We start from the raw sequence: 130,648 nt of genomic DNA, 5'->3' as shown, positions 1-130,648 counted from the left end.
CAGGTGAAGTACTTAAGAGTTGTCCTAAATGCGAATTAATTAAGATGTTCTTTTGACCAAATCTGGAACGTAACAGTTCAAGAGCAGCTTCGTAATTATTTTCGATGAGAGCGATACCAGAAATAGCTTTGGCGGCTGAGCCACCAAGAAAGCTTTTTAAGTAAATTAATTTTTCTATTTTTGATAAATTCGGATTTTTATCAATCGCATTTTCGAACTGACCTATGAATTCTAACCAATCCGAAGAATCACCATAAAATTTAGAGATCGTTAATTTTGGAAGACGAGTGAATTTGTTATTTTCGTTTTGGGATTCTGTAACAGTTTCATTAGAAATGTCTCTATTTGCATTGTCCGAATTTTCCAACTTATTCAACTCTTTCAACTTTTTCTTTCCTCTAAACTGCCACACTTGAATTTTCTCTTCATATTCCAAAGCGGATGAGATTTCAAGTTCAAAGATTCATTCGTCTTCTTCGACTTTTAATTCTCGTTCTATTTCAGCGTCTAAATTGCTCAAGGATTTTGATTTTTCGTTTAACTGGTCTAAAATTTCTTCTAATACATTTACATTTATACTACTATCATCCTTTATTCAGTTCGGTTTCAATTTTCTTTAATAATCAATTACAGATATCTCTTCAGTTCTGGAGAGAGTATCTGCTACAATATTGTCCTTTCCACTAATGTGCTGTATATTTGTAGTAAACTGGGAGATGTACTGTAACTGACGCAGCTGCCTAGGTGAAGCTTTATCATTCTTTTGCTTGAATGCAAAAATCAGTGGTTTATGATCAGTGAAAATTTGAAAATCTCGTCCTTCCAGCATGTATTTAAATTGCTTCACAGAGAGATATATTCCAAGCAATTCACGATCATATGTACTGTATTTTCTTTGAGCCCCATTTAGCTTCTTTGAATAAAATGCAACTGGTTTCCAGTTACCATCTTCATACTGTTGCAAAACTGAACCAATTGCCCAATCTGAGGCATCAGTGCACAGAGATAATGGACATTCAGACTTTGGATAACTTAAGAGGGTAGTATTAGCCAAGTCAGTTTTGCACTTCTCAAATTGCTTTATGCTTTCTTCAGTTCAAGGTACTTTACTTTTATCTTTTTCTTTGCTCCCTTAAGCATTTCATGTAGCATGGCCTGGGTCTGCGCTGCATCTTTCAAGTACCTCCTATAAAAATTTACCATGCCTAAAAACGTTCTTAAGCCATGAAGAGTGGATGGCAGTTCATAATCAAGAATAGCTTTAACTTTGTTTGGCAGAGGTTGCGAACCAGAAGGCGTAATGAGATACCCCAAAAATTCAATTTCTTTCGCTCCAAATACGGACTTTGACACATTTATGCATAGGCCCTATTTATCAAGCCTTTCGAAAATTAAGCTCAGATGTGTTTTATGCTCATCCTAAGATGACGAGGAGATTAAAACATCATCAAGATAAGGAAAACAGAAATCAAGCCCTCGAAACACCTCGTGTACAAATCTTTGAAAGGTTGAGGGGGCATTTCGGAGACCAAAACTCATAACGTTAAACTCGTACAGTCCAAATGGTGTAATAATGGCTGTTTTTGGTTTATCCTCCTCAGCTATGGGTATTTGATAGTATGCTTTGAATAGGTCTAATTTTGAGAAAATTGTTTCCCCAATCAAGATTAAATGAAAATCCTCAATCCTAGGAATCGAGTATCTGTCCGGAATAGTCTGCTCATTCAGACGTCTATAATCACCACAAGGTCTTAAAGTTCCATCTTTCCTTGCAACCAGATGCAGAGGACTAGCCCACTGTGATTTAGATGGCCTGATTATACCATTGTCTAACATTAACTGAAACTCTTGCTTTGCCAAATTCAGTTTCTTAGCATCAAGCTGCCGAGCACGAGAGTAAACTGGCTATCCTTTTGTAGCAATATAGTGCTGGACCTTATGTTTCACTTTAGTGTTCAATAAATTGGGCTTCGTAATACCAGGGTACTTTCGCAACAGCTCAGAGAATTTTACAGAATTGCACACTGTGCTAATCTCAGTATTTTCAGTTACTGACATTACATCACTACGTACAAACATATTTGTCACACCATCAATTAATTTCTTCTGGCGAATGTCAAGCAGTAAGTGAAACTGATTCAGAAAGTCGGCACTTAAAATGCCTCTGTTTACTTTTGCTACAACGAATGGCCATTGGAATGGGCGACGTAGTCCGAGGTCCACGGTCAACACTTTACTTCCAAACGTTGGGATTTCAGTTCCGTTAGCTGCGTATAGCTTGTATGAAGTGAAGGTACTTTTAAATTTCGTATCAGCTGGAATCAAGCTGATATCTGCTCCGCTGTCAATAAGAAATTTGATTCCTGTTTTTCTGTCTTTGATAAAAAAGCGAAATTTGCGGCAATTAATATTTCCAGTAGCAGCAGGGCTTGCCGCTGATTCTACTGCTAGTTGCAGTTTTCCGGCTGCTTCCAGTTGCAGGGAGGTTTGCGTTTATCAGGGTAGCATTTTTTTCCCAAATTTGAAATGGAAAAAACAGTATTTTCCATCTGGGTCAAAACGCTTGCGGGATCTGTTGCGACTCCAATTTCTTTGATGGCTTCGACTTCGTCGTCTGTCTCTCGTGTGTTGAACACTCAGAGTCGCAATTTGTTGCTCAAGTGAAGAAATTTTTTTTAGCAACATATCATATGGGCCAGCTTCTTGGACCACACTCGCAAGCTCCATCCGGAGATTCATCTCAAGAATTTTGTCGGCCATTGTGGCCAACTTATCAGTACTTTCATCACTAACAATTAAAATGTTTTTTACTTGGTCTGGAAGTTTCTCCATCCATAAAGTCCTCAGAACTTTATCAGACACATCATCAGCATCTCCAAGGGCACGCATTTTTCGGAGTAGTTGGCTGGGCTTTAGGTCTCCCAATTCTAGTCCAGTTAGCAATCGCTTGATGCGTTTGTTTTCACTTTCTTTAAAAGTGCTCAGAAGTCTTTCTTTAGCAGCTGAAACTATTTGTTTGGCGTGTCGTCTCGAATGATGTCCCAAATGTTTTCCATAAACTTGGGTTCAAGTTGTGCAACCAGGTAATTAAATTTTGTGTCTTCGGAAGTAATTCCACTGATTTTAAACTGTGCCTCTACGGTGAAAAACCACATTTCAGGTTTCTCTACCCAAAATGGCGGTATCTTAACACTCACTTTACTAGCTTCAAGTTTTGAAGTAGATGCAGATTCACTGTCCAATGGCATGTTTGCAATTTTAAGTCAAACTGAAACATTAGCATTCCTAATAAAACACGGGTCACCAGATATTAGTTCGACTCATTGCAAATTAAACTGATTGGAAACTTTTATTCATAATCATGAACAGCACTAAAACTTATACAGAAAAATACTACAGACTTCCACCTTCAGCACATCCAACTCAAACACATGGTGAACGAACAACCACAATATAGTGCTGGACCTTATGTTTCAATTTGGTGTTCAATAAATTGGGCTTTGTAATACCAGGGTACTTTCACTTTGGTGTTCAATAAATTGGGCTTCTTAATAGACAGACAGACAGACAGGCAGACAAAGTAGACAGATGTCTTGTTTTGCACCCGCTAAGTCTTTCTGCACCGATGGGCGAAAAATCAAGCATAGGTGCGAAGGAAAGGTATATAGAAAGGAGGCAATTTCGAGATTTAGAGGATAGTAAAAAGGAACTTCGTATTGTTTTCTACGAGTTCAAAAGGCCCGAAAGAAAAGTTGGGACAAAATAAATTAAAAAATAAATGGCCCATAGTGAAATCGAGAGGAAAGAAATTTATATATATATATATATATATATAAAAGAAGGGCCAATAGAGGAAAAGGAAGAGAAGAAAAACCTAATTTGCTAATACGTATGAGTTTGATGAAGGTGGAACTATGTGATGAGTGTAGGTAAGAAAATTAGGTAAATAATATTATTTTAAGATAGTTGTGTCCACAGTCAGTGAATATTTGCATCGAGGAGACACTAAATATTTAATATATTTAAAAATTTACACGATATACAGGGAGAGGAAAGGAAGAAAAAAAAAAAAAAGAAAAACACAGGTGAAAACATAAGTACATTATGCAGTACTAGAGCAAGTCGACTTGTGAAGTTTTATAAGTAGTTTAATTGTCACATTTTATTCTTTCATATATACTGTACAATAGAATATACGGTAGATTCCATCAGGTTGTACGTAGAGGAAGAAAAACAATTTATAAATAAATAAATATATAGATAAATAAATAATTATATTTTTAAAGTATATAAACAAGTAAATACAGCATATAATCATGGTAAGGAGAACTTAACAACATAGAATAGTTATATCTAGTTGCGCATAGAAATTTTATTATCATATAATAATTTCAGTAGGATTGAGGAATTACACGTTTGATATAAGGGCGAGTCAAATGAAAGTGAGCCAATGCGAATATATGACAAACAGAGTACTTTATTTAAAGGTAGTCTCCATGAACAATGAGACATTTATCCCATTGACAAATGAGCCGCGTGATCCCCGTCTCATAAAACTCCTTGGGCTGTCGATTCAAAAGGTCTGTAACCGACTCCTTCACGGCGTCGTCCGACACGAATCTGGTACCTTTGAGATGTTTTTTCAGTTTCCCGAAAATGTGAAAGTCGCATGGCGACAAATCTGGGCTGTATGGGGGATGTTGCAGCGTGTCCCACTTGAACTTTTCCAGTTGTGTCTTAACCACATCAGCGACGTGGGGACGAGCATTGTCGTGTAGCAAGATCACACCATTCGTCAATCTTCCAGGTCGTTTGTTCTTGATTGCGACACGCAGCCGATCCAGCGTTGCACTATATCGCGAACTATTGATAGTCTCTCCACGTTTAGCAAATTCAATCAGTAATGGCCCCTGACGATCGAAAAAAAAGTCAATAGCACCTTTCCCGAGTAAATGACAGCCTTAGCTTTCTTCGGGGGTGGTGAATTCAAATGTTTCCACTGTAAGCTTTGCCGGCGTGTTTCAGGTTCGTAGTGGTGGCACCATGATTCGTCTCCGGTCACAATTGCAGACAAGAAATCGTCACCCTCATTGTGATACCGGATGAGATGAGTCAAAGCAGCGCCGAACTTCTCCGTCTTCTGGCGGTCGTTCAAAATCTTGGGCATCCATTGAGCACACAAAAGCCGATAACCGAGATGATCATGAATTATGGTGTGAACCGAACTGTGACTAATGTTCACACGCTCTGCCAGTTCATCGATGCTTATCCTCCATTCTTGTCTAATCAGCTCATCAACCTGTGCAATTGTGTCGGGGGTGATTGCAAGGTGGCTTTGGCCCTGTCTTGGATCGTCTTTGCAACTTTCACGTCCTTCTCTGAACCGTTTGCTCCAACGCTTCACAGTGGCCAATGCGATGCAATGTTCACCGTACACGCAGTCATACGGCGACTAATTTCATGTTGGGAAACACCTTCAGCTGTCAAAAACAAGACCACACCACGCTGTTCCTCTTTTTGAGCGTCCATTATGTCACGCTACCGTCTTCAACCCAGTGTAAGAGCGCCTTAAAGAACTTTAACCTCACACTTTCCCGCCACTTTCGTAAATGAAGGCTGTCTCTGTGCTACGCGCATGCGCCGCAGATGATGGACCGAACCATTCTTGCTGAGGAGGGGTTGGCTCACTTTCATTCGACTCGCCCTTATAGAAATGCAAAAAGGGGGGGGGAATTAATAAAAAGAGAAGAAAAATTTAGACTAATTTTATTCATAAATATAAGATGAAAGGGTAATTCTTGAAAAAGAAAAAAAATTTGGGGGGTGAGGTAAAAAGGAAAGTTCTTACAGTTTTGCAGTAGTGTCTCAAACCAATTTCCTTGTTTTGGTTCTTCTTGTGTCGCTTGGCGTCCCGATTTCGATGTCCTGATCGGCTCCCGAGAACTTAACGATGCCAAAGAGCTGTGACTTTCAGTACACTGGAATCTAGATATCAGTCTAGAATGGTTAGTGCATGAATTTTCAGAAATCTTTGGGACAGAGTCTAAATCCAAATGGATAAAAGGAATGGACGGAGGATTTTATTTAGTAGGGAAAGGGGGAGATAGAGTGGCCCCTTTCGAGTTATTAGAGAGAAGAGAAATATATAAGGTGAATTATTATAATAGAGGGGAGAGAGACCGGGAAAGCTTGAGATATCCATAAAGGGAAAGCGAAGGATGGTAAGGTCAGGAAAATTCAGATAATGTAGCATTAATTCATATATTCGTGAAAACTTCCCCATGTAAGGTGATTGATGAGATTTCTAAGAGTAAGGACAGATATATGTGAAAAAAATGTATAGATAAGTGTCTTGAGAAGGAATATTTTGAGAGCAGGATTTGGAGATGGAGGTAATATGGAAGTAGAATGAAGGAGCAGAAGAGCCGGAGATGAATATGTGCATGACCTATTTCAGAATAGGAAGGTAGAGCAGGTGATGAGCTGGCGTGGTGAAGTGAAGATATAAATTAGAATAGGAAGAGAGACATAAATTTGGATACTTACTTATTTCGGAGGTTTGTTGGTGCTGGTTGTAGGGTGTTGGAGGTGGCTAGGAGAAGAGTTTCTCGTTTGAGGAACGTTTGTCGAATGGTATTTTTGTCTCTTACAGAAGTAAGTGCTTTGGACTCTCGGTCTTGTAGTAATGCATAGTAGGGAGAGAAGGGGAAGAAGAAAGTTGAGTATAGTGGACAGATGTTAATGAAGGAGGAAAGCCAGCAGGCATGTAGAGCTCTAGAAGAGGTTGGTGAAGAAGTAGTGGTTGAGGGAGACAGAGGGCTGGAGGTAGAAGGGACAAAGAGGTGATTTAAAGCATATTTATGAAATTGCAGTCTTTGACGAAGTCTCCTAGGAGTTTGAGAATGGCAGAGGAAGTGGAGTAGAGTGCAGCAAGGATAGAGGGGGATTCAGAAAGTGCAAGAAGATGAGTCTGTAGGGTGTTCCTGGGCGCGGAGTAGAGAGAGCAATAAAGTAGGATGTGTTCGAGGGTGTCAGGGACCTTACAGAATAGGCAAAGGGGGGAGTCAATTTTATTAAATTTAAATAGTAATTCGCGGGTGAGGATAGCGCCTGTTCTCAGACGGCGCAGGCAAATGTCAACTTTTTTTGGGGATGAGAAAGTAGCTTATTGGAGAGAGTGATTGAAGAGAGAGAGCGCCAAGGGTTGGCAGAATGATTTTGTAGATAGGAGGTGAAGTCAGTATTGAGAGAGAGTATAAGAGATTTTTTGGCTTGGAGGGCGGAAGGTGGAAGAGAAATTGGAGTACCTGTGGGAAGTTTAGCGAGTCGATCCGCCTCTTCATTTCCAGCAAGGCCAATGTGGGAGGGGATCCATTGAAATTTAACTGATTTATTGAGGGAGATGCAAGTCTTATAAAGGGAGTAAATTTCTGATAGAAGCGTGTGAAGGGAAGTAGAAGAAGGGAGCTTTTGAAGGGCCAGTAGGCCAGATTTGCTATCGGTGAGAATAAAGCTATGGGGATGATTAGAAGAAGAGAACCATGAGAGTGCCTCACGTATGGCAAGGAGTTCCAGCTCCATAATGGTACATTTGTCTTGAAGGGTGAAGTTTTGCTGAATGCCAATTTTGGGATAACATATGCTGCACCATTGTGGGTTGGTGTAAGGGAGCCATCAGTAAAAATGGAAATGGAATTAGGAGGAAGATTAGTAAGAGTGTCCAGGCAAAGAGACTGAATAGCTGATGAAGGAAGGGAGGATTTTGAGGGAAGGGAAGGTATATAGCATCGAGTGGGTGCTGGAGAGAAGTCCCAGGGGACTGGGGAGTTGGTAGGAGAGGCAGGGGGGTTGTAAGAAAGGAAAGATTTGGAGTTTTAATTTTGAGGAAATCCATTATATTGCCTGAACGCATAGGTGAAAGTAGCAGAGGAGCTAAGGGATGATTATTTGCTGAGATGCACACTCTGTGAAGAAGATGGAGGAGTTGGTGTTGGGCTTCAAGGAATATGGGTTTTAGTTGGGATTCGATGTACACCTCAGAGGAGGGGGTAAATCGGAGAAGTCAGAGAGCTCTCTTAATAGCCATTTTGTGGGCAATCTCCAGGGGTTTGAGCTTATTTGTGGATAGATTACATAGCACGGGGAGGCTGTAAATGGAGATAGAGCGGACAGTAGAGATATAAAGGAGGAGCTGCGAGTGTGGGTTAGGGCCGATAGAAGTGCCAGTGCAGGATTTGAGAATGTTAGATGTAGACTTTGTTTTAGAGGTTAGTTGTTTGATATGTGGAATAAAGGATAGTGAGTTGTCAAGAGTGACTCCTAAGAATTTGTGAGAAGAGGTGAGAGGAATGGGGAGGTCATAGATTAAGAGAGTGGGGGGCATGGATGTCGTTTTTTGGAAAAGAATAGATGGCGGCATTTCTCTGGGGCTAGGGAGAAACCCCATTCTGTGCAATAGTCACAGACTTGGTCTATTGCGTATTGTAAGTTAATATCCTTGTCCAAGATGGACCAAATCGCAATATCATCGGCAAAAATTGTGATGCGGATGTTGCTATTGATGAGGGAGGGGAGGTCATTGAGCATAAGATTAAAGAGAAGGGGAGAAAGTACGCCTCCTTGTGGGGTGCCGTGATCCATGGAGAAAGGGCTGGAAAGATGGGAGCCGAGTTTAATACTGGAATCACGGAGAGAAAGAAAGAATTGGATATATTCGTTAATAATTTTACCAAATCCTAGTTTAAGAAATTTGCAGAGGAGTGCTTTTGGATTTACAGAGTCGAATGCACTTTTGAGGTCGAAGAAGACAACAGAAGTCTCTTTTTTGTGATGAAAAGCATCTTGGATGTCGAGGGTAAGTAGTAGAACGATGTCGATAGCAGATCTATTTGATCTGAATCCATACAGATGAAGATTATAAATATTGAAGTTTTCGAAGGCCCAAGAGAGTCTATTCTTAACAAGTTTTTCAAAGAGTTTTTCGAGACAGGAGCTGAGACAGATGGGACGATAGGAAGATGGGAATGAGAGATCTTTCCCCGGTTTAGGGATTGGGATGATGAGAGATTGTTTCCAGAAGGAGGGGAATTTCGAGTTAGTCCACAAGAAATTGAAGGTTGAGAGAAGTAGGCTGAGTTTTTTGTGAGGAAAGAGTTTCAGTGTTTTATTGGAAATGCTGTCTGGCCCTTCTGCGGAGTTTGTGCGGAGGGTACGAATTGCGGTACGCAGTTCGCAAGGGAGAGTCAAGGGCATGATTGAGAGGAGGTTTATGAAAGAAAATATAGGCCTCAATGAGTTGGAAAGGAAAGGATGGGATAGGATTTATAGGGGGGTTAAATTCTGAAGAGAAGAGGATGCAGACAGAATTTAGGTCTCGGTCATCAAGAGCGAGGATGGTATGCCAAGCAGGATTTGGGATGGGCGAGGAGGAGAGAGATTTAATAATTTTCCAAATTTTAGATTTTGGAATTTTGGGATCGAAGGAGAGACTTGCATGTTCCTATTTTTTTTTTTTTGCGAGATATTTGATTTGTCGGTTGATTTTAGCATTTATCCTACGATAAGATATAAGATCTTTAGGATCTTTAGTACTATACGCAATCCTTTTGTATCGAGTTCTGATTGCGCATAATTTATTAAAAGAGGTAAGGTTTTTCTTCCAAACAGGTACTGTAATTTTATGGGAGCTCTCGCGGGTGACGTTCTGAATGTGAGAGAAAAAAGACTCACAGTCAGATAGGGAATAGAAGGAGGTGTGGTGAGATAGTTTAGCAAATTTAGAGACAACCTCAGAGTGGTCAAGAATCTTTCTCTTGACCGTCTGAGGAGGAGAGGAAGAGGGAAAGTGAAGATAGATAGGAACATGGTCGCTGCCGTAGGAGTGGGGGTGTGCATGCCATGCAAGACGGTGTGCGAAGTGTGATGAGATTTAGAGAAAGGTCTAGAGGGGCTTCGTAATACCACATGGTATACAAAACTCTTTAGTCAATGTTACAGTTACATATGAAAATTTAAAAACAGTAACACAGAAAAAAAAAATCTGAAAATTCACACACTTAATTTAAAAAAATTGAATACACATTATTACAATTATTAGCAATGACAAATAATTATTACACTTTTCTTTCATAATTTAAATTGATTTTTTACCAATTTCTGAGCTATCAACCAGGCCACTGAAATGCTAAGTTCAAATCCAATGTATTGGACTGGTGCAGCCATCTACTGACAAGATAGTGAAATGCAAAGTGTTCTAACATTTTAATCTAATTTCTCAGTTATCAGATAAACAAAAAGGACATCAAAAACTTCTAGCTTAAGAGTTCTCAAGCAATGTACTCAGTGCAGGATTTACGTATAAGCTACAGAAGCTATAGCAGCGTGAAATTGATAGCCTAGGCCCCCCTCCAAATTTAAAATTTAGTATAACAGCCTCATAAAGGATTCCGCATTTCAAATAGCTTAGGGTCTCATCAAATCTAAATCTGGCCCTGAACGTACACATTCATTCACTACATCAACACAATGTAAAAAAGCTTGAGCTGAATCAGAAAAATGAATAAAGTTGAACATTTTACGGATTAATGTACAGTCAAAAGTCGTTAATCTGGACATCAAAGCTACAAACTTTCTGCGCATGCGTCAACCCATAATACGTTGACGCATGCGCGTTTAATGTATAACGGACGGTATAAGCTAAAATTATCTAATTCAGTTAATGGGTAAAAGCGCAGAATAGGCTGCATTAACAAAGTTCAGTAGGCGGAGCCATGGACCTTATTAGAAATAGACTAACCCAAATGGCTTTTCTCCCTCTTCTGACGCATTCCCGGCTGTCACCTTGATCACATCCAGAGGAGTAGGGACGACTTGCAGAAACTTACAATGGTTGGCTATTGCAGTTGGTATAATTGTCAAGAAAAAGTTGGTTGTAGCGTCTCATTTCACAAGTAAGAATTTTTAGATATTTTTATTTTTGAAACTGAGATATATGTGTAAAAATTTAGCATATTTATCAAGCATAATTAACGTTCCAAATAATTATAAAGCTGTTGCATGCTTTCAGGCCTGGCTATTTTTTTAGCTTTTCCTATGCTGTGAGGAAATTTGTAACTACTTCTTTTAGAAAATAATATTTTTAATCTGAACTAATAGAAAATTTCAAACAAAGAATTTTCTCTTATAATTTTTATGCTTTTTATTGGTGTAAATAAGTAAAAAATACTAAAATACCTAAAAATGAATTTTTTAAAGTTTTTGTTTAACATTTTAAGTTGTGCTGCTTTTTTAAGATTATAGGCGAATATTATAGCATATTTTATATAAAGGAGTTTTATTTCAATTATATTTCACAATAAATCATAGTGATAAACACTTTTAACACCTTATTAATTTTTATACATTTATTCTAATATCAAAATTGTAAACTGTAATAATTGATTGTGCTTCACAATACGTCATAGCGATAAACACTTTTAACACCTTAATAATTTTTATACATTTATTCTAATGTTAAAATTGTAAACTGTAATAATTGATTGTGCTAACATTTTATTGCGATTTTTTTTTAATTTAAATCTAATTCTGCATAAGATTTTTTTTATTTACAGTGAATTTAATTTATTAGCTCAAAGGGGAAGTAGTCGAGTAAGGGTATTAGTTTCGAAACGGCATTTTGCTCTGTTTCATTATAAACGTCCGTTTCACTTTGCAAATTGTTGCCACCAAATATTATCACCTTGTATTATATTTAAATAAATTTAATAATAAATAATCTGCATGAATACATGTATGTTTCTCGCACTGTGAAAAAACGACGGTATTTAGAGCCCTCGAATTTTGAACAACGTAATCCTCCACCCGAACCGCCGAATTTCAAATTTGTTTTAATCCATTTCATATTTTCTAAAACTTTAATGAATTGTTGATTAAGAAATTCAACGAGTTCAAAGCGAGCAATGGCAACACTGTACGGAAAATAACATTTTTATCTCCAGCGCGGAAATTCTAAAGATATGCTGTTTTTAAATATTTTGTGATACTGCTGTTGAATTGAATGTGTTGTTTACGTGGGAAAAACATGATATTCAATAAATAGAGGTAACACACAAAGCGTTAAAAAAAGTCCCTTTGAGCGTAACGTAAAATCTGAGTGCTTCCAGATTTTATTTATTTATTTATTTTCATTACACTGAAATAAGTTTATGCTCCGAATTTTATGAATTATTAAAATAAATAATCATCATATGATGTTAATAATTAATAATCATATGATCAAATAAATGATAGTCTTGTATTGTTATAATAATTTTATAAACCACAGCCTGAAAATGCACATAAAATTTAAAAATATATATATATCACATCTTGTTTAATTTTGCTTTATTTGTTTCAAGCTTCATGTACTATCAATCTTATTTAATTTTACGTTATTCGTACGCAAAATTAAGTTCATAAATTTTGTGCTTAGAGTTTTTACCGTTTTACCAAAGTAAAGATGTTTGCACACGAATTACGCGTGAAAAAATGCGCGAAATGCAGTGCTTTAATGAGATATATTAAATCCTATTTGGAAAACATTGTTGCTTTCATAATCTCATCACTATACAACGTATCACATTTAATAATTAAAAAGAGATATGTGATACAAACGCCATAGCTTTCAGTGTTAAAGTAAACCAGATCGTCCCTACTTTCTTGCCGACATGTCGGTGACGCGCGCCCCGCCCACTGGGTTAGTCTATCTCTTATAAGGTCCATGGGCGGAGCTGTGTGACGTCCATAAATGGGTGGGACTAAGCTTGTGACGTCACAATGTAGTCTTCATGGACCTTATAAGAAATAGACTAACCCAGTGGGCGGGGCGTGCGTCACCGACATGTCGGCAAGAAAGAGTAGGGACGATCTGGTTTACTTTAACATTGAAACATGGACCTTATAAGAGATAGGCTAACCCAGTGGGCGGGGCGCGCGTCACCGACATGTCGGCAAGAAAGAGTAGGGACGATCTGGTTTACATCAACACTGAAACCATGACGTTTGTATCACTTAACTCTTTTTAATTATTAAATGTGTTACGTTGTATAGTGATGAGATTATTAAAACCACAGTTTTTTCCAAATAGGATTTAATATATCTCATTAAAGCACTTTTTACTGTATTTCGCGCATTTTTTTCACGCGTAATTCTTGTACAAACATCTTTACTTTAGTAAAAGGGTAAAAACTCTACACACAAAATTTTTGAACTTAATTTTTCGTACAAATAACGTAAAATTAAATAAGGTTGATATTACGTAATGCTTTGAAATAAATAAGGTAAAATTAAACAAGATCTGATAACTTTTTTTTAATTTAATGACCATTTTCAGGCAGTGATTTTCAAAACTATAATAACACTACAAAACAATCATTTATTTAATTTATATCATCAATTAACTTATTAACATTAAAGTGGAATATTTATTTTTGTAATTTATAAAATTCGGAGCATAATTTTTTCTAAGTGCGATGAAGGTAAATTAAAGAGATAAAATAAAATCCAGAAGCACTCAGATTATATATTATGCCCAAAAGGAACCTTTTTTTAACGTTTTGTGTGTTACCTAAATTTATTGATTATCATGTTCTTCGCCCGTAAACCACATTTGAAACATCGCCTGTAACATTTAAAAACAGCATATCTTTAGAATTTCCGCACTGGAGATATAAATATTATTTTCCGTGCAGTGTTGCCATTGCTCGCTTTAAAATCGTTGAAATTGTTAATCAAAAATCCGTTAAAGTTTTACAAAATATGAAATAGATAATACGGTTAAACAGAATTTTAATATTAAAATTAAATGCATAAAAATTAAGGAGTCAAAAGTGTTTATCACTATGATGTATTATGAAATATAATTGAAATAAAATTCCTTTATAGAAATTGTGCTAAAATACTCATCTATAATTTTAAAAAATGCAGCACAATTTAGAATTTTAAACAAAACTTTCAAAAATTCGTTTTTAACTATTTTAGTATTTTTTACTTATTATTCCAATAAAAAGCAAAAAAATTGCTTGTTTGAAATTTTCTATTAGTTCAGATTAAAAATATTATTTTCTAAAAGAAGTAGTTACAAATTTCCTTACAGCAAAGGAAAAGCTAAAAAAAATCCAGCCCTCAAAGCATGCAATAGTTCTATATAATTCTTTGGAACGCTAATTATGCTTCATAACTATCCTAAACATTTAAAAATCAATCTCAGTTTCAAAAATAAAAATATGAAGAAATTCTAATTTGTGAAATGGGGCGCTACAACCAGCTTTTTCTTGACAATTATACACTTTGCAATAGGCAACCAATGTTAAATTTCTGCAAGATGTCCCTACTCCTCCGGATGTGATCAAGGTGACAGCCGGCAACGCCTCAGAAGAAGGAGAAAACCCGTTTGGGTTAGTCTATTTCTTATAAGGTCCATGCATTGAAACCTATGGCGTTTGTATCACATAACTCTTTTTAATTATTAAATGTGATACATTGTATAGTAATGAGATTATGAAAGCCACAGTTTTTTCCAAATAAGATTTATTATGTCTATTAAAGAACTTTTTACTGCATTTCGCGCATTTTTTTCACGCGTAATTCTTGTACAAACATCTTTACTTTGGTAAAACGGTAAAAACTCTAAGCACAAAATTTATAAACTTAATTTTGCGTAAAAATAAAATTAAATAAGATTGATAGTACGTGATGCTTTGAAATGAATAAGTAAAATTAAACAAGATTTGATAATTTTTTAAAAAAAATTTAATGAAAATTTTCAGGCAGTGATTTTTCAAAGAATAATAACATTACAAAACGATCATATTTATTTGATTATAGGATCATTAAATTATTAACATTAAAGTGGATTAGTTATTTTAATAACTCATAAAATACGGAGCAAAAAATTTTCTAAGCGTAATGAAGGGGAAAAAAAAGATAAAATAAAATCTAGAAGCACGCAAATTTTATATTACGCCCAAAAGGAACCTTTTTTTAAAGTTTTGTGTGTTACGTATATTTATTGAATATCATGTTCTTCGCCCGTAAACCAAATACATTTGAAAACAGCATATCTTTAGAATTTCCGCACTGGAGATAAAACTGTTATTTTCCGTACAGTGCTCGCTCTGAACTCGTTGAGTTTGTTAATCAAGAATTCGTTAAAGTTTTACAAAATATGAAATAGATTGAAACAAATTCGAAATTCAGACGTCCAGATGCCCATGTTCGGGTGGAGGATTACATTATTCAAAATTTGATGGCTTTAGATACTGTCGTTTTCGTCACAGTGCGAGAAACATACACGTATTCATGCAGATTCTTCATTATTTAATTTCTTTACATATAATACAGGGCGATAATATTTGGTAACAACAATTTGCAAGGAGACACGGACATTTATAGTAAAACAGCGCAAAATGCCGCTTCGAAACTAACAGCCCTTCTAGGCTACCGCCGCTTTGGGCTAATAAATTAAATTTACAGTAAATAAATAAAAAAAAATCTTATGCAAAACTAAAAATAAATTTAAAAAAATAATCACTATAAAATACAAGCAAAAGTAATTATTACGGTTAAGGTATCTGCCTACGTTAAAAAAACGATTTCGGCGAAAAAATTCGATTTTTTTTTTATTGCCCAATTTGAAAGGTCAATTTTGTAGGATTCCGAAAATGGTTCATTTTTACGTTTGCGATAATTAGAAGAGAAGGTATAGCCAATTAACTGCACTGGAAGTGAAAGCAGAAAGACCGGAAGTGCTATTTAAAAGGCTCAACTTAAAGGTAAACAATGTTGTTATCCGTGTTTTTTTTAACTGTTTGTGTGTAAAATTGTGCTAAAACATTTCATTTTAATTCTGGGTACTTTTTTTTTGTTTCTGGCAATAATTATTTGCCTTAATTCTTTGAACTGGGACTGGCAACATTGCGGTTTTTTTAACTGGGTTTGGCAACATTGCGATTAGGTATAAATACTATGTTGCTGGGTGCATATATAGCCGTTTTAATTTTTAATTCAGGGTATCTTGGATTACTTCCTGTGTTTGAACATTTAGGCATATCAATTGAACAAGAAATGATTAAAAATTACTTTGGAATTGATAACGAAAGAATAAAGAACTCGAAAATTCATTCGTCGCTCATTTCGAAAATAGCCAGAAAAAAATTAAAATCAAATAGGAAATCAAAATTACTTAAGTATAAAGATATGGAGGGTGTGATGTACAAATGTGGAGAATTTTAAGTGTGTAAATACAACAGAACAGTTTTTCTGTTAATGTGAAATCTTTAAATGCGTTTTCCAAAAAACTAATTTTTCTAGTGTTTTTACATACAAGAAATGTAATTACTCAAAATGTTCTAAAGATATCTCTATTAAATTTCACTAAAATGTTTTCTACATTATTTATTAGGTTTTAAGCTACAATCTAAGTAATATTTATTAATTTGATTGTTTTATAAGTATTTCTATATAAAACGATAAGAAATATTTTACAAAAAACTGTGTTTTTTCATGTAATTACACATATTTTAGTAAATTTTAGAAATATCATATACATTTTAGTTCATAACACAGATAAGTGTTGTAGTAGTATACAGTATAAAAAAAAAATTGAAATATATGCTGTGAGAAAAAATATACGGCATTTAACGTAAGTGTTAAATTCTCCTAAAAATTTGCATAAAATTGCATATATTTCAAAATTTTATAAAAATATTCCTAAAAATTTACCTATTTTCATGATTTGATATCATATTTTGACTAAATAAATATATATTTCATCAGAATTCTATATTTTTAAAAAAAAGTGCTCCGAACGTAGGCAGATACCTTAAATACAATTTTAATATTAGAATTAAATGTATAAAAATTTTTAAGGAGTCAAAGGTGTTTATCACTATGATGTATTATGAAATATAATTGAAATAAAATTCCTTTATAGAAATTGTGCTATAATACTCATCTATAATTTTAAAAAAGCAGCACAATTTAGAATTTTAAACAAAACTTTCAAAAATTCGTTTTTAAATATTTTAGTATTTTTTACTTATTTACACCAATAAAAAGCATAAAAATTGCAAGAGAAAATTACTTGTTTGAAATTTTCTATTAGTTCAGATTTAAAATATTATTTTCTAAAAGAAGTAGTTACAAATTTCCTTACAGCATAGGAAAAGCTAAAAAATATCCAGTCCTGAAAGCATGCAATAGCTTCATAATATTCGGAAAGTTAATTATGCTTAACAAATATGCTAAATTTTTAAAAATCAATCTCAATTTCAAAAATAAAAATATGGAGATATTCTAATTTGTGAAATGAGACGCTACAACCAGATTTTTCTTGACAGTTATACACGCTGCAATAGGCAACCAATGTTAAATTTCTGTAAGTCGTCCCTACTCTTCCGGTTGTGATCAAGGTGACAGCCGGCAACGCCTCAGACGAGGGAGAAAACCCGTTTGGGTTAGTCTATTTCTTATAAGGTCGATGGTAGTCTCCTAGTCTCCCATTTACAATACGAGTACTTTCTATTTTCTCTTAAAAATAACAAAAATAAAATGTTTATTATTGTAAATTAATATCAAATTCTTTACTTTTAATTTACATTTGTAACATTTAAGCTTAGGCGTTACTGATAATAAGTATAATAAATTGTTTATATTTAAAATTACCATGATACAATGAGCGAATTCTACCAATTATTAAAACGATAAACAACGTCGCAGTCTCTAATACTTGTAGAGCTTCAATATTTTCAGAGACTTTTATTAAATCATTTATACAAATAATTTTTTTTTTTAAATTTAAATTCATATTGGGGAACATTTCAATTTTATCATTTTTACAAATTACCTTCTTGCTACGTAACGACATAATTCCCGACATACGAATAATTAGAAAAATTTTATTATTTTCTAAAAATTTTAAACTTTACATTAATAAAATAGGAAGAATATTTTTATTGCATATGAACACCATTACACAGCTTTCATATCAGTTTCTAAAATTCCTAAATCACGCCATATTCTGTGTAGGCATACTAGAATTCTACGCATTAATAAATAAAAAAAAATCTAATTTCTCAGAATGAAAGAAAATAATATAATAAAATAAATACTACAAACTTGGAACACTAAGCAATGCTTCACATACGCACACACACACACATATTATCAAGTGCAATTACGATATCAAACACTGCGTATTAAAATATGAGGTAAACGTTACTTAAAGGGTTAAAGTTTACAGTTTTGCTACTGTTGAGTAGATCGTCGGGCTATCGATATATATCGTAAGTCGGAAAGCGTTATAAACATATCAAAACCAAAAAATTAAAAATACAATTTAAATGAAAAATGATGTCTTAAATATAATTCACAATTAAAACAACAATACAAATTTAAAATACACAAACGATATGTTAAACATTGCACATAAATAACGTTACATTACTGCTCGGCATCACACACAACCTCGTTTTCCCTTTTACACAACGATCAGTATTCGCTCGAAAAACATCAAAGAGTTCCACAAACTCGATGTCCATATGCTCATTTATCTATTTTCACTTAAAAGAAAAATCAGAGAATTGCTCAAACTCGGCATTGCGCACCACATTGACTTTGCCCATGTGCACATCGATCTGTTTTTCACTTAAAAAGACATCCCAGAGTTGCACAAACTCGGCATTGCGCACCACATTGGCTTTGCCCATGTGCACATCGATCTGTTTTCACTTAAAAAACATTTCAGAGTTGCACAATCTCGGCATTGCGCACCACATTGGCTTTGCCCATGTGCACATCGATCTATTTTTACTTAAAAAAAATCCCAGAATTGCACAAAATCGGCATTGCGCGCCACATTGGCTTTGCCCATGTGCACATCGATCTATTTTACTTAAAAAAATCAGACATTGAATAAATTCTCCATTGCTTATATACTCCTGCTTTCACTTAAAGAAATTAGAGAATTGCAGAAACTCGTGCGTAACCAACTCCATTGATTCGAGCTGCAAAAAAAATTGTCCAGAAAAATAATACAAAACAAAAATAAAGCTGCCAGAATAAAGCAACGACCGAACGTCCAAACTGCCATATTAGTAAAGCACCCAATATTTTACTTAAGTCAATAATAATAAATGAAACTTACCTTCAGTCCTCTCCTTTTGCAGAATATATGGCTGTGATCTCTCTGAGAAATATATGCATCAGTTGGCTGGCATCGGATTTCTTGTGTTTCCTTCTCCAAATGTATTTCGCAAGATAGGAATCAAACTGTTCTTTTGCCTTACTAGAGCCACAGAAACTTCTTTTGATTGCTTCCCAAGTTCCCTCAATACTATTTATGCGCACCTGTTTCTGGATCTTTAAAACACAAGCTATGATTGACTTTCAGGTGTGCATACCCTTCGAACTTGAGACAGTCGTACGCTTTCCAACAATCCGATATAACAATCGATCCTGGTAGAACATTCTCTTTAATGTTTTCTAGCAATGTTTCGGCACCTCTGTTTTCAACAACTATAAAGACGCATTTATCTGTCCCTCTCTCAACCAAACCAAAAACCCATCTTTTTTCGACTCTTTTCCCTCTGTGATACTTTTGCTTGCCAAACTTGCTTTCTTCGATTTCAACAATGACGCCTTCTCCACCCAACATCACATTCTCCTTCAAACATAACTCCATGCATACTTCCCTACAAAAACTTTTCCAATCTGTCACCGTATTTTTAGCAATATGTCCGTTCGTATAAAATTATTTCCGCACTTACCCAACCACATATAGGTAACTCGCAAAACATCACACATGCTCAATTTACTCGCAAATCAGGAGTTCCTTCGAACAGACTTTGAACTACATTCACCTCCAGTAACTCTGCACATCCACTCAAAACCGTCTATACGGTTTTTTCACTCTACTAGTTTCATATTTGTTCCACAAATTGGGCACTTATATGATATTGCAATCAAACCTTTCTCCACATACCACTCAATAACGCCTCTTTAATCTCTTCGCTCCAACTGATAAAAAAAATCCAGATTCAGATACTCATCCATTCTGCAGTAAGCACCGAATTAGACACACTCATCAATAATCTAAACATTCTTTAAGCAAAAGAATTCTTTTCTGTATTTTCAGAAGTTACAGTTATAATTTTTAATTCATGCATTCAATATTTTCAATCGTTTGCTAATGATCGTTTGGTATCTTAATAATACATTTGTGAGAGATAATTCGTTGCGTTAAATGCTAACACTACCACACAACACACAAAAGTAGATTTATAATTAAAAAAATCTTGCTCAGAACATTATAAACCTACCATTTCAACTCGGTTAAAATATAACTTAAGTTTTCTTTAACCTTTTAACTGTCATGCCCGAGATAACTGGTGTTAAAAAATGTCATGCCCGAGTATTTCTCGAGGTAATTTTTTTTGAGTGCATCGTATTGTCATACCCGAATATATATCGGAAGATGTTTATTTCGGCTACATTTGGTTTTTCCAATAAAAAAATTTGACAATTTGTGTACCCAAATCATCAAAATAACTTCACAGTTAAAGGGTTAAATACGAAGCTATAACTTGTTTTTAAGAAGAGGCGTAACCAATATTACGTCATAAAAAGGCGTGCCCAAGCATAAGAGAAGTAAACACGGCATCGACTGATGCAGCCTATTCTGCGATTTAGCCCAGTTAATGTTTCAGATTGCCTTGTTCCTTAATCTTCGAATTGGATACGGCTTATTATTTTTTGGAGACTGTTAGAGCAATTTTATAAAAGTAAGCTTGAACTTTCGATTATGTCAAATAGAATTTCCGATACATATTTACTAATATGTAAAGGATCTACAAAGCGAAAGTATGTTTCGAAGTCCATTAAACAAAAAGTGGAATTGCTGCAAAAAATGAATACAGGCATATCCTTTGTTTCTCTAACCATTCCGAAATCCGTTTATCAATTTCACGCTGCTCTGTGGGGGGGGGACCCATTATAGTTCGCTTCCGATAGCGAAGAAAGTGAGAGGTTATTGAAAACGAAAAAATTTCGATTGACAAATTAGTCGGTATTCTCAACACAGCAATTATAGGACTTGAACAGTGGAACTTTGTAACTGAACAAGAAATTATGTCTGTTTATAGAATTAAAGAGAATGTATTATCACATAAAAAAAAGACTTCTGTAACCTTTTATTTATAGCTACTCATAAATCATCTCAAGTGTATTGTTCCGTAATGAAGGTATTGCAGTCTTTATCAGGACACAACAAAAAAATTTCCTCTAAGATAGAGCAAAGTTCACTGTTAAAAAGCATTCAGATTCTTTTCGAAAATTTTACTTCTAAAACTTCCGATTCTTCTAAATTCGAATTTATCTTACTTTTAAAAACCTTCTGTTTAATTAAAACGAGTTTCTAATCAGCCATTAATAATAACAATAAATACTAACAACTTTAAGAAAAGAAGAGGGGAGACTTGGAACCTCAATGCGGAGGTTTCTACGCTATGCCACATGGATATTTGCCGTTTTCAAATCGAAACTGATTTCAGTCTAAGGAAAGAATGACCAAAATAGTTACAACTAAGTTCACGAGAGATAATGGACTGTATCAAACCTTTATTAATAACATTTCTAAGTACAAAAATACGAAACAGCAACAATGCATCATATGTTTATTTTGGCTTAAGATTCTTCAATTGTTATGCTTCTGGCCATCTCGTACAAACATATTAATTATCTGGAATGGTTCGTTAGAATATATCACTGGCATTACAGGAACTTTATCAAAACGACGTTTCTGGGTCTGAAGTGGACAGGAAGTACTAGTGTTACAATATTCATTCATATCTCTCTTGATTTCAGGCCAACAGAAGGAATATATCAATCTTTCGGCAGTCTTCTTGGTTTGAAGGGAACGTGCCCATAAGCTGCAATAACACAAGCCCCAATTTTTTTTTCTGTCTTTCGGAGCAACTAACTAATGAACCCATTTTCTCCTAAAATCTTATCTTTTTCGTAAAAAAGGTTATCAATAAGAATGAAATTATTACTTTCTCTTCTTAGGATCTTGCCAGCATTCTTCTAGAGATGAATCATTTATTTATTGAATCCAAAATATTTCCAAACCTGAAACCGAGCCATTTTTGTCTTGTGCTATCTTTATCATCATTCTTACCCGTCTTTTAATGTAACAGCATTCTTATTGTTTTCTTTAATAAGGTTTTCTCTGTCATGGTTAAATATTTTGTCAAAATCTTCAATTTCAAAAAAAGGCATTTCAATAAACATTTAATAATAATATTTTCAGTTTTTGCATTCAAAATTAAACTTTTGTTTATAACCTCCATTAAATCGTTAAGAGCACTTAAAATGACAAATGTAAATCATTGCATAACCTATCAACCATTGCACATTATAAAAATAGCTGATATAAATTCATAATCTTCAAAAACTTTGATTGATTAATGAGGGACCTTTAAAATTTGTTTGAATGCTGACGTCAGGATAACATTTCCATGCGGTGCATATCTTTCTGGTACAATACCAGCCTTAACAACAGTTAATTCTGTGCCTCTGTCTGCTACTGCATTAATTTATCATCACAAATAAGTTTAACAATCAGTAAGTTAGTGATTAAATCACCTCTAGTTTCTCGGAATAAATTAAAATATTTAGAAGAAATTGCAGTTATGGTATCAGAAATATTCATAATTTTTTATTTATTAAACTTTTTCTTACCTTCGTGCAATAATATGTTATAATGTTTAATTACAATTTGAACATTTCAATTGAAAAGGACAATTTTTTGTTCTGCAGTACCTTTCGAAACAAAGAATATACTGATAAGAATCTTTTAAACTCTTTTTCCTTTCTTTTGGTGACATAACACATTTTTCCGAAATGTGATCTTCGCTTCCACAAAATAAACATGCAAATAGTTGAGCAGTTGCAATTTTGTTTAGATTAATGAAAAGACTGGTCCCGATAGTCGTGTGCAGGTGTTGAAAAAGTTACAAGTGTGGAAATTGTTTGTTTTTCATTTTAGGAAATGAAATGCATTTTACAGAAATTTGCATAACTCTTAGAGCAAGATAATTTTAATGTAGTCCACACACAATTTTCACCTTCCTGCATTAAAATTTTCATCATTTGTTTTCTGATGCATTAAATAAAGCAACCAAAAAAGAGATCACAAAGCAGAGGAAGGTCATGACCGAACAGCATCTGCGATGGGGTACAGCAGAAGTCGAGGACACTACTGTGATAGGTCAGTCAGAACAGTGGTAATTTCTTGTCCCAGTCCTTTTGGTTTCTAGACACCACCAACAAGATATTATTAAGGATCGTTTGACTAACCATGCCGCCCGACTAGGGATGTAAAGGTGGCGTTCGAGTTTTCTCGATGCCGAATAGCTTGAAGAGTTCTTTAATTACAGCCGAGATAAAAACTGCTTCCTTGATCGGAATGTAATTCAAGAGAGACTCTGAACCTGAAAATCCAATACTGTATCATTACCTCTGCTACTGTGACAACCTCTTGATGAAGAATAGAAAATGCTTCAGGCCACTTGGTGAAGTAATCAATGACAACAAGGATGTAATTGTTGCCATTAGAAGTTAATAGCAAAGGTCCAAGAATACCAATATGTTCAAAAGGCGCTCCTACGTTGTAACATCTCTTGGTTGCGTTTCTTCGGTCCTTTTTGCGTCTTAATGTCCAGCACAAGTGTAGCATGATTGGCACCATATTGTATATCATCCCTTGCATTACTCCAGAAGGAGCGCTCTCGAACTCTATGCAAAATTTTTATTATTCCAAAGTGGCCTCCTGTAGGGCTGCTATGTATATCTTTAAGGATATCCGTAATCTGGGATCTTGGAAGTATCAGCTGCCATCGATGCTGTCAGAGTCAAGACAGCTGTCAAGCAACAAGCTGTCAGATTCTTAAATAGGTCATATCACTAGACTGAAAGAGGTAGGTTGGGCAAATCGGAGAATCATTCGTCAAATGAGTTGAAGCGATGCAGCAATTTGAAGATGCTGGCAATAATGGACGGACAATGACAGATTCAGCATCATAGTGGTAGCGTCACCTTAGGGCTAATGAAGATTGGGAAGGGAGAGTGACTGTCAGGTCAGCTGTCTCAGCGCCTGATTCATCGCTATCAACCATCAGACTCGCACATAAGTATGACCATTCACAGATGGCTGATAGAGTGGAATCTGCACTCGTTCCAACCATTACGCCACCTGCACGTGGTTGAGCTAGATTACAGTGGTGCTTGGCTCGATCAGGTTGGAATGATGCTGATTGGGGATGTATAGTCTTTAGCGGCAAATCTCACTCACAACTGCATTGTGACAATTATCGAAGATGTGTCTGGAGACGTCCAGAGCAGCGTGCCGATCCTGCTTTCACTATAGCACACCACACAGGCCCCCAACCAGGATTTATGGTCTGGGGTGCCATTTCCCTTGATAGCCGGCGCTTTTGGTCATCATTAGAGGTACACTTACAGCACAACGATACATCGATGATATTCTGAGACCTGCTTTGCTACTGCTTCTTTTGCAGCACCCTAGCCTTATTTTTCAGCAAGATAATGAGAGACCACATACAACACATGTTGCTATGAACTGTCTTACAACTTGTCAAACACTTCCTTGGTGAGCCAGATCTCTCTCCCATCAAGCATGTATGGGATATGATGGGAAGGCGACTGCATCTACCAGGGAATGTTGATGGCCTAGCCTGACATTTGGAGCAAATTTCGCAAGAAATACTACAGGAGAACATCCGGGAGCTTTATCAGTCTAGCTCGTTACTTTGTAATTATGTTAACTCTAAAATAAATAATTCAATTGTTCTGAAATTTTAATAATTTTCTATTCTGTACATAATTTTCCTATCCACCAATTTTTATCTTCATTGGACAACTATTTGGTGCATCGTTTCTTTTTGTTATAGAGTGTATATTCAAATTTCATGTGGTACCTCTTCATACAGTAAAATGTTTTATGCAATATCATACAAAAAGCTCTGTGCTAAATACAATAAGTGAAATAACTCGAACAGAGTAAGGTCTCCTCAGTGAATCAAACCAAAGGGCTCAGGGACAATTTTTTGCATACTGTCTATGTGTCTTGAAATAGTGCGAAGGGATAATAATGGTAAAACATGAACATAGGTACACATCAAATACATATACAATACAGAAATAAGTGTACTTTTTTGTTCCATACATTGCTTTTGCACATTATTATGGATTATGTTGATTATTTTTGTATATAATTTATAATTTTATCAAGATTATACTTCTTAAAAAGTAGTAATTTTAAGCATAATTGAAAATTTTTGTTTCACAGTTAAAACAATGTTTTACAATCGAACACTGAAAGTTTAAAATAAATAAATACAAAAAGCAAAGATGTGAACTCTTATACTTGCCTGGAAAAAAAAGGGGAGGTGGGGTAGGGGAACAACCTATCGGGAAAATATGTGGCCATTGGGATATATTGGAGGAAAAATTATCCAGGCTTTAACCACTTGCGCTACTACGACTAAACTTCACGGTTGTGGTGTTGTGCGCTACAATATAACAAGCGGTAAAGTGTCTCATTTACGCCGCTCCGCGTCTGCAGTGCAATCCAGAGCTGTAACTCGAAAAATAAACAATCTCGTTGTTAGGTGACATGTGCACACATTATTTTCACTTTTGCGATAAATGCAAAATGATGTTCGACATGGTGTTCACGTCACTCGCGGTTCGAGATAAAAGCATCTCGATGTGCGCGGCACATCTTTTTAACGCAAGTGGTTAATGTGTTAATAGACGTCACTAACTAATAATATTCAACTATCTCTCAGAAATCAGTAGCTTTCCTTTTTGCATTTTTCAAAGAATGAAACAATCACTCTACCATATTCCATCATCCCATAAATATTATATCAAACTTAGGCTGAGGACTCACTAAATATCTTTTATGCAAAAAAACATTTTATAAAATTAGTGGACTGATGTTTGGGGGTGGGGAGGTACGCACATGTCATCCCTGCTTCTGGCTAACAGAATACAACTGAATTAGAGGCATTATAAATTTCATCAACTTTTCATGCTGCAAAACTTCTAAATTTGCAGTAATGAAAACATTTCTTTCAGCATTGTTAAATGCATACATTGGTTGAAGGGAAGCTTAATATAAAAAATAATTGAATTAAAATCCTATCCCAAATTCCGTTTAAGGATGAAAATAAGAATAACTAGTTTGGATATGGACAATCTATTTATTAAATCATATTTCTTTATTGCTAAACTACTTACAATAAAATATACAAACAGTATAAAGTTATACATTTTTATCACTGATCACAAGATATATACAAGTCAGGAAGCATGAATGCATAGAATATTTTGATTTGTTTATACTCATGTACAACTCATGAGATTAAAAATATCCAAGTGGGCTGTAAAAAATTATTTTCATTCATTTGGTATTAAGCTGATAAACATTTTTGAATTAATTTCAACATTTAATTTCAACATTAATACCACTTCTCAATCTTTCATAAAATAAATTACTTGCACTCTTAATATACATGCTGAATAATTTACAAGATACATAAATATAACTTTCATTATTAAAGTACTTCAGAACAAAACACTTGAAAAAATAGAGGAAAACTCAATATATGAAGCAGTTCAATGCTTGGTATTTTTCTGAAGAGAAGAAATAAAAACTTAAATGCTATAATTCATCTGTACATAGGTCTACAAAATCAGGACAGCTGATAGGTCTTTCTTATCACTTAAATGCAACCAAGTATTTTTGAAAGCACTCATGATTCTGTTAAACGAATCTTGATCATACACAGCACAAGCAGTATTGGTCCTATTGAATGGCTCTAAAAAAAATTAAGCAGGTAACACTATTTAAACATATATAAATAATTCATAAATCTATTTTACAGTTTATAAATTATATAAATTCATAAATTCAATTATATAAATAATTCATAAATCTATACTACAGTTTATGAATTATACAATATAAAATCAGTAATCGATATGTGTTCTGATCAACAGATTAAAATTTTATGAATTACGGATTCTCTTTCCATCTTATTTTAAGTCACAGGAAAAATTAAAACATTAAAACTTAACTTTTGCTCATTTACTGATACATATTTGCCGTGAAAAGTTATATGAAAGAAATTTAATTCTTTTAGCCAGAAGGATAATTTTGATGGATTAAAAATTAAAGAATGATTTTGATGTAAAAATTTTTTTACCTCTTTTTTTTTTTTTACCCCCTTTACAAAGCTGTCATGTTGTTTTAAATAATTTTCTGTATATCATGCGGGGGAGGGGGCAGGACAGTTAAAGGAAAAGATTTAGCTCAGCCATTATTGCATTTAGGGTCCGCTTTCCAGATAAATGAGTATTATAGAATATGATCTTAACAATAATATACTAAAACTTAAAATCAGACAAAAATTCAACTACATACTGAGTTTTTTAAATTACCTTTCAAGTTTAACTTCCTTTGGCCAATATATAATTTTCAGTGCACAATTTCAAACTAAATTTTGTACTTGACCTCTCTATTTAGAATTTGCTTTTCAGATAAATGAGTATTACAGAAAGTCAGCTCAGCAATAAGCTACTGAAATTTAAAACTAAGACATAAATTTAACTACATACTGACAGTTTTTTAAACTACCTTCAACTGTTTTTGCCAATATACAAATTCAAATTAAATTTTATGTTTAATCTCTCTAACTTAACCTAAATAAAAGTAAAATAGTACATAAAACAAAAGTGGCCAAGTTCAAAATGAGTCACCCTGCCCATAAATAACTCACTTTGACAAGAGACAGAAAAGGGATACAGGCACACAAAATGTCCATTTATATATAATTTATTTCTGACTACTACTTCTTTTTGATTCAGGCAGACACTCGCCTGCTCAGCAATGGCCGGAAGTGGGGGGCCATTTTATTGTGAAGGCACATAATAAACAGCTACCTTTGCCACCTATGAAGAGACAGACAGTTACAACCACGCTTTTTCCTGGATTCGAACGCGGGCCGTTTGGTACCATAGTAGGCTACCCTAATCACTATACCATCTGGGGACCTTATTTCATTTATAAAAATGCATAGTTGCAAAACTATTTCTTCCTGTGTTTTGGCTACAAATAGTTCAAATTCACTACTTTTGGAACATAACTTTGTCACTTTTTAATCTTCAGATTTGGCAATACTGGTTCCATGTTTAGGAAGTCATTTTATTTAACAGAAGACTAATTTGCTGACATTTATGCTGCGCTGCACACCCTTACTCTCTGACGTAAAGCAGGGCATAAAAATATGGTTTGTGTTACCATGGCAGTTGTTAGGAAATAAATGAAAATGAAGATTTGGATGAATTATTTTTGTGTGTTTTGATGATTTGTATTGACTATAGTTTCATGTCGATTTTGGTGCATCATTCTGGAATCTTCATAGGAGAACCCAATACTGTCATCATGTTTTATAAAATAGAAACTTATTCTTCATAAATTGTTGTAACGGCCAAAGAAATTTTTGGTTGTTGCAAGGTGGCATGATTAATAACGTTTTAGTTTTGAAATTTTGTTGAGAAACTGTATTTCATTTGCAATAGTTTTCTTCTGTCTTGTGGAATGATAAGCTACTGTCTTGTTCTTGTAGTACTATTATGTTAATGACTAAAAAAAGGGAGTTATGATAGATAAAAAGTAAAATACCTCCTACAGGGGACAGGTATTGAAATTAATTTCGAAAACAGAAAATCATTTGTCTGAATTGAGTGTAGAAATCGATGAATTACAAAGTCTTTTAGTACAGTTACAAACCAAAGATGAAAAGCTCAAATCTACTGAAAATAAAATTGAAAATCTTTTACATTATGCAGAAGTCCAACCAGAAATACAGTGAATTGATGAATGTAATGAAATACTTATTTTTAACTTGGTAAAACTAAAGCCTCTAACCAACAGACCTAAGTAGCAGCCTAAGTAAACCAAATTACAAACATGAAGTTGCATAAATTCAACGTTCAAATGTATTATGGGAGATCCATTTGATTATTTAAATTTCTGGAATCAATTCGAGAATTCAAGTGACAAAAATTCTTTCCTTTTGGATGTTGAAATGTTTTTTCTATTTGTTTAGTTGCCTTGGAGACGAAGCTCTTTCTTGCATTGAAAGTTTCGCTATTAGCTCAGATAACTATAAATGGCTGTTAAACTAATGCAAAATACTTTTGATGAGAAAGACGTGTTAATCAATGCCCATATATCTAAACTGCTGAATAAGGCCCAGTTAAAGGGCACTCACTTCTAATTTCCAAGAAATGAGAAATCTGTATTTTAAGTATCAAACCCAAATTTATTCTGTTGGCAAGTTAGATATAAAACTGGAAGGTTACAGCATATTACTTTGCGCTGTAATTCTGAAACTTTATCCCAGTACTTTTGCTTTACAATTCAGCAAAAATCAAATCTAGAGTAGCAATCATAATTTAAAAGAACAGATGGAATTTTGTGCACTGTTTCATTACTGCAAATGGGGGGGGGGAAACTTTTTTTTTTCTTATTTTAGTATCATGCAGCTGATAGGATTGTTTCAATTTTTTCTTCCTTTTGAGAATCTTTCCAAGATAATAAATATCAGCTATGTGTTCATCCACACTTATCGGCAAAGAAGCCGACCTTTTATTCAACTACTAAATTTAAGAGGCAACAGGTACATTTAATAATTTACAAATTTTCTTTGTTTACAAAGCCTGCAAAATCATTGTTCAAGCCTACCATTCCCGGTGCTCGGTAAGTGCTAAGCAATTATCCTGAAGAATAATTAGCTGTGCTATATATTAAAGCCTGTCAAATCTCCTTCTAAAGTGGGGATAGAAAGTAAACTACACTCAGTTTCTGAGGACTTAAAAAAAAAGAAATAACAACTGGATACAGTTTTGCATTGGAATTAATAAAAATAAACATATATACAGAAATTGCATAGGAATTAATGACGAATATTATTAACAATGCAATTGCATTGGAATTAATGACTTCAGTTTTCTTTTATCTATCTTTTTTTTTTTTCTTTACTACGTATCTAGAGAAAAAAAGTGCTTTCAAATGCACAAACCACTTTTTTGGTTGCATATAATGAAGTATTAAGCCAAGCTACACAAAAATTGTGAAAAATTTTAAAAATAAGAGAAACTCGGGAGAAGTAAGTTGCAAATTGAGAGAGTTGGCAACTATATGATAGGTTAGGTGACAAATTACCCACTATAGTGTTGTTCGAGAAGATAAAGCCAGCAGTCATCTGTAAATTGTTATTTGATGATGCAGCTCACCAAGAAGGAGAAATTTCAGTAAATGACTTGTCTTCATACTAGAGTAAACTTGTATCCTAATTTTTTTAAACTAATATTAAAACTTTTTGTAAACTTGACAAATTTTTGTAGTTTACATATCCAGCATACAGTAAGCCTTCCTGCAAATTTGAATTGATCCAGATCATCGGTATAGTAAATTTTTCTGTACTGATCTAAATTCAAGCAAAATTATTGTTCTGCATTTTACTCATATTTTGTTTGGACCGACATCACATCTTTGCTTATCGCAGCTACATTGAGATTTCACTTTGAAAATCATCAAAATTTGTATCCAGAAACCTGTGGATTGCTACTAAATTCTTTCTGGGCTGACATTCTGTTGCCGAAGCTGAAGAAATTGAGACAGCTCTAAACCAGCACTGAATTTCTTAAAGATGTCGGAATGATGCTACAACTAATTCTGTAGAACTTCGCAACCTATGGAAGAGATTCGGTATCGAAACTAATGAAACTCAAGAAGCCATCGCTAGATGTAGTACACAAGCAAAGGTTCTAAGAGTGGCTTAAGATCCAGACAAGGACTTGTCCATTTTCAACATAAAAAAATTGATGCACATTCTTACCTACGGGTCCAGTGCAAAACAATTTGTGTTACAAATATTGGATCGTATCTTTCACCTGACTGGATTCATCGCTCCTTTCATGATTTTCCTGAAATTATTACTTTAAGCTCTGTGGACAGCTGACATGGATTGGGATGATAAGCTACTATCTTTACAAGACTACAAATAACAGCTGTGGTACAGTGAATTTAAACATTTGAACAACAGCTCAGTTGTTAATATTTAAGAAGTAGGTCAGTAGTATATTTCAGAGTGGTCGCTCGAAATAACAGTTATTAGTTTTATATGTTCCAAGAACAGAGTTGCCCTCCTCAAATCTATCACACTGCTGTGTTTAATTTTATGTTTATTATCTTCTAGACTTGCTAAACAAGTAAGCAAGTAAATTTGATGTAAATTGCTACTTCTGGACCGTTTCTTAAATATGTATGTTTCAGATAAAGGGCAAGGGCCAGTAAATACAAACCCTTTGTGAAAAACAGTGTAAAAGAAATTTAAAATTCGACTGAATGTAACAAGTGAGCTTAATGGCCCGGGAAGGAAAGTCCTCTAAACAGCCTTTCCTGGGGTATTTCTATGTTGGATTTAATGGAAAATTCAGTATGGTAGGAAGGACTACCTTGGTTGAATCAACCATACAAGTTTTAGCCTGGTGAGATTGAAAACAAGAATCTCGTTGATTATGAAATGGAATTATGAATTATAAAAGGTATCTGAAACCATAACACAAAACATAAATATGCACTGGAGGATTCTCAGTCTGTTTTAGATTTGAATAAATAGTAACCTAAGTAAGGCATTGAAAATAATGATATTAATTAAAATATTTACTGGTAAATATAGAAAACACATGTAGGAATGGAATCTTACACTACAGCTTAACTCTTATACGCAGAAAAGGACTGGCTCAAGCACGAACAAGATTTTGTGTAGCCTACCGAATTGGAATGCCTTAAAAATGGTACTTGATTTTCTATGGAATTGTCTCTTTATAAGCTAGCTGCATTTCTTTTATGAAAATGTTATTTTATATGTCTGTGGTAGCTTTGAAAAAAAGCAAACAAAAATATTTTGAAAGGTTTTTTTCTTCAATTTTGGCTTATTCAAACTTAAAAAATTTTGTTGCAATACATAAAATAACATGGCAGTTTACTGAGAAGCATAAAAGACCCTTCAAAGAAATCTCTTGGTAAAGCTTGTTTTAGAAATAACAGCTATTCTTGCCAATATTTAATTGGAATAAAATCACAGACCACTTACTTATGTAAGCAATGAGTTAGATGAGCCCAAACATCTAACTCCAGCCCATTTTTTGCTTCATGTTTAAGAAAGTATTAACTATCTTATACATTGTGTTGAAATTATTGCCAATCAATCTTTTACAAAAGAAAATTCAACTTGTGGTAAATTATATTGGATTAAACTCTTATGCCAACTCTGGGCGAAATGAAAGGAGAATTATTTGATTCAATTGAGAAATGCTTTTATTTTTGTAAACCCATCACCAAGAAAGGATTTTACATGCTTGAAGAGACTACTATATCAAAGTTTTATGGTTGCTTTGTATTGTTGAAGAGATTTTTACTGGTAGTGATGGACATGTATATCCGTGCCTTATTTGAACTGACGAAGGACAATATAAATTACCAATCCAAAAAATTTACCCACTTGAAATAATTTGATATTTTTCCCTCAATACTGTCTTATGTCTAACCAATGTCATTAAATACAGTCTTTTTTCATAAATTTAGTATTATTATAATTTGTATTTGTGTTATACTTTTTAAGTAATTTGTACCACTGTTGATTTCTTATTTATATTAAGTGTACTCTTAACAGAGAGGTGCTATGCACTTAAAATTTATGTATCTGTGTTGTGCGTTCGCACTCTCTAAAAGTAGCACCTGCACAGATGCAAAGTAGTACATGAAAATATGTTTTTTTATTACCATGGCAATTATTAGGAAATAAAGAAAAATGGATGTTCAAATGAATTATTTTTGTATATTTATGGATTATTTATTTTAGTAGGTTTGCCAGACATTGCAGTGATGTCTGCTATCTTATTGCCTTTTTATCCCTACATGACAGGGAACCCAGCAGTAAAAGATTTGGTACCTATGGCTTCTTAAGTTCATGCTCAATTTTAGAATTAAAGGTATAAGAAAAGGTTTCACCTTTCTCCTGCACAGCTTATGTAAAAAAAAAAAAAAAAAAAAAAAAAAAAAAAAAAAAAAAGTGTATATATTATATCAGGTTTTCAACAAGAGTTTTCCCGCCACAGCAAATACCATATCTCCCCAAACAGTTTGCATTGGCGTGTTTAATCATATTTTGTCAAATGATTTCTGGCTTTTCAAAGAAAGACACTTGCTTTAGAACACTGTGTTGTGAAATTTGTAAAAAAAAAATATCGTTAACATTAAGTACAAGGTGGCTGAAATAGAACTATCACACTACTAGATTAGAACGATTATTTATTTCCAGTTCTGTTGCCAAAAAATCAGCTACACTTTAGGTACTAATGTTATATCATATGACACTATGAAGGTTTGATACTGAAAGTTCCAAAACAAGGGCCATGGCATTCAAGAAGCAGAGTGCTCTGGCTGCCTTACTGATGTTGATAAGGTCCACCTGCAAAAACTTTTGGAAGAAGATCAGTATGCAACCACTTGAGAGCTTGCTAAGGACTCAGACTTTATTGCCATGCCTATTAGTTGCACTATGCATTGCATAAACTTAACGGTTTTGGACTTGCGGCCACCAAGTTTCCAGGCTGAAGGCTTTGCAAAACTTCTAAAACATTGGCAGAAAATAATAGATTTGGTTGGTGATTACTACCTACAGTAAAAATATTATTTTCATATTTTCTTTTTCCCAATTCTATTAAGAATTTTTTTTTTTTTTTAATAGAAAACTTTCATTACTTCCAGATAGCAGTCAATTCTGAGGTTAGTAATGAGCATCATGTAATATATATGCACTCATTAGTGTTTCTTTCAGCATAACACCTGAAAATGACAAGAAGACTAATCTGCACATTCTCCCAAGGTGGAATTATAAAATGCTTTACTACCTGGGTAATTACCTCTCTCATGTGATGTTTTTGAATCAGTGAGCAAACCCTTATAGACCACAAAGGCATACAAGACAGCTGAGCTTCAAACAAAACCTTGCCCATGTCATCAAGCAAAGCAACTTTAAGAGGATGGTTAGGAAGTGAAAGTACACTGAAATACTTAATAAGAACCACTGCTCATGCCTCAGTTAAAGTGATGGCTCATGACAATCAACACATAAGACTTCGGAAACGTTCCAAATGCTCCAGTACATATCTACAGAGCCTGGTGATGAACAGGATCCAATTTCAGTAATATAGAAGGTCGTGAATATCTATAAACCCACTGAGCCATAATCTTTTCTTCCACAGACAAGTGCACTATAGATACAAAACAATAAGCAACGATCCATGCCCCAAGAGATGTTCGTTAGTATTTTTAGAATGCTCACTGTATTGCAACACATCTTCCTCAAGTATTAGACATGCAGAAGAAAGGTCAGCTTTTGATTGATTACTCCTAAGAACTTTACTTCCAGCTCTCTGTCAAAAAATTCTGAAATTGATTTAGAATTTAGAAGGATGAAACTATGCATTTGTTTATATCTTTACAACTTCACAAGTAATTCATTTTTTTAATATTTATATAGCTAACATATATAAAAAAATATTCTCAGTTTTAAAAAATAGATAATGGTTTTGAACTTGGAATACTGACAAATTTTATGTGTTTATTACTTAATACATACTGAATGCGAAAGTGACTTACCTTCAATACAAATGAACTTCCAATGGCCTCTTTTATTCTTAGCAGATTTAAAATTCATCGCGACTTGTTTCGGCAGCTTACAGCCCAAACGGACAGAAATGACATCTTTCGAAAAGCTAGAAGAACCATTTCATTGAATAAAATGAATTCATTCCAATTCCACAAAAAATTAAAATGAACATGATGCTAAAGAAATCAAGAATCAGTAGCCAGATTTAGTCTAATATTAATAAATATACAGAGCTACAGTTTTGAAGATCAAATATAACCTTTTTTTACAGTCATCTTGGCTTTTCAAAATACAATACTGCACGTCAGCTTCATTATAGTTTATTTTCTTTATAATTAATCAATTCTAAATCAAAAATCAGATCAGCATTTTTCTTTATACTTACTCAAATACATTCGTATAATAATCGAAGAAACCATACAGTAGACTGCCTAATGACTGTGTATTTTTTGAATGGAAGCTAATGTCACCTCTAGATGGAACCACCCATTTCCAGTAATCTCCAGATTCATACCGCCTCTAGATTAAAAAAAAAAAGTACACATATCTACATATATTACAAGTAATGATAGGAATAACTTTCAAAAGTTTGATTAGTGAAAGTCCAGCAAGTAAAATAAAAACAAAGCTAGATTAAAAGTGTCTTGTCCTTTACAATAATTTTTTTTTATTTTTTGATGCTATGAAAGACTATGGCAATGCACAATCTTCCTGTGGGCTACAAATAGGAATTTTGGACTTGAACAAATTACAGGAGGAAATATTTTTTATTTGTTGTATGCTGACTTTTAACATTAACAAAAAGGGGGATTTAAATTTCTGAAAGATTATGATATGTTTAGTGCTATTAAAGTGCACCCAAAATAAAGCAGCATTTAAAAGGGGAAGTTCCCACACAGCATTGTGCAGTTTACTTACGAAATAAAATTGATAAAGAACTAGTAAAAAATGCAAATGTCTCAAGGAAGGACAAAAGGAATGGAAAATTGTTTCAAGCTACGACTAAAAAATGTTCCCATTTCTAGAACTCTTTTGACAACTAAAGTTGCCAGATAATACAAGCAATATTTTCACAGATTTCCTTTCGATTTTGGATAGATTTGAAAAACGAAAAAATACAAAATCTTAGATAATTGTGCTGCACACCCCTCTGATATCATGCTGAAAAACATTAAATTAGCATTCAGCCTTTAGACCAGGCTATTGTAAAAATGAAAGAATAGTTTGAGATAACTGCTCTGCACACCTCTCTGAAATCCAGAAAAGCATTAAATTAAGGTTCTCTCCTACAAATATGACATCTATCATTCAGCCTTTAGACCAGATCATTAAAAAGCCTTTAAATATTATTACAGAAAAGATATTATTAAAAAAAAAGCTGAATCTTGTGAAAATGCTAACATTTTAAAAGAGATAACTTTGCTATAAGTTGATAGCAAAGCTATCTCTTTTGAAGTGTTACCAAGCTCATTTTGGACGCCCTGTGCAAAATGATATAGGCTAGATAAGTCGATATCTTTGCTAGAGGCTATGCATATTACAACAGGAATTGCAAGGCTACTTCTACTATTTTGGAAATGAGTGAGAGAAATTTACAAAGATTCGTTTTTGGAATATGTTGCAATTGATGATGATATTGAGAGAGTACGTGAAAACACTAACTTCGATATTAGCTGCAAAAACTGACAGTGAAATGGCAGAAAGTGACTACATGCCAATCTCAACTGAATCGAAAAAAGCATTGCAAACTCCAAAAAATCTTGAATTGATAGATGGAGATCAGAAAAGCTACTAGAAGTTTTAAGAACTTTAAAAATACAATGTTTACAATAAGAATACAACTAAAAAACTATTAATCAACAACACACCACCAAAAAAAGGGGGGGGGGGATAGAACAGTTTAAAATTTCATCAAGTACGTAATAACATTTTTTATAAAAAATTAAAAATAAATTTTGAAATTTCACATTTAGTTTAGTTTAAGCATCAGTTTTTAATTAATAATTTATGTATTAATTATTAGATTAACTATTAGTTACTACCTTACTAAATAAGTTCAAAGTTGAGGCTGTAATCTGCAGTATTAAACTGGCATAACTAACGGTTGATTCGTTTTTGGAATATGTTGCAATTGATGATGATATTGAGAGAGTACGTGAAAACACTAACTTCGATATTAGCTGCAAAAACTGACAGTGAAATGGCAGAAAGTGACTACATGCCAATCTCAACTGAATCGAAAAAAGCATTGCAAACTCCAAAAAATCTTGAATTGATAGATGGAGATCAGAAAAGCTACTAGAAGTTTTAAGAACTTTAAAAATACAATGTTTACAATAAGAATACAACTAAAAAACTATTAATCAACAACACACCACCAAAAAAAGGGGGGGGATAGAACAGTTTAAAATTTCATCAAGTACGTAATAACATTTTTTATAAAAAATTAAAAATAAATTTTGAAATTTCACATTTAGTTTAGTTTAAGCATCAGTTTTTAATTAATAATTTATGTATTAATTATTAGATTAACTATTAGTTACTACCTTACTAAATAAGTTCAAAGTTGAGGCTGTAATCTGCAGTATTAAACTGGCATAACTAACGGTTGATATTTGTACCTATAAGTACAATATAAGAACCTCTGGTCAACCTGAAAGGCTATAATACAACTGAATATAAACAATCAAGAGTTCTGTAAACTTGAAATATTCAACTGCAACATAAATAAATTTTGAAACTTGAAAATTAGTGCTGTTAACAGCATTTTAATAATGGTAGATCCACAAACTAATGGCAGCAGATTAAAAATATTACTGGCTAAAGATCTCTGGATTAAAGCAGTGCAATTTGTGCAAGTTATAATATTCATGATTTGAGTATTAAAATAAAAATGAACTGCATGCATTACAATTATAAGTGAAAATTTAGTCTTTGAGAGATATTTAGTTCTAAACATATGATTTAATAAGTTTCCAAAATTAAAATTTTCTGCGATACTTGCCTACTGGACAGCAGTTCTTTTCTATAAAAGCTTTTATTTAATTCACTCACGGTATTTCGCTTAAGTGGAATTTTGTTATTGATTTTTAGCCTACTTCCGGATAAACAATACACAGTTTGTCTATGACAATACAATACGATGAGATTTTTTTCAAAATTCAATTTTTTTTTAAAAAATTTAATGATTAAACATTTTTTCGCAGATATCTCGGCTTAACAAACAAACAAAGAATGTAAAAATTTTACTGTTCACCTCATCGGACAGGGTAGTAAAAAAATCTTTTAAATAACACTTGATTTCTGAATTTTTGGCAAATTTCGATTATTTCTCATTTATGATTTTAAAATTTCAACAACCAAATATGCATCGAATATAAAGGTTCGAAATTTCAGATTATAAAAAAGCTTTTCATTCTCTTTTAAAATAGAATGATAGAAATTATTAACTGAGAGATTTTCGGGAGATGAAAACAAAACTTTTTCATGTAAAAATTGCGTTTGAATTTGCCATCTTGGTGTACTTAACGATGAAGTGCAAATATATGTTTATTCACTGCAACTTCCAAGTAAAATGCTCACTGTAACATCATTATTACAACCAATTTCTGAAACTAAATATTCAAAGCAATTCTTAATTTAATTTTCTATTATTTATTTATTTTTTTATTATTTGTTCTTATCTCATAATTTTCTTATACTTTATTGCTCATGTTTTAATAATGACTGAAACTAAGCATTATGTATAATTGAGACTGAAAAACAGAAAATAAAATTAAAAAAAAAAAAAAAAAAAAAAAAAAAAAAAAAAAAAAAGTTTTATGCAATAAGCTTTCATTTAAAATGGATATGATAAATAATGCACAACAAGAAGAAAAATAATTTATCATACAGTTTAATGGGAATAGATGATTATTAAATAATTCTATATGTAAAATTCATCTACAAGTTTTATATTGCAAAGAATAAAAGCATGAGGTGCCTAAATAACAAAATCTATCGACCCTTTCCAGATGGGCACTCACAGCCGAGCGCCTCACCCATGCATCACTGAAGAATGTGCCGACAGGGCGGGTGATGCATATATGCATTTTAAGCTAAAACATTTTTAAAAACCACTAGATGATGCCACATCCATTACTTTTGAAGTGAACCTTAGTTTTAGGATCCTGACCTACAACTGGATTCACATTCTGCCTAACTTTAGTGTCACTTCTTGTGGGGGAAGAGCGAAAGTGTAGTATAAACAGAGCTCAGCTCTTTTAATTCACCATATGACATATAAACATATCTCGTTTCTTATATTTCAAATCCTTTTTTTTTTTTGCTACTACATAGGATCTTTTAAGGTTACTTACTATGTGAGGCTTTGCTTATATTTCATATACTTCCTCTTTTACTTTGGAATGTCTTGTCTTCAGTTTGTAATGGTAACTAAGCGCTATTTATCAGAGGAAGGATATAGTAGTATGGCAAATGAGCCAGTTAGTGACATGGATGAGAGTCATGATTCGCTTTCTAAAGAGTTAAATAAGCGATATTTCTAGTGATTCTGATAAGGACAATTTGTCAGAGACTCAGCTGAGTGCATGCCTTCCACTTCCTGTGAAAGATTTTGTTATTTCTTTTTGTAAATAGTCTTTCCTTTATTTTTTTATTATTAGTGCTTTCGAAAATTATATCTCAAAGAAAGCAATTTAAAAATATATTTTCATGTAAAGTAGAGGAAAAATAGTATTAAATGCTAATTTTAACATATATGATAGCTTAATTAATAATCTAAAATGATACAAAAAATTATTCTTAATTTTTTTTTTTTTTTTGTCTGTGTGATTTTGTTTTTTTAAAGTTAGACTTTGCAATGCAAAACTCCTTGTCCTGAGGCATCTTTCCTTCCTTCCAACTCCTACCCGTCCCCAGGGAACGTCTTAAACAAAAGTACACCATTTCAAAAGAGTTAATTTAATTGCATTGTCAAATGTATAAGCCATTATTCACATTCACCCAATGCTTTTATTGTTCACAATATAAAAATATAGATGAATTCTATGAATAAAATTATTTAATTTAATTTCCATTAAACTATATGAAAAATTATTTTTTGCCTTTTAGTACATTAATTACATGCATTTTAAATAAAAGCTTACTGTATAAAAACCTTTTTTTAACTGCAATTTTTTTTTTTTTTTTTACCCAGATGGTAAAAAAAAAACTGGGCATTACAGGGCCTAATATATATTTGCAGGCTAAAAAGAGATCATTCATGATTTCTATTTTTTTTTAAAATGTTCTGGACACTAACCTCTCAGACACAGGAGAGATTTGTATTTTAAATGTTTCAAAGAATCATATAATAAATGGAAAAACAGTTAATTAAAAATCTAGACATTTATGAAAAAATAATGTTATTTCTAATAAATTATGCAATATTTTTGATACTGATTATAATTGCCCTAGTGGGTAATGAAAAACCAGTTCATTACTCATGTTATTTCTAATAAATTATACCATGCTTCTGTGACTGACTCCAGTTCCTTACTTAATTAGGTAGAGTAATATTCAATACGTGCCACGATGTTCCCCCTCCCCCCGCGCAGAGCAGCGTGAAATTGATAAACAGATTTCGGAACGGTTAGATAAACAAAGGATATGCCTTTATCCATTTTTTGGAGCAATTCCACTTTTTGTTTGATGGACATCGAAACATATTTTCGTTTTCGTAAATCCTTTGGGAGCTCCAGCATCGGAAATTCTATTTGACATAATCGAAAGTTCAAGCTTACTTTTATAAAATTGCTCTTACAGTCTACAAAAAATAATAAGCCAGATCCAATTTGAAGATTAAGGAACAACACAATCATCAACATTAACTGAAATAGATAATTAGATAATTTTAGCTTATACCGTCCGTTATACATTAAACGCGCATGCGAAAACGTATTCTGCGCTTGTGTACACGCATATGCGCAGTCGTAAAGGTCTTAGGCGCACGCGTTTCGGTCTTTCTGCGCATGCGCAGAAAGTTTTTAGCTTTGAGGTCCGGATTATAGATCATTCCAGATTATGGGTGTCCGAATTAACGACTTTTGACTGTATAGGAAAAACAGAATAGATAACATTTTTAATCAATGATTCTGCAAAATAGTTAATTCTTTTAATTGCAATAAAATGTAAAATACTAAGTAATCCTTAAATATAGACTAGAAGAGAAACACGCTAATGTGACAATCAAAATCGTAAAAACAACCTTGTATTTAGCGTAAGTATAATGAAACACTCAATCGATTTCGAGGGCAGCTAAAGGTCCCTCCTCATCAGGAGAAAGAAATACCAAGAAAGAAGAAAATAAAGGAGAAGGAGTCTCAGAAACACGTGGTCCTTATCAGCACTGCACGTGGTTAAAACTGGATTTTTAATCAGAGTTGCACTGGCCACCTACTGTTACTGAGCCAGGCTATCTGATCAAGCATAAAGGACAAGAAAAATTACTGAAGTTAAAATAGGGAGCGAGGGGCAAATGCACCTTCACACTCAAAATCTGAACTTCAAATAATGGAAAGCAACCACTGAACGGATTTTTATACCCTCTGGTAGTACCAAACGTGAGGAAAACGCATTCTATCGGCAAACGCCATCTATCGGCAAAAATAACTGAATTAAGATAGTAGAATTTTAAAGGCATTAGGATGTTAGTTAATGATTTGAAGTCCAATCCAGTCCTTCCTAATGCCTTTAAAATTCTACTATCTTAATTCACTTGTGTAGGGAATATTATGAAGATTATTTCTGTAAAAAATATTTGCCTTCAACAATCATTTTGTTTATAATAATTAATCTCATACTTTAAGCAAAATTTTCGACCGGGTATTTTTGCTGAAAATATTTAACGAAAGAATCGCCATCTTTATCAGATCTATTTTTAGTCAAGGTCACCGTTTATCAGAACATTACATCAGTCAGATGTTTATATTTGTGTTGAGAAGGAAGGGAATACAGGTGTTGCGTTGACGTAACATCAGCAGGAAACGGGTAGTCAATCTTCTTTTTCACTTTTTTTTGCGATGTTCTGGTTGTTAAGAAATGTCTAGAACGAGGTATCTTACATTAGAATAAGCCCTTCAAAGATTTTTTGATGAAGAAACAGACGATGGTAATGTTAATAATGACCAGAATGAAACTGATATTGTTGTTGTTCCCCCAGAAATTGCAGAGGATATTGACGAAGAAGAAAGGCATAGCAATGTTTTAAATAATGATAATAATATTTTACCAAATGATACTGCTGAGGAAGTTGAAATTCACGTAAGAAGTAAGTTTCAGCCTTCTAGAAGCAGTTATAGTCATACTAAAAAGTTTAAAAAGCAGAAAACTGAAATCTTGAAGTGGATAAAAAAGGAACTGTTAGTTATGTCTCGAAGAACATGAAGAAAGAGATAGAAGAGAAATTATAAAAGACAAAACACAAGGTAGAACTAGTGCACAGATTTTCGATTTTCTTTTTGGTTTAGACATTTACTCTCTTGTTGAACAGACAAATATATACATTCAGAGAAAAAAAAAAAAGAAAAGAAATAGCCAGAAATAGATCAGCAACAGGAAGACCTAGTAAATTCACCATTCAAAAACCATTCCATGGAGATAGTAGACATTTTATCGTAAAGTCTGTTGATAACAAAAGACTTTGTTGTAAAGAGTACCATAGCCAGACTGTTTATAGATGCAAAGTATGTAATGTAACTTTACATCATAATTGTAATCAAGCTTTTCATGCTTGAATCTTTCAAATGAAATAATCTGTATTTGTAAAAGAAATACAATGTATATTTTAATATTAAATTAATTACAAGTAAAGTGATTTGTAGATTTATAAAACATTATACAGCTAAAAAGTAATCGTGCAGTCTACTCAAAAGAAACATCACACGAGTACAATCCTACTCACTAAACATCTGTAGTCTTATTCCGCTGACGTTGCGCGAATGCAACACTCGCTTTTTCCACAGGTAATAGCATTTTCTTAAAATTTTCAATGTAAATTTATGTTATAAATGCTTAATTTAATATTTGTTATTATTTTCATGAGAAAAGAAATGTTCCTTGTAGTTTTGGCGGTTAATGGGTTAAATACAAAAGTGGGCAAATAGGACTGCTTGAAATGTCTATGCGGTGCAGGTGGGTGGCAAGGCAATCACGTCCTGTAGACAGACGGAAAGCTGCAACTGCATTGCATCTTGGACTATCAGGAAGAAGAGAAAGACTTGCCATTTTCCACCTTTTTAAGGCTGTATGAGTCTGAAGATCTCATAAGATATTAGATGTAAATTATATCATTTAAAGGTACAGTCCTTCCATTAATTGCATTAATGTAGCTAATGCCTGGTATTACATTATTCCGATTGACATTATTATCATTATCTTTACTTTGCTCATTTTCAATTCTAGCAGTAGGGAACTTCGGGCAAACATGGTAATTGGCCAGGTGCCCTAGTTGTTTGCAGTTACAGCACATAACATTGTCACTTTGTTTAGCTTTACAGTTTTCAGTTTTATATGCCCCCATTATTCATTTGATGCAGCGGGGCTTTAGTTTACAATTTTTTCTGACAAGTGGTGGAAGTGTTGGCATTTGTGACACTGCACAACACTTTCGATAGCGCTATATGGGATAACAGTAAAATTTTCATTTTATACTTGTTTTGATTTTCTCATACTTTGTCAAAATCCAAAAGATGGGAGAAATGTTATAACTCAAACACCAAATAAGCAAAAGTTTTGCTTCTGCCAGTGGCCAGCGGTCATTTACTTGGCTTCTCTAAATAGAATTTTGATTTGAATGGGGAATCATTCTCATCTTTCGATTTGAAATTAATCTTGAACCATGTAAATAGTGTGATATATGGTAGGTGTACGTAAATAAATAGTCATAGAGATTTGTTTTGAATTGGATTATGGAATCGAAAGCTCTCCCAAAACAATATTGTCGACATTTTGAATTTGGGAATTAGAACAGTTGAGAATTCAACAACTATTGCATGCAGATTAATCAAAGGCATACAAACCTTCACTGGAATGTAAGTACAACATAATTTAGTTCCTTTTAAAGCAAACAGTGCACAATTTACCAAATTATAAGGAAGAAGAAAAAAAAAAAAAAGAAGAAGAGCTCAAGGGCAGGGTAAGAGAGTGGATATGTAGATATATATATATTGGTGCTACCAATTGCAACAAAAAAGGGAGGTGCACAACTAAATGCCATAGCAGTCCCATACACAAAATTTCAACATTTTACGTCTAATCATTTTTGAATTATGTGAGATACATACATATGCACGCATGTACGTACATCATGAAAGAAATACCTTCTAAATACTTTTGTCCTTCATTCTGTCTGTATCTACACATGGCATGCCCCCCTAAAAAGAGTTCAGAAGGATTTGAGAGCAGTCAAAATGGATATTTTCATTGAAATACGATACCTAAAATTTTTCACGATTACAATACTTCCTTTACTTCATACAAGGAAGTAAATTCCGAAAATTCCACATTAATTTCTTTAGAGCTTTTATACGAAATAAAAGTATTTCATGTAAAATAAAATTAAAAGAACTTGGAAAAGTTTGAAGTACTGAATTTTCCTGCTATTAAAATATTCAAATAAACGATATAACTGTAAGAAGAAATTTAAAAATATACAATACACTATTCAAATACATAATGATTTTTTTTAAAACAATGTAATATTTCACATTAATGTTTCCTGTTGAAAAGTTACTTTTTAGTGCAGTATGGTTTTCATTTGAAATCAGAATATTTAAGACAGATACATACAGGATGCATTTTCTGCAAACATGGCAATACTGGAGGCTCACATCCACCTGAATAAAATAGTTTACTTTTACTTTTCAAGTAATTAACAAAACTTCAAAATTCTTTCAGCACACAAATTTAAATTAAAAAATAAAATTGGTTGTATCTTATATAAATGGTTCAACCAATTTGTGTGAATGACAAATAATAATAAAATAAATTGGAACTGAACTTTAAATTATTGTACTTAATGCACTAACTCCTTAAATGTCAATGCACTTTTCTATTGCACATTCAAATTAAAATGAAAAATGAATTTCTTTACAAAAAGCATTTCAAAAACTCAATTTTTATCATTATTATTAAAAGAGCACAGCTTTTTAAGGTTCAGTTCCGTACTCTGTAACAAATATTTTTTAATATATTTATTACACCAGATATGAACTTTACACATCATAGTTGTGAATGATTTCAATTAACCAACAAAATGATTAAATACAATGAAAATAAAATATAAAAAATATTATATAAATATTTCATAAAAATGTTACTGTGAATATTTTTCAGTTTTGTAATTAAATGCATAACAGATAAACATCTTTTAGACAGGAAATATATTCTAACAGCGTAGAATTGTAATACAAAAAGTGCATTTTAATCCCGTTTATCCTAACGAGACTTGAAAAATAAAACTGTAATATAAAATTATCAGAGAAATCATTATATATTGCTGTAGTTTTTCATCATTATTTAAGATGAAAGTAATTTGATATATTTGAGACAAAAGTTCAAGATATTTCATACAATCTTTAGATCTCCATCTTTCATAGCAAATTATATAACTTGCAATCCTAGGTCCATACATCTTATCACTTCTTTCCTTTACTGTTTCAATTTATGTCTACTTCCTTCTTACAGGTTCCCTCCCCTTCTTTTTATGAAACTGCTTACTTAAAAACAAACAAGGAAGGAATTAAAAGAGATCAATATACTGGTGAATATGGCTTTATGCAAGTATTACAAACTCTCCCAAATGTTTATTAAATGGTATCTGAAAAATGAAGAAACAGACATCATGCATCAATCATGAAAATGCTCACTGAAGCCATTCCAGACTACAGAGGCTCAGTTGGAAAAACTTCATTTTGTCTGAAGTAAGAAAAGCTGAAAAGAATAGTCTGAAGTAGTGTTATAATCAAATCAATATGTATATATATATATACATATATAGTTAGTTACAGAACTATGCAAAAAGCATAAATCTGCTTTTTTTTTTTTTTTTTTGCTGCCTTACGTTATACAAAATACAATAGATGAATATTTATAAAGATTAATTACACTGGTGCTGCTTATCCTGAGTTTTTCAAATTGACAAATAATGAGTGGTGCATTTTACACTCTGTTGGGCAGTCAGAATTCTACTATCATAAATTGGTACACTGAGTACCAATGCTGAAAGCATGAATTTTCCTAACTTATTCACAACTTGATTAAGGAAACTTTTACAGGGATAGAATCTGGGAGTCTTGCACTGCTTACCTCTGTTACTAACTTCTAAGGATGGTTTTTTAAATTGAAGGATTTCAAGCCACTATAGTCAAAATGAGGTCTCCCCCTTAGACCCTTCCACCTTCCACCTGATTACCACACCAAAGATCAGAATTGTATGTAAAAGGTTTACCAAAAAAGCAAAAGCTTCAAATACATTTTCTCGAAATTATTTTGCAGATTTATGATTTTGGCATTTTGCTGATGCTATACAAATGCTGCAGAACAGTAATGAAATTGCTTGCATTGTGCAGGAATCAGCAACCTGGAAGCTTTTCCTCTGTGTGCAGAATGTTGGATAATTTTATTTTAAGCTCCAGATTGGGTTTACACTCTACACTGAGAATGGAACTTTAAAATGTCAAGCAACACTGTAAAATAAAATTCTGTGTGAAGCAGATACAGAATGAAGCAAGATGCACTTGAGCATTTCCATAGGTATATCAGGTATCACTGAGCCGAGCTAACTACTAATTTTCTACCCCAATTCTGAGAGAGAACCTGGGAGAGCACACGAGGGATCTCCCCCTCCCTCTTTCCCAAACCTAACATCTCAGGATAATTTTCAACTTGCTTATATTTTGTGTCCTCTTGTCACGCAGTCACTATATGCCTACATATGTCCATGCCTTATCTGGTATCAACTCTGGGTCTATCGGTATGGTAGACAGCTGGGCAGTTGGGTGAAATGCATGCTGAAAATGCAGGTCAAAATTTTTAACCATGGACAGCATATACAAAATTAACAGACAAGTTTAAAGTGATTCCATTTGAAGAGTTTCAAAACTGTTACAAGGATTGCGAGTGATGTCTCCATCATTGCTGAACTTCCCAAAAGAGTTACTTTGAAGAAGATCTAGTGATTTGTAACTCATGGATTTATACTATGTCTGATAAAATTAACTGCATTATTTTTCTGTCATGCCTTGTATATCACAATATGTAACATGCTTACAGAACTATAACAACTATTAAAATGTACAGTTTTAAAATCTAATGAAAAATCTGCAGTTATGTTTATAATTTTGTTAAAGAGTTTTGTTAATCAGTAGTAATACTGTACTTTAATAAATGTTTTGACCATAACTGAAACTGTTTAATCAAAACATGAAGAGTAATTTTTTTACATGGACATAAAGCATTTGCATTTTAACCCTTTGCGGCGCACTATACGTTAACGTCGGAATTTCAACAAAAAAAGTTGTATGCAGTCTATTTAGTCCTAAAGGAGTATCAGGTAAAATTTTGTAAAAGATGCACTTAGTGTTTTAATTCTGTAGGTGTTCCATGAGGTGGAACACTGCGCCGCCAGAGCTTTTAAAAGTGCGACTAAGCGAGCATTGCAGTGAAGCACGAAAATGAATAGAAGCGTTTGTATAAGAATGAAAAAAAACTCTGTATTATGGTTGTATACATGGTTTCCTGGATATACACAATATTCTTGAATATATACGGATAAATGAGATAAATATCTATATACACAAGTCCTATATATAAAAATATTTACAAATTTTCGGAAAGAGCGCTTCGGAGAGAGTTAGACCTCTCAGCGCCATTTATGGAAAATTAATAATAAAAAAATTAACTACAATTAATATTAACAATAAAGAAAAATAAGCCTATGATATATACATACACGAAAAATATATACACAATTATTGAAAATAAACGGGAATGAGACTAAAAAGCGACAGCAAAAAATTCGCACAGGTCTAAATAAAGATGAGTCAAGCTACTAATAAAATTCCCGCCTAAAAACTAGTCCCAAAAAATTCGAGATGCCAATATTAGGGCTTTCATAACACAAAACACACTTCACCCCTCAATACTGCTTTGTTTGAATTCATTCCCCTCCCAAAGCAACGGAAACAGAAAACGTAAACAACGGATGTTCTCTCCTAAGCACAGATGTTCCAATTCGTAACAGCATGAGATCGCTAAAGGCGCAGTGTTCTCGCTAATGGAAACACCCGGGTTTATTCAATGATTCTGCATATGGTTTTTGTCTGAAAGATTAAAAAAAATATAGAACAGATAATTTGGAGTACAGCCAGCAAAATTATGCCTAATTTATTTCCAAATAAAATTTTTTATATCATTAAAAATTAGAGAAAATTACTTGAAAAAAAGTGGATTTTAATAACACATAATAAATCAAAATTCTGAGTCTCCTTGTGATATGCTGCTATCTACTGTTTAAAAAGAAAAGTTCAAAGTATATTATAAAGGCATTTTTATCTATTTATGGTTGAATTTAAAGGTTTCAGAAGCGATTCAATTTGGGTGTTCCATGTAGTGGAACACTGAGCCGCAAAGGGTTAACTATGAAACTTAGAATTTTAAAAAATAAAAATTAAAGTTGTTGATAAAATTCTGCATAATCCAATTAAGTTACTTAGCCACTTAAGTGCTTTTCCCAAACACACTACTTGCAGAGTTTCAGAGATTTCCTTTGCTTGTTATATAAGCTGCACTGGCACTTTCGTCATCTCTCTCTCTCTCTTTCCCCCCCTCATTTTGCTTAGTTTACTATAATTATAAACAACTGAGCATGCAATCCAGTGTTGTAAAACCCATTTTGTCGATGCTAGATGGTTCGGAAGCATGCCTTTATTGACACCCTTTCCATTTGCTTTCTCAACACTTTTTTGCTTAAAAAAATATATAATATTAAAAATTTTATTTCCCCACTAATAGAAAAATAATGATGAAATACATAATGTATGTATGCAGCTGACTGTTTATAGTCAGATGTAATCTGAAACTTTTGTAAATGATCTGTCAGTAATGAAAGTTCTCTAGACTTGGATATGGAAGACGAAATTGGTTCAGATGATCTTAGCCATGCTAGAATGAAAGTTAATGCATACATCCTAAATACTCTGATTTCCTTTCACAGCCTATTTAATAATTATCTGGTTAAATGGTTAAATAATTATCTGGTTAAAATAATGGTTGGATAATTTCAATTTTAAGATGCGTTTATTGATTATTGTTTGCTTGCTGTTATTTTAAAAAACAGGTATGTTAAATAAATATTGACAATAGTTTCACTCAAAGGCATCCTAGAAGTAAAAAAAAAAAAAAAAAAAAAACTGGAAGATGAATAAAAAATTTGCTTGCCATATTAAAAACTACTTCCTTAAAACAAAATAAAAAAAAAGGGGGGAATTTTTTTAAACTTATTTTCTGCATCTACTTTCAGTATAGATGATCTGTTTGAAAAAAGCAATCTTTAACTGAACACATAATTTTATCCTAAATAAAAATTGATTTACATATTTAAATTTTGCAGGCATAAAAAATTCAAATAAATGTTTAGTTTTATAAAAGTGAAATAATTAACAAATTAAAATTTAAACACTTAAGTGGTTAAATAATTAAAATTTATCAAACAAGCTAAGAATACAGCATAAAAAGTTAGAAAACGTAGTTATTTTAAATGTTTACATGCATTTTATTTTCTAGAAAAATAAAACTTTTAATTACAAAATTTGGGTAGTTTTATGTTACAGTGGCTATTGTGAAAGAAAATGCCTAACTCTCCAAATAATCACCAAAGCTGACCACTGACTGAAAAACTAAAACCTGCAACCCCATGCATGCATCAAAACTAGTCCAGCTAAGTGTATTGCACATTCTTAGCTGCTTTTTACATTATTTAATGGAAAAGAATTCTTCTGCCCAAAAGCAAATAAACCATAATTCTTTTAGAAATGGTAGCCTGGAACAAAAGTACCAATTTGCAAAGTGAATGCCTTTCATCTTTATACAATTTTTAATATTTGATATCTAATGGCTTTTATCTGATTGCTTCCTGTGCATTTTCAGCCCAAGATAAAATATTTTTTCATGAAAGATTACCACATATGGCTTGCCTTCACCTTGAGCCATACCCAGAAAGGTTTATATGATGCCAGTGTACACAAAATAATAATAATAATAATAATAAAAAACTTTAGAGCTTTCCATTCTTACAGCAGCTGTAGAAAGTACATAGCAAACTTTATGCATCAAAAGCTATATGAAAGAAACAAGTGAAGTTATAATTTTATTACATTTTCATTCCCCCCTCTTTTAGCACTTTTATTACTTCCCTGCACATTCTGCTCAGCAGAATTTTCTTTCATGGTAGCCACTATAAAACAAAAATACTAGAAATCTTATTATTCAAGAATCCTTTGAATGCATGTGCAGTTAATTACTTTTGTTTTCAGCTCTGCATATGGAAAATAAGAGAAATTAAAAAATACTTGCCACTCTACAGGTTACTCTGAGCTTTCTGGGAGTTCTGATTCATTACAATTATTTCTGCAAAAAGTTCTAAGCAAAATATGACAATACAGCCTTCAAAACTTCACTTACTACACATATGAAAAGACTATGACAATACCCAAATTACTTTTTCTTATCTTTCTTAAGTATTCAATAAATGACTTTTTTTTAATAAATAATTTCAGTACTAAATTAAAATTAACTGAAAAAGTTAATCTTACATTGCAAATAATGAATAACCATCAATACAAGAGAATAACTGGAAAGTGTCATCTCTTTAGCATTGTTTATTTTGCAAACTTGAGCCCATTTCTTTATAACAAGCACCAAAGGCGGAACTCTCCAATCCACTAAGCAAACGAGAAAGAAAAACAAATGCTGCATATACACCAGGCATGCACTAATATTTGATTAAAATAAATAGAATGGGTGACTTCTATTTTAAACAAATTTAAAAATTCTAAAATTTTTTACATAATACAAGTCAATTGCATACACAAAATAGCACATTTTTAATACTTAAAAAGTATACTACAATTCATGATTTCATGAAATATTTGAAAAAAGTATTCTGTTGCAAATACTGATTTGTGAATACTTTTGATACCATAAACATATAACTAAATGCAACAATTTAGTTAAAGTTTGCTGAATCTTATTTCATTTTGGCAATTTAAAGGGACAATAAAAAATTAATTATTTCCCTTTTACTTTTTGCTTGAGTAGAAAATTAAAATTTAACACAGAAAGAACTTTCACCAGAATTACAAACTGGAAATCCATTAAGTTTTTCAGTCCATTTAAAAGATAATTCTGCAATTTAGAAGTCAATTATATGGAAATAATGCTCTTATTGCAAAATTGAGGAGAAAAGCATTTGAGGATTATTTGCAAAGGAAAATAATGCATGTGTTGTAAAAAAAATGGTTTGTATTAACATTAATAATATGCAGGAAACTACAAAAATATCCATCCAGCCTGTTCATTCAGTCACTGAAAATAAAACCTCGGTTTATATCAACATTAATATGCAGGAAACTGCCAACTATCACCCTTTCAACAAAGATCTTTAACTTTACAAATTTAACTAGCTTGTAATTACATAACAAATTTAAATATGAAAATAATAAACATCTTTCTGAATAATTTAAATCTTATGTTCATACTTACATGTTAAAGTAACTACCTAGGTGGAAGAAAAAAGCTTTTTACAGAAGAATAATGATGATTTATTAAACACACGTATATATTATTATACTTATATTTTAATTAGGTACTTAGTCAGAAAATATGATCATTAACTTTTTTATTTTCCTTCAGAAGGAAATTTTATGGTGTTTAAGAATAGATTCAAAGCAGTTGTGTTCTTTAGAGGTTTTGTAGCAATTTATTATATTCTTATAGAATATTTACCCCATTTTCTTTCACTGCATATTCCACAAGTATATACTTTAGAAGAGTTTAAGGCAAAAAAAATCGCAAAAAAATCATCGGAAGTTGGAATACAATGAAACAGAATGAAAAAGACATAGTGACACTGTTTATTAAAACTAAAAAGGTATTATGTGCATGAGTGCAGGAGACTGGAGCATTGTGAAAATTTTGCAACCTCTATGAAAGTAGTTAAGCTAATACATGAGTATCCTTATTTTTAAAAAGATATAATTTTAATTATTGATAATTAATATTAAAAATTATTATTTTAATAACCATTTCAAATGATAATATTAATTTACCTAATAATGTATACAATCAATAATTTTTATAAACATCTATGGCCCTAATGAAATTTTAAAAAGATATTTCTAACATATACTTATGTCGCCTATCATGGATGAGTTGATAGGGGCTTTGAATTCTCATGAATGGGCTGCTTTCATTGATATTTTCATAGTTTTCTTCATGAGTAACCAGAATACAAGCTAGTTTCCCTTCAGAAAATCTTCCACAAAAAGCAACCTTCCCTTAGGTTAAGTGTACTATGCCATAATCAAATCAAATAATCAATTAAATATTAAAATATAGAATCATTTGTGATTTTCCATTCTTTCTTAAAAACCACTTGTAAAATAGTCAGTTCTTATATCAGCTAGATGTAAGAATTTTGTATTTTGCATGCAAGATCATTTCTAAAAACAGAACAGCTTTCTCAACTTAATTCAAAATCTCTTTTTCATATATATAAATAAGGACTGAACATAAATAAGGATGTAAAAATAAATAAGTATTGCTATAACAATATGCTTTTCTTGTAATTAAAATGCAAGAAATTAAAATAACTCACACTGGCTGTAAGCTCCAAGAAGCTGAGTGTTTGCAATTCCCACTGTGTTATTTATATTCAAATCTACTTGAATATTGCTACAAAGAACATATTTTAAAAGTTTTTTCCTTAAATTTGCAACAATTTTATTTCATTATTTAGAAAACATTTCATATAAATAAGTCAACAGAAAATCAATGCTATATTAATATTTATTTTGCTGCTGTGCAAACTTTAATATAACAGAATAGTTTAACTAATAGAACTGTTTACTTTTATCACTTAATATTTTACATAAATATAATGAACTTAAATATGAATTGCTAATTTTCTTAATAAACTGATGAAAGAAAAATTTACTTAAGCATTTAATACCAATATAAACTATGTCTACAAAAGTCCTCACTTTGCTTTTATATTCGCATATAGAAGGCTACTATAAAAGATTCACTTATTTTCTATATATTCAAAAGTATTATGTGCACAAATAAATATAAGTGACATTTGTGGGAGGGGGGCACAAATTCATTTTATTTGTACACCAAAACTTTTCGACTAGTGCAAGTTACCTGGATATATTGCAGCTCTGGTTATTTTGACAACTTACTGCTGATTCCAGGGATTTTGTCTTCCAATGGGAAAGGGCTACACCTCATTGAAACAACCAAGTATGTTGATAGCTGAGTGATGAACTTCTGCATCGGTGGATTGGGTGTATTGGTAAAGATGACCTTGCTTTTTTCCGTAGCCCATAGGCCACCTTGTGATTTCTTCCTCCGAGGGCACAATAAGAACCTTGTCTTATGTACTTCCATTACCAAAAACTTTAGAAGAGCTCAGGGAATATATCAGTGTTACAGTGATGACCACTTTCAGGATGACACTACGAACTGCCTGCAATGAATTCAATTACCACCTACCACCTGAACGTGTGACCCAGGAGCACATGCAGAACATCTGTAGAGTACGTAGAAAACCTGAACAGTTTCTGGTTAGTTTCATATATCACTCATAATTGTATGTGTAATACTTTAGAATACACAGCATTTTGAAAATGAATGAATCTTTTACAGTAACCTCTTACTTCAAATTTAAAAATGTCTTATAAATGGCATAGACATTTATGCTATGTCATTTTTAAGTTTAAAAAAAAATCAGCATTGTGGAAATTATTAAAACTAACTTTTTTTACAATCTCCTGGTTCCTATACTTGTAAACTTGACTCCTGAACGACAAAAATTCATTACAAAATTTGACAAAAATTCATTACATTCTCAAATTTCATTACAAAATTTAAAATTTCTGGCATCATTTTCATTTGGGATAAAGAAGCCAGTTAATAAATAAATTAGAATAATTTGAGGTTTATTCCCCCCTTAAGTAGTATTCGGTGACATTGTTTTACTTTATTAGTGTCTTTAATTACACTTGGTATGCTGAAAGAATTTTCGCATAATTTATGTTTTCAATGTCTAACCATAATCCAGTAATCATATTAAAAATTTCTTTAAACTACATATATTTTTCATCTTTAAGTAGTACAAATAATATTGTGAATTAGCTACATGCCAGTGTTAGAACACAAATTCCATAAGATTCTATGATTAAGATCTGCATTTTGGGAGAAGGGAGGGAATTACATCGATCAATAATTTTCAAAATAATTTACATAGTAATGCTCATTACTTAATCTCTTAATATTAGAAACCTTTTTCTAAACTAATGTTTTATTTTTAACTACATGCAAATGCAAACATTCACTATGAATCAATTTACAAACGTCTGAATATTTCTTTTTATTTACATATCAACATTACACTCTTTAAGGCATTCGCTGCTGATCATGTTCTGGTGCACGAATGGTGCTATTGCTGAAGAGCCAATCATGTTGTGGTGCATAGTGTCAGGTGATGTCTCAGGTGCTAGGCACTCGCTGTTACGAGAAAAGTAGCGTCTCATTTATTTTCCGGTTCAATCAGCATTATGTTTTGAATATGTATGCTAGCACTAACACAAAGTGAAGGTTAGAAACTAGTTGTAAATGTATGTGGTCTGGAATGAAAAGAAAGTTTTCATTTCATGCAAAGATCATACACGAATAAGATTCTGAAATATATAGTTTGCAAAATATCATTGTAACTATCTTATAATAAATTCATCTGTGATATATATACATTTGCTTGCAATATATTTTCATGCAAAGCTAATGCATATTGTTACTTATTTTGATTCATTTTTAAATGCCACATGCCAGCATATAATGCGGCATTGCAGAAATAAATTGATCTCTAGTGCTGGTCACTGGTGCACACTCATAAAATTCTAAGCTTAAAGGCTTAGAAATCAATGCAGTACATATAATAATCTTTATTAGCTCTTTTAAATCTTATTCTTTATGACAAGTAAGTCAGCATATGGGTACTATCTGTTTCTACTACACAGCATCAACTATCAACACAACCTCACATGACTGGCAGCAAAAGTGTTAAAAAATGTTTAATATTAATTTTATTTTTTAAAATACAAATAATCTGAATTTAAATGCTAATTAAATTTACTTACTTGTATTTCTCAATGAACTTCAAAATTGGAACTTTGGCAGTAATTAGATCTGTACTTTTTACAAAGGCTATGAAAATAAATTTTAATTAATCATGTAAGAGACTCTCATAGGGAAAATTTTCTGAATCAACTCTACAAAAAATATATAAATTCATTCTACAGGAAATAAAACACATTAAAAATAAATAACTAATTAAAAAATAATTACAAGGCTTTGAATAAAAGCACAAATTAAATTCACTATGTGGCATCAATATGTTATCACCGACTACAATCTCTTCCATTAAAAAAATAAAATGTAACAAGTTAATAAGAAAATCTGAAACTTTCAGATTTTATATGATGCCCGAAGTGGCTTTTTTTAATGTTTTGCAAGTTACCTTTATTTATTAAATATAAATGTTCTTCACACTTAAACCATAAAATTCAATTAAACAACAATATCACAAAATATTTAAAAGAGCATATCTTTAGAATTTCCGATACAGTCTTGCGTGCTATATGTATATTTACAGTGTTGCTATGGCTAGTTTTGAAATCGCAGTTTCTTAATCAAAAACTCACAAATGTTTTACAAAATATGAACTAGATAATAAAACAAATTTCGGCTTCCAGATGCCCATATTCAGGTGGAAACATATGTTATTCAAAATTTGATGGCTCTAGGTACCATTGTTTTATCACAATGCGAGAAACATACAAATATTTATGCAGATTCATTATTTAATTCCTTTAAATATAATACAGGGCTCTAATATTTGGTGGCAACAATTTAACAAGTGATTCGCTGTTTATAGTGAATCAACGCAAAATGGCAAAAAGAAATTAACTGCCCTTTTGGGCAAATTACTAAAAATCCACTTTTAATCTATTTAAAAATTAAATTGACATCGATTTTATCTCTAAGAAAAGTTGTTTCAAATGGTCAGACACTCGTAACATGCATTGGCAATGGCCAATACTAATGAGTCATTTAGCCATCTCATTGAAAACACAGCCCAAGCTTACACACTCATGAGAATAGCAAAGTTCTAAAGGACTTTCAGTTTGCCAATGTTTTAAGAACTTCCATGCTACAGAGACAATATACACTTACAAAGCCCTTTCTGGGATTCAAACCTGGGTCTAACAATACAGCAGTCAGTGATGTTAACCACAATACTGATCAAAGTGATTTCTCTAAGGTAAGTAATATAGCCCTTAATCAAAGCTAAAAGAATCATAGTTAGTATAATTTCTCATGTAAAATTAGGTTGAAATATACCATAGTTTTTTACAAATTAGCAAGCTCAACACAATTTCCTTTTTAATTATTTATTTTGACATGCTGCTAAATTAAGAACATATCTAAATTTAAAAGTCAAAGAACAAAAATCACCGTTATATTTACAAATTTTCACGGGACTAGTTTTGATGGTTTTACCGAACCATCATCCTCAGCTATAGATATAGTGAAAAGATAAGAATGGCTAGACAGGAGTTAAGCTGCTATATATTGCTTTGTCATCTACTGATCTTACCATTCTTATCCTATCTAATCTTTTTTCGTTAATTTGCACTTTGGCAGCTGAGGATGACGGTTCAGTAAAACCATCGAAACTAGTCCTGTGAAAATTTGCAAACATAATGCTGTTTTTCTGTTGTTTGACTTCTAAATTAATATTTATTCAGCGTGTTATTTTAACCTAAATTAAAACATATATAACTAACAAAGAAATAATTTTCACTGTTTTTTTCTCAAAAACAGTGAAAATTATTTCAGTGAAATTTGTTTTAAAACAGTGAAAAAAATTTAAGCTGCATACCTACTAATTTAGAAAAATAAGCATTAGTGAAATTAATGTAGGGATCAATGCAAGTAATATTCATCAGAAAAACATATAGTCAAATGATTTCATATGTTGTATTTAATAAAGTTATATAAAAATATTGAATCATTTTACAAAGTAATGCTTCATACAGATTTTTTACAGTTATATTCATTCTTAATTTTATTTCAGACCAGTTGCTTAAAATAGTTATTATAAAAAAATATAAAATATACAATGATTTTAATAAGTACTGATATTTTATTTACGTCTTACAAACAGTTATGACTTGTACAAATTCTTTGCTTTATGCCTCATTTTATCAGGTACTTGCTCAGTCCATAAGATTATACAGCTTTTATGAAAAGTAGCATAATTTAACTCTCTGAGCGCTACGGGTTTAGCCCTGCAATTTCAAAGTTCCTCAAAATGTCATGAATAAGTGGTATTTTCTTGATTTTTAATTAAAAAATGACTCTCATTTTGTACCAGGATTCCTTTTTTCCCAATATACATCCAAACCGAAATCAGATACATTAAAAACTATCAGAAATTTTCATGTATAATGAATATAGAAGGCAGCCTTCTATGCGGAATTTTCCGGACGTAACGCTGAGAGGGTTAACTTGAGAAAAAATATAGCCAATATGACTTGTAGCAAAAACCTGACTGTTTCTATGCCATCTGCCTGCTATTAAGGATTGTCTACAAGAGAAGACAAAGCTGCTCAGTGACACAATATAGTCTCCCTCACAGACATTTTGTCTACACAAGTATATATTGTATCCAAGTTGCTATGAGATACTAAGCAAATCAGAATAGTCAAAGCAGATGATGTGATTTTTATCTAACAGGAGACCTCTATCAATTTCACAAATAACCTTTTTTTTTAATTCTACACTCATCTTTGGCATTTCTGCCATTAGTCGACGATCAGCCCAATAAAATGATGAGAATATAAAAAGCAAGAATAAAAATTAGCCTCCATAGAGATGTCTCTGTAATGAACTTTAAAGGTACCATTATATATCACCCTGATGACACAGAGAGCAACAAACTGAATCTTTGACTCCAAGCCGATGTAAATCTTGCTTAACTAATCATGGCTAGTTGTCAAACAAAAGAAAGCAACTCCAACAGCCCAAGGTTTCATTATAAAAGAATGAATCTAGGCATTTTCATTATAGTTAGAAATGAAAAGTGACACAGTGAATAGTTTGTGAATCGATGAAAAACACACAATATTTCGACTTTGGCCATTTTTTAATTTATCAGTTGCATATGTTATAGCTGCTATTTCTCCATTAAAATTGTCACAGTGCTTCCGAACAGGACAGCTAATGCTAAAATTACTTGAACAGACCAGCATTTTTAATCACATTTTCTGCTGAACCATTTGTGTAAACATGGAACCACTTGTCTGGAGGGCACCTGTAATGTATGGTAGCCAGATCAGCATTTTAAACTAATTTGGAGTGGAAAGGTGGAATATCATAAGTGAAAAATAACATAAGAAGTTGTGAAATTTTCAATGCTTAACATTTTAAATAAATTGTAATAATAATAATAAGCAGAAGCTTAATAGCAGGCAGAAAGCAACAGTGACTAAAAATGCAAAATATAAAAAATAAGTAAAAATTGTACATTAAAAATAAATACAATCAATGAAGCAAGAAAGAAAAACAATGAATTGCAAAATGCTATATAATATATTTGCACGCAAATCATTCATTTACATAAATGGCTAAAAAAACAATTACTTCATATATAGCATAAAATGCAACATAATTGCTGATAATTAGATTCATGATAAAGCATCATTTTAAGTACACGAATCGAGGAAAAACAAATTTTATCACATTATAAAAAATCTAATAATTATACTTATATACATAGTATAAAATTATGTAAATAACTGAAAAACTTTTATGTATAGTAACATAAAATTGTAATGTTAAATGCAAGAATTTTCGGAATTTTACATTAACAGAGCTCTGTTAATATGCATCAGCAAATGCATCGGGAGCGATCGAGCTAGCTAGACCCAGCCCCCAAAATTGAAAAAACATTTAACAGCAAGAAAATGAGTATAATCAAATGAAAACAGATGATAGTGTAAGCTTTTCCTGTCTGTTGTAAGCTTTTCTTGTCACTTGTATGAAGGTGAAAAAATATTCTATTTGTAAAGAAATACAGAATATGAATATCAACAGAGAATTAAGATCTTGAATAAATACTGCATCATAAAGTTAGTAAAAATAACAAAAACTTTAAACACTTCATGGCTGATGTTATTCGATAAGCTAAATGATGGCTCTGTTACTTCCATTACTTTTTGGACATGATTTCCAAGCACAATTTCATTGGCTGTCACCGATAAGTCTTCAGTAACAACATATCCCCCTCATCATGTACAATGAGCAGAACTCTCAGTGCAGGTGCAATAACAAATTAAATTTTAAAATTAAATCTATACATTGCTGAATGGAAATACACTGGAACACAAGAATATTTTACTTAAGGCATTTGCAACACACTGGTTTAAAATAACTGAGTTTGTGGATTAAATTTAAAAGATAAATATCTTACATTTAGCCAATGGCAGTATTCTGGCATGCTGAAGGTAAAAATGTTTACTTCAAGTAGTAGCAACATGCTATTAAACTGTTGAGTTTGTTAATAAAAAAATTAATTTAAGTCACATAAAATATAAAATAAGTAAAAATAAATTCAAAATTTAAGCTTTGAAATGCACAGACTCAGGTGAAGGACTTTATGTCTTCAAAATTTCATGATTCTAGACAACCCCATTTTCCCACAGTATGCAGAATATACATATATACTGACTCTTCATTATTTAATATTAGAGATAATCAGAAAATTAGCAAAGTCACAACCTCGTGTTTGGTATAGATTTTAGCCAAAGCTATCAATTGCAAGGGCATATAATATAAATCTGACTACGGTTCACAGATTTCTTTGCTCCTGATATATATAAGGACCCGTACCTATTTGTTCTTGAAATCAGTAGTGTCTAGACAAATCTAGGCCAAACACCTGGTTGTTGCTCTGCTAATATTATGTTAGCATGTTTAAAGCAGTATAGCTATTTTTCACTTTTCAAAATTATTTTGAGTACTTTACAATATAGCATTCAAATCTTTAGTATTTATTGCAAGATACAGATAATGGGGCACTAAGGATGTTCAATTTAGTTCATTACCAGATTCTTACCTTGCACATTTATACATGAAAAGCAAAACTGAAAATGTGATATTTAGTAATTTAACTACTGAATTAAAGATAAATAAAGCAACCATTTCCCCTTCAGGTAATAAATTGATAGGCTTAAATACCATTCTCAGATAATAAAATATTGGAGAATTTTTAACACTTATTTATGAATTCCATCGGTAAATTAAAAAAATAACGTAACAATTCATATATCTTTTACATAATGTATCTATATAAAAAGTTAGCAGATATAAAATAATCATACAAAAGCTACTAAAGTAAATGGATTCAGAAAGATAAATATTACTACACTCTAGAAAGAGAGAACTGTGTCTTTATTGCATCACATTTTAAATTTTATTTCCATGTAGTAATCTAAAATCTAGAAAAATGTTTAAAAGCAAGTACATTATTTAAAACATAAAATTATTTAATGAAAAACTTACAGCATTGATTTAACAGCCTTTGGGCAGATTTCAGAAGATTCATTGCTTCAGTTTGTTGATCTATCTGCAAAAAACAATATGTAGTATTGTTTAAAATCAGCAATATGAAATACTACTTTTATCAGTTTTTTTTTAAATACATGTAGTAAAATCAGTATTATAAAATATTATTTTTATCAAAAACTACGAATTAAGAGTTTAAAATCATGTTTTTGATATCAAACATATAAAACACTTACAATTTAAATGCATTCAGACATACAGTTGTTATAATAAGTTAATGGTTTCAACTAAATCTTTTCTAAAAACATTCAAATTGATATCTTAATCATAAATGCTTTAAAAAGACAGCATGCTCCCCTACAATGAAGCGCCACTGAATTAGATACCTGATCAGTAGAAAATCACCTTTTTTTTGGGCTTTGATAACAGTTGCGACATGATAAGGCATGGATTTAACAACTCTTTTACAGAAATGCTCCAGAACACTGTCAACCAAATATCTTGCAAAATTTCCTATAAATCACTTGAGAATGTTGGAAGTGAATGACATGCATGCACAAAATTTTCTAGAATATTCCAAAGTTGTTTAATGGATTTCAAACAAGTCTTCTTAGCAGCCTTATCAGGAGGGAAAATTCAATGAAATGCTCTAATAAACCAGCCGGTTGCCAACCAGGATTTACTTGCGACAGGACCAATTATCCAGCAAACATATTTCATTTCTCTCCAGACGGCACAAAAACATGAAATAATGTCAGTGGGTGCTCTCCAGATCTAAACACTTACATGACAGTGCTTTATACAAGTTCCCAAACATTGCTACAAGAAAATATTCCAGACCATCACTGAGCTGTCATGATCTTGTATTATTCTAATAAGGTGGATCAATGGTTTCATGGAATTGGTACCATATTCTTAGTCTACCATCTGCACTATGCAGTGACAATAAAGATTCATCACAATGTTACTTCCAATCACTGATGGTCCAATTATAATGATCTGTGGTCCACGCAAGATGCCGAGTCCGGTGACATGCAATAAGAAGTGGGTCTTCAGCTTCTGAAGCCCATATCATGATATGAGCACTACATGCTCCAACAACTGATTTGTCTGACTGACTCAACTGGGAGTTAATTGATGACACTGGCAACATACAATATAGCCAAGTTTTTGAAGATCCTAATAACTCAAAGTTGTTTGTTTCTTGCAGTCTACTCAATTCCTCTTTTTACTGCTAACTATAATCTTTATACTGTAAAATAAGAAAACAACAATTCTTAAATATATTTCTGAATGACACAAGTGTCGGGCACCTATTATGTCCTTGATCAAAAGCATTTAAATTGCAAGTTTTACCCATTAAGATAGTTTTAACAACTGCTTGCAGAGGGCTACACTTCCAACAATATATATCTTATAGGACAAAAGGTCTAGAACTTTCCACCATCGCCCTTTTGCTGGCAGTTGACTTGCCATCAAGTAGAAAGGAAATATATAACAATGGTTGCTTATATAATTACTTGTTTAATACTATGGAACACAAATAAATTTCACATCATCAGAAAATTATGTCAATATCAAACGGAACAGAATTATTACATTTCATAATTATGGGCTGAACCTCTGACATACTGTTATATTATCATTTCTAAAATTATGCAGATACAATGCTTACGTGGTTCATCTAAATTTCTTGAAATTTTAATCAGCTAATCCAGGGAAATCACTTATACAAGCAAGAAATTAACATTTTTATGAAATCTTAATTGAAAATGGAATTACTTAGGAATCTTGTTAGCACATTACTCTCTTAAAATTAATAAATATGTTTTATTTATTTTTATGTTTTTCTATTGTTTTCGGGTTTCTTAAGGTTTAAATACGCTAAGTTGATAGGGCCTTTTTACATCTTTATTGGGAGATTTAAGGATTTTACAGGTTTTATATTTCATTTTTTTGATGTTTTGGTTCTAAATTTATTACTTTTTATCTATATTTAATTAATATTTCCCCAGAAATGATCTGGAATATTTTTGTTATAAAAAATATCCCAGATCTGTGAAATATTCTGTGGTAAAAAATGTAAAAAAAATTCTGTGGTACTATATAGATAAAGCAATACACTAATAAGTTAACTTATATGTCATACGTAATGATACATTTGTATAAGATTGTTTATAAAAATATTTCATATATTATTCAAAAGGTTTTAATAGAAGGAATTTGCTGAAATGTAAATGTTAACAAACCATCTGGTTCTTTAAATTGCAAAATTTTAGAAAGATGTTTTACATCAACTTAGCAATGTCGGTAGAACAAATTTTTGCATGCGATTTATTTTAAATACTTGCATGAAATCGAATTTTAATATAAAATCTAAAACAAAATTCAATTTTTAAAATTACATAAGGACAATGCTCCTTAAGTATCATTTTAAAAATGGTTGATTTATTTAGAAATCTCAAAGCTGTAATAACAATATTTGCTAAGACTGTGTTTTACATATTCTTATTAGTGTTAACTTTGCCAATATATTGTCACTTCTGAATTTTACAAAACTCCAAGATCTATATTATCTATAATTATCTGTGATTGTTCCTGATTTTGTGATCTGAGATTAGCTGGGATTGCTCATGTATGGTTTTCAACAATTTCAGAAAAAGTGACTACAAGGAAAAGAAGGAAAACCAGAATAGCCAAAGTACCTAACACTTTTAAACTCTGGTACAAATATCTAGGACACAACTTTTCTTGTTCAGCTGCAGGAATATCATGTACATCACACTTATTTCAGGACAAATACTGAGCATATTTTCCCACATAATAAATATTTTAGATTTATACATAAAACTACTGCACAGCACTACGAATTTTTTTGTGGTAGTTTTTTTCAAGAAGCAGACTTTTAGGTGAAATAAAACTTAGTTTAATATAATGTATAAGGAATATTATTCATAAAAAGAAAATACATTTCCTGATGACCCACACCTCACATTTCAACTGTCAGTAAAATCAATTTTTAACATGTGACAATGTACATATGACATATCCGGTTGCATACCGATAGATTTACATGCTTTATGTTTAATTGACACCCTTCTAATGAACCATAATGGAGTTGTCGAATTAATAAAATATTTCTTTATACAGTCAAAAGTCGTTAATTCAGACACCCATAATTCGGAATGATCTATAATCCGGACCTCAAAGCTAAAAACTTTCTGCGCATGTGCCGCGTTGGCACAGGCATTTTACGCGTGCATGTAAGACCTTGACTACTGCGCATATGCGTGTGCGCAAGTGCAGAATACGTTTTCGCCTGCGCGTTTAATGTATAACGGATGGTGTAAGCTAAAATTATCTAATTATCTATTTCAGTTAATGTTCGTGATTGCATTGTTCCTTAATCTTCGAATTGGATCCCGCTTATTATTTTTTGCAGACTGTAAGAGCAATTTTATAAAAGTAAACTTGAACTTTCGATTATGTCAAATAGAATACCGATGCTGGAACTTCCAAAGGATCTACAAAACGAAAGTATGTTTCGATGTCCAACAAACAAAAAGTGGAATTGCTGCAAAAAATGGATAAAGACATGAAGAATGTGACAGAGAGGTTAGTGAAAACGAAAAAATTTCGATTCACAAGTTAGTCGGTATTCTTGGCACAGCAATTAGCGGGACTTGAACAGCGGAACTTTGTAACCGAACAAGAAATTATGTCTTTTTATAGAATTAAAGAGAAAGTATTATCACATAAAATGAAGCAACTTAAACAACTTACATTGAGAGAAATGTTTAATAAAGTAAACAAATAAATATTAAGCTTTTTTTTTTTGTAAATTTTGATACCCTTTAGATCATAATTGTTCTTTATTTCATAAATTACGGTTTCATATTTTTAATTTTAGAATTTCTGCATGCCATCTTACGAGATTTAAACTGATGATCTATAATCCGGAAAAATCGATAATCCAGAATCGCCGAAGTCCCGACGAGTCCAGATTAACGACTTTTGACTGTATTAATTATGAACAGAGCTGTATCTATGAGACAAAGACTGCCAAACATTTCCTAGTATTTCACAAAGTCGTGAATTCATTGGTGACTTTTTCTGGGGTTGAGACTAATGTGAAAACACCAAAAAATTGCATATTTTCATTCTGATAACGTTTAGGTCTAGACTTTTCAGGTTCCTGTCTACTTCATACACAACAAATTATAGCTTGAAAAGTTAGAACTTTATCAATATATTCTCCCTATGAAAAATACTTAAAAGCATAATAGCAATTTTCTCCAAAGAAAAATTGTTCAGTTTCCTGTAAGTAATAAATCTTTGTAGTCTGAAAGATGCTCTACAAACTTACGACACACAGAACAACAAGCTAACAGGTCCTCAAACTAATAGTTTATCAGAGCGTAAGATTTATTAAACAAGAATTAAGATGTAGGCTTTTCTTAATCCAGAAAAGAAAAAAGGTAGTACAAAGTTGCATTTATTGGTGTGTTTTAATTATGGCAAAGCACACTAGGGCCATCTGCCTAAGGGGAGGGACGCCTTCGTAAAGGACTTTCTAAGGGGAACTGGCTCGTATACACGTTACACATGGGGAAAACCACGAAAACGCCCATGCAGCCAACCCGTTCGCGGGATTCGAACCTCAGACGGAACTACCACTGTTCAGCGACTTCACCGCTCGGCCTCTGGTGGGCCAAGCGGTTGACGACATCTGCATTTATTGATTTATTTTAGCTTCTGATAGTACTGTATTCTTTTGTGCTATGGTATATTATATATAGGTGTATATAATGTATACATAGGTGGGCTTTCACTGTTCAGTAGAAACTAACTGACAAGTTGAGTTTATTACTGAGTGATTTAGCGAGATAAGTTTTGAAATTTGAAACATTTGTTTCATGTTAAGATCTCTCATGAAACAACTTTTAGCCATTTTTTTTCAACAGCAAAGCAACTTATCACCTTAAACTTTAAACAGGGTTCATAGCCACATTTTAGTTAAAAAAATAAACACCTATAAGCACTTTTCAAGCACATTTTAAGAAAAAATATAAGCACCTGTCTAATTACATTATACACAACTGCATAACCTTAAAAGAAAAATTAGACTTGCAATTTAAAATTTGAGCAATGCAATATTTATTAAGAGAATGGGCATTACCTCAACCATGGAAAACAATTAACTTTTTTTTTTTTTAAATTTTAAATGACAGTTCTATTTACAGAATTAGTTTACAATGAGAGGAAAAAAAAAAAAAAAAAAAAAAAACCCTATGCAGAACTAAACTATATTACAAGATTTAATGATGAAATTTCAGTTCAAAATATAGAAAATAAATAATAATAAGCCATATTAATTGTATTCGCTTGGCACCTAATAATAAATACTATTTATTTTTCCACTTATATTAATATTTAAATAATTTAACTTAAATCAAAATTCTGAACATTTTCTAAATTTTCATTGCATAACAGTTTTCCCTTAACATATATTCCAAGCAAAGTAATTTAAGTAAAAAAGAGGAACATTTCTGAAATCAGGAGACGGGAAATTGCTTCATGCAGTCATCCTTTAACAGTAAAAGCTTAACTAACCCGCATACTTGGAAATTGCCGAATATTCCGTATAGTCGAGCGTAACTGGAAAAAGAGGAGGGGGGGCAGATTGTAGCTGTTCTTTAGATTTCTCGGCTAAATAAATGATTTTGACATTTCAATATGTGCATCATATAAAAATAGACCAACGGAACTGAGAAATATTCTGCTTAGAAAGCACAGTAAAACTCTTAAGTGTTCATAAATAAATCTCAGACTGAACATCAAAATTAATTCTCTCTGCAAAATACCGCAAACGTTATTGTGCAATACATGCAGCGTAATTCTTCCATACGTGACATTACGCAATCGGAATCAACAGCTGCCACTATTCGGAGAATAAAGAACTAAATAAAGGAAAAGAAAGAGACTTACTAATCTGGGCTGTTTTTGATTCTAATTTTGAACAGACTGCGTTAAATTTCCGGATTAGAATCATTCTTCGCTTGGGTTGGGTAGACCGCAAAACTTTTAGTCCTATTCAATCCAGATTGGACAGTGACAAAAATAATAATAATAAAAAAAAAAAAAAAAAAAGGCCGCTGCTTCAATATTGGAGATTTTGCGGAGAAAGGGGAGAACCTCCCAACCTCCGTACTGTATAATGTATAGGGAAAAAAAAAAAAAAAAAAAAAAAAAAAAAAATATTATTCTGACTATTCGATTACTTTCCTTTTATTTAAGCCATTCCGAATATTATTCCTCAGAAAGCTAATCTGTGTAAAAATAAACCCATTTTTGGAAGTTTATCTACACTTCAGCAGCTACTGCAACTATATTATTATAAACATTCATATATATACATATACTCATAATATAAGCATAATGATCATATTAAACACGAATATGAACTGACCACACGGAACGAGAATGCAAATTATTAAAATCTTGATAGAAATTCAAACGTGTGTAGTATTTGGGTGGGAGGAAAAGAATACCGAATGTACCGGAATTTTCTACGGTTTTCGCAATTCTTTGACCAATAAATAGAACGATGTGCACCTGTCTGTACTCTCGCGCGCACCATAGGTTACGTTAATGCAGAGAAATGGGAAAAAGATATTTCCAGGAGTATGATTCACCACCTGACGTTCCATATAAGGAAGAAAAGTTGTTTATTTAGTTTCTGCTTTGGTTATGGGGGGGGGGAATGCGCATTCATTAAAAAAAGCACTAAAAGCAAAAAATAAGCACTGAAAACAAAAAGATAAGGGCTTTAAAGAAAAAGTAAGCACCTATAAGGGCCTTTATATTTTATTTTAAATTATAAGGACTTATAAGCACTTGTAAGGACCGCTACGAACCCTGTTTAAAAGTTGTTTTTTTTTTTAAATTTTAAATCTGGCTTGCTTATGTAAGGGGATTTTAATGATCTGAATTATGATACACGTATGAAAATCAAAAAAATAATTATGCAACAAAAATTTGTAAAACTTACCTCCATACTTGAAAGAATAAGACACATATCAACATCACTGTTATTAGTTCCAAGACCATTTACAGAAGAACCAACAACCCTTAGGTCACAACCTGAGAGGGAGGAAAATTCAGTGCTTACTGAAAACATTTCGATATTTGTAGATAGTGATTTAAATATTATTGAAAACTATTTATAAATAAATTTAAAATTACTGGCAGATACAAACACACTGCTCAGCACATACAGCACATACACTCATGTTTATTCAAACACATTGTGCAGTACATGCATCTGAGGATTGCCTACAGTTGCAAGTGTATTTGAAAATATGCCAAAAATATGGAAATTTTCCAGAATACTGAAATCAGGATTGCTATTAATCAGAAAACTGATCAAACCATAATTATCGTATCTTTTCCTTTACCTTGAATAGAAGTATTTTGTAATTTATCTTCAAAGACGTGAAGCAAAGCAATTTGTATTTCAACTATATCCATTTTGGATTACTTCTACTGCATCTGCATGGCCTAATCATCTAGTATCACATCAAAATGAAATATATCTGAGTTTTGATGAATTTAAATTTCATGAATTTCTGAATGTTAGGGGATGCAGAAGAAAAATGTAAAATTTTTTCTCATTAAATTGGAATGGCTTATAGAGTACATTCCATGGTGATATTTCCATTTGAATCAAATAAATGTGCTGTTTAATCTTGGCTTGGAGACTTTTTGACATAATGAATTATTTGAGCACATATTTCTTCCGGAAGTGTAACGGTAGTAAAAAAGTTTCTTTCCTTCTAAAAAGGCGGTTAGCATTTTTAATTTTTGCCCATCTAAATATTAGATACAATGGATATGGAATTCAGTGATTCGTCTGATGAATCCGTATGTTGGGTCATAGTCCACTGTGTATGTTAACCACTTCGAGATCTCACAATTGTGCCATTGTTCGTGGAAAAGATGATAAATTAAAACCAGATACAGTTTTTTTCTTTCAATAGTGCGAAAAAGGGAATTGATATATCTGACCAAATCTGTTCCTATTATAAACGTCTACGGAAAACGGTAAAATGGTATCGAAAATTTGTCATGGAGCTAATATGTGGGACCTCTTTAGTAAATGTGTGGTACATCCACAAAAATTATTGACATTATTGATTATCTATTGAAGAGTGTTGAGAATCCTCCTAGTGAAGAATTAATAGTAAGTAGACTGAAAAAACATTTTTAAAGTTCACACCAAGGATCCGCAAGGAAGATGAGGAAAAGATGCAAAGAGTGTTACAAACGCTTAATAAACTTAAAAGGTACACAGCACGCAACAAACAAATCAAAAAAAAAAAAAAAAAAAAAAAAGGTAATGACCCTTTGTAGCAGCTGTCCGGATAAGCCGGCACTCTTGCCATAAAATGTTTTAAAAAATTACATCGGTTACATAAGTAGTTATACTAATTCAGAAGTCAAACAACAAAAATCAGCGTTATATTTACAAAATTTTCAAAGAACTAGTTTCGATGGTTTTACCGAACCACCATCTTCAGCTGCAAAACCGCAAATGAACAAGATAGGAAATAATGATTAGATAAGATAAGAATGCCTGGACAAGAATAAGCAAGTTGTGCCATCTGTTGGTGAAACCAGAACTAAAACATAATTTCTTTAAAGGCCGAAGGCAAATTTGGATTGGAATTAGGATCGTTAACTAGAACAGAAAGATTTTTATGAATGTGAAATGCCTCTAGAAAATCCAGTTCTCCAATGGAAGATGTTTTTTGAATAATTTTGGCAGCAGAAAAACTGAAAGTGTGGTTTTCGGACCAACAATGTTGGGCAACAGAAGACTTCTGTGTTTCCTTTTTTCTAACATATGCCTCATGTTCCTTGACGCGAAATTTTAAGGCTCTCTTAGTTTGGCCAATGTAAATTAAACCACACTGGCAAGGAATCCTATAAATACCCCAGGAATTCATATCCGGAATGGGGTCCTTGAGTATGGAACTCGGAATTTTATTGATGGGAGAATAAACAACCCGAAAGTTAAATTTCTGCAAAATATGTGCAACTTTATAGCTAATTGATGGAAAGAAGGGAATGACAACAGAATTTTTATAATCTCCTAAAACAAGAGTGTGCCTTTTAGTGTGTTGAGATGAGAATTTTTTAACTGCTTGATTAATAATGTTGGGCGGAAAGCCCCTGTCAATAGCTATTGCTTTTAAATAATTTAGTTCTTCATCAAGGGCTAGTTTGGAGGAGCAAACTTGAAGAGCACGAAAAACATAGGAATAAAATGAAGCTAACTTTTGTTTAGTTGGATGACATGATTTAAAGTGTGGTGGAAGGCAAACTGATGAAGGTTTACGGTAAACCGTAGTACTAAAGTTGGATGTGTTACGTGTGACCAGAATGTCGAGAAACGGAAGAGAATTGCAAGTCTCAAGTTCAAAAGTGAACTGAATAGCAGGATCAATAGAATTCATTGTTGAAAGAACTCTATTGAAATCATCTTTATTACCTTCAAACAGAGTAAAAGTATCATCTACGTAGCGGAACCATGCCGGGAAGTTTAAAGTTTCAAACAATTTTGATTCATAATAATGCATGTAGATATCAGCTAGGATGGGACTGAGGGGGCTTCCCATGGCTAATCCCTCAGTTTGCTTGTAATATTTATTTTGGAAAACAAAATTTGTTTGTTTCAAACAGAGTTGAGTGAGAGAAATTAGCTCATCAATTTCGATGCAAGAGAAATGAAATTCGCGAAGTCTGGTTTCTAGACATCTTAATGCACCCTCCACTGGGACATTGGTGAATAATGATTTTACATCAAAAGAAACCATGAGTAAATTACTAGGAGAAATGTTTTTAACTTTTTTTACAAACTCTATTGAATTTTTTATGGTGTAAATGTTATTGTCTAATAGAGTTGAAAATCTAGAAACTAAATATTTAGCTAATGGATATGAGGCAGTACCTAAATTTGATACAATAGGGCGGAAAGGAATACCACTTTTATGAATTTTGGGAAGAGCATATAATCTGGCACAATTCGCAACAGATGGGATAAGTGAATGTTTTAAGTTGCCTGAAATGATTTGCAAAGATTTGATCGCAGTTTTTATTTTTGACAAGTCCGAAGGTGAAGGATCTTTAGGGATCGGATTATATGGTCCTTCATTTAAGAGTTTAGTGACACCATCGATGTAATTGTTCCTATCCATGACGACTATCTGGCCACCTTTGTCGGCCTTTGAAATAATAATATCCAGGTTAGAATGAATTTCACGCAATGTAGCTCTTTCCCTCGCAGTTAGATTTGGTTTCAAAGGTTTATTATTGAATTTCACATTATGAGCGATAAGATGCCTAATCATTTCTTTCTGTGAATCTGAAACTTTACTGAACTTGAAAGCTTTTTTGATAGGAGCCAAAATCTCTGGAATCGAGGGTTTACAGGTTTGTGAGAAGTTAAAATTATATTTTAGAATTCTCTCTTGTTCTTCTGAAAGACTAACATTAGAATATTAACTATTGGCTTGATGTTTACAATGGGAAGATTTTTTGAACTACTTGAACTGGAAGATTGTAAAAGAAGTTTTTTGAATTTAACTGCAAGGGTGTTTTTATGACGGTTAACTGCATTCTCCATTCTAGACCAAGACTTTTGTTCAAGGACAGTGAATTTTGGATATGATTTAGCGAGTTCCAGATGAAGCTAGTTCAGTTTAGTTCTATTTCCAGATGAAGCTAGCTAGCAGTTTTAGTTTTGGTTTCACCAACAGATGGCACCACTTGCTTATTCTTGTCCAGGCATTCTTATCTTATCTAATCATTATTTCCTATCTTGTTCATTTGCGGTTTTGCAGCTGAAGATGGTGGTTTCGTAAAACCATCGAAACTAGTCCTGTGAAAATTTTGTAAATATAACGCTGATTTTTGTTGTTTGACTTCTGAATTAGTATTTATTCGGCGTGTTATTGTGTCTTAATAAGTAGTTATATTTTGCTATATTTAATGTATAGATTAAATTATAAGTTATGTATTTTGTGTCAAATTCTTGATTATAAGGTAAAAGTGTTAATGTATAATGTTAAATCAATAAAACTACATTTTGTACTACGTATTTTTTTATATACAAATGTTGCCCATCGGTGATGCATGCTGCCCCACGGAACAATCTAGCATGAGCCAACAGTGGGTCAGGCTGCCCCATGGAACAGACAAGCATGGGCCACCGGAGGTCATGCCGGCATCAATTAAGGATGATGTCAAAGAAACTTCTGCTCAACTCGTTTATGGCTCAGCATTAAGATTACCTTCCGATCTAGTAACAAGTGATGCCATAAACCAGACCTTAAATTCTGCATATGTACACAGTTTACTTCAAATAATGAGATCTTTAAATCCTATCTCTACTGACCTACACAGCTGTCTCAAAATTTTCATCAACCACTCATTAAAAACCTGTTCTCATATATTTTTAAGATCTGATAAAGTTAATCCTCCATTCACACCACCTTATACTGGATCTCATTTAGTCGTTGACAGAAATTATAAGAATTTTATTATTGATGTAAATGGCAAATGTACTACAGTTTCAACTGATAGCGTAAAACCTGCTTACCTCCTGCCAAATGACGTTACTAACACCTCATCTTTACCTCCAGTTTCAACTCCCTCTCTACGATGTTTTAATCAAACATTTAACACTAAAAGTGAGCATAAAGCCTGATTTCCAAAGCATTCAGTCACAGACTAAGTTCCTTTAGTAGAAACTTGTACTATAACGTTTTATATTATGCGTATGTTTCTAATGTATCTATATAATAAAATATATTTTTACGTCAATGCTGTTTTATTCAATTATGGAGTCAGATCAACCAATACCACCTTCAATAGCAACCACACTTCAAATTCAATATGCACTGCACATGCACAAGCAAATCTCTCAATTCTCAGGCCATTGGCTGTCCGCACACTTTCCTAAGAGTGCCTTCCCCATATTATATATATATATATAAATAAATAAATAAATAAATAAAGGCTCGATTAATTTTTTTTTTAATCATACTCACAAAGCACTTACATATGACAAGTACTTTTACACACAAAGAATTAAAAATATTTAGGCATGGTATAGCGAAAGTCCGGCCGTCCCTAATTTTGGCTACCCGCGTACTTTTATGTGCTGCACCGCTACTAAGAACGGCCCTGCCAATTCGAGGTTACTGGAAGCCAAAGTTCCTAGAAACTTGCTTTGCCTTTCTAAAAGACAATCTGATTGGAGCTGTGAAAATTGGCTCTACCCAGCTACTCGAATGATGCTGACGCAATACATAATTCGCTAGGAAAGTGATAGCTTTCAATGTTGGCGCAAAACTTACTTTTTTGGGTATCGCTGTATGATATTTCCCAACTTCTTGGTTAATTTTCTAATTCCCCAACTTTTTAAGGTTTTCCCAGTTTTCAAGGTAGCATGGCAACCCTGTATATATATTAAATGTATGTTTAACAGCAGTTTATTTTTAATTATGAATTTTGTGTAATGCAAGTACAATATGTTGGTCACAAATATTGGGCAGCTGGGCAGAGCCATAATATTGGATATTTTTTTAAACGCTGTTTATCTTCACTTTAATTTTTTTTCTGACATCTAAATTTCCTTCAATTTTTTTGATAGATACTGTAGATTTTCTAGCTATTTCTTTCACATGATGTTTTAATAGTACATTTCGTTCAATCATCCTTTTATTCCCGTCCTCACCACCTTTTCCTTTATATATCTATTCAGATTTTCTATTTTTCCTGTTCATTTGCATGCTGATACCTAGAAACATCCTTTTTTTTTTTTTTTTTTTTTGTAAATAATATAAACAAAGTAACAATTTCCTGTTTCAACTTTTTTTCTCTTTTATCTGCATTTTTTTCTAATTGCGATTCACGTTGACAGTTTATATTTAATACTTTATGGAATTCTGATAAAAATACATCACCAAATTAATAAATCAAAACAGCAACTGCTATTGCAAATGGATGAAAAGTGAACAATGACTGTACATGCACAATATGTGTATTTGGAGTTACCACATTTATACATACCTCACATACACTACACATCACATAACTTGTGCAGTATGTAACACTGAAATACTTACATATATATACATAATGAAACATAAAATTCTAGTCTTAAATGAGACGTCTACAGGATACCGTCTGCAGCTCTGGAATATATTTGGATGATTGCATGCCTACAGTAATCGTGCAGTCATCTAGTTGCTGTCCAAACCCTCATTAAATTATACCCTGCGGCACAATTGCCAGAGGGAGCTGTGTAGTTTTTCCTACTTAGAACACAAAAGGGAGGGGAGTATCAGACATTATATTTATAATGCAAAATCTAATAGGTGGTGGTAACAATACAAATCTCAAGTGTAAATGCTTCATAAAATGACTGGCATTTACACTTGAGAAAAAAGTGAAATATATTATTTAGCCAATGCATTTAATCCCTGGGAATAAAACCAGAACCAACTACAGATTTAGCTATTTGACTAATGATGAAGTTGCTCTCAAGGCATCCAAATGGTTAAATATTTAATTAGTTCAAAATACTGTTAAAAACCCTATCATTTTGGAAACACATTTAAAAGTTCTTTAATTTATGTAAACGTTTAAAGTAAACAGAAAATTTTATGAAATGTTATTTTAATTCATATTTTATGAAAAAATACTAAGCAGAAGTTTACAGATAACTTACTAGGAAAGATGCGGTTTAAAACAGAATGAACGGCAGTTCGAAGATGCATTTTTTTAAAGTACATATCATCTCTCTGCCTTGTTTTTAAGTAGTGATCCCATATTCCTGAAGATACCTAAAAATCAAACAAAATTAAAATCATAGTTTTAAACAGTCAACTTAAACTATCTTTATAAAAAAAAAAATCTTTTCATGAAATAAATTTGATGCTTATACAGGGTAATTCACTACCAGACCAACAAACTTTCAGGGTATATAGGGGGTAAAGAGATGACCCGGAATTGCATAGGAATGCAGGGTCACAAATGCTGTAGTTGCGAGCTATGCTCCAATGAAGCAGAGAAAAAGAACAGAAACATCAACATATTAATGGGACAGAAAACATTTCATTGACAGGTTGTACTACAGCAGGTGTTTGAAATTCTGACCAGATGTTGTCTGACAGGCCTGACAGTGATGCTGCATGGAATTCCTTATGTTCTGGAAGATTCCTCGCATGCCACATATCCTCCCAGCAGCTACAGATAATCGAGTGATGAGGTCTTCAACTGAAGGAATGGGCATTCAGTATACCAAACTCTTTATGCTATTACAGAAGAAATTCATGCATGATAGATCCGGTGATCTGGCAGGCCATGAACTGGACAACTATAACCTATTGACCACTGTCCAAAGGTTACGTCGAGATGTCAATCGTGAAATGTGGAGGAGGCCCAACATGCTGGTACCATATGGAGTGGTGGCTCATGGACCAGTTGGTTCTGTAGCTCAGGGTGGGACGACATCAAGTTTGCTAGGTAATGTCCTGCTATGAAGTGCAGCCTGCGTAGTACTGGCAGGTAGCATTTTAATGGCCAGTCAGATCGCCAGGTGTGCATGCTCCCCGCCACAGCAAAACCTGAGAACCGGAAGTGGTGACCCCGTGGGCAAGGTAGCCATGGTTGTACAGAAAATTTTAAAGTCTGTTACTTTGGATTGGGAGCCCGGAGTGGTAGCTGGATATGTTTGTATTTCTAACCCTCTCGGAGAACTATGTCTAGTGACCCAACCCCTTGCATTAATATGGGGATTCTAAGTTGGGGCCAAATTGTGTAGTGTCCAAGAAGGAGCATGTAGACAAGTATTATTATGCCCTACTGTCCAAAGGACTGGGCAGAAGATACAGTGCAATGAGGTATTCTCCAAGAATGCAGCCCAAAGATTGACTGAGAAATGCTCGAACTGCACAAAGTTGAGTATGATGAGGGTTCTCCAAAGTCCACACATGGGCGTTATGCTGACTGAATGTTCCCAATGAGGGAAGCACGCTTCATCTGTGAACAATATGGACACAGTTAATAAGCTGTCTCTAGCACTCTGTTGCAGGAACAATATAGCAAATGTCTTCAGGAGTGTATAATCCTCCTCTATTAATTGGACATGGTGAAAATGGTATGCGCTTATTTGGTTTGCTGAGAGTATCCAGAAAATGAACTAAGGTAAACCTACTTGTTGGGCTATCACTCAAGTACTTGTACTTGAATTGTCTTCTGCCAGACGTAAGACCACCTCCTCATTGCCAGGTGTCCTTGTCGTTCACTACCAATTCATTGTAATTCTTGTTAAACAACCAGTCTCATGTAACCTTCTGTTCACACTTGTGAAGGTCATGTGATGTGGAGCACGCCTGCTTGAGTAATGCTTCTGGTACAACCACAGAGTGGCGTGCCAGTTACAATCCACAGATCCATAAATGATCAGCATGTCCACCAGTTCATCCTTTGAATAAGTGTTCATCCTACTACCTCTGGAAACAAATCACAATGATGACTTCTAGCAAGATCGCTATTTATGCAACCTTCCATTCAGCACCATCTACTGCAAGACTGGTGGGAGGAATCTTCCAGAACATAAGGAATTTTATGCAGCGCTGCTGTCAGGCCTGCCTGATGACTTCTGGTTGTAATTTCAAACACTTGTTGTAGTACATCCTTTCAATAAAATGTTTTTTGTCTCACTAACGCATTGCTGTTTCTGATCTTTTTCTCTGTAGCTCACAACTACAGCATTTGTCAACCTGCATTTCTATGCGATTCTAAGTCATCTTTGTACCCTCTAGACAACACACAACCAAAAAGGGAGGTGTATTATTAACATATTTATAACACCCATATACAAAATTTCAACATTTTGAGGCAACTCATTTTTGAGTTATGTGAGATACATACGCACATATGTATCTGTACCTACATATGTATGTATAGACATCATAAAAAAAAAAAAAAAAAAAAAAAACAACTTCTGAATCCCTTTTACAATCTGTTTTTGGAAAAAAGTCCCTCATTCTGTCCTTACATACAGATGTTAAGATAAAACATAGTTAAAATTGCATTCAGTAGCAGTCAAAATGGATATTTTCGTTGAAATATGATACCCAAAATTTTCAAGATTACAATGCTTCACATAAGGAAGTAAAAAAATAACACATTATTCTAAAGCATTTCTAAAGCAGAACTATGGGAATTCTTTTGAAGAAATTGAAAATTTCATCTAAAGAAAGAAAAAAAAAAAAAAAAAAAATGTCTAATTTGTACTTTATTTTAAACTAGCTATCAATTAAGACTTCAATTATTCTAATTACTTTAAAAAAAGTTTCCATAATTTTAAAAGCTCAGTATTTGATATTTACAAGAGCCCACATCCTAATGTAATGATTACAGATATTTGTATGCTCGTAAAGAAAACTGCTATCCAGATTTAATAATTATCTTTTCATCTTTATCGTTCATGTCAAGTTCCATTAGTAAACAATAATTTTAAGTGCACTCTTATCTGCTAAAGGCACAAGCATTAAAAGTTTAAGCAATTTGCTAGACTTTGATTTGCAGATAAGGTGATTTTAATAATATTTCATAAACAGCTTCGTTTCACATACCTTAGAAAGCATTTTTCAGTCTTAAGAAAAATTATACAATACTTAAATTTTTAATGCTACATATAACTTACATTATGCCACTCATCTCTAGGAATCTGTGGAAACCTTTTGAAAGGAATGCTCATTGCAGCATTTTTGCGATTGTTCAGTCCATGCCGATGATTATAATGCCTGTGATTGAAGTTCTGATTACGGGAACTGTTACCATGCTCAGAGTTTCTTCTAAAAATACATAACTTTTTTTTAAATAACCAAATAAAAAATACTAAAACTATTTAAGCAAGAAAATTAATGACAAAAAGACAAAACACACACAAGATACAAAACATACCATACACAAATATTTCTTGCAAACATTTAAGTCATTCTTCTGATGTGATGATTTGATTCAGATGCTAAAAATTGCTCTTTCACAATGTAATAAAAATTTTCCACTATTTTATTTGTTAAATTATGCCCTCAACATGTTAAACACCAGCTCTACTTTGCTGTGTAAAGGCAGGTTCCTAGAGATTGACATAGCATTAACCATGTTCATCAGGACCCCTTAAGTTTGCTTAACTATTCAAGAATTTGCTTCTGCTTATATCACTATCATTACATTTAATAACACTGCAATCAAAAATTATGCCAAGATATTTTTCTATTAAGCACACAACAATATATACTTATGATTATGTTACATGATATCATATATCTAAAAATAAAAATACATAGCTGACTTCTGTTAGTTTTTCTTAAGAATGCAGAGATTCATTTCATTCCCTCCCATTTTCTTAATACTAAATAGAAAATTCCAGAATCTGAAGATTTTGAACAGGCATATAACTTTCAAGTCTTTCCAAATCAGCTTATCAAAACAAAGGGTATATATATCCTTTCCCAAGTCTTATTCCAGAAATCATTCATTCATAAAGGCACTGATACTTTCATGACGGTTACTTTATGTCCAAATGTTTTTTTTTAAAGTAGCTGCAGGGTACTTACCATTTTCATGCAGTTTGGTAATTTATTACAGATGCAAAAGAATGACATTTGAAAACTGCAAAAAATAATGACATTTTCTAGTTATCTGAAACCCCACTGAAAATCAGCAAAAATATATTTATATAACCCAGGATATCACAAAAACAAAACAAAAAAACTTTGTGTAACCTAGGTATGCATGTAGCGTCCCCAAACAGCTTTTTACTTCTCTGGACAAAATGTGACTGCAGAATGTGATCTCTCCTGTGGAAATTTCAGCATTTTAAGATAGCAATGAATTGCATGCTGCAATCCACTGCCATCTTAAAATGCTGAAATTCCCATACTTTTGCTGAAATCACAGTCTTAGCTTTCCGCATGCATACAGAATCATGTGGCTTACTTAAAAGCATTCTGTGCCAACTCATTTTAGAATTTTGATACATGATGGCAGATTTGTGTCAAACTGACTTTTTTTTTTTTTTTTTTTTAAATAGCAAAAACAGATCACTGTGTACTTGAGAAGAATAACAGTGCATACATCTGAGAAGTGTGTTTGAAGTGTTATTTGGGGAAAAAAAAATAGGTGGCATCGGTCACATTCATGAGAGAATGTAAAGATACCTAAATACCTCTTCTAATGTTACAATAGAGTAAAAGCTACACTCTCTGAAACCCTCAGAAAATGCTGAATGCCAGATAAGTAAAAATTCTGGATAATTTAACAAAAATAATGTAGCTCATAGTAAAAGAGCCAAATGAATGGTAGAAAATTATAAAAACTGTGATCTTATTTGTTAGCAGCTGGAATATTAAAAGTCTAACATTATGTAAGATTTTGAAAAAAAAAATGGATTTCAGACATAAAAGCTAGTCTATCTTTGTAGGCCTTAAACATACGAAAGTGAAAATTTTATTTGATTAGGACATTTCATTGACCATGAAAGTAAGCAGTAATCCCATCAAAATTGCACCAATCATTCACGCGGAAGATTGGAAAAGCTGACCACTCTTTGTTCAGTAGATAATCAAAAGATATAAGCTACAGATATAGCATATAAAAAACTTAAATCTTTTGTCATAATTTTGTAATTAATCTATTAACATGTATTATATAAATATAAACCCAAAACTGGAAAACTTCACACAAAGCAGAATGATTTAGCGGAGGCATTTTGGAACAAGGCAGTGTGTGCCATGCTGCCAACTCCTGCTGTACACAGCAGAAGCCTGAAAACCTGTTTTTGCTTGTGGAATGTTGCACACACTTTTTTTTTTTTAAATTTTATTTTAGTTGCTCGCATAGCAGGGAAGAAGGAAGATTCCATTGCACTTACATTTATCAAGCATTATGAATTGCACTCTTCCTAACTTCCAGATTTGATGCAGCTTATTATTTTGTTCAATCTAGTATCATTAATCTTACGAAAATTAAAGTAAACAATAGTGTCTCAGTTTTACTCTTCTTTGAAACTGTACACACATTCTTAAGCCAATACATACTGAAATTTACCAAGCAATGAAATGGCAATAAAGCAGCCTTTTTAAAATTGATGCAGCAGTAAGACAATTGAACAATTCTTGATATATTTTAATAAAAAAAATCTGCAATATCATTAAAATTTGTGTCAGCAAATATTAAAAAAAATTTCAGGCAAAATTTATAGTCAGCAACCAAATTTTATGACGATGACAGCAAAGAGTTTAAAGGTTTTTAGATATCACAAGCAAAATTTTCAAATTAATGAAATATGTGAAAAAATATACCAGATGAAGATATAATTGAAATCTTCTATTGCAATGGCAATGCCCCAAACATCAGTCAGTTAATACAGTGGCAAAATCTTTAGCATGGTTTTTAAATCCAGAAAATATTTTCACTTCGCCTTAGTGTCACATTTTATTTCATGGAGTGGTTCTTCAAATACAGTCTTTGTGCATAATCCTCTTTTTTAAAGAAATAAGTCAGCCATGCCATTTGCTCCTCTCTCGACAAATCCCACATCATAAACTACCCATTTCAGAAAAAAAAGAGAAGGGGAGGAAATATGATTACAAAAAGAAACCACTTAAGGAAAGGAAAAAAGGAAACCACTTACATTTTGCATCAGGAAAGAATCCAAACTGGTGATTCCTGCCACTAAGGAAATATGACAAAATAAAAAAATGCCAAGCAGTATGCTTTCAAGGAAAATAAACTTAAAATCTTTTGATTATTGGAATATGTGAGTAAATGCAAATACATGCTAAATGAAAATGAAGACTGAAGACTTTTATTAGGATAACAAAGCCCCAATCATCAAAGAGTTAACAAACAGTGAACTTTGTAATACGTTTAAAAATAGAGAAAATACTGCCACCAATCCTGAAGAAATTGGCAAAGAGGTTACAGAGAATGAAAATATTTCAATTGATTATTTAATCAGGGTTTGTACACATTTCTGGAAATGGAAAATAAAGTATTTTTACGGACTATCAATGAAAAAATTAAGGACCTATCAGCAAATGTGAAAGGAATAAATAAGAGCAATATCTATGCCTGAACTTTCCTTTCGTACAAGAAACCTAAGAACAAAAAAGTATGTAAGTAGGATACATTATTATTAAACATAACCTAATATTTAACATAACAATGAAAAAAAATTTGAGAATAAAATCAACTTTGTAAAACTTATCAATTAATTGGAGAAACATTTATAAAGTTTACATTTGAAAATATTTTAACCTCTTCTTGGTGGGATTTTTTTCCGAATTTCTGACCCCAAAAAAGCATTTTTTTTTATTGCTGAAAATTAATATATGTTCTATCCTAAATTAAAAAATGCAAATTATTTTTGACAGTAAGCAGTTTTTGATGGACCTACGGGTGGTCAAATATGTGATATCCTGTACACTGATCACCAGTTTTCTCTCTGCAGTACAACACAGTTTTAAATTTAAAAAAATATAATGTGATTTATTAACTCTATTGTTCTGATGTGTTTAATATAAATACTTACATAAAAATAATTATTAAAATTATGTAAAAAATGCTTTAGAAAATGAATTTCCAACCTTACTGTTAAAACAGCTTTACAACCTGCCTTGGACATCAGAGCATAAAACCCCCACTTATCACAAAACTAAAATCATTTACTTAATGAAGTGAAAAAAAAAATTTTTTTTCTGCTTATTTTATCTATAACAATTGGCTATAAATATAAAAAATATCTTGAATGTTTTTTTAGTTGAAATTCTAGCAGATATGCAGATATTCAAGGCGGGAAATCTCATTGCAAAAATTGTGAAGAAACTATGACTAGTCAAGCTATCTCTCAGCAATATTCAGAAATACAAAAATAATTTTGGAATTTGGGAAGACAATGAGCAGCAGAATTTAGGACCCGCAGCGATTGTATGAGGTGGTAAAATGCCTAGCACCAGCTCTATGTACAGTGCATTCAGACATACAAGATGAATCTTAAATTCTCAGGTTTCAGTTTCTTTATTAATAGAAAAATTCCTTTCTGCAGATGTTTGTTAATGTGACAAGATAAGAACCATTTTTGCAATTTTTCCATGCTTGTGTTTAGTGGAAAGAAGAGAAAAAAAAAGGAAAGATAAACATGGCAAAAAACATATTTTGAGGATCAAAAGCAGAAAATTCAAATAATTATGTTTGCACTGCTGTTTTAAAAAGCTCTTCAAAAATAAGGAATTCATCTCAAGCTTAATATAAAATATGTCCAAAACTTGTTACTATTACGAAGGCAATTTTCATTCTGTCATATTTTTCTGAAATCGAAGATCTATAAATATTGCTTCAAAGTCTTTCTAAACTTTCTGAAGCACTAAGTCTAAAATCCCAAAGAAAAATTATCTCTGCCAATTTAGTAAGAGTAAAAACCAGGTAGTTTAAGAGGGGAGGAAGAAGGAAAGTGTACAGTGAATTTTACAGAGAAAACTATTACACAATTGAATCTACTGAGACAATTACATGAGGGAAAATTCTTACCCCGACAAATGATATTAATTAAAAAATAAGGCTTTTTTGCTTTTCCTAAGAAGTGTTTTTAAAACTTTGCTTTTATATTATTTATTATTTAGACTCAATATATTCCTAACTAGTCAAAATGGAAAGTAATATTGCTTTATATTGTGACAGAGGAAGATTAAAATGTTTTATTTTAATGTTATTTCTTAAATATAATTCTAGTATACTATTATTTTCATATTTATCAGTGCTGTAAAAAATTATGTTGTTCACCAAAGTTTATGAATCTATTTATTAATGTTATGTCTGTGGAAAAAATTGTTGAAAATTTACAAATCTTCGAATAAAAAATTTTGTAGAAAAATTTATCTTAAAATTGACAAAATGTTGATAACATTGATGAATTTTATTACCATTTACTAAAAGATACCTCCTTGCAAAAGCAATTCATTTGGCCTCCCATTAACCAAGAGCATGCAAAATAGATAAATAAAATTTATACAAAAAGACAAAACATTACAATAACTACATAGAAATTGGAAAATAATAATAATAATAATAATTAGTCCTTGGATGTCAACTGCATCAACTCTCTAGCTCGCCAATATCCACTGTACAGGTTTTCTTCTTTCAACGAGGAACATTTTAAAAAATAAAGAATTCATACCCCAAAAAGAGAAAAGTTGTTTTTGATATAATATTTTAAGAACTCTTCATTTACACACACAAAAAGGAAATAATTTTGAAATAACCACAACCCATCAAATATATATGAATGAATCACAAAAAAATGTTCCCCCATAATACTAAATCACACTCAGAAATGGCAGTCGTAAAACATGTCAAATGTCAGAAGAATAAAATTAAGGAAAATTTGCTGATTTTGGTTGAATATAAGTAGTTTTATGGACCAAAAATCATTTCAAAAAAACCTAAGGGCTATACGAACCACGTTTAATTTTAAATACAAGCAATTACAGAACTTAAACAATGAATTTTGTAACTGATCAAGAAATTATGTCTCTATAAAATTCAAAGAGAAAACATTAATACAAAACCCACAGTTTCTTAAACAATCAATAGAAAAGTTTACAAAACAAAAATTGACAAATTACAAAACAAAATTTTCTTTTACTTGAAATCATAAAAAGGGTTCATTGTTTCATAAACAACCATTTAGTGTTCCTAATTTAAATTTCTATATGTGATCTTACTAGATTTAAATTAACATCTAAAATTCAGAAATTCAAATTCTAAGAGTTCTGGAGCTCAGACTTTGTACTGCACTCCTATTTTGAACAACATATTTTAAATACATGGTTTTAACGTGCATCTTGAACTTCCATAAAACAATCTTGAAATTATGATAGTATACCTACCATAAAACTCTGTTATGTAATTAAACATGAATTCTATTACAAATATCACATTGCAGTTTTCCTAAATTTTATAATATTTTTGAAATTTTTTAACTGCAAACACTTTGAAGTATTAGATTATAAACTGAATTTTCACAGACTATAATTCTTCCTTCCAGCTTACTTTACTGTTAACATACAACACAGAAAATATAAATCTTACCGTTACGTGATCCGGAAGGTTGCTGATCAACAGCATCATTTTAATTTAATATAATAGTTAAATTTATAGGATGGCAACAATTATACATAGCAAATGTTAGGGCTATTACTAAACCTCATGTAATTTAAGAGTTAATTATATTTCAAAATGAGATGAATAGAATGGCAATTCCATCTAGAATGAAATAGCTTGCACTTCCTAATTTTCTGCAGTCCTTATGAAAAGTTGCCCACTCACTGGTGACATTGTGAATCAGAAAAAATAATTTGGCTATCTTTACATCTAATAGGTACTATTCTATTACTGAAAAATAAAAAAGGCATTTTAAATGGAGAAAAAATCTATATGGTTAGTATTTATATTTTTACAGTTGGTAAATCCTGTTTGGTTACATGCAAAGTACATGCACTCAAACATATGTGTAATCTGGCTATTGTCATGCATACTCGAAAACAACAAAAACACAGAAATTCAATTGAATGTTGAAACCAGGGATGCAGCTAATTAGACAATACCAATAATTTTATCATAGGTATTATTACATCAACGATTTGAAATATTACCGTGACAGGAATGAATCCATGCGTGGCAAGCTTTTACACACAGGAGATGCATTTTTTGGTTCACAGCTTCCAGATGTCTCTATAGAAGAAGGTGTTGAGGAACGAGAACTGGATACACCACTGTCTGCATATGCAGATTCAATCAAACTTTCTTTGGAAAACTGTCTGCCCAAAGATGTTTGATTTACATTTCTTCTCCTGGTGAAAGGCATGCAACTGTTCATAGACTCCATACCTTGCATCAATATATTAACAGGAATTCTTTTCATGTGAGGCAAATCAAGTGTAAAAGGTTGTGTGGTGTACAATGGCTGTTGTGCAGATGGCATGAAAGCTGTCAGATGATCAATTGTGAAGAAAGGAAAGTCGCCATATGTGAAAAGAAGTGGAGTTTTTAATTGATTGCTGATGAACCATGAAGCAGGATACGTGCTATGATACATAGCAAGACAAGATTTTAAATCCCTGGTAAAATTGAATACCACTAAAATAGGGCTTTCATCAAAAAAATATGCATACTGCCATTCTTGCTGCTTTATGCACTGTCAGTCAGTCTTGTACCCACAGAATATTTTGAAATATCTAGAAGAAAAATCATAATTAAAAAAAGAATTCAATAAAGTATGACTCACTTTTAAAAGTAAAAGAGTAGTGAATTCCAAAATCAACAATAAATATTTCAGAACAAAATGCATAAAATTAAGCATCAGCATAATCTAAATTTTGATTTTTGTATTGATAAGTAGATACCTCAATGATATAGTTATCATTAAATTAAAATGCAGAATAAAATATTGTCACTCTTCCTTATTCATGCTAAATACTGTCATTCTGGTGCGATTAAAAAGAGTTTATTTAAGTATTTAATTTTTTCATATTTTTTAAACTTGTCTTTAAGATAATCTTTTTTTAAATCTTATAATTTTTTAAATATTATAAGAATAAAAATTATATGATAAAAGCATGCAAAGAGATATAATATTATGTTGTAAAGACTATTTGTGTTTTGGGGAAAGAAACAATAAGAACCAATAACATCTTCATTGAAAATTGAACTAGGGATCTTTCAGCTGTAAGCTGGATATCCTAACCACTATATTACCAAGGAACAAGAGGAATGCTATTAATTCTTGCACTCCTTTTCCTTATATAAATGCATTTAAAAGGCAACTGGAAAGAGCAAGATCCAGTCTATCAAATCCAAGTGGTAGCATGTTACTGTATACTTAATTTTTGGCATTAAAAAATTAAAAACAGAATCTTTGTCAAGAATCAAATCACAGATCTTGCAGTTTCTAACTGGATATACTAATTCTACATTATGAAGACAAACACAGAAGGAATGTTAACAATTTCTTATGATGAATGTAAACAGAAAATGATTCCTTTTTCATTTATAACTGAATATGACAAAGCAAACAAAGGGGCTATCTAGCAAACAGAAAGGATTCTTTTGTGGAGAACTGTCTAAGGGAAACTGGCTTGTATTTACACTACTCACGAAGAAAATCTTTATAACATCCAAGAACTAGTAGCCTATACACTGGAATTCAAGCTGAAGTTGAACTACTAATGTTCAGCAGTTTTACCAACTCAGTCACTAGTGGGTCCCCCTTTTCCCCCAAAAAGATGTCATTGATTTAGGAATGTGTAATGTTTGGCAAGATGATTTTGTAAAGAGGAATAAGAGAATTATAACAGTAAAAACTAAAATAACAGTAAAAACTGCAAGTAACAACAGTAAGTTTATTGTTGACATTAAGTTTTAAGAGTAAGTTTGTTGCTGCAATCCCTATCATAAAGCAAATTTTTTTTTCAATAGAGTACCCCAGTTAAATAGACAAAAAATTGAAAATATTAAATATAGCACTATATATTCAGACAGGATGAAAAGGAGTAAAGAATCATGAAGTAAAGTTTTCATATTAATTTGATATAAATTTTGACAATTCTGATGGCTTTGAATATTATCACTTCATAAATAATTTTTCTAGAGTAGGTAGGTACATGTGTATGTGATAAATTTAACAGAACTGAAGTTAAAAGAATAGTTGAGATAATAAACAGAGGAGGGAGACAAGCTTATTGCTCTTTTTCTGACACAATTTTTACTCTAATGTAAAACTTTCAAGGCTTTCTTAATCTAAACCAGGGATGGCCAACCTGTGGCACGCATGCCACAGTATGGCATTTTTTAACAGTGGCACACAAAGACTAATTCAAAAATTAAAAGATCCAAAAAATAATAATACCATCTGTATGAACTCCATTGATAGATACACACATAAACACATTAGAATAAATATTATATTTCAATTTCTCTGCAAGATGCTAATTGTCACCCAACTCATCCAAATAAAAATTATTGACCTACAGCAGCATACTATCTACACTGAAAAGCAATATAAAGAACTTATTTCAACTGCAAGTGATCCAAATTATATTGAATTTTTGAAATTTATACCAATAAGCAATTTCCCAAATTTACAAGATTTGGCTGTCAGATATTGTTGTAGGTTTGGATCAACATATGTTTCCTATTACGGACATAATCAGGTATCAAGATTAACTGATATGCACCTGAAACACCTAATTTTGTTGGCATCTTCAAGAATCAATCCTAATATAGATAGCATGGTTTAAAAAAAAAAAAAAAAAAACAAAAAACAAAAAAAAAAAAAAAAAAAAAAAACACTACATATTCAAAAACCACACTATTTAAGTACTGACTGTTTAATAGTTATTTCTAATTAGATTTTTCATATTATTCATTTTTATTTTATACATAACCTGAGTGAACCTTTAAAAATGTTTATTAATAATAAATCTTTATTTTAGGTGTTTGTTTTATTTATTATATTATTTTAAAATTTATACTACTCAGACTTAAATAAAAAATGTGCTATTTGTGTAAAAATCCCATAATCAGATATAAATACTATTTGTTTCACCTTTTTATATTTTTTAGTATGTTGGAAAAGTTTGAAGTGAGCACACATTTTTTTCTTCCAGAAAGTAGCACTCTTCTCAAAAAGGTTGGCCAACCCTGGTCTAAACAATACACATTTAAACAAAGAGATAAAAAATATTACGAATTTTTCAACTGAAATTTGATGAAAGGAAACTTTAAAAAACTAATTATAAATTTTATTAAGAAAGACAAAATGAGTAATTAAAATTAGGAGGGAAAAAAACTTAATTAAATTTAAGCAGAACTTGGGAAATTTTTTATTAAAAAGGGGAAAAAATTAAATTGATCAAAATAATAATAAAAAAGAGTTTTATAAATAACAGAATGCATGAAATGTCTGTTAACAGCAAAATCACTAAAATGACATGTTTCTTAATACCAGTAGAATGAAAACGGACTAATATGGAAAAGAAACCATTTTTGCTTAGTGGAAAGATAAGATATGAAATCAGAAAAAATTAAACAGAAAAAAAAAAAAAAAAAAAAAAAAAAAAAAATCTGATGAATTATACAGATGAAATAAAATTTATTGCAAATGTAAGAATATCAAAGAAAGAAAGGCAGTAAGAGACATTTTCATATTGAACAGGACTGAATGAGTTAATTGAACAGAAGAATCAAAATCATTCATTAATACATCATCTGTTAAATGGTCTTTAATATATAAAAAAAAACTGAAGATGTCATTTAGGCACCGAAATGCTTTTCATAACTAATCCCTTCATTTAATGACAGTAATTGTTCTGCAATCAATATTAAAAAAATTTTTTTACAGGCGGTTTTTTTCCCCCTCCTTAATTTAAAAATAATTGTTTTGGAAGATGAATTTAGATGACTTTTTAATGTGAGGAATTAATTCTTTAATTTTTTAGCATGACAGATTCTTGATATCTGGTTTTCAAGACATTTTTTAGTTCTACTGAAGTTAATAAAAAATTATACTCAGTACTGAGAGAAAATATAATTAGATCTCTATAAGAAATGTTCTTGAGTTCAACAAACTCAAGGGAAATTTTTGCATCCCATACACAGAAGAAAACTAATGAAGAAAATCGGAATACTAAAAATCTAACCTTACGATATGAGGCAAGTCCACACTTAATGGTGTTTTGTGACTTTGGGAAAGGGTAGTAAGACAAACTTGCATAATCGGAGATTTCTGAAGCAAAATGAAAAATATAAGAGGATTAAATGATGACTTTACAGCAAAATATGAGCATTCTGCTCCTTGAAAGACAGCAGATTCTCTTCAAATGTATAAGGCATCAGTGGATTCTGTATTACTCAGTGGATATAGTCTGCATTAGTGTATTCTGATGCTAAATGTGGGCACCAGAATATACTGAGATTATATTATATAAATGAAAACAGAACAAAGAGATATGATTGGGAAAAAAATAGGAAAATATTTCTCAGGGCTTATTTCTGCATTGGATGCTGGATGGGAAACACGTTGGCTATTTTCTTCTGTACATCGTAAAATGGCTGCCAATGGTAAGATTAAGTACGATTTGGAATAAATGGGAAAGAAAACATTGATTGACTGGTGTGTAAATGAAGATTTAAATGGCTTTATTCACCTCTCAGTAAATTACGTAGAGACATTTAAGGATTCAGAAACTGGAGCTCATATCAACACCGTGGAAGGTATGTGAGGTAAAATAAAATGGGATTTTTAAAAGAAATGCCACTATCAGTAAGAAGGGTATTTTTAATTTTGTGAATAATTAATGTGGCAACAGCAGTATACAGATTCTAGTTCACATAATTTTAAACAGGTTTTGGATGCTTCTAAGAAATTCTATGTGCAATGACAATGACAATCAATGACACAGAAATTTCTAAATAAGATAAGTCAATATTTCATTTTTGTACTGTACAGATGAGATAACATGTATTTCTATTTTTATGTTATTTCCTTATTTTATTTTGATTTAAAATGCAGTTTGTTGGAATTATATTTTTTTTTGTTTTAATTATATTTTATTGCATTATGTTTTGGATGCTATTTTACCTGTGAAGGCATTGCATAGCAATTCATCAATTTTAGTATGCATTCTTTTTGTTGTATTCCAAGTTAATATGGCTTTTATGGAAAAATTATGAATATTTTTTGAATTAAACTCAATTCTGAAATTTGTACTTGTGGGATTTTCCTATAACATAAGATACAGAGGTAAAATTTCTACAGGAATACAAGATAAGATTTGTTTGTAGCAAAGGAACTACATTTGGAATTTTCTCGTAATTAAAGAAATCACCATGAAATTTAACTTGATTTAAAAAAAAAAAAAAAAAAAACTCTGGCAAGTAAGGTTATCGATTTTGTTAATAAATATGCAGTTAAAACATAAAATATGTATCTACATAATTGTTTACAATAACTCATTATTGTAACTCTTGTTAACCCTTTGTGGGGCAGTATATAAAATAAATTTTGATAAAATTTTACATAAACTATAACTTATGTACCCTAAGGACACAAATTGAGACTTAAAAAAAAGCTTTTGAACTTGATTTAAATTCAATATTGTTATTTTATTAAAAAAATTAGCAAATATGACACTGCATGCGTAAATTGCATCATGCTGTAACTGAACTAGTATAATATTACAAGAAGATATAACAGCCAAAAAATAAAAAAATTTAAAAATGAAACACTACGACTCAGAAAGTATGTTGCATTTTTGAAGTCATATTTTACGCTTTAGATATTATGTAAAAAAACCATGGTTCATGCTATTATACCAAGAATTCCCCCACGCACACACACTTTAGATTATCGAGGACCGTAAGAACCACTTTATTTTTGTAAATATAGGTTGTAATAAATCTATTTGTTCAGGAACAAACCCCATTAAACAACTTTATTATTTTATACACCTCAAAGCTTTTATTTTGATTTTCAACCCCTCTGGCCTCCTAGGGGCTCCTATTCAACTTTTGGATAAATTATAGTTTGCATCTAAAACGGGCCTTAGAAATATTTTCCCTCATTTCACAAAGTGTGAAATTTATTTCAAAAACAACCTATTTTTAATCTAACACTAAATTTCTCTTGCGTTCCCTAGTCTCTCATCTGAAATTAACAAGGAATAAAAGCAAGCTTTCAAATCACCAGTTTTTGTGATTACACTAAAGGTGTGACTCCCAAATGACAAATCAGTTGTCAATCACCTCCTTTCATTTTTGTTGGATTCTAGGATTTTGGAAAACACGAAGCAACGGGTATCTTTTGTGGGCTAACATGCCACATTTAACCCCTAGAATTAAAAAATTTTGACCCCAGACGGCAATTTTGAATTCAATGAGTCTTTCTCTTGGGAAAGGGTGAAGTGCTGAAGTTAAAATTTTAGCTAAATAGAGACGAACGAAACTCAAGCGAAGTAAAAAAAAGAAACAAATATACTTGTATTCAGTCCTAGTGCAGGGTTAGAAAACTCTCCATCCCTTCATGAACATAATACTGAATTCTAAACAACTTGTAAGTTAATCATAAACAAATTATTACATCATAAACTATTATAATGTAAAGAAATGCTGTCATCTCACAGAGTACAGAAGAAGAAGCCTGGTGCTGCCATCTATTGGCAAAGTACCCTCAGGCAAGATACCCATCTATTGGCAAGGCGCCGGTATATATTATATACAGGTATTATACAGGTATTAAAAATGTATAAATAATCTTTTAATTATCAGTTTTGATTGAAATGCAGTAAATATAAAAGGTTCAGCATGTGTACGTCATATATTTCTAGATTTTTAATTTTTTCTTTCCTTCCAATAGAATTTATCAATCTTCAAACATGATACCTCAGAACTTGGTATATTAATTTCATAACTGCAAAATATTGAGCATTCATAGATGGTGCTGCCATTTAGAATCAAAAGGAAACTCTAGAAACTTACGAATATAGTTTTTGGTGTAGAGAAATTAGTGTTTTTTCGGAGGTTAAAAAATTGACAAACAACCACCAGTTCCCTTCAAAGGGTTAACAGTTAAGTCATTTATTATTTAGTACAACAATAAATCTTTTTCCTCCCATAAAAGTCATCAAACTATATGAAGATGATTACATTATACATAAGTACCTAAACAAAGAGACATAGATGGCAGATGTGTAAAGTTAGGGTTTGGTTTAGTATAATTATGGCAAAGTATGCAAGGGCTATCTGCCTAAGGGAAGGGATGCCTTTGTGGTGGCCTTTCTAAGGAAAATTGGCTCCTATACATGTAACATGCGCAGAAAAATGAAGGAACACTCATGTAGCCAGCTTGTTTGCTATTCAAACCCTGGACTTTACTCTGCTTGGCCACTGATGGGCATGTAAAATTTTGGCAGAAATTAAGGACTTTTAAGGACTAAAACTTGCTTAAAAAAAAAAAAAAAAAAAAAAAAAAAAAAAGGCTTAAAGACTCTGTAATACTATAAATAGATGTGCTATTTTGCAGATTAGTGTTAGAAGTAAGTTAATTTGAATTTAGAACCATTTTATTCAGCTATACTGTTAGCTAGATGCCATAATGATGAAAATCTAAAATTCGTTGCTGAACAAAGAAAATGGTACAAGCGTCTTTCAACAGAAGAAAATTTTATTCCGAGAGCGTTATTTTCCAAACGTTCAAGGTCATGCAGCTTCAATAAGAAGTGCTGCCGAAGGTGTAACATCACTGGTTGTCGACATTCTGCCAGTCTTCGTGTGATAAAGTGGTCCTTAGTTCTAGGACTCCATATGCTATATTTATAGCTGGGCTGACAAATTCTTTCTTCTTATTAATATCAACACCAGATGGATTTTAGCCCAGAAACAACTGTATACAGAAACAATTAAGTGTACAAAATTTGTTTCCAGTACCCGTAGAAAAGATGTACAAAGATGACCACAAAGTATCACTGAAATCAACAAAACTCTTCACGAAATGAAAAAAGTAATTGTGGCCAATGATTTCTCGAGCCATGGGTGTTTAGTACCACTTGCTGAGAAATGAAAGAATGCTTTCTCATGGCAGTAGCTAATCAGAAAGTTACAACCTTTTTCAAAGAAATTGTCAAATACACCAAAGATAGCAAATTTTTTTTTTTTTTTTTTCTTTTTTTCCCAGATTGGAACAAAACTGAGAAATTAAAGATCTTATTGCTTACAACACCTGGAAGTAAATTGCTGATATGAGCATAAAGGTATTGCAAGACAGCACATGGACTCGTATATCTCAGAATTAATGTGGCAAAGCATTTCCAGTAGTGATAAATTCAATTGAATTTTATAGGCAATAGCTAAGTTATGGCCCCCACAACTTGCAGTATAACACAATTTTTTTTTTTTTTTTTTTTTGTTAAATAAAGTTAATCAAACCATATTACAATTCTAATTTTTATCATCATATTTGTAATGAATTTATGGTAGTGGATAATATCACAATGTTCATATTGGCAGCAACTTGGAAAAGCAGTCACGAATGCATGGTTCCCTGCAATCAATAAGAAATTGAAATTTCCAAAGGAACAGGGTTACAGTGAATCTGTAGTTTAGAACAACTTGGTGAAAATTTGACAACAAAGTATTTTTCCTCCTGTTTGATTCTTAGCTAAATTACATTTCCGTTAAAATTTTTTCACCTTCTTAATGTTTCAGTTAAATGATAATACTTTATCTTTGAAGTAGAGACAAGTAATTGGTGCTAAAATATTTCAAAATGCCTGTTAGCTGAAAGTGCGGATGAAATTTTTCACCGAAGTATTAAAACAAAGCACTTTTTTTTGGGAGGGGAGAGAGAAAGGGGTGTTATTTTTTTTCCTGATTTGATTCTGAGCTGAAATACCTTTCTGGTAAAATTGTTGTTTTGTCTCCACATACTTCAGCTCAATGAAAATACTTTACCTTTGAAATTAGGATGGAAAATAAGTGCTAAAATGTTTCAAAATATCTTTTTGATGAAATCATGATCGAAAGTTTTCTGAAATAGCAGGAAAAAAAGTATGTATAGGAATTCGTTTTCTCAATGATATATTTTTACATTCTGCAACATTTATATATTAGCTTTAACATGAACAAGAAATATTCTGAAGAAAAATGAAGAAACATTAGTGAATTTTTGAAACTGAAGGAAAAAACATATATGAAAATACCTAACAGCTGAAAACTATAGATTCATTATACAGGGTTCATACACATTTCTGCACATGGAAATTAAGTACTTTTAAGGACCATTAATAAAAAAACTTAAAGCACCCATCAACAAATAGGAACTGAATAAATTCAATTAAAGATATTGTCTGTCTATGCCTGAACTTTTGTGATACTATCCTTAAGAATAAAATAGATCCACAAGTAGAATGCATTTTTATTAAGCATAATTTAATAAACATAATTATAAAACAAATTTAAGAATAAAATCAAATTTATAAAATTTATCAGGTAGCATTAAATATTTTACCCTTATAATAGTTAGACACATTTGAAAGAAAGATGAGTGACATTTTATTTGCATTTAACTAACAGTTTTATGTTGATATTTTTCTTTTATGTCTCCTTTTGTCATGGGCTTGCTCAGTTTAGAGGTTTAGTAAATAGTAGGTAGATTTAATGTCAAACGGCGTAGGTTAAAATGAGAAGTAAAATCATAATCACATGATTTGTTATAGAAGACTGGCTGCTGCTTGCCTAGAGAGAGACTTGCTGATCAGAACAAACCTGAAAGCCTGATGTAGGCACATTGGGCAAGTTTTGAAATTTAGTTATGCTCTGCCTATCTGATGCAGTTAGTGTCATAACTTCGATAGAGCTCTTGGGGTTGTAACTCAGTTAATATATTTGAAGGTTCCACTAAGGCACCAGAGGTGATAAGTTATTTTGTGTTTTTTTTAAAGTCTCATTAGATGCAAAGAATTAAGTTTTACTTTAATTTTTACATTTTTGTGCTGTACCTTGTGACCATGGTAAAGATTAATGAAAGAAAATAATTCACTTTAATATGCAGAGTTAACTTTTAAGGGTGATCAGATAGTTACAAACAATGAAATTAGCTAGTTAGATACCCTTAGTCATTATAGATTTACATGGCCACTATTAAATTTATTTTTTAAAAATATTTGTTATAAAAACCCTATTCAAATCACAATCTATTAACATGTTGCAATTTAAAATACATGTAATTTATGAAATTCATTCTTAAATTATATTAAAATAATTACATATTAAAAGCTACGAAACATTTACGCTTTGTAGCAACAATACTCAACAAAATATTGTTACAAAATGTACAGGCTTATAGATGGGATAGCTTTCCTGCAAAGCAGGTTTAGGGTTGCCATAAAATAGCAAAGGAAGACAGGGTTACCACATTTGGTGAGAAATCACACATTTGGCGACATTTTGCGATAACCATGGACGGTTGGAGAACCTTCTGGAATGAATTCTTACCAGTTTAGCCCAGAATGTTCTCGAACACAAGCCGAAAGCTATATAAACCCTGCTGCCCTGCAGTCAGTATGTCCCTCGTCTAGCGAGCTGATAGTCAGTCATTGAGCGAGTGTCTTGAAGTCTAGCGCCAAGTTGGTAGTCAAAAGCATCGAAGAGTCTCTTAGTGTATCGCGGTTAGTGCATCGTTGAGAGAGTGTGTTAAACTCCAGGAACGACAGAGCCAAAGAGTCAGGAGCTGTGCTCTGTGTGTTGTCGAGTGTATTGTCAAGTGTATCGTGAGTTGTAGCGTGGAGAGCCTCGAGAGTACACGTGGAGTTCCGAGAAGGACCAAGCAGAGCCGGGAGCTGTACTCTGGTGCTTTGCAATGAAGCTGTGTTCACCGTGACAGCCTGATAACTGTGTAGCGTGAGCTGTGTAGCTGATCGTGTCAGCGTGCTTAAAACAGTTCGACAACTGTGAACTAGATTTTCGAGATGTCCTGATTAATACCAACCAATAAAGTGTGTTTCAATACTTAAAGTGTCGTTCTTCACTCCCACACGAACCCCGTACGAACGTTTAGGAAGAAAGTAACATAACAACTGGTGTCAGAAAAGAAAAACGCAACAATATTTATGCATCTTTTTAATCTGAAGCCTTTCCAGACATTCTGGCTAATTTAAGCACCTTTTCTAACAATTAAAAATTTGTTTCATAACCAATATTCCCTCTAGTTTCTGCTTATTTTATATCCTAACTTGCCAACCTCTCAACTATGTATCTATGAGGTTTTACTTGATCTGACAAAAGTTAAACAGCCCCAAATCCCCGACAGACATAAAGCAAAAATCAGACAAAGTTTTAAATAAATCAGTTATTTAAAAAGGCCTTAGAATAAAAAGGCATGCTCATATGCTAGCAAAACCAACTACAGCTTACTATGATCCAATTAAACAGGAACAGTCAAATTCAAACTAAAAATGTGGACTAGTAATCAAAGAGTACACAATTCAATTTTAATCTAAGCTGGCTCAGTAACACATTATAACAAATTCAAATATCGGCAGCGATAACATGAAGAATAATTACAAATTACCAGAGCTGGTAGGAACTAATGCAGCATGCAAGGGGAGGCCAGAAACAAATTCTGCCTTACAACCATAAAACCTTAGTTTAAAAACTAAGTGATTTTCATTCTGGTGAGAAAATAGAAAGGAAAAATTATAGCAAAGGCTGAAATTATAAACAACTGCTTAATTTACATAATAATAACTGTACAATTTTTGAACAATAATTCTCTTCTTTTTATGTACTCGGTTACTTTCTCCGATGCGTTTCCTCTTCATTTTAGAATTTTTGGACTTAATTAAAGATTTCTGTTATTCTAAAAACGTAAATGCATTTTGAATTTATAGAAAAGGGCACTAATTTAATTTCTTCAGTAATATGAACATTCAGAATAAATATGAAATGATATATGGTAAGGGCCAGTTATTGAGCCAGTATAGCAGACGTTTTAGAATTTAGTGACACACCGAGCAACAAAATCTAGAAATTGCAAAATTATAGAATTTAGGAAGGCACTAGGCAGCAGAATTTAGGATGCTCAGATATTGCATTAGATGGGAAAATGCATAGTACTAGCCCTGTGTATGACACACAAAGCCGTAGCTAGAGTTTTTAGTGCCTGGGGACAACTGAAGATTTTGTGCTCCTTCTGTATGCCAAGAATGAAAAACATAAAATTCTGTAACATCAGTTTGGCACCCCATGGATGATGCACCCACGAACAGTTACCCCCCTTGCCCCACCCTAGCTATGCCACTGAAAATGCATTGAGACATATAAGATAAATCTTTCAAATTGTCACTTTTCAATAGTAAAATTCCTTTTTTCCATATTTCGATTCTACGACTCAAATTATGCCTAGATATTAAATTTTGTAAAATTTGGTGCGAAATTCATGGAAATATTCAAACATTTATCTTGGCGAATTTTTTTCAGTTTGGACAAAAATAATTCACTTGGCAAACTTCTTAATACATTACAAAGTCCGAAATCCGGATGTCCATTATCCGGAATGATCTAAAATCTGGACCTCAAAGCCACAAACTTTTTTTTTGTTATGCTTTATCAGGGTTCGTACACATTTCTGCACAAGGAAATTAAGGACTTTTAAGGACCATTAATGAAAAAAATTAAGGACCTATGAGCAAATGGGAACTGAATAAATTCAATTAAAAATATTATAGCTATACCTGAACGTGAGTAGGATGCATTATTATTAAACATAACTTAATTATTAATATGTTTGAGAATAAAATTAATTTTATGAAATTTATCAAATAGCATTAAATATTTTATACTCGTAATAACTGGACATATTTGAAAGAAGATAAGTGACATTTTAGTTAAGTTTTACTAACAGTTAGCTTTTTTTTTTCAATGTCTCATTTTGTCACTTACTTGCTCAGTCTAGAGGTTCAGTAAATAGTAAGTAGATTTTATGTCAAGCAGCATAGGTTAAAATGAGCATTAAAATCATAATCAGCATGATTCATAACAAAAGACTGGCTGTTGTCACCACTCCTGCTTGCCTATAGGGAAACCGGCTGATGAGAACAAATCTAAAGGCTTGATTTAGGCACAGTTAGCAAGTTTTGAAAGTTAGCTGACCTCTGTCTGATGCTGTTAGGGTTGTAGCTTTGTGTAGAGTACCAGGAGTTGTAACTCAGTTAATATACTTTAAGGTTCTATTAAGCCACTAAAGCATTAGGGGTGATAAGTTGTTTTGCATTAATCCATTAACCGCCAAAACTACAAGGAATGATTCTTTTCTCATGAAAATAATAAATATTAAATTAAGCATTTATAACATAAATTTACATTGAAAATAAAAAAAAATGATCTTAGCTGTGGAAAAAGGGAGTGTTGCATTCGCGCAACATCAGTGGAATAAGACTACGGATGTTTAGTGAGTAGGATTGTACTCATGTGCGATGTTTTGAGTGAAGTGCTGGATTACTTTTTAGCTGTATAATGTTTTATAAATGTACAAATCACTTTACTTGTAATTAATTTAATATTAAAATATACATTGTATTTCTTTTATAAATACAAATGATTTCAATTGAAAGATTCAAGCATGAAAAGCTTGATTACAATCATGATGTAAAGCTACATTACATACTTTGCATCTATAAACAGTCTGGCTATGGTACTCTTTATAACAAAGTCTTTTGCTATCAACGGACTTTACAATAAAATGCCTACCATCTCCATGAAATGGTTTTTGAATGCTGAATTTACTAGGTCTTATTGTTGCTGATCTATTTCTGGCTAATTCTATACTCTCATTAGGAGTTTGCAAAAGGAATAATGCATTCTCGCGTCTGAAATCTAAAAGAGACTTTATATTTCCACCAGTAAAAAGTGGTGATATTTAGTAAGTTTAGATATGGTCTCACGTCATATAATTTATCAGTATTGTCAATTTGACTATTGTTAAATGCAAATTCTGCTTTATATTCCTGTACTGCAAACGTGATATCGATTCTCGTACAACAGGAAGAGAAATGTCCTTATCAAAAGAACAATACATTTTTTCTTGAGATAAAGAATGATATCCTGTAAGCAATAATATTCCAATAAATCTTCTCATACAAACTTCAGATGCAATTAATTGTGGTTTTTTTTTTTTTTTTTTTTTTTTCTCAGGGTATATATTTGTGTGTTCAACGAGAAAAGAGAAATGTCTAAACCAGAAAGGAAATCGAAAATCTGTGCACTAGTTTACCTTGTATTTTGTCTTTTATAGTTTCTCTTCTATCTCTTTCTTCATGTTCTTCCTGAGACATAACTAACAGTTCCTTTTTTATCCACTTCAAGCTTTCAGTCTTCTGTTTTTTAAACTTTTTAGTATGACTACAATGGCTTTTAGAAGGCTGAAACTTACTTCTTACGTGAATTTCAACTTCCCCAGCAGTGATACATTTGCGGAATATCTTTCCTCTTCATCACAAGCTTCTGCAATTTTGGGGGGAACAACAACAATATCAGTTTCATTCTGGTCATTATTAACATTATCATCATCCGTTTCTTCATCAAAAAATCTTTGAAGGGATTCTTCTAATGTAAGATACCTCGATCTAGGCATTTTTAAAGCAGCCAAAACATGAACCAGAACATCGAAAGGAATGAGTGAAAAAGGAGATTGATTTACTCGTTTCCTGCTGACGTTGCATCAGCGTAACACCAGTTTTCCCTTCCCTCCCAACACAAATATAAACATCTGACTGATGTAATGTTCTGATAAATACTAACCTTGACTAAAAATAGATCAGTCATAAAGACGGCGATTCTTTGGTTAAATATTTTCAGCAAAAATACCCGGTCAAAAATTTTGCTTAAATTCTGCTTAAAGTATGATATTAATTATTATAAACAAAATGATTGTTGAAGGCAAATATTTTTTTACAAAAATAATCTTCATAATATTCCCTACACAAAATCATCTGGTGGTATAAAATATCTTAGGTAGTTATATTTATATTTATATACGCATTTATTTTGACCGTTGCGTCAACGCAACACCAGCGGCTAAAGGGTTAAGTCTCACTACATGCAAAGAATAAGTTTCACATAAATTTTTATATTTTTGTGTTTTACCTTGTGACCACGGTAGAGGTTTAACACGCTGAGCCCAGCGCCAAATTTGCTGTCCTTTCCGTTCAGCCGGCAGCAATATTGTGATCAAGCGGTGCAATATTGCTGACTTAAATTATTCATAAATTATACAAAAAGGAAGGAGACGCACATAAAGTTCGAAAGTATTGTTCGAAATGTTATGATGTCAATTCAAAACTATTTGGATGCAAGATAGCCAAAAACGTTACCAAAATAGTTGTTTCGTATTGTAATATGTGTAAAACCAAGCCACATTTTGTTTAGAATGTTTCAATAAAGTTCATTTAAACTACATTTCATCACATTTCATTGAGACTATACTTATTTTTTAACTTTAATACTGTCGGTCCTGAGGACCGACGTCAGCCAAACGAAAATTCCAGTGCCGGTTCCCAGGGGCTGACGCCGGGCTTAGCGTGTTAACGAAAGGCAATAACTTTTTAATATAGAGAGATAATTTTTAAGAGAATGCATTTAGTTATAATTAAATTAGTTATTACATAATTTCAGTGAGTATGGATTTACATGGCCACTATTAAATTAATTTTTTAATATTTGTTGAAAAACCCTATTAATATCAAAATCTCATAAAATTTCACAGTTTAAAATACATGCAATTTATGACATTGATTTTTAAACAATATTAGGATAATTAACATTAAAAGCTACAAAACATAAAACTCAAAATAATTATGCATCTTTTTAATTTGAAGGCCTACCCAGACATTTTGGCTAATTTATATCAATTTCCTTCTCCTTAAGCATGTTTTCTAACCATTAGAAGTTTGTCTCAATATGCAAAATAATGTTCTCATTAGTTTCTGTGTGTTTTATCTCCTAACTGCCAAACTCTCTACAATATACTACCTATGAGGGTTTACTCGATCTGGTAAAAGTTAAACAGTCTGACCCCCCCCCCCCGACAGACGTATATAGGCCTGTTCTTATGCTAACAAAATCAATTACAGTTTGTGGTGATATAATTAAACAAGAAGAATCAAATTCAAACTAAAAATATGGACTAGTGGTCAAAGACTAAACAATTTAATTCCAATTTAATCTAGTTCAGTAACTCTATTGTCATAATAAACACAAATGTCAGCAGCAGTGATGGAAAGACTAGTAATTACAAATTATCAGAGCTGACAGAACTAATGCAGGGAGCAAGTGGAGGTCAGAAACACACTCGTCTTACACTCCAAAAACTGTTTAAGTCATTTGCATTCTGATGAGGAAACAGAAATGGGAAATTATAGTAAAGGCTGAAACTGTAAATAACTGGGTAATTTACATAATAAAACTGTAGATATCTTTGAAGAATAATTTTCTTTCTCTTTACATATTTAGTTTAGTTTTTCAACACGTTTCCTTTTCACTTTAAAATTTTGGGATTTAATTAGACTTCCGTTATTCTAAAAAACTAAATGTATGGAAAAAGCTGCTAATTTTATTTCTTTAGTAATACGAATATTCAGAAGAAATATGAAATACATATGATAAAGTCTGGTCACAGAGCTGGTGTGGCATAATTTTTAGAATTTAGGGATAGACTGAGCAACAAAATTTAGAAATGGCACAACTTTTAGAATTTAGAAGAGGCACTGGAAGCATAATTTAGAAAGGCACCAAGCAGCAGAACTTAGGATCCACAGAGACTGCGTCAGGTGACAAAATGCCTAGCACCAGCTCTGTGTATGATGCACTAAGACATGTTAGATGAATCTTTTGAATTGTCAGTTTTCAATTTCTTTATTAATAAAGAATTCCTTTCTATAATGCGTGTCCATATGATAAGATTAGAAGTACTTTTGATATTTTCCATGCTTGTATCTAGTGAAAAGTAGAGAAAATAAAGGGAAGATAAAAATGTTAAGACAGCAATTCTAGAATCAGAAGTAAAATATTCAACTATTATATTTTCATTGTTCTTCCAGATGTTCTCCGAAATGTAAGAAACTGCGTGTTACTAAAATGGAGACATTTTTCATTTTATCACATTTTTCTGGAATCTTTTAGAATTGTGGGTCTATAAATTTACCTTAAAATCTTTGCATAAATTTGCAAGATTAATAATGTGGCTCCGTAGCCGAATACAGTCAAAAGTCATTAATTCGGACACCCATAATCTGGACCTCAAAGCTACAAACTTTCTGCGCATGTGTCGCTTTGACGCATGCACATAGGCGTTTATGCGTGCGCGCAAGACCTTTACAGCTGCAAATATGCGTGTGCGCATGTGCGTTTAATGTATAACGGACGGTATAAGCTAAGCTAAAATTATCTAATTATCTATTTCAGTTAATGTTGCAGATTGTGTTGTTCCTTAATCTTCGAATTGGATCTGGCTTATAATTTTTTGCAGACTGTTAGAGCAATTTTATAAAAGTAAGCTTGAACTTTCGATTACGTCAAATAGAATTTCCGATATATATTTACTAATATGTAAAGGATCTACAAAGCGAAAGTATGTTTCGAAGTCTATTAAACAGAAAGTGGAATTGCTGCAAAAAATGGATAAAGGCATATCCTTTGATTATCTAATCATTCCAAAATATGTTTATCAATTTCACGCTGCTCTGCGGGGGGAGGGAAACGACGCGGTACGCAATGAATTGAAAGTTGATCTGTCAGCACTATCTTTATCTTCAGAGCAGATGTTTTTATTTTATTTGGCTTATAATTCCTTACTAAATGTAGTATTTCATCTCGATGTACTCCGTCTTTGATATGTTTTAAATCAAGTTCCTCGTCATTATAATTCGCTTCCGATAGTGAAGAAAGTGACGCAGAGGTTATTGAAAACGAAAAAATTTCGATTGACAAATTAGTCTGTATTCTCGACACAGCAATTATAGGACTTGAACAGTGGAACTTTGTAACTAAACAAGAAATTATGTCTGTTTAATAGAATTAAAGAGAAAGTATTATCACATGAAAGGAAGCAACTTATACAACTTACATTGAAAGAAATGTTTAATAAAGTAAACAAATAAATATTAAGCTTTTTCTTTTTGTAAATTTTGATACCCTTTAGATCATAATTGTTCTTTATTTCATAAATTACAGTTTCATATTTTTAATTTTATAATTTCTGCATGCCATCTTACCAGATTTAAAGTGATGATCTATAATCCGGAAAAATCAATAACCCAGAATCGCCGAAGTCTTGACGAGTCCGGATTAACGACTTTTGACTGTATCTGCTCGGCATACATCTGAAATCGAAACATTCACCTATTTTATTTTATATCCCTGACGCTGACTTGGTGAATCATCATTTATTATATTTTGCTTTTATCAACATATGTTTATTAATACATGAGAGCTTCAGTAATAACTCACGCAGTGATGTTTAAACTTTATTTTTATATTAGTACAGTCAAAGGTCTTTAATCCGGACTCACCGAAACTTCGGCGATTCCGGATTATCGGTTTTTCCGAATTACGGATCATCAATTTAAATCTGGTAAAATGGCATGCCGAAATTATAAAATTAAAAATATGAAACCGTAATTTATGAAATAAAGAGCAATTATGATTTTTGTAAATTTTGAAAGGGTATCAAAATTTACAAAAAAAAAAAAAAGCTTAATATTTATTTGTTTACTTTATTAAACATTTCTTTCAACATGCGCATGCATAAAGCATACATTACGCATAGTCGAAATTACAAAATTGCAACCAGAAAACTATTCGATGTGTATTCCTGATATTTATAATGGTGAGGAATTTGATTTAAATCATATCAAAAACGGAGTACATCGAGATGAAATAACATAAATAAATAAATAAGCCGAATAAAATAAAAAATCTGCTCTGAAGATAAGGATAGTGCTGACAGATCAACTTTCAGTTCATTGCGAGCCGCGACGTCCCCCCCTGCAGAGCAGCGTGAAATTGATAAACAGATTTCAGAATGGTTAGAGAAACAAAGGATATGCCTTTATCCATTTTTTTGCAGCAATTCCACTTTTTGTTTGATGGACATCGAAACATGCTTTCGCTTTGTAGATCCTTTGGTAGCTCCAGAATCGGAAATTCTTTTTGACATAATCGAAAGTTTAGGCTTACTTTTATAAAATTGCTCTAACAGTCTGCAAAAAAATAATAAGCTGGATCCAATTAGAAGATTAATGAACAATGCAATCTGCAATTAACTGAAATAGATAATTAGATAATTTTAGCTTAGCTTATACCTTCCGTTATATATTAAACGCGCATGCGCATTATGCACATGCGTCAACGCATTATGCCTTCAAGCATGCCCAGAAAGATTGTAGCTTTGAGGTCTGGATTATGGACGTCCGACTTAAAGACTTTTGACTGTAATTGAATAACAAGAGTATGGCAACCTTTTATGCTAACATTACGCTTGGCGATGATTATAGATTTTTAAATGCTCTAAGAAATGTTGACGAGGAAAAATTCAACAAAAATTTCTTTTCATATGCTAAAAATAGATTTTGTTAATGAAACTCATAGGCCAAAAGATTATATTTAGAGCTATTTTAATTCAGAAAAATTGATATATTATTCACCATAAACCCAGAAGTGCCGGCAGAATATTTCGGTATCATACGGCAGAATTCAGAGAAGCCAAATTTTTTTTAAATTGGGGAAGCACCGAGCAGCAAAATTAAGGGATGAGAAGTTTTTTATAATACAGTACAAAGTCTGAAATCCGAACTGTTCAGGACTTCAGCGATTCCGGATTTGGGATTTTTTTGGATAACAGATCATCAATTTAAATCTGATAAGATGACATGCAGAAATTATATAATTAAAAATATGAACAATGAAATAAAGAACAATTATGATATAAAGGGTATCAAAATTAAAAAAAAAAACTTACTATTTGTTTACTTTATTAACCATTTCTTCCAATGTAATTTGTTTAATGTCCTTTTTCTTGTGTCATATACAAAGGACTTTCCAATGCCATACTTCTCCCATAATTTTGAGACGGATATGCCTTTATCCATTTTTTGCAGCAATTCCACTTTTTGTTTAATGGACATCGAAACATGGTTTCGCTTTGTAGATCCCTTGGCAACACCAGAATTGGAAGCTCTTTTCGACATAATCGAAAGTTAAAGTTTAGTTTTTACAAAATTGCTGTAATAACAACAGTCTGCAAAAAATAATAAGCTGGATCAAATTAGAAGATCAGGGAGCAGCGCAGTCTGCTACATTAATTGAAATGCCTTAGAATCAGTAAAGATAACTTGAGTGTAGCTTAATAGCATACGCTACACATTATTGGCTGTGCATCACAAGATTGGCGACGAAAGCAAAGTTGTTTTCTTAATTTTGTCTTGCTCCTATTGCGTACCGAATTAAGCCTGAATTGTATTACTTTAGTTATATACTATAACTACATTTATTTCTTGCACATGCTTCAAACTAATCCGAGTCCTGAATAAATAAACTCCCACATATACTTAGGCTTTATCTACGGCCGAAAAATTCCAAAAATTTCATCTTCCCTAAATTCTGCCACCGCTTAAGGTGAATAACATATCAGTTATTCTTAATTAAAATAGCACTATATGTAATCTTTTGGACTATGAGTTCAATAACAAAATCTAGTTTTAGCATATGAAAAGAAATTTTTGTTGAATTTTTTTTCGTCAACATTTCTTAGAGCATTTAAAAATCTATAATTATCGCCAAGTGTAATGTTAGCATAAAAGGTTGCCAAACTCTTGCTATTCAATTACTAACATAAAAAAGTTTAGACATCACAGCATGAGTTATTACTGCAACTGTCTTGTATTGATATACATGTGGTGATGAAAGCAAAGTATAATAAATAATGACTAGCCAGGTCGGTGTCAGGGATATAAAATAGGCGAATGTTTCGGTTTGAGATGTATGCCAAGTTGACACTCAGCTACGGAGCCAAATTATTAATCTCGCAAATTTATGGTTGCATGATTGTTTTTCCATAATGAGGTATTTTATTTAGTGCCTAAGTGAAATTAAGAACCAGAATTTTTAAATGAAAATTTTCACATGTTTAATTATGGAAGGAAAATTCAAATGAGCATGCATAAAGCATACCCCAAAAAAGTTCGTGGCTTTGAGCTCTGGATTTTAGATCATTCCAGACAATGGATGTCCGAATTTTAGATCATTTTGGACAATGGACGTCTGGATTTCGGACTTTGTACTGCGCAAACTTTTCGTAATCGGAAAACATGCACAACTTTGAGCATTTAAAGGAGTAACGATTTTCCCCGTTATATATCATGCAAATAAAAAAGCATGGATAACACAAGTGTTAATGAATGATTGGTTTGAAAATCATTTTATACCCGAGGATCGGCAACATTTGAATTCGGTTGGTTTAGCTGACAACTCAAAAATAGTCCTGATTGTAGACAACTGTTCTGCTCATACTTCACTTAAAGTTTTAGTGAAGGATAATGTATCCATAGTATTCTTCCCTCCAAATTGTATGCCTGTGATTCAGCCTATGAATATCGGAATAATGTGCGCGCTGAAATGCAAATATAAAGTAGAATTTGTAAAATCCATATTAAATTTCTTGAACAGTGGCAAGAATATTCAAGAATTTTTAAAAAATTTTAGCATAAAATCTGCTGTGTGGAGCATAGCAAGATCGTGGAAGGATGTGTCTCCAGATACATTAAAAAATGCTTTGCATAATTTATGGCCAGCTACCACATTTCATGGTGAGGACGACGAAGATGATAGCCGCGAATTTGAAGGTTTTCGAATAGCGAAAACTAAAGGTGAAATTTTCCAGTTAATGGATTTTGTAAAGAGATGCGGAGAAGCGGTAATAAATGAAAATGATATAACAGAAGTTTTCCAGTGTAATGATAATGCCCCAATCATCAATCAACGGATGGCGAAATTTGTAGTACGTTTCTAGATCCAGAAAATACCGCTACGGATAGTGACAGAGAGGTTATTGAAAATGAAAGAATTTCGATTGACAAGTTAGTCGGTATTCTTGACACAGCAATTACAGTGGATTGAACAATGGGATTTTGTAACTGAACAAGAAATAATGTCTATTTATAGAATTAAAGAGAAATTATTAGCATGAAAAAATAAAGCAACTTAAACATTTTAAATTGAAAGAAATGTTTAATAATGTAAACAAATAAATATTAAGCTTTTTTGGTAAAATTTGATACCTGACAGATCATAATTGCTCTTTATTTCATAAATTACGGTTTTATATTTTTAATTGTATAATTTCTGCATGCCATCTTACCAGATTTAAATTGATGATCTATAATCTGGAAAAATCCCAAATTCGGAATCCCCGAAGTCCCGACGAGTGCAGACTTTGGACTTTGTACAGTATATGCAACCAATTTTCTTCTCCCTTCCATTGTGCCGGAGCGGAAAAAAAGACACCTCGTTCCTACCTTTTTACATTGTGCATGAGTGAGAAAAAAAGTCACATCGTTTCTACTTCCGAATAATTTTAGCAAAGTGTTTAAACGACATCTGATGTTTTATTACTTTCAACAAATGTACCAATGTTTTCAACCAATGTTTCAAAACGTGCCAATAAATAAATTCACGTATAGCTTCAGAAACTTTAAATAAAAAATTGTAATATTTTGCAGGTAAGCTTAGAAATACGTCTGTCTACTTTAAGATGATGGTAAAATTTTATAGATTATAATTCAATTTTTTTTGACAGATTAATAAAAAAATTTTAAACATACAAATTTTTTAAATAAATCATAAAAAATAGGCTATTTTTATTTGGAATAAACCTGAATTTCGAAATGTGAGAGGAAGAACCAAATAAGTTTAATAAAAAAGAAAGTAATTAAGACACAATAACACGCCGAATAAATACTAATTCAGAAGTCAAACAACAAAAATCAGCGTTATATTTACAAAATTTTCACAGGACTAGTTTCGATGGTTTTACCGAACCACCATCTTCAGCTGCAAAACCGCAAATGCAGCTTGCAGTTTTGCAGCTGAAGATGGTGGTTCAGTAAAACCATCGAAACTAGTCCTGTGAAAATTTTGTAAATATAACGCTGATTTTTGTTGTTTGACTTCTAAATTAGTAAAAAAAGAAAGATTAATAAATATATGCCAAACTCAATTAACATTGAGGCTAAAATTTTTAGAGCTAATCTTTTAAAAACTACTCATGCAATTTTTACAAAATTTGGTAGTTTCAGTCGTAGAAACGAAATATGGAAGAAAATTTGTATGTTATTTCAGAAAAAGTCAGATTTTGTGTCAAAATACCTATATTAGAACAATGCTATATGTAAATCTAATACATATCCTAAGTCGCACCTTCAAGACATGAAAAACGCATGTTGAATTTCGTCAGTTGGCCCAATAAAACAGGAGATATAGAAATGTCCCGTCTCTCTCCCCCCCTTTTTTCTTTTTTTCCCCCGCAGTGTACATAGGAAAACAATGAAAACACAATTAGACAGTTTGCCAAAATTAAAATTACAAGCATTCAACAGTATTATCTACTCCACTGGTAAGTTTGATGTCTCTTACCTTCTAACAGATATTAATATTAGTAAAGACATTAATTATGTACCTGTAAAGAAACAAGATACCTTTTATCACTTTTTTAACAGATTAATAACTAATTTATTAGATTTTACAGCTCTATTATAAACTTCACATAACTCAAAGTAAATTTTACTGGTTTTATGTAAAGTATAATAATCTTTTCTTTAACATTCATCAAGCATAATAATAAAATTTTGTAAGAATACGGAATTTGAAAAATAAAAGTAATGCCTTTGGGAAAAAATTTACAAGAAATTTCCTCAGCTAAAGACAAAAGCAAATAGTTACTCAAATAAGTGATCAATTTTACCAGATCCCTCAAAAAATGAAATCTTTAAATCTGAATGATCTCTAGATCAAGTTTATTAAAATGAATTGCATAGTCGATAAAATTACCAATTCTACAGACCAGCAGCATCTAAACAGAATCAAACTTTGATTTTACAATGATGCACTTGTTCTCCTTTTTTTCTATATAAAATAAAACTGAGCTGTTTATTATTAACATTGTCCTAAACTTAAATGGGAGAAAGGAATGATTATATTCAGAAAAAGACAACCAACTTCAAGGCCACTAAAAAATATTACTCCCTTAAATCAGTCTTCAACCATACCTTCAATATAACACAGGGTTGCCACTCAAACAGGAAAATGAAATTCCCCGACTTTTCCAGGTTTTCCAGGTGTGTTTTAAGAAAATTCCAGTCTATCCACGTAATGCACATTGACTGTGGCACAATTACATATGACTTATATATATATTACATATGACTTAAAACTCCTCAAAGCATTACTATTATAACTATATATTACTATTATAAGCATTACTATTATAACTATATTTTTAATTTAGACTGGGCAGATTCTAATCTCAATCTTCAGTGTAGAATCTGCCCAATCTGAATTAAAAAATGTTTTTTTCAGACATTTTGCAGCTAAACAAAAGAAAAATCTATTTAATGATATTTTTAAATAAATTCAGATATTTTATATTTATTTAGTAGCATGCATAAGCAAAAAATATGTGCATTGAATTTCGTGATGGTATGTCATCATACTGCTAGAATTAATTTCAGGATTATGCAGAGAAAATTTCCTGAAATTTGAAAGTATTATTTACTAATAAATAAATTTAGAGAGAAGCAACATTAAATGACATAGAGAACATTAAAAAATGATAATTATTTAAAAATTGAATTTGAATAATCAATGATATTTTGGCGAATATTATATACATATTAAATGGTTAGCCTCGGTAACTGATTAGTATATTTTTATTTTATTGCAAAATGACAAATAAGGTATTTATTTTAAAAAAATGGGTGGCTAAAAAGATTTTGTGGTTAAATTTTAGTATACGCTACAGCCTTGGCACGATTTTGAAAATTATCGCCAACACCAAAATGACCCATTTACTGCTCATCATAATATCCCCAAATCCCGTGTATACAGTACACGGAGGCTATTCTAACCTCCATGGTACCCTATATTGAGATTAAACCGATTTTATTTTATACGAGAATACGTATTTTCCTTAGTTCAACATGCACTGCATACACGCATGGGAGTCTCTCGATACTTGAGGTTACTGGAAACTTGCTTTGTCTTTCTCTCAAGACAATGTGATTGGAGCTGCGAAAATTGGCTCTATGCCAGCTGGCCGAATGATGCTCACGCAATACATAATTCGCCAAGAAAGTGATCGCTTCCAACATCGGTGCAAAACTCACTTTTTTTGGTGGGAATAGCCATATGAAATTCCCTGACTTTACAAGATTTAGACTAAAATCATTAATTCCCTGACCTTTCCCTGAATTTTTTGGTCAATTGTCGAATTCCTCGACTTTTTCCAGTTTTCCTGGTAGCATGGCAACTCTGATAACACTTTTTTTATATATATACATAACTTAAAATTTAAAGCATTTTCAAAGGGTAAAGTGCAGAATCGCTCACTTATTTGTTTGCCACTTTTTACAAGAGTAAGAAGAATTGGATTTTTTTCAATTTTCTTTTGACTTTTTAAGTTAAAATAGGTCGTTGTGTAGATGGATAAAGTCAAGTGAATGCGCAATTCTGGGATTTTTTTTTAAGTGTAAATAGGTGGATGTATATATGGATACCGAGTATGTGCAAATCTTAAAAACGTGCCTAGCAGTGGATGATTCTGCACTTTCCCCTTTTCAAATTTTAACAATAAAAAGAAATTATCTGCAACAAGTAAACAAAACTGCTGATGGAAATGCAATGTTGCAGAGTCTACATAAACTCAAATGATTATCTACACTTCTTTAAGATATGTTATAATGTGAAATTTAAAAGAAAATTTATGAACACATTTGCAGAATCTTAAAATATAATTAAAAAATTCGCATATTGCAATTATAATGAAAAATTGGCCATACTTATATACATATTTATAAATTATAATCCAGAAACAAATTAGTCTAATAAAAACTCCAAGAAAATCATAATTAAAGACGAGATGAAAATAAATATCTGAACACTTCATTTCTCTTTTCCTTCGCGAGTAGGGATATAACTGAAGTTCTTTCCATGCATATATTTCTTTTCATTAAATATTTAAATGGGGAACGCAATATGACTATCTTTGCATCGTAGCTCCAAAGTAAATGTAATATTGAAATCAATCCACTCCCTCGGAAATAAAAAAGGATTCAACATTCTATATAGCTGAGTAAAATAAATATATACATTACATCATTTCCATTACAGATACACATCATTAAAATTTCTAACGGTTAAGTTTCCATAACAGAAAAGCAGTATAACTTCTGTGAGTGCGCTCTCTTTTTTTTTTTTTTTTTTTTTCCAAACATTTAAAGAGCCTAGGAGACCGTGCAAATTATACGTAGCTATGTGAATACACAATAATAGACCGGCAAATTTTCCCACAAAGGCACATGAACATGACATATGTGCATTTTAAACGATTCAAGCGGATGTTTTTATAAAGTTGCACTGACTTAAACTATTGCACTGAAAGGGTCACTTATGAACAGTTTACTAGTAAATATCCCAAACAACTCACAATAAAAAAAAACCTACCTGAAATAGTATAAATATTAAAAGTACTAACATAACTTTAGTCACACCTTTCGCAGTTGGTACAGCTGATGTACGAATTAACTGTAAACTGCGACTGAGAATGTATCTGTCTGTCTGTCTTGTTTGCTATTAAAGGTTGGAAAATATAAATATATTGCAAAAGATACTTAAAATCTATTACAGAATTCAAACCTTCATTTTTGTAATGCTGCAAAATATTAGTTTATTTCTATAGAATATTAAACATGACTGCTCAACTGCTACCTCATTCAACAAACTGAATGTTTATCCAATTTAAATCAAATTTCATTTATGATTAAATTATAATGCTCTGATATGATTCAGTTTTTAGCAGAATCAAAAGTTCCTTTGGTTTTAATTCGGGCGGTGAACAGAAAATAGGATTATATCTGTCAGCGTTGTGAGGTTTTACCTTTTCCCCCACACGCCTTGATTGCTCCTCCTAGCGCATGAGCGATAAGAATGCTCTACGAGACTGTCAAAAACAACTTTTTTCTTTTGTGTTTACAAATTCGCATACACACCTTTTCATCACTGAGATTAATATTATTGAAAAGCTAAGTATAAATTTTGATATATTAAAATAATTTATTCTTACAAATTGGTGTTTAGCAATTACATAGATGGTATTCGCCTTTCTCATACCACCACGTACCACACACAAGCCATCATTGAAAGATGGCACAAATCGCTGGAACTACTCTGATATGCGCCCTCAAGTCGCCAAATATTTTTGGCGAGAAACTTCACGTTGCCATATTACTATCTAAATTTTTTGTCTACATTTTGAACTTTTAGCCTAAAATGTCTCCAAAAACGCGGTTTTCGCACATGCAAAAACTACGTTTTGAACAAACAATTTAGCTAAAAATCCGAAACAAAAACAAAAAGTTTAGATAGCAAAAACGTAAAGTTTCTAACCAAAAATATTTGACAAGAATCCATGTACACAGCGACATGTTTTAACTTAAAAAAACATCTACGAATTGCACAATGTAGGCAACGAACGAATCTACAAACTACGCACACCTCGCTTTAATAAAATAACATAACAACAATAAATTTAAAATAATACCATGTACACAGCGTTCTGTTTCAACTTTAAAAAATACCTACGAATTGTACAGTCTAGACACTAAACAACAAAATAAACTAAAATAAATTTCAAACAATTTAAAAAAACAACAATAACGACAGAAATTCATACTAAAGAACCAATGAACATAACATTCTACAAAATAAGAAAAAGGATAAAATAAACTGCACTTACTATGAATTAATGCGTTTTCGAATAGCAGAAATATAAATTTCATACTGCCTTTACAATCCTCCACATAATCACTATCGTATTTACATGACAGCCAGACACACTATCCAGAAAATTTATACTATGGTTCACAAATAAATAAAATCACAAATCCCTACTTATATCACGCAGTGCCATTAAAAATAATCTCCCAGACCCTCTTTCCACACTTCCAAATACCCACAACCCCTCAAAAGGATAGCCACAATCATATTTCCTTTTGCCGAACTTCAATTCAACAACTACCATTTTATCTTTCCCTTCCATCTTCTCAGACACAGAGGCGAACCAACGAGCTCCAGCGAAAGATTTTTCAACGTCAACAGGGTTGCCATAGAACACGCAATCGCGCCAAAAACCAGCGCAGAACACATACTGCCACATTTGGTGAAATTAGGGCGTATATTAGAGTTGTACCAAATCGCTTAAACAGTCCATAATGTGTCATACATCTGAACACTGGCTATTGCATTACCTTCAGTTCTTTTAGAACTTCGGACAGCTTTTAAGGAGGAATTTGACTGTTCTCCAGCTGAATTGGTGTATGATCAAACTTTACGTCTTCCAGGACAATTCTCCTCCAGACAGCAACAATCCGAAGATTGACTTCCTACAAAAATTAAATTACCATACAGAAAACCTTCGCCTGACTGCCCCACATAGCACACTTGGTTGCTATGAGGTTGCAGTGACATCCCAATGTTGCATTTTCTTCACATTACATTTTTGTCCACGGTATAAAGCCGTGTTTCCACTGCTGCTTATGCGTTTCTCACAAGCGTCTAGCCCCTCAGATGCTAGTTTCCTCCTGATCCCTGATCATTTGCGCAGATTCACGCGCAGCGTGTTTATGTCAGGGAGCTCGGCATGCAGAAAGGAGTCAGCTGGCACCGACGCCATGCCGTTAAGTTACGAAAGTGCTGCGCATTACTCAGTGCAAATTAATTTCTTTTATTAGTTTTTCTACAGTATTTTTCTTTTTAAGTCGGATACATATTTACATGTTTGATATTGATTTTTGGTTGTTTTTCATTTTCTATCAAATAATATATTATTTTGATTTGTGTTTTCCCTTTTGTACCGCTTTGTTTAGTTGTTTAATTATAAATCTGTATATAAAAGGAATTCCTGATATTTATTCATTCATTCATCTATACATAATCGCCCAAAGCTATTACAGATGCAGATATCAAAAGCTAGGAGCTCATTTCTTGTCTACTGAAGGCTTGTTGACAAATGTCTGCCTATTCGTTCAACATAAGCAAATTTAGCCCTTTATTATCTCATAAAAAAATGCAGTGCCGTACTGGAAAAGTCTGCTGCTACATAGAATACATCCTCTAAATTCTGCTGATTTAAAAAAAAATAGCATACTTTATCATGTTGTAAATAAATATTTGCCGAATATCACTTTCGTTTTTATAGCGTTTTTTCGATTAGTATCAATATTGAAAAATAGAGGGCGCCACAATTTCATTTCTGCGGATACTCAAATTTTCATTTTGGGGTAATATTTAATTTTTCTGCTTTAAAATGGTTAATATTTTTATCTTAGGAAACGAAGTAACATTTACAGATTCACAATAACACGTTTCATTCATCAAAACTTTATTTCTACAGCACAAAATGTGCACGTACATAGATTATATTGAAATACTTTGCAAACCTAAAAGTTTCGGTAACGTCATTGCATCTTTCGCCAAGTAGGAAATTTGGCGAATTTTTTTCTCGCCTATGTTGTAGATCGTCTGCAGAGTTGAACAGGTTTCGAATGTATATAACCCCCTGCAAAAGCAATTTAGGAGGAGAAAACGTTGAAAGCTTTCTTTAGCCAATCAAGATAACAAAACGTTGAACGCTTTCAATAGCCATCTGCAGAGTCTGGAAACCATAACGAGTTAGTGCATTCAACGAAAAATTTCTCAAGAGCAATTTTTGGCTCTCCGCTAAATATAATTCAAATGATTAATTATTTGACTAATACTAGTAATAAATATTCAGCTAAGGATTATGTGAGAACGTGGAAAGATCATTCGATATTTTTTCAGAGAGCGTTAGAGATATCTCTAAAACTGCCTCAGTTACCAATTTTGAACCATTATACGTAAAATCTTGAATGCTGAACTGATATTTACAGGGAGTACCTTATAGAACTTAATCATAGAAAAAGAATGCGTTCAAATTATACTCATATATTTTTTAATAATCTCATTATATATTAGGTTAGCACTTTATTGAATACATTGAAATTAAGTCTAACTAAAACGGATTTAAAATAGTTTTCAAATATTAGGTATAGTGTGTTATTTTATATAAAGATTCGTTAAACTAAATTTTGCCACTTCAATATTTCATTATTTTTTCTTGCATCACGTAGTATAAGTTATTTCATCGCTGGAAGGATGGCATAATTGGAAATTAAGGAACATCTCGAGAGATAAATCGTTAAATTCGGCGAATATTTCGCAGCGGAGAATTTTCACTTACACTTTCTTTCAAAGAATCAGTTAGATAAAGCATTAAGTTATATTTATTTTCAAACAATCAAGCTTTGCCAGTGTTAATAGAATCGTTACAAGAGGCTGTTAGTATAATGTAATACGTTATAACGCCGCCCCATATATTTTTTTTATTTGGTATCTGTTATCATCATTGGTTTGGTTATTTATTTCATTCTTATATAAAATTTTCTGGTATATGCTAAATTATTGTAAATTACTTTACTCGAAGAAGATTGCGAATGCACAGAAATTAAAGATTTGCCCACGCCGAAAATAAAAAAAATATTAAATATATATTGGTATTTATGCATATGCTTGCAAAAAGCATGTATCTGCCTTTAACAAAATAGGTAAATATTCATTAAATTATTCAAAAATGTATTTGGAAATGAAGGATTTATTCATCCATAAACTTCTGTAAAAGTTACTGTGAAGAAATCTAGTTATTAGATATATCTAAATTTATAATGATTATAAATATTATCTAAATATATAATAACTTAACATTTAATTGTAAACATAAATTTAAATTCTGTTGACAAATTCGTTTATAAAACTATTTAAGCAAGAATTGTTCATACTGGAAAGCAATCTGTTAAAAGGTATTGTAAAGCAAATTCTATAAGATAAGTACTTAAGAAAGCGGTAAAAAAGAGTTTTTAGAATATGTATTGTTGAAATAAAGGGTAAAAAAATATCGTAAATATTAAAAGAATTATTTCCTTAGATTCTATAATAAATAACTCAATTAGAAGTTTTAAATAATATTTAGAAAAATAATCCTTTTTTTATTCCCTTTCAGAAATATTTATAGAAAGCCAAGTACATGGAAATCAGCACCAATATTTAATATATTTCACTATTAAAAATAAAAGGTGCTCTAATTTGAAATGGACAGAACAGAGCATTAATTATAAAATGACTCAGAATTTCGATTTAATGATGCCTCAGGAGCTAAAAAATCTTCTCACATTTGAGAAAGTATTTTAGGAAGAAGCTCTGTAAATAGAAAAGAAATAAAGCGTAATTTTAATATTAATAATACAATAAACTTTGATCTTAATTTTTATAATCTTTAACCGAATAAAATCGAATTTTTTCCCTATTATAATTAATGAAAACTTATGAAAATATTTCATGCAAATTAAACTGTTCTGGAAAAAGTATAGCATTTAATTTCGTTCAAAATGAAATGTTGCTTAAAAATGCATTCGTTTCACATACTTAGTACTCTGAAATATTATAGAAAAAGAATTGTATATTTTGTTGCCTACAAAGGGATCGCCACTGCTTCAAAGCAGTGAAAGGGGAAAACCGGTTAGGACCCTCTCCGAAAGAACGTCTATGTCTATACATATTCTTTGCCTCTCCTCTTACTTTCTACCTCCATGGAGGTACCCTAAGGGGATGAAGGGGCAGTTAAGATCATGGAGGTAGAAAGGGAGGAGGGGCCAACCCGCGCTAAAAGTGAAGCACTGCTTTGAAGCTTGGGTCACCAGATGGAGTGTTCTTTGTTTACATCCAGAAGCTCACTTGACAAGATTCTGATAGTATTTCGACACACGACAGTTCCATAGAAATCGAAAAAGGGACACTTTCACATGAAAGAAACATTCATAGTGTGATGGATAATAGCAATTTGTATAGTTTAGTGACATTTATGCAAAAATCACATCTTGGTTATTTTTCGATAACTAACAACAGCGATTTTGATTATGAATTTGCTTTATAAAATTATAAGCTGTTGCACTACAAAAATATAGATTTTAAGAAAAATGTTATGATTAAAGAATGAAAAATACCTTACGATACATTTAAAATTGTATACGTCTTTCGATACCCTTGATAGAGTATTCGCTACTTTTATTTTATTTTCCAAACATCAAAATGTTTTAAATAAAACAAATTTTTTTCACATCCATATATTATTGTAACATGTACCTTTTAAAATTTTTTAGAAGAGAGGCTTTACTGCTGCTCATTTTAAACCCATCGTTTTAATTTTATATATCTGAAAAGTAATCACTTTGGGCTTACACATTTTATAAATATAAAATTATGCATGTTAAAATATTTGTAATTAGGCACATAGGTCAGATTAAGTTTTTGTTAAATAGAGTAACGCATGCAAGGGCTATCTGCCTAAAGAGAGAGATGCCATCGTGGAGGAATTTTGAAGAAAAACTGACCTTTGAGTGGGTATTAAAAATAATACTTATAATTTTCATTCAAATGATATTCATATATATTTTTTATGTAAAACTTTCGGGTGTATGCTAAATTAGTGTAAATTACTTTACACGAAAAATATAGTGAATGCACAGAAATTAAAGATTTGCACATGCCGGAAATGAAAAATAAGAAATATGTATGGGTATTTATGCATGTGCTTGCAAAAAGCATGTATCTGCCTTTGACAAAATACTTAAATATTCATTAAATTATTTATAAATGTATTTGAAATGAAGAATTTATTCACTTATAAACAACTGTGAAAGTACTGTGAAGAAATCTAATTATTAAATGTATCTAATTTATAATGATTATAAATGTTATCTAAATATATAATAAACTTAATATTGAATTGTAAACATTGTAAATTGAATTGTAAATAATAAGTATTTCGCTAATTCCTAATAATTCTCTAATTTAAAATGAACCGAATAGAGCATTAATTATAAATTGACTTACATTTTTCGATTTAAAAGATGCCCCAGAAGCCAAAAAATCATGTCATATTTAAGAAAGTATTTTAGGAAGAAGCTCTATAAATAGAAAAGAAATAATGCATAATTTTAATATTAATAATACAATAAACTTTGATCTTAATTTTTGTACCTTAACCGAATAAAATCGAATTACCTTAATTTTTTTTCTAATGTAATTAACAAAAACTTGTGAAAATATTTCATTCAAATTAAACCATTCTGAGAAAACTGTCCTGTGAAAATTATAGCATTTAATTCCGTTCAGAACGAAATGTTGTTTAAAAATATGTTGTTTTCACATACTTAGGACTCTGAAGTGTTGTAGAAAAAGAAAATATATACATTTATATGTATATTTTCGAAGTAATTACAAAATATTTACATCCGAACGCGTCAAATCCCATAGAACTCAATGGTAAATGACCCAATGTTTTGGTCACCACGTAGGGATCGCCAGTGCTTCAGAGCAGGGTACGGGAGAAACTTGTTTAGGGCGACTCCATCTTACTTCCTACCTCCATGGTTAAAATAAAAATAGAAATTGTAGAGAAATATTCCGTTTTCAATTTATAATGCACCAATCAGAAGCTACTTTATAAACTGAAATTAGTCCATAGAATATACAGCGATCTCATTTCTTTACATTTTCGTCATCAGATTTTGCATCCTGATTTTTGTTTTATTGTTAGCCTTTATATTTTAGATATTGTATTATTATTACTTCGCTGTTGATCTCTAATTCCAAAATCGGTAGGCGTAAAGGTGAAAATAAAAGTAATTGTCGGAGAGTTCATCCACTGTATTCATTAGCTTCAAAAGCTCAACGACTACGGCGTCTAAAAGAAAGAATAGTGTCTCAATCACATATCAATACAGATCTTATTGAATAGTATGTATTGATTTTTAACGTTAACAGAGACAATATTGAAACAACATTTTCCAGCATTAGGTCTTTATAGCTGTTCCCCTTTTGTGCCAAAAAATCTTTGTTATTTGAAATTTTGAAAAAGAAATCAGTAAATAATGCATTCATTTGTTTAGTTAAGTGAATTAAATTTCACAGATGTACAGATATAAATAGCCTTTATCATTCGTTTATACGTACATATATCCCTATGATATTGAACCTCGAAATTATAATTTTGGGTAACACAGCTTCAGTTTTTATAACTCGAGGGCTATCTGCCTAAGGGTAGGACTTGCTAAGCCAAACTGGTTCGTATACACGCTACACATGGAAAATCCACGAAAACACCCATGCAGGCAGCCGTTCGCGAGATTCGAACCTCGGACCGAACTACCAGTGTTCAGCGACTTTACCGCTCGGCCGCTGGTGGGTATACTTAACTACTAAATTAAACACATAAAAAGTTAATAATGAAAAGGCACATACACATACACACACAAAGAAAAAATTTAGCCATCTTGTTGGGAAAACTGAATATTAATGTAATGAACTGGGAAAAAACTGAAACGAATTTTATAATGTACGCCAACGCTTAGCGCTGCATCGGGTGTTCTAAACATGTGCTGGTATTCAGCTTTTAAAAACTTTGTGATTTTGGTATTGAACTGTATGCAGTGTAAATGCGAAGAAAACGATGCTTAATAATAAAGCTAAGAGTAAAAAAAAAAAAAAAAAAAAAAAAAAAATTCGGTTAGCAGGAGTGCGAAAGCAGCAGCACGAGAGCGTAAAAAACCCTTCTGGATGGCCGTTAAAATCTAAAACCTTTATTTATTTATTTATTTTTTAGTATCTAAATTTTGGGGGCTGGGCTCAAGAAGAGTTTTTGCATAGGGCCCAAGAGTTCTACGCTACTGATACTAATGTATACTTTTGAGAAGTAATATGAATGAAGGTATTACTTAGAATAATGTGTAAGTAATGAATTGAGCTTCAATTTCAATGGCCTTTATACTGGAAGATGCTAAGCCAAGGTGAAAGTAGCATTTTCATTGGGACCGGAATGAATTAATGTGATAAGGATATGGAAATTTATTTCTTTATTTGAATATGGGAAAGCACGTGACTTTTTGATTAGTGCAGGGTTCTTAAACTTTTTGGGCGGGGGGACTCTCTAATATTTACGAACATTTTGCGGGACCCCATAAGCATTGCGTAAGTCCGACACACGCGTGAGTGAAACTATCAGTTTCTTCACTTTCTTCACTTGTACTGTAATATATTACAGTACAATTAAAGTAATTAATTGTACTGTAATATATTACTGCAGTAAATTAAAGTAAAATAAAAGTTTCTATTATAAAAAAAAAAAAAAAAAAAAATGCTTCGAGACGTTTTCGGTTTTTCTTTGTCTGTATTGCCTTATTTTTATATATTTTCAGGTACATTATTTAAAAGTATTTGGTAATTGTAAAATTATTATAATAAGTTAAAGAAATACCAAAATTGCTAAATTTTTAGCGACCCACAGTTTAAGAAACTCTGGATAAGTGGAAGAAAGAAATCTTTAATCACAGTTTTATAAAGAAAGACTTATGTTCACATTACACATAGAGGGAATCACGAAAAGCCAACCCTTTCGCTGGAATTCGAACTTCAGTTAAACTACCAGTGTTCCATGATTTCACCTACTCGGCCAATCGTGGGTTATGGATTTAAATTTATTAATAGTTTTGAAGATAAGACATCATTAGTACACCCGGGCGAAGATATTCAGGAAAAGAGGTGCACTTTGAAACTAAAGGTAAGTCTTTCTAAATGAGCTTTCTATTAACAGCAACTTACGGCGGGAATTGCACTGCGTGGTAAAACAAGGTGGATGCACTAGATGGTTAGGTTAGGTTAGGTTATTTAATTACGGTAAAGCCTCGAGGGCTATCTGCCTAAGGGGAGGGATGCCTTCGTGGAGGACTTTCTGGATGCACTTAGATGATACTGTTTCGTTTGATAGACTCTGGTATAAAATTTAAAACAATTATTCCTAATATTTGAAATATAGCTTAAAGAGATTAATAGGCTCTTAATTTTAATTTAAAAACACAAAATGTTTTTGAAATATGTTTGAGTTCTTCATGTCATCGAAAAGATTGTGGTGAAAGATAGAAAACGATTTATAAGTAAGTCAAGAATTCTTTTAGAAGCTATTATCTTTAATGAGATCACTTGAGTAAAAATTGAACAATTAACATGGTAAAGCACATAACATAGAAATTAACCCGGAGCAATTAACAAGGAAAGCCTCAATATTGAGAACTGATATTGATGAATATTATTCGAAATACGTGCGTTGTAGTTCGTGATTAGATAACGAACGGGACGATTCGATTCTCGCAGATACTTTTCTTTTCTAAACACCCATGTTTCAGTTCTTTGAATCTCTTCATTATCAAAATAAAACTCCTTCAGCAGATAGGTTTAATTTTTGAAAGGAAAATTAGTCACACGGAGACAAATTTTCAAACGAGGGGAAAGGAATGAGTAAAGGAACTTTTGTTGGGGGCTACCAGGTGGTTGCATACGTTTATTGACTTTTGTAGAGGTCCTGTATAATGCATTCAGAACAAGTTTTCGATTGAACACAGGATTAAAAATCATCTGTGTTTTTAGGTAAAGAGTTACTTTCAAAAGTGCTCCCTTTCGAAATGCCATATCCTTTTCAACCATCATTTTTGTTAGTATTAAAAAAGAATACATTCTAATAATTTCATTGGCGCAGAATATTTTGTATGGTACTTCTAAACGATTATAAAAGAATGAGATATTTGTATAAGGAGATTTCATACTTTATTCTCTTTTGTTGCTAGTTTTCAAGTTAGGTTATACAGATATAGAAAAGCACGCAACAGCTATCTCCCTAGTAGGAGAGATGCCTTTGCGGAGGAGTTTAAGGGAAAGTGGCTCGTATTCACATAACATAAGGGGAAAACCCTGAAAACCAACCCTGCAGCTAACCTATTAGCCTGGGATCGAACTCCCAGTATTCAGCGGTTTAATCTTTCAGCTACTCGTGAGGCTGCTGAGTATAGTATTTGTTATTTATTGTTAAATTAATATATTTTAAGATGCGTATTATGAAAAAATGTTAAAACTTACATCTCATAGTTCTACAAGTTTTTTGCTATCACATGAAAGATTTATTTTAAAATTCATTTTATTTAACAGGATAAAACCTGCATGAATCATTTTGAATTAAAACATAATGACCTCAATAAACTTTGAAATCGTAAAACAATAGCTTACTATTTTTTTGAAGAATGAATTTTCGAGGAAATATATTTAAAGTTCGCTCCCCCCCCCCAGTGACGGGAATAGTCCCTGGCTACGTAATGGTTAGAATGCGGAACTATAATTTTTTTTAGGTAATTCAATGAACTTTATCATGAGGCAAGCATGCAATCAAATTGAAATGCCTTCATAAAGGTGCCGCAGCAAGGGGTAACGTGCACAAATTGAAGCTCAGTGTCTCCTTGAAATTGATTGTCGGCATCCTTATCCAAGTACGATTTTCAGTTTCAGTTACTGATTTATTAAATAAAGAAGGTATTATATAAATCTTCGGAATCTTTATGATCTCATTTATACTTCCAAAAAGTATCATATACGAAACAATATGCCATACCTTTTTTAATACTTTTTTTTTTTTCATCCATAAAAGGCCAGTCCAATTTTGCTAATGTTACCAACCTCGCTTCAAGAGATCCTGGTTGTATTTTTACACATTATAAAAGTATACATCTTTTCTTGGGGAGGAAACCACGAAAAACTCCTATACAGACAGCTCATTCGCCGGAATGTGAAATGGAGTTGATCTAGCTGTTTTCAGCAATATTACCGTGAGCCGCTAATGGATCTTAACAATAAATAGTTTTAATACTGGTAAAAATTTGAAGCTAATGCATGATTTGCAACACTGCTCCTTATATTCTTTATGGTGCATAAGTTGATGTATATTGCATATCAATACCTAATTGGTCAGCGAGTTCCTTATCATAGGTATTATAGCACGTGGTTTAGCAACGTTTCCTATTTTAAAAAGAAGCGAGTTTTAATTTTTCCATTCGAGTAAAAATTGTAAGACCTACTTCCAAGAGCTAATAACGAGCTGAAATGCAGAAATAAGAACTTAAATTTACAATATATTCACACGTCTTGTAATTTATAGACACACATTTTTATTCAGATAATTTGCTTCCATTTTCTTTATATTTTTCTTATAAAGTTAATTAAGGCTTTTAATTATATACGAAAATTCCATCTTCATTTCTTTAATTCATGTGATGTCAGACATAGTAGCGTAGCTAGAGGGGGTTAGTTCGCCACAAACAGCATAATTTTGAGGCGCCAATTTCATATGAAATAATATTTGACGGAGATTAGTTCTGTGAATCTTTCAAGCAAATAAAGAACAATATGATTCTGAACTATTTATGAAATTAATTTAAGAAGAAAAATAAATTTTGCTGTAGATTAGTATCCAAAGGAATCTCCGCAGCCACGCAGTCTTATACCATTTTTATTCATTCAGAACTTGCAAACTACGAATATCAATTAAATTGTGATCTCGGTGCATTAAACCTACGGGGAAGGGTAGCGAGATTAAGCAATTTTTTCTTTCCAAATACGAGCGATATCTGTCAGAAGTAAATTGTAATACGAGCTGCGTTTGTTTGCGCCCACTGCAGTGCGTAACTGGAATATGAGCAGAGCTCGGTTGAGGACTATCAAAAGATTAATTATTCCCTCAGTTAGAGAGAAGTGTTTCAAATTTTTATTTCCGTTATTATTACTAAAGAAAGCGAAACGGGAATATGAAAAGGTGGGTCCTATTGACGTTTTACTATTTATTCTAAAACACAGTTCTTCAGATAATGTAATTTTTTACTGGAGTACTCTGTAATAGGTGGCTTTGCAAACAAATATTTGTCTGTTTTGAAATTTTAAAATGATGGCATTAAAATTTTTTTCAGAATTAAAGGTAGATTTTTAATGTATTTTTCTCTTTGTCGTTTTTGCTTATACCAAGAGAAAAGACAAATTCAAAGACTGCCTAGGCGGACACACTCAGAGTCCGCCCTGGGCGCCAAATGTTCTAGCTATGCCGAATATCATTTAAATTGAAGAAATTTACAGATAGATTATAGCTTTTCTAAGACAATCTTCAGCATGCCTAAAAGATTTGGTTTTCTATGAAGACGATTGTTTAAAAGCAATACTTTATGTATATTTTCAGAAAGACTGGTCATTTTAAGAGGTGGTGGTCTTAAGCTATCACACAAAAAATTTGGCTATAAAACATATGAGTTACATTTTTATTTTACAGCTACTACTACTTTTTAATGCGGTAAAAATTTTATAATGTCCGATGCAGAATAGGCAAATCAACATTCCTAAATAAAAAAGAATAATAAAAAAAAAAAAAAAAAAAAAAAAAAAAAAAAAAAAATAGTACCAATGCAACACAAGGACAAAAAAAGGGGGGAGGGGAAGAAAGAAAGCTTTGATTATTAATAATTATTATCCTAGAGTTTATATTTTTTATCAAAAAGCGAATTTTTAAATATTGGAAATGAAATTTTCTAAATCTACAGAAGGCAATGAGCAAATAGAAAGTATTAATTCATTACAGCGCTTAACATAGCAGAAGTGAAAGGCAATCACTGAATGTATATCCTTTCTGCTTTGAAAAAAAAAAAAGCCTATAGACCCCCTATGAGGCCTTTTTCCATTCTAAAGTACTTCAGATGGTGTTCTTATCTTAAGGGGTTGTGTTATTTAAATCCTAATGCGGTGTTGCTGTGGTTACCCGGGTCATTAGCGTCAACTCTCTTTGGCAAAAAATTTCATTTTCACCTCGGCGAGAATCCTACCAAAGGTAGCAACCCGTTATTCTGACGTCAGAAAACAGGTGCAATGGTCAGCGCCATCTATTGCCAAAAGGCTACTTTCATACTCTCAAAATTCACTCTTAAGAAGAGATTTTTGAAAATTCGGCACCCAAGGGGGGGGGAGTCCTCCCCCCCCACCCAAGGGACAAAACATGTTTTTACGTTTTTTCATATAAGGAAGAAACAGATGTACACAGGAGTCTTGCTTTAAAATGTATGGAACATGAATACTTAAAAACCAGTTTCAGAAGTTCGACCCCCCTACCCTTGAGAATTCGGCCCCCAAGGGGGTAGGGGGCTGTGGTAATACAATTTTTATTAAGGTAGTACAATAATTGAGACTGATCGTTAATAATCATAACAATAGAATAGAATAAATATTATTTTGTCTTTCATTGTTATGGGTTACTAGACTGGCAGCGTTGTAATAGGCAAGTCGCCACAGGGACAAAACATATTTTTCACATATTTCTTCACACTGTAGATATCCGTAAGATTCAGTGGTGGATAAGGCGGGTGGGCTGGTGCGGTTTTGGGCTGATCAAGAAATTCGAACAATCGAATTGACACAGATTACTCGGCGAGACAGCTCTGCGAGGGAGGGTATGTGCGTAGAATTAATACTTTCTGTGAAAAGTATATCTTCCAATGGTATACAAAATGCACAGATACGACAAATGGCAAAATCTATTCTGGATAAAATATCAACTTTTAGAATAATTTTCTCTGCTCATGTATATTTGAAAATATTTCTATATACTGAGCCAGTAATGAAATATTTGCAGACTAAAAGGATTAGATTACATCCTAGCATATAATATAGTTAGGGAGGCTCCAAGCTCTTTAAAAGCCATTTCTAGAAACTTCAATTTAACATTTAATGCATCAAAATTGTTTGCAACGGATTACAGTAATAAACTAGAAAGGCTGGGTTGTGATATAAAAGAAGAGCTACCTGTTAGAAGATACCAAAATATAAACAAATAGACGATGAAGAATCGGCCGACTATAATTTAAATTGCTCTATCAAACAAGTTATTGTCTTTACTTTTATATTGGATAACGCCATTTAATCGATGAATAGTAGGTTTAAAGGGCATAGGAAGTTGTATGAAGACATATCACTTCTCGATCCCCAAAACGTTTCGAAGCCATTGTCGCCGAACACTTTCGACTATTTTTCTACATATTTTTAGGGCATTATGCAGGTGTAACAGCTGGTTAAAATTTTTAAGGACAAATATCAGGACCTAGTAATTAAATGTGAAATAATAAAAAATTCAATTGAAAATCATTATTCTGAATTTAATATTGAGTCAGAAAGAGAAAAAGCTCTATCTATTCATGAGCATTTATCCATTCATCCAAAGCTAAATGCAATTTCTTGTGTGCATATAAATTACTCTTGAAATATAATTTATGTAGTATTGTGTATGCCAATGTCTTTTTTGCTTATACGTTTGTACTCGCCCTATCTATAACGATGAATGTGAAAGAACTTTTTCAAAATAAAAAATAGTAAAAAGTAGATTAAGGAGTGCAATGAAGCAAGCTAATTTGAAGTCATTACTATTGATGAACATAGAAAAGCAAAAATTAAAGATATTATGGAGGAAATATTTTCCCAAGCACATGTAATTAAAAAATCATTAAATGGCTAATTATGAATCAGTGGCTGTTTTGTTTATATATTACAGTCAAAAGTCGTTAATCCGGACTCGTCGGGACTTCGGCGATTCCGGATTATCGATTTTTCCGGATTATAGATCATCAGTTTAAATCTCGTAAGATGGCATGCAGAAATTCTAAAATTAAAAATATGAAACCGTAATTTATGAAATAAAGAACAATTATGATCTAAAGGGTATCAAAATTTACAAAAAAAAAAAAAAAAAAAAAAAAAAAAAAAAGCTTAATATTTATTTGTTTACTTGATTAAACATTTCTTTCAATGTAAGTTGTTTAAGTTGCTTCGTTTTATGTGATAATACTTTCTCTTTAATTCTATAAACAGACATAATTTCTTGTTCAGTTACAAAGTTCCGCTGTTCAAGTCCCGTAATTGCTGTGCCGAGAATACCGACTAACTTGTCAATCGAAATTTTTTCGTTTTCACTAACCTCTCTGTCACCTTCTTCACGCCTTTATCCATTTTTTGCAGCAATTCCATTTTTTGTTTGATGGACATCGAAACATACTTTCGTTTTGTAGCCTTTGGGAGCTCCAGCATCGGAAATTCTATTTGACATAATCGAAAGTTCAAGTTTACTTTTATAAAATTGCTCTTACAGTCTGCAAAAAATAATAAGCCGGATCCAATTCGAAGATTAAGGAACAACGCAATCATCAACGTTAACTGAAATAGATAATTATATAATTTTAGCTTATACCGTCCGTTATACATAAAAAGCGCACGCGAAAACGTATTCTGCAATTGCGCACACGCATATGCGCAGTCGTAAAGGTCTTACGCGCAGGCGTAAACGCCTATGCGCATGCGTCAACACGGCGCATGCGCAGAAAGTTTTTAGCTTTGAGGTCCGGATTATAGATTATTCCGGATTATGGGTGTCCGAATTAACGACTTTTGACTGTATTTAGTCACTGTTATTTATTGTCTGTAGTTCATTTGAATATATATATATCTGAATAAAGTGTTACTTTTCTGTAAAGGTAACACTTTATTCAGATATTCCGTCAAAACCGCTGCTATGCGTTGAGCCGTATGTGGACGAGCATTGTCATGCAGGAGCACAAAACCTGCAGTAAGCATTCCACACCTCTTGTTTCAAATGTCGCGTCACAATTTTCACTGTGTTTCACAGTAACGGTCAGCGTTTACTGTTTTACCACGTGGAAGGAACTCAATGAGCAGAATGCCCTTCTTGTCCCAGAACACTGTGCACATCACTTTGCGTACCGATAGAGTCTGTTTGAATTTCGTCCCGACTGGAGATCCACTATGCTGCCAATGCATTGACTGCTGCTTGGTTTCCGCGGTGAAGTGCAGAATCCAAGTCTGATTGCCCGTGACGATCCCATCGAGAAACTTGTCATCGTGATACCGTTACAAGAATGTCAGTGCTGCTCCTAAGCGTTCAATTTTGTGATCAGATGTCGGGTTTTTCGGCACCCACCTGGTACACAATTTTTTGAACAGCAGGTGCTTAGTGACAATCTCTTGCAACAAGGATTGTGATATCTGCAGAAAATGGCTGCTCAGCTTCGTAATCGTGAAGCGACAGTTCTCCATCACAAGCTGCCGTCCAAGCTCAACAAGATCATCATTAATGAGGGACTGTCTGCCACTGCACTCTTCATTATGAGCACTTTGACGACCTTCTGAAAACTACCTACACCAACGATGCATCATCTGCTTTACTCATGATGTTTGTCCCATAGACCTGACAATGAATTTCAATTGGCGCAGTACTTGCATTCAAGAACTTTATCACTGACCCAACCTCGCAGGCGGCAGGAGCAGGAATAAGAGCTTCCATCTCGGACCACTGCAACCACGCTACTGGCACGAGGCACAAGCGTCTAGCCCATCAGATGCTAGTTTCCTCCTGATTCCTCCCTGATCATTTGCGCAGATTCACGCGCAGCGTGTTTACTCCAAAAAGCTCGGCGTGGTCAAAGGCGATTTTTTTAAAACGCCACGCGTTTAAAACGTTGCGAACTTGGTGCGCATTACTGAGTGTAAATTAATCTCTTTTATTAGTTTTTCTGAAATAGTTTTCTTTTTAATTGGTATACATATTTATTTGTTCAGATGTTTTATTATAAATCTATACATAAAGGAAGAATTCCTGATTTATTCACCTACAGATCATCGCCCATAGCCATTAAAGATATGAAAACTTAGTAGCTTATTCCTTTTGTACCGAAGATGTTATTTAAGAAGCGATTTTTTAAGATTCGGCTGGCAAAACGTGTTTTTATGTTTTTTCATATAAAGAAGAAACAGATGTACATAAAATTCTTGCTTTAAAGTGTATGGAATATGAATACCTAAAAACCAACTTCAAACGTTTTCAAAATTCGGCCCCGAAGGTCCTTTACATATTCCTTCATATCTCAGATATCCATAAGACAAACTTATGAATTATTGCTGTAAAATGTAAGGAATACGAATAAATGCTGACATCAACATGTGTTTTGATTGGCATAAAATACAAGTTTACATAATGTACAAGTAAGCCTTATTCAAGGTACAGGAATACCAGGTACTTTTACCAGGTATGTAAAGCTAGTTAGCATTGAAAAAAATTAAGGTTTCTACTACTTAATGTTATTAATAATTAAAACCCCAAAATAAAAATGTAGCAGCATGTGGCAATTCACAAAACTGTGATGAGGTTGTTACAATGTTCAGTTAGTTTTAAACAATTCTACACATAATAAAATGGCCAGTGCACAACATGTGAATGTACATGGGATTGAATAATTAGAAAATAAAAAACTTGACAAATATTAAATAGTAGAAAATATTGCTTACTGTTCAAATTTGGGATTGACTCAGTTTCACCAAAATATATTTATCAACATTAAAACGTTTGGTAATAATCTATTGACTGAACAGTATATAAGTCAATGAATGATTGATTGTATGGACAATATTTGGTACTGTTGGACTTGGGGGGGGGAGGAAGGAAGACAGTAATGCAAGGAGGATGAACAAAAATAGACTTACTCATTAATCACAGAATACATCAGCCTATCACGAGGACTTGAGATAAAGGTTTAAAACCCTGTTCTGAACTTCTACATCTGTTCCTGATCATTTTAAGGATCAGAGTGGGAATTATCTTATTATTAAAGAGAAGTTCTGAAGAATGAGAGAGATATATAAATAAGAAAAAAATATCATCTGACACATATAAAACACTTACAGGCAGTTGAAAGAAGATGTTTTAGATGATGAAAATGGACAAAAGGAAATGTGAATAGGTACTAATGACTATTGTTAAAATATATATTTTTCACTAGATGTGTTAGGTTTCTTCTGTGGTATTATGTGTAAAATTTTTGTGATCCAAAATAATTTTTAGAATTGTATTATTATCTTCATTCTGTAAAGTTACTATTTTGTCAGTTTCCTTTTCGTTTTGTATTTGAGAATCTTTTGGGTATTATATTTTTATTAGGTGGAATATCTTTATTAGCGGTTGGAAAATGTATTTCTTGTGCATTTAACATATCAGCAGCTTCTAGTTGTTGTGGTGCTGACTTTAGAATCTTGTTTAACACATCACATTGTTTGTCAGATTTTAATGAATCTACTAATTGTAAACATGTTTGTTTTAGTTCATTCTTTCTGTGTTCCAGTGAGAGGGTCTGCAATTTTTTTCTTTTTTTTTTTGCTACTTAATTCAAAATTCATTTTCATCATCTATAATAAGTGGATAATTAATTATGTATTGTAGTTGTAGTATAAGTAGCAGTATTTCTACTGTGCTGATGTAAGTAATGTATTTAATAAGTAGCAGTATTTCTAGTGTGTTTGCACATACTCCACCTAACTTATAAGGTATTTCTCCCGCCTTCTTGGTGTGGTGGTCTGCACACTGGGCGCATATTCCAGAGGTCCGCGGTTCGATTTCCGGCGAAGGCATTGCTAATTTTTCAATCCTCTTGCTTCCAATGTAAAATTCTAATGTCTGTACAGTGGCGCCCAAAATAAAAGGGTGTTAGATGATTGTTCTCCACACCCAGGATTTGGCGATTAGGTCCCCTAAAAACCCCAGTCGCCCTTTAAAAGGGGGAGTATATAAAGTATTTCTCCCACCTTCTTGGCATGTCTTCATGGTGTGATGTGTATCCAGAAGTCCGCGGTTTGATTTCCGGCGAAGGCGTTGCATATTTTTCATCTTGCCTGCTTCCAAAAAAATACCTAATGTCTCTACAAACTGATGAATCAATACAGCTGCATATATATCAATGAATGCATAGATTACACACATTGCATTGTACGTGATGAACAAGTTT

General features: G+C 32.3%; 1 protein-coding gene across 2 annotated transcripts; it reads right to left on the bottom strand.

The window, feature by feature from the left end:
* Nucleotides 1-26,301: 26,301 nt before the first annotated feature.
* LOC118201539 (poly(A) RNA polymerase GLD2-like) lies at nt 26,302-111,424 on the bottom strand. 2 transcript variants are annotated; one of them, XM_035373653.2, is made up of 13 exons: nt 111,273-111,424; nt 84,608-85,189; nt 77,596-77,746; nt 74,611-74,725; nt 67,864-67,955; nt 60,810-60,873; nt 55,322-55,388; nt 52,780-52,856; nt 50,717-50,845; nt 44,694-44,740; nt 35,251-35,384; nt 34,856-34,971; nt 26,302-26,939 (listed from the first exon to the last, which is right to left on the bottom strand). In XM_035373653.2, the coding sequence occupies exons 2-13, from the start codon at nt 85,048-85,050 to the stop codon at nt 26,806-26,808; spliced, it is 1,569 nt and encodes a 522-aa protein (XP_035229544.1). In that variant the 5' UTR covers nt 85,051-85,189; nt 111,273-111,424; the 3' UTR covers nt 26,302-26,805. The 2 variants fall into 2 exon arrangements, with proteins under 2 accessions (XP_035229544.1, XP_085671653.1); XM_085815527.1 differs by having other exon boundaries at nt 111,304-111,323.
* Nucleotides 111,425-130,648: the final 19,224 nt, after the last annotated feature.

The sequence above is a fragment of the Stegodyphus dumicola genome, chromosome 4 (assembly GCF_044657685.1).
Source record: "Stegodyphus dumicola isolate Sdum_Otavi_A_Nest chromosome 4, ASM4465768v1".
Lineage (NCBI taxonomy): Eukaryota > Metazoa > Arthropoda > Arachnida > Araneae > Eresidae > Stegodyphus > Stegodyphus dumicola.
The sequence above is the reverse complement of the archived record's forward strand: the minus strand, read 5'-3'. Positions and strand labels throughout refer to the sequence as shown.

Bases quoted from the DNA above. Each gene is read 5' to 3' on its own strand.
- LOC118201539 (XM_035373653.2), bottom strand. From the start codon at position 85,050: ATGTATCATAGCACGTATCCTGCTTCATGGTTCATCAGCAATCAATTA. The intron at 74,726-77,595 runs GTAAGTTATATG...TTTGATTTTTAG, and splicing joins CTAGAGATGAGTGGCATAAT to GTATCTTCAGGAATATGGGA. The intron at 50,846-52,779 runs GTGAGTTATTTT...TCGTTTGCTTAG, and splicing joins TCTTGGAGCTTACAGCCAGT to TGGATTGGAGAGTTCCGCCT.